Genomic DNA, 133,889 nt, shown 5'->3' on the forward strand with positions numbered 1-133,889 from the left:
CAGACATCTCATCTTTTGCTGTCCCCTTCTTCTTTTGCCTTCTGTCTTTCCCAGCATCAGGATCTTCTCCAGGGAGTGCTCCCTTCTCATTGGGTGGCCAAAGGATTTGAGCTTCAGCTTCTGACCTTCCAGGGAACAGTCAGGGTTAATTTCCCTTAGGACTGACTGATTGGATCTCCTTGCAGTCCAAGGGACTCTCAAGATTCTTCTTCAGCACCACAACTCAAAAGCATCTATTCTTCTATGCTCAGCCTTCCTTATGGTCCAGCTCTCACTGCCATACATTACTACTGGGAATACCATCGCTTTGCAGGGTGATGTCTCTACTTTTTATTATACTGCCCAGGTTCGCCATAGCTAGGGAAGAGTAAAAGATAGAAAAGTCACCCGTAAATAAGCCAAAAGGGAAAGAGCAGACTTCCTTCTGGGAACAGGGGAAAATGGCCCACAAAGGCAGGCAGAGGGGAAATTATAGATCTCTGGGCCCAAGGAAGAAGAAGGGCTGGTGGTGCCCATTGACTCCTCTGGGCTCTTTTCCTGCTTCCCGGGATGGAGCACTCTCGCCACTGAGAGCCACTGCAGGTAGCCCTGATGACCACAGACGGTGAACCAAAGGGGAGAATCCCCCCTACACAAGAAACCAAAGGTAATGGAGTATTTCCTGCTCAAGACGGGCAGCCGTGGGGGGGAGTCTGCCTGCAGCAGCAGGGAAAGCAAGGGTCCACCAGGAGCACCCCAAAGACTAACCAAATTGGAGGCAGGGCGGGGGAGGAGCTTTTGTGATCCATTCCTCTCTTCTTCAGATACAGAAGTCAGCGGTGACTCACAAATAGGACCGGATCTACATGTTTTTGGAGGGGGGGCAAAATTAAAAAAATGATGCCCACTTATGGGCTATTCTGTCTTATGGTCCCATAGAATACAATGGACTCCATGCCCAATTTGGCACCCCCCCTGTTGGCACCTAGGGCAAGCCCCCCCTAGATCCGGCCCTGCTCACGAAAGCTTGTCTCCTCCCACAAACGATGTTAGTCTTTAAGGTGCTCTTCTCTATCTGAATCTTGCCATCTTTTAGGGTATGTGAGACTTAGAATCAGCTACATAGCTTTTGGTTTGGATCCTTGCTCAGTCTCCTGGATATCTTGGGAGGAGCAATGAACACATCAAAAGATATAGAATTCGGTGAGATCTGAGCACACTGGGAAAGGAGGCAGATGTGAACAAGATAAGAACATAAGAGAAGCCATGTTGGATCAGGCCAACGGCCCATCAAGTCCAACACTCTGTGTCACACAGTGGCAAAAAATTTTATATACACACATACACTGTGGCTAATAGCCACTGATGGACCTGTGCTCCATATTTTTATGCCACTTGACAAGGATAAGTGCCAAGTTCTACATCTGGGTAACAAAAACAAGGAACACACATACTGGATAAGAACATAAGAGAAGCCATGTTAGATCAGGCCAATGGCCCATCCAGTCCAACACTCTGTGTCACACAGTGGCAAAATTTTTTATATACACTGTGGCTAATAGCCACTGATGGACCTCTGCTCCATATTTTTATCTAACCCCCTCTTGAAGGTGGCCATGCTTGTGGCCGCCACCACCTCCTGTGGCAGTGAATTCCACATGTTAATCACCCTTTGCGTGAAGAAGTACTTCCTTTTATCCGTTTTAACCTGTCTGCTCAGCAATTTCATCGAATGCCCACGAGTTCTCGTATTGTGAGAAAGGGAGAAAAGTACTTCTTTCTCTACTTTCTTCATCCCATGCATTATCTTGTAAACCTCTATCATGTCACCCCTCAGTCGACGTTTCTCCAAGCTAAAGAGCCCTAAGCGTTTCAACCTTTCTTCATAGGGAAGGTGTTCCAGCCCTTTAATCATTCTAGTTGCCCTTTTCTGAACTTTCTCCAATGCTATAATATCCTTTTTGAGGTGCGGCGACCAGAACTGCACACAGTACTCCAAATGAGACCGCACCATCGATTTATACAGGGGCATTATGATACTGGCTGATTTGTTTTCAATTCCCTTCCTAATAATTCCCAGCATGGCGTTGGCCTTTTTTATTGCAAACGCACACTGCCTTGACATTTTTAGTGAATTATCTACCACGACCCCAAGATCTCTCTCTTGGTCAGTCTCTGCCAGTTCACACCCCATCAACTTGTATTTGTAGCTGGGATTCTTGGCCCCAATGTGCATTACTTTGCACTTGGCCACATTGAACCGCATCTGCCACGTTGACGCCCACTCACCCAGCCTCAACAGATCCCTTTGGAGTTCCTCACAATCCTCTCTGGTTCTCACCACCCTGAACAATTTAGTGTCATCCGCAAATTTGGCCACTTCACTGCTCACTCCCAACTCTAAATCATTTATGAACAAGTTAAAGAGGATGGGACCCAGTACCGAGCCCTGCGGCACCCCACTGCTTACTGTCCTCCACTGCGAAGACTGCCCATTTATACTCACTCTCTGCTTCCTATTACTCAGCCAGTTTTTGATCCACAAGAGGACCTGTCCTTTTACTCCATGACTCTCAAGCTTTCTAAGGAGCCTTTGATGAGGAACTTTATCAAAAGCTTTCTGGAAGTCAAGGTAAACAACATCTATCGGGTCTCCTTTGTCCACAAGTTTGTTTACCCCCTCAAAGAAATGTAACAGGTTAGTGAGGCAAGATCTTCCCTTACAGAACCCATGCTGAGTCTTCCTCAATAACCTGTGTTCATCAATGTGCCTACTCATTCTGTCCTTGATAATGGTTTCTACCAACTTTCCTGGTATTGAAGTCAGACTGACTGGCCTGTAATTTCCTGGATCTCCTCTGGAACCCTTTTTAAAGATGGGGGTGACATTTGCTACCTTCCAGTCCTCAGGAACAGAGGCAGATTTCAATGAAAGATTACAGATTTTTGTTAGAAGATCCACAAGTTCAACTTTGAGTTCTTTCAGAACTCTCGGATGTATGCCATCCGAACCCGGTGACTTATTAGTTTTTAATTTGTCTATCAGTTGTAGGACCTCCTCTTTTGTCACCTCAATCTGACTCAGGTCTTTCAACACCCCTTCCAATATTAGTGGTTCTGGGGCGGGCAAACACTTCTCATCTTCCACGGTGAAGATGGAGGCAAAAAATGCATTCAGCTTCTCAGCCATTTCCCCACTGGATGGGGGATACGTTTCTGGGTAGCAGTGTGTGTGAGCAGGCTATTGGGGTAAGGGTGGGCTGTAAGTCAAATATGAGCAGCCTTTGTGATACAGTGACAAAAAAGGCTAATGTGATCTTGAGGCATATCAACAGAGGCATAACATCCAACCTGCAAGAAGTCCTAGTTCCACTGTACACTGCTTTGGTCAGGCTGCCCGGGAGTCTCTTGTGCGCACTTCTGGAGACCTCGCTTCAAGAAGGATGAGAACAAATGCAGTGGGTGCAGAGGAGAGCGACAAGGAGGATCAGGGGCCTGGAGACCAAGTAGGGTTGCCAAGTCTGACTCAAGAAATATCTGGGGACTTTGGGGGTGGAGCCATGAGACTTTGGGGTGGGGCAGGAGCAAGGTTGTGACAAGCACAATTCAACTCCAAAGGGAGTTCTGGCCATCCCATTTAAAGGGACCACGCACCTTTTAAATACCTTCCTTGCCTTGGAAATAAAGGCAGATGGGGCACTTTCTTTGTGGGCTCATAGAATCGGACCCCCTGGTGCAATCCTTTTGAAATGGGGGGGGGGGGTGAGGAGAGGCACCTGATCGCTTTTGCCACATTCAATTGTGCTAATCATAGAGAAGACAAAAGGGAGAGGGTGTGGTGGGTCCCCCCCCCATTTCTGGCACAAGAGCACCCAGAGAGGTCAGTCCCACGGAAATGGACTTGGAGGGAGGGTTTCCTGGCAGGCAGAGGCCTGAGGTGGCCATGGGACCTCCACTGCCCCACAAGGACAGAAGTGGGGATTGTGAAAACTGTTTCCCCACAAAAAGTCTTCAGGAAATTTGGCAGTCATGGGGCAAGACGTCGTGTTCTGAAGCACCATGAATTAAAGGAAAGAGCAGAGATTTAACAAACCCCCTCACAATGGAGTGCTCCGGATGGTTGTTCTACTTACTTACTTGTGTGTTTTTGCTACATCTCAGTACAGCTTTTCCTCATTGCCTGAAGCTGCTTTGAGCAAGACAAACATGTTCTCTTGACTCTGCCTTGCTGAACGAAGGTTTCAGCCGCTGAGAGGTCTTGAAAGAGCCGGGGGGGGGGGGGGCGGGGAGGCCTTGTTGTAGCTGCCTCTGTTTCAGCAGCCAGCTTGCCAGTATGGGGGAGTGAGCCAGGGGCGTGAAGTTGTTAGTGCATTTGGGAGACTGACCCAGGTTGGAATTGGAATTGCTAGTCTGGCCTTGGGCCAGTCATCATGACTTTTTCAACTTAAAGGGAGGAGGAGAAAAAGATGTCATAAGCCACTCTGGGCCCCATTGAGGAGAAAAACAGAGGAGAAATATTTAAATACATAAATATAAACCTTGTCTTCAGTGACTGTACAGATTAGACAGGTGAGCTTTCTAACCTTCCCTTCAGCAGTGCAGGAAATCCCCCGTCTGGGGAGCTGTTCTCTTCCCAGACAGGGCGAAGGGGCACGCCTTCTAGGCGGTTCCCTCTTTTGCCAGCCTCTCCCCAGAGTTTCAGCCTTTCACCTGCTCAATCCTTCTCTGTGTCATAAATCCGCCTTAATCTGTGCCTATTCTCCAGCCATACCTGCTGGGTTTTCCCAGCCATGACTCAGAGAGTGTGGGTTTGCAGACATTCCGGAACCAAAGAGAAATCTAACTGAAGCACAAGCAACAAGCGCTGCCAGTTGGGGCGGGCTCTTCCTGGTTGGAGAAGCAGGCGGCAGCAGCAGTGGCCAGAGGTACCTTTCAGCAAGTTCAACCAGTGACCAGACCTGTCCAGGTCAAAATGTTCTTGCCCCTGCATTGTTCTGATAACATCAAGATTGGATCACAAGGGGCTGCCCTTGGAGAGTGTCCAGAAGCTCCAGCTGGTACTGAATGCAGAGAGGCCAGAAGGTTTCCTGGGGTCAGCTGCAGGGGGGGGGGGCGCATCACGCTACTCTTGGTCTGCCTCGTGGGCCCAATTCAAGGTGCTGAGACTGGCCTGGGAACAGCCTTGCTTAAGGGTCCCCATTACTCTACCCAGTCACCCTTCTTTGGGTTCCCTCAGCACCTGAGGCTGGACGAGGGGTGGCCCCCAAAAGGGCCTTCCCAGTCATGGGACCCAAACCCTCCCCGGGGAGATTTCTCTCTCTCTCTCTGTCCCTGGCCTCAGCCGGCAGGTGCAGAGGTGCCTGTTTTGTTTGGCATTCCCTCACTGCCCCCTCTCCTGACTTCTACTGAGACGCTTGATTGATTGATTTTAATATTTGTTGTCTGCCTTTCTTTGTGGATCCAGTCAGTGCACCTGTCATGGATTAAAACATTGTTTAAAGCCCCTGATTCCCACCCACCCCTCCACACCAGTTTGGTGTAGTGGTTAAGTGCGCGAACTCTTATCTGGGAGAACCGGGTTTGATTCCCCACTTATCCGCTTGCACCTGCTGGAATGGCCTTGGGTCAGCCATAGCTCTGGCAGAGGTTGTCCTTGAAAGGGGAGCTGCTGGGAGAGCTCTCTCGGCCCCACCCACCCCACAGGGTGTCTGTTGTGGGGGAGGAAGGTAAAGGAGATTGTGAGCCGCTCTGAGACTCTTTGGAGTGGAGGGCAGGATATAAATCCAATATCTTCATCTACCTTACAGGGTGTCTGTTGTAGGGGGAGAAGATAAAGGAGATTGTGAGCCGCTCTGAGACTCTTGAGTGGACGGCGGAATATAAATCCAATATCATCATCACCAGATGCCTGCAGCTGAGACCCCCTTGGAAGGAGAGTGGAAGGAAAGAAAAGGTCAAAGGAGCCCCCTCTGCAAGCACCCAGTCGCCACCAACTCAAGGGATGAAAAACGAAACAGCCAACATCGTAACCGCCCCCCCCCCATAGCGATCTGTGCTGCAGCCTCATTTGGCATACTTTAGTGTACCAGTCTGGTTGCCCCTGGATCTCAAAAATGGCATTGCAGAGCTGGGAAATGTGCAGGAAAAGACCACCAAGAGGATTAAAGGGTTGGAGTCCGGACTGCTTAGTTTAGAAGGAAGACAAGAAAAGCCTCAGGGTAATTATTACCCCAGGTCTCCTTTGCTTGTTGATTGCTTATAGTTTAGAAGGAAGGCAACAAAGGGGAGATGGGACAGAAGTTTCTAAATTATTCAGGGGTGGGGAAAGTGGGCCATTTGTCATCATCGTAGAAGGCAAGAGCACCCAAGGAAGCTGAGAGGTTCCAGACAGACAAAAGGAAATACTTCTTGACCGAGTAAGTAATCCAATTGTGGAATTCACTGCCAGTGGAAATATTGATAGCCATGAGCAGAGATGGCTCTTAGAGGGAATTAGATTCATGTAGGACAGGTTCACCAATGGCTACCAGATACAGCGATTAAAAGGGAACCTCTCTACAAAGAAGCAGCAAACCAGAAAATGCCATTGCTAGGAAGAAGCATCAGGGAAAGGCCTTGACTTCTATGACCTGCTGTTGGCCCCTGTGTGAAACAGATGCTGAACCAGATGGACCCTCCCTGGTCTGACCCAGCAGGGCTCTTCTGATGCTCTTCTCAGGGGAAGGCCTCGGCCTCTCTGCCCTGTTGCTGGCCCTCCAGAGGAACTGGCTGGCCCCTGTGTGAGACAGGAGGCTGGACTAGATGGACCCTCCCTGGTCTAACCCAGCAGGGCTCTTCTGATGTTCTTCTCAGGAAGGCCTCAGCCTCTCTGCCCTGTTGTTGGCCCTCCAGAGGAACTGGTTGGCCACTGTGTGAGACAGGAGGCTGGACTAGATGGACCCTCCCTGGTCTGACCCAGCAGGGCTCTTCTGATGCTCTTCTCAGGGGAAGGCCTCAGCCTCTCTGCCCTGTTGTTGGCCCTCCAGAGGAATTGGGTGGCCACTGTGTGAGACAGGAGGCTGGACTAGATGGATCCTCACTGGTCTGACCCAACAGGGCTCTTCTGACGTTCTTCTCAGGGGGAGGCCTTGACCTCTGTTGTTGGCCCTCCAGAGGAACTGGTTGGCCACTGTGTGAAACAGATGCTTGATCAGATGGACCCTCCCTGGTCTGACGCAGCAGGACTCTTCTTAGGTTCATGACCTCTTTTTTTTTGGGGGGGGGGGGGTTAAATACCATGCAACACCTTCACTTGTTTTATGGTTGGATTTAATGCTGGTCATTTTTTATGCTTGTTTTTGTTATTGTATTATTTCCCTAATAGAGAAACCTGGAGCTCTGGGGGGGGGGACAGGCCTCCTTGACACTCAAGCTTCACTACCAAATATCAAACCTACACAGAAGTTGCCGCCTGCTTTTTAAAAATTTCAGAGGTGAGAGTAAGGAACGGTTACACTCCGTGGTGAAGAAATGCCCCGTTTTTATGACCTCGCACACGTCCCGGTATGAAGCTCCGGCACTGAGAAGAGAGGTGACAGCTGAGCATGGGGGGGGGGGCCCTCCCGTCAGATCCTTTCCATGGCTGAGGCAGAGGCACCTGGGCTGTGGCTCCCTCACAACCACCCTTCCAGCCACTGCCAAGAGGGGCGCGTCTCTGGTCACTTTCAGGATCTTTTCTGTACCTGAGTTGGGGAAGGCAGTGCTGGAAGGAGCCCACAGGCAGATCCTATCCTGGAGGCTGGCTCCTGATGCCCTCCTGCCTGCTGAGATCAGGACTTGTCCTGGGGCCAACACCAAGCAGCACCGAGGGCTCTAAGGCAGGCAGCAGCAGGCACAAAGGGGGAAGGCCCAGCCTCCCTCCCCTCGCCTGCCTTGAGCAGTTCAAATCTGCAGAGACAAAAGGCCTCTGGCCAGAGGGGGACTCCCAAAGGAAGGGTTGGGGAGGGGCAGGGCATCTGCAGGAAGAAGGCTTCATTCTACACTCCTGCATTCCTCTGCCAGTCAACAACACACAGCAGGAAGAAATATGACCCACCCCCAAACACACACACACACAACTACTGGGAAACACCTTAGCTCCACTGGCTTGGGAATGAATGGAGTGTGCATGGAAGAACAAAAAACGATGCCACACCCCCGGCCTCCCCCCCAGATCTGATTCACCTGCCTCCAGTTTTAAGAGGCTTGGGCCACAGCCACTGGGCCTTTCTTTCTTTCTTTGTTCGTGATGCCACTTCCCTGCCATGCTGCAAACAGCCAACTCCCTGCTCGGAGGACTTCCCCGCCCAGGGGATCTCCCTCCCTCCCTCCAGGAATCCAAGAAGTCAGAGAAGAGGCCTGGGGAACTCCAGGCTGGGTGGCTCACCAACGCCCCAAGGGAGCTGTGCTGGTGTGCAAGAGGTGCGGGAAGCACATCTGCCTCATATGTGGGGAAAGGCTTGTGCAATGATGGGCAGTTCCTCCCAGAGGAGAGTTATACAAGATCCCTGCAAGGCCAGCCAGGGTCAGCCACAGTGCAGGGACTCCACTCCACAGGAAGGAGGTAAGTGATCACTTGCTTAAAGGAGCGGGGGTGGGGGCTTGCCCATCCTCCTGAAAACCCGACGCAGACACAGGGCTCCAGTGTCATTTCCCCCTAGCATCAGTTTATCATGAGGGCCAGAGTCCAGTGTGCATCTCTTTGAAGACCACGGGGTGCGGGGGGGGGGGGGGTTATGCTTTCTGTGCCCATTTTCTGTACAGCCTGAGAGAGAGCAGGCCTCCAGCTAATGGCTGAGATCTGCCCTGTTTGCCTGCCAACTGGCCTCCTCTTCCTGCCTTGGCGTGGTGGGCATGAAATGACCAGGCTCCTCCTGACAAGGGTGGCATCCCGGACGGCCCCCCCAGATGGGAACAGGAACTCAGAGCAGCAGGAGGCCTCTCTCTCTTCTCAGCAGGAGTGCAACTGGGGGGTGGGGGGCATACTTTATTTGGCAGGGGATCAGCAAACACACAAAGCCACAGGGATCTATGGGGCAGCCCTCCTCAGAAATATGCCCTGTCCCCCTCTGCACTGCCAGTTTTTTAAATGAAGTACATCTCCCTCCTTTCCTGTTGCAGAGATACAAGGGAAAGTCCACAAGGCATTTTTGCCCAGATTTCAGAGGAAGGAAGGGGGGTGGGGTGGGGGGGAGCTGGAAGAAGGCAGGAGCCAGGTCAGTCCATCCAAATTTTTTCTCAGGTGCTCAGCCCCATAACCTTTTCTTCATGGGCTCTTTGCTTCTTTCTTGTTAGTTTATCTTTAACATCCACTCTGACCTGTGCCAGAAAACTGCAGAGAGATTTATCCTGCCTGGGGGAATTAGCCTCATGAAGGAGGGGGGGCTGTTAGCTGAACCCTGCTTGGCATCTGTTGCTCATCATGAATTGCTCTGTCTTGGCTATCTTGAAAGAATGCCTCTGGGCAGGTGCAGAGTGCCTTCTCCTCACCAAGGAACCACCATCGTGTCAGACTCCCGTGGGGCCAGTCACCTGTCCCAAAGATCTGGGCTGCGTGCAAATTGGGATCATAAAGCTCAGGCACCTTTAAACTCCAGGCCTTCTCACGACTGAAAGAGCAGCACTTGATTTCAGAAGGCCAAAGAACAGAGGGGCCAGAATGTCCTGGCATCTAGAATGTCTTCTTCACCATGTTTCAGTCCAGAAAAACCTGGTTTTTGGAAGGGTCTACACATAAATATGGGTCAAGAAGAACCTCCTCTCTGAGCCCTGAGACTTCAAAGAGCTGTGTACGTGCCGAATGCCTTTTCCGCACTACACAATAACTGCTCACCTCATATTTGGAAATAATTTCTAGGCTGGAGGGAGTGATTTGCAGGCAAGCTAGGAATCTCCCGCAAAACACGGCAGAATTGTTTTCTTCCCTACCCCGGAGCCTTCTCTCAGCACCATCTAACTCACGGCCCCACTGACCGAACACCCTCTGGAGCAGCAGCTCCTATTGAGATAATAACAGGGGAAGACTAATGAAACCAGCCTTTTACAGCCTATAAGCAAATAACTTTCCTTGCAGGCAAATAATTCTCATGGGGTTTGAAGGTGTCCCTGCTTGAGGGAACTGCTACACAAGTGCACAGTGGATGAAAGACAATAGCCCAGCAGTACCGGCTCAACTGCATTTCACATCCAGCTCCCTGGTAAGCTCCTTATTTTAAAAAAAGAAGTCTGTTCCATAGCCCATCTCCTCCAAGTCCCACAGTGGTAACTACACACGTTTACAGACACCAGTGGTGGCACAATGGCTTGTGTGGTGCTATCCAGCGCCTGCCATGTACCTGCTGTGCAGAGGGCTGCTATTAAAATGGCTGTTCCAGGTGACATCCCTAATGGCTTCACCAGACTCTACTAATCATGGGGGTTTGGGAGGCCGGCACTGTCCCCACCCCCTCCCTGTATTCACGCCTCCTCCCTCTGCAGGGGTCTAGCTGCAGGCCAGCCTGCGGGGGGGGGGGGACCACTAGAGACCCCCACAGAGGGGGGCAGCTGGGTCACCTTTGTGCCCAAGGCTAGTTGGTCACACGCAGCAGCCACCACTGCTGACTACACCACCACAAACAGCTGAATCCTGCAGTCCCTGTCCAGCAGGCTGGGGGAAGGAAGCCAGGGAGGGCAGGACTTTCCAGGGGCACCCCCCCCCCACACACACACATGCCTGCCCCAAGGATTCCTGTCGGAAGCCCCCAGCAGGACTGCCTCCCCTTGGCCTTTGGACCCCCACGGAAGGAAACGCCAGTGGGCAAACAAACAAGCATGCCCAGAGCTTAGCTGGGGGGCGGGGGAGGAGAAAGTCCACAGAAGGGAGGCTGGTGATAGCAAAGTGACATCTGACAGCAGCCACAGAAGCGACCGGCTCAAGAGAAGAGGTACTCTTCTTCTTCCTTGAAGCAGGGTGTGCTCTGTGAGTTTGGGAGTGGCAAAACTGGAACAAAAGAGAGGCTCAGAACTTCAAAAGGCAAATTTCTAGGCCTTTTGGCAAAATATGCAGTGGACTGTCCCCCTCCCCCAAAGCTATCAGGGGAAGCAACGGGCTCAAATTTGCTGCAAGACCAAATCAAATTAGGAGTGCTTCATGAGCCCCTTTTCACCCACAGGGAGAGCAACGTGTTTCAAGGGAGCTCCGTCCGCACAATGTCCTGTGCAACAAGTCATGCTCCATGCGGAGAACGCTCCGCTTGTTGCAATCAGGGCAGCTCTGCATCTCCCCCCCCCCACTTTGGCCCTTTAAATGTTTGTTATTTCCCAGCTGGGGCAGGGGGGTTTTGGGTCACTTCTGCAAATACCCAAATACTCATTGGACAGTTGCAGCAGAAGGGATTTCATAGTTAGGTGGCTGGCAACTTTCAGCTTTCCCAGGATACAGGTTGAACCACTATGGAAAGGAAGGAAGGAAGGAAGGTCTTATACATCACAGGTCATTGATGCTTGGGGGCCACAGTGGGAGGGCTTCTAGTGTCCTGGCCCCACTGGTGGACCTCCTAATGGCACCTGGTTTTTTGGCCCCTGTGTGACACAGAGTGTCGGACTGGATGAGCCATTGGCCTGATGCAACATGGCTTCTCTTATGTCTGGGGCAGTGATGCTCTGCATTCTTGGTGCTTGAGGGGAGGGCACAGTGGAAGGGCTTCTAGTGTCCTGGCCCCACTGATGGATCTCCTGATGGCCCTTGGGTTTTGGCCACTGTGTGACACCATCGAGTCTTTGACTGGATGGGCCATTGGCCTGATGCAACGTGGCTTCTCTTCTGTTCTTATACGATGACTCTGTGAGTTCCTGCAAAGCCTTTGCCCCAGGGACAGGATAAAAGTGGCTGCATTGTAAGCCTAAATGCCCTCAAAATGAGGTTGGGGAATTAGTTAGGTGGGCACCTGGCTCACTCGGAATCTTTTACCAATGTATACAAGAATACACGTCCAGAAAAGTAATGCTTAGATATTTGGGACTCTAATTTAGTGAAATCAATTATAATTTATTGGAAAAATATATAGACTTCCATACAAGATAAAAATACACATACAATCATACACACACACAGTCCTAAGAAATATAGATAGATCGATAGGGGAACATAAAGGGTAGACACACAGGGTAATATTACCTATTGTAGTCTTCAAGGAAGGCTCCAATGGTGACAAAAGAGGACGGGGGAAATGGACCCAAAACTGTGGCCAGAATTGGGGATGGATCTAGACAGCGGAATTGGGATACTGCTAGAAGCACACATGAGTGGAGTTGGGTCAGAGGTTATAAGGACTCCCTTAGACCCTCAGGGGCTGGGAGGTCGGAGAAAGGGGAGGCGCTGCAATGACCAGGAGGGCTGGACTATTGCAGAGCCAATAGCAAGTCCCTTGGTGGCACCCAATTGGGTACCTGTCTTGACCAATGAACTTGCCTGGATCCTGGGTACCTGAAAGAATTTCCAGATTGAAACAGGCCGTGGGGCAGGCTCCAAAGTGACAGAATAGAAGTGATTACTGGGTGGGGAACACTTAAGATTAGATGGACTTATCTGAAAAGGTGACAATAGAGAATCAAATATTGACCTAGGTATCACCCGGTTTAGACAAAAGACTTGGCTCATGCAGGAGATGGTCTTCCTCTTTCTTAGTCTTCTTCCTGGCACCGGTCTTTTTCCTGGGTTTCGTTAGACAAAGGCTTGAGTGGTCTGGCAGGATCCATGCCTGGATAAGCTTGATTGCCTTATGCAAAAGCTGAAGCAGCTGTTGGATATGGAGTCAGGAAAGCAAGATGGATTCTGGTGGTGTTAGCCCTTGGTTCATGGAAACAGGCTGGAAACTGTTTGCTTGTACAGTTCATGGTGGCATGGCTTCCTTTACTGCAGCAGCCAAGACTGGGCACACAGGGAGTAGCTGGAGCACAACAGTAGTTCTGGCTAACACCCTTCAGAGATGTAGAATGCAGCTGCAAAGCTGAGGCTTATAGTATCCACATAAGCCTTAGAAACTGTGGGCAAAATCCACTTCTTAGAGCAGATGTGTGAGAGTCAAACTCCAGGCACCCTGGCAACCATACTGGTGATCACGATGTCCATATGTATGAAAAGTAGGGGGCTTTCTTTACAGCATGGCCGGATGCCTAGTGGAAGGCTCCCGGGCACAGCCAGGGATGCTGGGATGAGGCTGCCCCCCCCTTTGTCTCCCAAGGCCCATGGAAGCCCAACCCCCGTGTCGCTGTTTTTTCTCTTGTGCAGCTGCCAGCCGCCTCTCCACTGCGTGACGTGACAACCGCTGCCACCACCACCAACTGCTTTTCACCCCAGGACAAGATGTTCCCGCTGGTGTGGCTGGGATTTGTGCCAGTGCTTCTCTGTGCCGCTTTGGAGGCAGAACCCAATGCAGGTAAAATGCAGGCGACCCTCTCCCAAGCCCGGCAGCAAGATGGTTTGGGTGGATCCTCAGGAGAAGTGACCTTGGAGACAGAGTTACAACAGAGGCCCAGAGGCCGCTGTGAAGTGTGTTTGAGATCCGAGGCCTCATGCTGTGGTCAAGCAGCAGAATCCAGCTTCAGCACTATCTGAAACACTTCTCAGTCATCCACTGCAGGGTTTTGCAGGCAGGTTGGGTACCTTGTGAGGTCTCAGGAGAGCTGTGCTTGCCTGCTTCTCATTCTCTCTCGTGACTGACCTGACGGCCTGGCTCTGAGAAGGAGGGGCCCTGGACAGACAGCCTGTGAGCCGCTGCTGCTGCTGCTCCCCACAGGGAGATGTTCAGAGCTTCAGCCCACCGGAGGGGGTGGGGGGAGGTGTGGCATTCTGCAGAGGTGCTTTAGGACCTGCTTGCTTTTCATTCTTCCCAACTACTTCTCAGCCTGCAGCTGGGGAGGATGAATGCTAACGTTGCTAAAGGTTAACACAGTTGGTGACCTCCTTTCCTGCCATTCACATCAGTGGTGCGGTAGGAGTTTGAATCCAGGTGGCTTAATTTGCTTGTGGATTTCCATTCCTCTGGCTCATAAACAGACTGAGGGGGAGGGGCTTAATGCTTGTGTTTTGTGATTTCAGAATGCCCACTGCTTCAAAAACTGAAAACATAACAATGCTTTTTGAAGAAAGCTTTCCTCGGTTTCCTGACGTTTTTAGGATTTTTGTCAGCTGAAATTTTACAGACCGACTGGCAACCAGCATCCAAAAACTTGGTGCAGCAGCAGCAGCAGCAGCGCTTTCTTCCTGGGAAAAAGGGGTGCTGGAACTCAAAGAGAAACACAGGGATGTCCCTAAGAGCTTTTAAGCATTATCCTGGAACTTTGTTTCCACAAAGAGGTTCTGGAGTTCCATTCCCCCAGGGGAAAAAAGCCCTGCACAGCAATAGTCACTTCCAAGGACTCGCTAGTCCCTTTTTCTTTTTAAAGGAGTGAACAGACACTAGAGCAGAGAGGTGCCGTTCTTGAGGCATTTATGATGTTTCAAATAAATTAAAGTTCCACAAGAGCGCAATATAGAATCTCCGCCTCCCCCTCCGCTCCCCCCCACCATAGCTGTTGTCAGCCTCTGCGTTATCAGACCTCATGAGATTGCAGCGGGGATCATTCCAAAGGAGGCCTCTGCCGAATGCCCCAAAGGTCAGGCTTGTGGGCGGACAGGACAGCAACCTCCTCAACAGCCGGTGCCCTGTGCCCCCTGTGGGTGAATGCAGTCATTTGCCACCTCTGACTCTGCTCTTCCCACCCTTCTTTTCAGACAGATACCCATTGCGGATGGACTCTGTGACTGGGATCCTGGAAGAGCTGGAATCCCATCTGGAGGGGGCCCCAGACCGGCCTGTGCTGGAGCTCTCCCGAGAACTGGGTTGCCTGAGTGAGTTTTGCCAATTCTCTCCTGTGCTGGAGACTTCTGTGAGCTTAAATCTGCCGTACCTGAGCGAGAAGCAAAGATCTTTCCTCAGACGCTTCCAGAACCACAGAACTGATGGCACCTGGGTGGAACACGGGGCAGTGCTAACTCCTGATGGGACCACAGTGGCACTGAGCCCCCTACTTGATGGGGTGGTTGGAGGGCTCCTCGAGAGGGGGCGAGAGGGGGCAGTGCCTGCCTCTCCTGGACCCCAGGATCCCTCCAACAGCACTGGCCAAGAGCCCTGCCCCCCTCTGGACCCCCTCCTGGCCCCACTCGCCAAGAGCCTGGCTGTGGCCACCTCCCTCTTCCACGCTGGGCAGAGTGAAGCGCTGCTGGGCCCCAATGGCTGCTGGGACGACATCCGGGCCCCTCAGACATTCACTTTGTTGGGCTCTCCATCGCCCATGCCGGACGCTTTCATCAATGGGGCAATGGATGGGGTGATCCTGGGCACGTACTTGGCAGAGAATGCCAGCTCGCCATTCCGCATCAGCCGCCTGCTCCGTGAATATTATGCTGGAGGGGGCCTGGCAGGGGAGAGCCACACCCGAAGCAACTTCCGGCGGAAAACCTTTGCTGGCCTGGTGACCCAGGAGAAGCTCAGAGCCCAGGTGGAGAGTGCTCTCTGCCTGCTCCAGCACCTGCATGGCAGCCACCCCCTCCTCGGGAACAAGACAGCACCTCCCCTCGCCATCCAGGCAGTAGAAGAGTTCACAGCCTTCTATGTAGGTAGGTGGCCGGCTAGGATAGAGTGGGTTCAGCGCATGAAGGAGATGCTCTCTTTATTCAGCACAGCATAGTAACGCCTGACCTCTAAGACTGGAGAACGGGGCCAACTGCATGCAGTTCCCGGTTCCCATGCTAGGATGCCACTGGACCATTCCAACCAGCCGGGGGCCCGTGATTGGAGCAGGGCAGCAGGGGTTTGGATCCTCCTGCCCCTTGGTCCCCAGTCCCCAAGCTCAGTCCGTCAGGCTCCAAGGAGCCAGGCAGGAACGCAGGTAATAGTATCATTAGTCCACATACACAACACCAGTCTTATCACAATGGGCCAGCTTGTGGGGGGGGGGGCGGAATTGCTGGGCTGCTGCGTTGCTGGGAATCCATTTGGGATTTTTTTGGGGGGGGGTCATGTATTTTTTGCAAAGGTGGGCTGCCCTCATCAGCAAAGGATTCCCCCCACGGGCAACTGCAGTCCACCATCACTGGAGCGGAGGCTGCCTGTCCCCACTGGGCTCTCTGTAGGGTGGCCAAGGCCAATTCAAGAAATATCTGGGGACTTTGGGGGTGGAGCCAGGAGACTTTGGGGGCAGAGCCAGGAGCAAGGCTGCGACAAGCACAATTGAACTCCAAAGGCCATCACATTTAAAGGGACCGCACACCTTTTAAATGCCTTCCCTTTTTTAAAAAGTGTCCCTTTAATTTGGAATAATGAAGGACAGGGGCACCTCCTTTAGGGGGCTCATAGAATTGGACCCCCGGTCCAATCTTTTTGAAACTTGGAGCATACTTTGGGGAGAGGCACCGGATGCTATGCTGAAGATTTGCGTTACTGCAAAAAACAGCCCCCCCACAGCCCCAGATACCTGCAGACCAATTCTCCATTATATCCTGTGGGAATTGGTCTCCATAGGGAATAGTGGAGTGCCCAGCAAACATTTCTCTCCCCCTCCCCCGCTTTCTGATGACCCTGAAGCGGGGGAGGGCCTCCAAACTGGGGGAATCCCCTGCCCCCACCTGGGGATTGGCAACCCTAGCTCTCTGGCTAGGACAAAATGAACAAAAGAGGGACAATGGAGTATAAAGAGTGAAATGAAAGGGCTAGGAAAAGACGACACAAGGCAAAGATCCCCACGGCTGTTCTGCTCCACTGGAGAGCATCTCAGGGTGGATTCTGACAACACGGAGAGCTGGCCCCTCTGAATCCCGGCAGCCACATCGCTCTCATGCAGAGTAACCCTGTGAGCTGGCCCTGCAAGCAGCCCGGGGGGGGGGGTGCCCCACTGGGCCTGCAGTATTATTCACTGCCACGCTTGTGTGTCTTCCTCCCCCCGCTTGCAGAGTGCCCTGCTATCATCCCACGGTGCATGTGGGGGGCCCAGCCCTACAAAGGAACGCCGACTCCCCTCCAGCTGCCCTTGGGTTTCGTCTACATCCACCACACCCACAGCCCTGGGAAGCCGTGCCAAACCTTCCCGGAGTGCGCTGCTGACATGCGCTCCATGCAGCGCTTCCATCAGGTTGTCCGCGGCTGGGATGACATCGGCTACAGGTGAGTGAGTGGAGCCCCAGTGCAGGAAGCTAGGGAAGTGTGCCCCAAAGCGAGGGGGGAGGGGGCTGGGGCAGAGCTGCAGGCCAAGCAGAGAGCCAGCATGAATGCGCTAGCCGTGGCTCCAGGCTCACTGCAGAGACTGCCACTGAAGAGAAGGTGGTCTGATGCTTGACAGCCGCCAATGAGGCTGTTCTGCCCTGCTGACGCCCCTCCCCCCCAGCCTCCTGTTCCCTCCCTTGCACCAGTTGCTCCTGGGTTAGGCAAGAGCTCTGGACAGACCAATGTCTGGCCCCCAGGCCTTATGTTTGACACTCATGCGATAGTTGGCTGCCTGACAACCACAGTGGCCATCCAGGGACATGTGGAAGGAGCCAGTCCTTCCAGTCTGTGGGTCCCACCCTGGCTGTGAAGGGCTTTAAAAGTCCTAACCAGCCCCTTGAATTGAGCTCCGAAGCATATGGCAACCAACGTAGCTGTTTCAGCCGGTCTCCATATGGACATATGAAGCTGCCTTATACTGAATCAGACCCTTGGTCCATCAAAGTCAGTATTGTCTACTCAGACTGGCAGCGGCTCTCCAGGGTCTCAAGCTGAAGTTTTTCACACCTATTTGCCTGGACCCTTTTTTGGAGATGTCGGGGATTGCACCTGGGACCTTCTGCTTACCAAGCAGATGCTCTACCACTGAGCCACCGTCCCTCCAACTGCAAACCTCTGCGTTCTGCCCACAAGGAATAGACTGAAGCCAATCCAAAGAACCCCCTTTAATCCCTAGTCCCAGGTCCAAACTTCACAACAAGGTGTCACAGCCCAAAGCTATCGAATAATCTAGTACAAGCAATGATATTTCTTCTTCTTCTTCTTCTTTGAGCAATTTGCACTTTTGGGGAGGGGGTCTTGGTTAAATTACAAAGCCATATCTTTGTGCCTACACGGAGAGACTGCCAAACTTATCCCCTCCTATCTGTCCTCCTTGGGGCCACCCGGTGCTGCACCCGCCACTGGGATGTGTGTCTGTGTGTCATTCACCAGTTGTGCCCGGGCTCCCCTGATGCTCGTCTTGTGTTCCCACACAGCTTTGTGGTTGGAGGCGACGGGTACATCTACCAAGGCCGAGGTTGGCAGTGGGTAGGAGCTCACACCCTGGGGCACAACAGCAAAGGCTTCGGCGTCAGTTTCATCGGGGACTACATGAAGGCCCTACCAGACCCCTTTGCCCTGGAGCTGGTGAAGGACAACTTCATGCGGTGTGCCGTGAGGGGCTCCCGCCTGAAGGCCAACTACACGGTCTACGGGCATCGCCAGGTGGTGCTGCCAACCCTCTGCCCCGGAGACAGGCTCTTCCAAGAGATAAAGACCTGGAGAGGCTTCAGGGAGAGGTGCTTCATGAACCAAGGCATTCCTCACTGCATTTAAACTACAGCGTGGAGCGCCTGACATGGCCAGAGTCCTCATGAACCCACTGTCTATAAAACTGCTGCCTTGCCCTAAAACCCGGGGCAGCCCCTCAGACACGACATGAACAAGGGCCTGGATTCAGATTTGGAAAAGTCATGCAACTGTGTTTTTGGATTTGCAAATATGAGAGAAGGAGGAGCACAGGTCCTTGTGGGACAATGTCTGGGGTGGCCACGATTGTAACTCCACAACACAAAGAGTGTTTGGGGTCAGGCAGCATTTTGTCTCCAGGCCAGTTTGGCCAGGAGTCCTGGAGGGGTTTGCCATCTTCTGGGCATGGAGCCTGCAGGGCTCACTGTGGGGAGGAGGCACTTGTGAATTTCATGCTTTGTGTAGGTAGTGGACTAGATGATCCTGGAGGTCCTTTCTAACTCTATGATTCCAGCATTACAAAACAATGACGTGAATGGGGTTTTTGTAATGAAAGCTGGAAAAAAACAGACCAATTTCTCACTCACCTTACGCCACTCTCACATTCATCTTCTCAGAGCAGCTTCCTTCCGACTTCCCACTAGTTGCCCTGGGGCTGCAGCAAGGAGCAGTGTTTTTGTGCAGCAAACAGAAACCGCTAAAAACCAGTTTCCATTTGCTGCGTGAAAATGATGATCCTTGCTGCAGCCCTGGGGCAGATCGTGGGAAATCAGAAGGGAGCGGTGCTGAGAAGACGAACGTAAGATCAGCATAAGGTGAGTGAGGAATCGGTCAGAGTGTTGCACTAAATCACTGATTTTATTTTAAAATCCTCCTGTTTGTGTGTGTGTTGTGGGGAAATGCTGGTCATGAGGACAAAGAAGTGTGTGGGGAGAAGTGCCATGTGGGTGCTCCAGTCCCAGTGCAAAGGCCTCTGCATGACCCTCGCCAGGCCTGATGTGGGACTAGGGGGCCTTCCAAGAAGCCTTAGATGGCTAGCTGGCTTTCCTCTAAAAAGGTAAGGTAGTCCCCTGTGCAAGCAACAGTCGTTTCCAATTCTTCCAGATCATTAAGCTCCCATATCAGATTCATTGTGAGGATAAGTACACCAGTAACTATAAGAGAATCTTCATTGTGTCCTTTAGGAAAACATAACTGTCTTGACATAGACCAACTGAAGAATATAAGAGAAGCCATGTTAAATCAGGCTAAGAAGATCAGGCTATGCTTGCAGCCGCCACCACTTCCTGTGGCAGTGAATTCCACATGTTAATCACCCTTTGGGTGAAGAAGTACTTCCTTTTATCCGTTTTAACCTGTCTGCTCAGCGATTTCATCGAATGCCCACGAGTTCTCCATCCCATGCATTATCTTGTAAACCTCTATCATGTCACCCCGCAGTTGACGTTTCTCCAAGCTAAAGAGCCCCAAGCGTTTCAACCTTTCTTCATAGGGAAAGTGCTCCAGCCCTTTAATCATTCTAGTTGCCCTTTTCTGGACTTTCTCCAATGCTATAATATCCTTTTTGAGGTGCGGCGACCAGAACTGCACACAGTACTCCAAATGAGACCGCACCATCGATTTATACAGGGGCATAATGTCACTGAGTCACACGGGGGTGCCCCATTCGATGCCCCACAGAAGGCCAGCACCCTAGGCAATTGCCTAGTGGCAGAACTGGCCCCAGCCCCTCCCTCCCTGCGAGACCTGCTCTGGTCTCCTCCTCCTCACCCCCCCCCGCAGGTGGCACCAACTCACTCGGCAGTGGATGTGGAGGCAATGGTGTGTGTGTGTGGGGGGGGGCAAGTGGCCCCACAAAGAAGTGTCTGGAAGCCTGGTCCAGGGGAACACGCCCAATGCTGGCCTCAGGTAGAAGTCAGTGGCAGCACAGTATCAAATATGCATCCAAAAACAACTGCGCCAAAAGTACCAAATGCTTGATGCAGAATTTGAAAATTACAGTATTTTATGAAGGTGCACAAGCATCCAAAAATTCATACATGAATAAAAATAAACAGTCCTATACAAAAAGTCCTATACAAAATGTTGATTTCACTGGGTGACTCCGAAGAAATTCACAAATCTTCATTGGGTAATTTATTCCAAACTTGGAAGTAAATTACCTGATGTTCATGTATGAATTCATGTAGGAATTTTTGGATGCTTGTGCACTTTCATAAAATACTGTAATTGTTAAATTTTGCATCAAGTGCTTGGTATGTTTGGCGCAGTTGTTTTTGGATACATGCACCCTTCTGGCCTCAGCCTGCTCCCGCCCCCCCACTGAAATCTGTTTTTTAAAAAATCTACCCTGGTTTTCTCCCCCCCTCCCAAAGTGGTTTTCAGCCTTTCCCTCTCTTGCTTTTTATTCTCACCCCCCCAGCAGCAGCAACCCTGGCAAGAGGAAGGGGGGAGGCCTCTTGGTGAGGAGGGAGAAGGCATGAGTGGCAGTGCCCCCCCCCTGCAGGCAAGTGACCCACTGGTGGGGGGGAGGAGGAGGCACTCCCCCCACCATGGGCTGAGCCTCCCCCCCCCGCCCCGTCTGTGACGGGACTGGCCCTACCAGCAAGGGGAGGCAACCCATGGGGGGAGGGGCTCCTTCCACCCACACAAGCGAGGCTGTTGCTGGGCCTGGGGCACCATCTGGAGCTCACCCACTGATACACTGTCCAGTTTAACACATGCCGTCATGTGCCAGCAGTGCCCGCCTACTGGTGCGGAACTCCCAGGCAATCATATTGGTCTCATGTGAGAATCAACACAAATCTGACCCAGGAGATTTCAACATGCAGAAATCAGGGTGGATGTGTCGATCCATTCAGCCCTCACCAGCAGCCTCTGCCCGGAGCTCCGAGTTCCTCCTGGTCTTTCAGCACTGGCCCTTTTAGGGACTGCCTGCCAGTCCTCCAAGATGATGTGCCTTTATTGATTTGTTTTATTTAAACTAAGCAGTGCCTCGATAGAGATCCACCCAATTTGGCCCAAATGGCCGCTTGGACTTGAGGCCACTGGAGAGGAGGCCAGGTACAAGATGAATGCCCCCCCCCGTCCCAACTAAAGGCCTGGCGGAAGAGTTCCATCTTACGGGCCCCGCGGAACTGCCATAGAGCCCTGATCTCTAACGGAACCTCATTGCGCCAGCTGGGGGCCAAGGCCAAAAGGGCCCTTTGTGTCCAGACTCTCTCCTTTGCAACAACTTCCCCCCACCTTCCGACTGGCAGATCAGGGCTCCGGGATCTCCATTCCTACGTGGGTCTGAGGTTGGGAGTTCTGATCCTCGTGGCCTTAGACCTCCTGAGATGGAGCTCTCCTTGGACTCTGATCCACCTCTGATGAAGATGTCCAGGACTCTCACTTCTAGAGCATGACTCAAGCAGATGGTTGCCCAGCCTATGTGAGGGTGGCTGGAGTCTCCCAGGGTCCCACCTTACGACCTCTGCTTTAGTCACCTTGATTTCTGTCTTCATCCCAACGTCAAGAGCGTAACCAGGTGAGTGACAGAACACTCCCACCTTTGGGCAGCCCTCAGTGTCTCTACTACTTCTGCCCATATTGCTTCTTTGGGGGAGTTAATTCCTTCAGTCTTATCTAACTTGTTTGATTACATGCCCCTTGGTGGTATATAACATAATACCCCCCAAAAAATTTTTTCCCCCAGTCCTGCCTCTAGAGCTTCCACCCAGAGGTGGCCATTTCCCATTAATTCCGCCCCCCTCCCACCAGCTGCTTTGCCACCTTTTTGAGAGGAAGTGCCAGCAATGGGGTTTCCTTCTGGCTCTTTCAGGGAAGTCCAGCTCTTTCCTGCACAAACTGTTTCCTGTACCATTTTCTCTCCCAGGCTTTGTGACCCCTAATTTCTTCCTGTCTAGATGGAACCAGCAGCAATTCTGAGAAGAGGTCCCGGCCATTAACTTGCTGCCCAAGAACCCAAATTTTCCCTGCAGAGGCCACACAACTGCATTTCTCAGTATGGTCAGTGCCAACAGGCACTGTGACCTCCGACTCCTCCTCAGCACTGTCCGCCTATGTCGGCAGGGTGTGACATCTGCACCCTTTGCACCAGGTTGACAAGCCACCTCTCCCTCAAGATGCTCCCATACTCCTAATAATCAAATTACCCACTAACAAGTGTCCACCCCCACCCCAGATTGGTGTTCTTGGTATGAGCTTACAGTGGTCTGTCATCCAACAAAGGGGTCGTGTCCTTTCTCCTCAGCTGACAAGAGCCGTCTGCACAGGAGAGAGGGGCTGTCCCAGGAAGTGCCGGAGGGACCCTCCACACACCTCTGTCTCCCTCTCAGCTGCTCCAGGTCAACAACCCTGACCTCCTCCAGGAAGTGAGCCTGCTCCCTGAGAGCCAGGAGCCCCCCCCATGATTTCTGCCCAGTGGGGCAGAGAATGTGAAGCCCTGGGTAGCCCCCCCACCCCCTGCTGGCTTGCCGCTTTCTAACTAGTTTGGCAATTGAAAGATGCTTTCGGGTTGAAATGGGTTGTTTACCTGATGTGGCAGGAAGGATACTGTGGTGCACCACTCCCCCCTCCCCTCCCTGCCGATGTGAAGCCTGCGTGTCGTTTGCCTTTGCCAGGAAACTCAAGACTGGAGTGGTTGGCTCCCCACTGGCTGAACCCCCAGACTCAACTGCCCCAGGGAAGGAGCACGGCCTTTAAGGAGCTCCCCAGGTCAGGGCACCTCATCACCAGGTGGAGCTGGCTGAGGAGACAAACACTCCTGGAAGCATGGAGCCCTTTCCTTTTCACCCAGCCAGGTTTTGGTCATGAAAACCTGATTGCTCTTGTCTTTCCCAAAGAACCTAGATGGGAGGATAGTTTTATTTGTGGGGATCTGGGGCTGCACAACAGCAGCCCTTGAATTGAAACCTTCATGTCTCCTGAGATGGGGAGCAGGAGGCTGGCCATCTCTGAAGGGCTGGATGCCCCCCCCCCACTGTATCTTCCAGCTGCAGCACTGAAATAGCAGCCTTACTAAACCTCCTACCCCAGTCATAGGCCAATCTCCCCCCCACAATTAAGAAACACCCACGGGACCACCTCAGATGTGGCCAGCCCCAGGGGCAGTGAAAGTCTCCTGCAGGCCAAGATAGAGATGAGATGAGGCTGATGGGCTAATTGGCAGCTCACCGCTGCTCCTGACTGCCTCCTCCCCGCCCCCCAAGCCCATCAGGTGCATGCCCAGGGGGCTTTTCCTGAAAGGCAGGGAAGCTGAGGCAGACATGCTTCCCTTCCAGCACCAATATGGAGTTATTTGCCTTGGATGCCTGGAGAACTTTGTGTGGCAGCTCCAAGGGTTACTACACAAGGTGTTTTGGCTGTGGCCTTGGGGCAGCTGGGCCCTGTTATTTGGACACTGGCGGTCACTCACAGGATGGTGGCTTCTGTCTGTCATGGAGACTCTGAGCAGCCAGTTACAAGGGGGGGAGGGGTGCAAGACGCAGATGGCCGCCTTGAGCCTACAGGTGCCCTTGGAGTGACTGGCGTCAGGGTCCTGGAAGATGGCACAGAATAAGAGGTTAGAGCCTCCCTCCTCTAGATCTGAAGGAAGAAGAAGAAGATGATGATATTGGATTTATATCCCGCCCTATACTCTGAATCTCAGAGTCTCAGAGCAGCTCACCATCTCCGTTCCCTTCCTCCCCCACAACAGACCCCCTGGGAGGTGGGTGGGGCTGAGAGAGCTCTGACAGACAGTCAAGGACAGCTCTGTGAGAGCTCTGGCTGACCGAAGACCATTCCAGCAGCAGCAAGTGGAGGAGTGGGGAATCAAACCGGGTTCTGTGCACTTAGCCACCCCCCCAAGCAGGCAGGCTGTTGGGCGTCTCCTTCCGGATCCAGCAGCAGCGGCTGGTGCTGGGTGCTGCTGGCGGCTTTGCCACCCACTCTGCAGGGAGCAGCTTGACTCAGGGTGAGGCGAGATTACCATCTTGCTGCAGATCACATGTGAAAGTAGCAAAGCACCGGGTGAGCAGGAAAGGAAACCAGTCAGACAGAGAGGTGGTGAAGGCAGACAGGAAGGACCCTCCGGCAGCAGGAAGCCAAGGAGGGTGCTGAGTGGAGCGGCCTGGGCCACAGCCTTGAGCAGCTGCTTGCTTGGGTGCCCCTGCAAGGGAGACGAAGGTATGCGCCGAAGGGTCTTGGCTGCAGGGACTCCAGCAGAGCTGAGAGGGTTGTGGGGAAGGACAGAACTGCAAGGGGGGCTTGTGGGAAGGGGGAGCAGAAGGGAAGAGGGGCCTTTGCCGTGTCCGCTCCCACCCTAGCCTCAGGGGAGCCCCAGAAAGAAGCCACCCGCTGCTCCTCATTCACTGCGTTGTCCATCCTGGGAGGAGAAGTTTCCAATCCCCGCTTTGCCATGGAGGCCCCTGTGTGCCTGCTGGCCAGCCTCACCTCCCTGTGGGATGGGCGGGGAGGGACCATAGGCTTGGTGGGAGACAAAGTGTGCTAAGTTAACCCACCACAAAGACCTCTGGTGGGAGATCCAGAGGGGGAGATTTTCTCTTGCAGAAACTGTCCAGACCCAAACATGTGGGTTTGTGGAATTATCACCGGTAGACTTGCAGTTTCCCAAGAGATCTGCCTGGAGGAAGAAGTTCTCTTTCTGCCCCAGCTGGTTCCTTATTGGCTCACTTGCTTCATTTCTAGCTCCGCCCCCCCTTGCTGGCCGCTTGGGAATGGTTGGGCTTCTGGCTGGGGGGCTTTCGTGGGCAGCTGCAAGGGCAGCCGTCTGTCTTCTTCAGGGGGGGAAATCGATCATTTATTTATTTATTTTTATTGGATGTATATACCGCTCTCCCCGCCGAAGCAGGCTCAGGGCGGCTCACAACAGTAAAAGCATTTACAGATTAAACATTAACTAATTAAAATCTTACAATAAAACAATTAAAACGTTTTAAAAACAGTTTGGTGCTAGTAATAATAACACATTCCAGTAATTTCAGTCTTCTTGAGTACCCTCCTATGTGGCTAGCCATTAAAAGCAAGTGGAAATAAAGGTGTCTTGCGCTATAGAGAAGGCTCTCTCCCGAGTGGTCTTCAATCTTGCCTCCCTCGGCCCGGGGAGTGACGCTAAATTCTGCGTCCCTGATCTAAGTACCCTCTGGCGAACACGTGGGGAGAGACGGTCCCCAAGGTAGACAGGTCCTCGGCTGTATAGGGCTTTCAAGGTAATAACCAGCACCTTGTAGCGAATCCGGTGCACTATTGGAAGCCAGAGCAGTTCCTGCATTACAGTAGTCCAATCTCGAGGTGACCACAGTGTGGATCACAGTTGCCAGGTCACCACGATCAAGGAAAGGGACCAACTGCCTTGCCCGCCTAAGGTGGAAAAAGGCGGATTTGGCAGTGGCTACTATCTGGGTCTCCATTGTCAATGAAGGTTCCAGTAGCACCCCCAAGCTTCTGACCTTGGGCACCACTACAAGTGGGGGGATTCCCAGGCCGCTGAAGCTCAGGCAAAGGACCTCTTTCTTTGTCGGATTTAGCTTCACTCGACTCAGCTTAAGCCACCCTGCCACGGCCTTCAGTGCCAAGTCCAGATTTTCTGGGGTACAGGCAGACCGGCTGTCCATCAGTAGATAGAGCTGGGTGTCATCAGCATACTGATGGCAACCCAACCCATACCTCCTGGCAATCTGGGCATGGGGGCGCATATAGATGTTAAACAGCATCGGGGAGAGCTGTAAGATTGATGCTGTAAGATTGTTAGGAAGGAAGCACTGCTGTTAAACTCAGATGCATGCAGAAGGGAGGGAGGGAAGGAGGAAGGAAGAAAGGGAGGGGGGAGGAAATGAGGGAGAAAGGAAGGAAAGGAAGTAGGGCGGGAGGGAGGAGGAAGGAAGGAAGGAGGAAGGAAGGAGCAAAGAAGGAAGGAGAGAGTAAGAAGGAAGGAAGGAGGGAGGGGGAGGGAGGGAAGAAGGAAAGAAGGGGGGGAGGTATTTGTGAGTTTCTTGCATTGTGCAGAGGGCTGGACTAGATGACCCTGGAGGTCCCTTCCAGCTCTATGATTCTGTGATTCTATGACTGACTGAATAGCTTCGCTTTACTAAGAATCTTGGCTGTTAGATTCAAATGCTGCTACTATTCAGATGTTATTGTATTTTGTAATTGACTTATTGCTTGATGAATAGTTGTCACATACTTATAAATCTGCCCCAATGAGATAGGCAAAATATAAATGAAAATGAATAGCTGTGCTGTTTCATCCTGCTTTCTACCCAGTCTCCATTACAGGCCAGGGCTTGCCCAACACAGAGCCCCCCTCACGAAATCCTAAAACGTTTCACTTAGTCGACTGGAAGCAGCAAGTGTTCTGCGCCTCTTCCCCCCCCCCCTTTCTGCTTGAGGGACCCGCTTGCCTACCTTGAGGGGGTGCAGGGTGGCCACCTGATGGGAAGCACTCACCGCTGTGGCAGGAAATGCAGCGGTGCCCCCCCCCTTGTGGCAGAGGCGGCCTGCTTCCCTTCTCACTGCCTAGTGGCAGAGGACAAGGACTGCGGATCGGACCAGGGCTGGTTGCTCAGGCGGCAAGGCCCACAATCCCCTCTGCTACACATCCAATGCAAGCTTGTCCTTCAGTCACTTGCAATGCCCGATGCCATCAGGGCTGGCAAGAGGGAGGCAAGAGTGCTAGGGGAAGTTTCCCCCACTTCTGCTCTCGTGGGCACAGGAGGAGGAACCTCGCTGGGAGCAAAGGGTGGCCTCCGCAATGCACCTGGCCCCGCGCAGCAGCCACCGTCAGCCCCAGCACTGCCCTCTGCAGCCAGGGTCCTCCTCTCCTCGCACAGAGTGGGGCAGGAGGCAGTGATGGCTTCCCCCCTCCAGCCACTCCCCCCTCCTCCGTCTTGCTGGACAAAGAGCATCTTCTCCCCCGTCCCTTCAGGGGCCTCCTTGGAGTGGGGCTACCTTCAGAGCCAGTTTGGTGTAGTGGTTAAGTGTGTGGACTCTTATCTGGGAGAACTGGGTTTGATTCCCCACTCCTCCACTTTCACCTGCTGGAATGGCCTTGGGTCAGCCATAGCTCTGGCAGAGGTTGTCCTTGAAAGGGCAGCTGCTGCAAGAGCTCTCTCCAGCCCCACCCAACTCACAGGGTGTCTGTTGTGGGGGAGGAAGGGAAAGGAGATTGTGAGCCGCTCTGAGACTCTTCGGAGTGGAGGGTGGGATATAAATCCAATATCATCATCATCATCTTCTTCTTCTTCTTCTTCTTCTTCTTCTTCTTCTTCTTCTTCTTCTTCTTCTTCTTCTTCTTCTTCTTCTTCTTCTTCTTCTTCTTCTTCTTCTTCTTGCTGCTGCCACAGGAGCACCAGGGATCCACCCTTGTAGGCTCAGGAAATGCAGGAAGGGCCAGAGGCAAGGAGCTGAAGGTGGTGGTGGTGATGGTGGTGGTGATGGGGATCATTTTTGTGGTGTTTAAGAGTGTCACACGACTGCTTTCAGCCCTGACCTGGACATCATGACCATTAGAGCTTCCTGACCGTTAGAGCGGTTCCTCAGTGGAACAGGCTTCCTCCTGGGGAGGTGGTGGGCTCTCCTTCCCTGGAGGTTTTTAAAGAGAGGCTCAATGGCCATCTGACAGCAATGAAGATCCCGTGAATTTAGGGGGAGGTGTTTGTGAGTTTAGAGCGGTTCCTCAGTGGAACAGGCTTCCTCCTTGGGAGGTGGTGGGCTCTCCTTCCTTGGAGGTTTTTAAACAGAGGCTAGATGGCTATCTGACACCAATGAGGATCCTGTGAATTTAGGGGGAGGTGTTTGTGAGTTTCCTGCATTGTGCAGGGGGTTGGACTAGATGACCCTGGTCATCCGTTCCAACTCTAGGATTCTAGGATTCCTGACCATTTGAGCGGTTCCTCAGTGGAACAGGCTTCCTTCTCAGGAGATGGTGGCTGGGCTCTCCTTCCCTGGGGGTTTGAAGCAGAGGCTAGATGGCCATCTGACAGCAATAAAGATCCTGTGAATTTTTGGGAGGGGTTTGTGAGTTTCCTGCATTGATTGATTGGGCCAATATGTGTTCTGGTCAAGAGAAAGAGATTGAGTTTCTTGATCCTCTCAATGACTGTGCTATGGAGCAGATGGTCTCAGAACCTACCAGTAATGCCCAAGACTTGGTGAGAGATGTAAAAGTGATTGCGCCGCTTGGGAGCAGTGACCATAATGTTATTGATTTCACCGTTTGTATAAATAAGGAGTTGCCCAAAAAGACCGCCACAACCACATTTAACTTTAAAAGGGGTAAATTCACTGAGATGAGGAGGCATGTGAGGAGGAAACTGAAAGGAAAGGTAAATACGGTCAAAACCCTTGGGGAAACTTGGAGACTATTTAAAACTATAATCCTAGAAGCTCAGATAAAATACATACCACAAGTTAGAAAAGGCACAAGCAGGCATAAGAAAAGGCCTGCATGGTTAACAAACAAATTAATGGAAGCTGTAAAAAGTAAGAAGGACTCCTTTAAGCGGTGGAAAACCAGTCCAAGTGAGATTAATAAAAGGGAACACAGGCTGTGGCAAATCAAATGCAAGATTGTGATCAGGCAGGCAAAAAGGGACTATGAGGAGCATATTGCAAAAAACATAAAGACCAACAATAAAAATTTCTTATATATATTAGAAGTAGGAAATCAGCCAGGGAGGCAGTGGGGCCCTTGGATGACCATGGGGTAAAAGGATTACTGAAGGAGGATAGGGAAATGGCTGAGAAGTTGAATGAATTTTTTGCCTCCGTCTTCACTGCGGAAGATGAGAACTTTTTGCCCACCCCAGAATCACTAATTTTGGAAGGGGTGTTGAAAGACCTGAGTCAGATTGAGGTGACAAAAGAGGAGGTCCTACAACTGATAGACAAATTAAAAACTAATAAGTCACCGGGTCCGGATGGCATACATCCGAGAGTTCTGAAAGAACTCAAAGTTGAACTTGTGGATCTTCTAACAAAAATCTGTAATCTTTCATTGAAATCTGCCTCCGTTCCTGAGGACTGGAAGGTAGCAAATGTCACCCCCATCTTTAAAAAGGGTTCCAGAGGAGATCTGGGAAATTACAGGCCAGTCAGTCTGACTTCAATACCGGGAAAGTTGGTAGAAAGCATTATCAAGGACAGAATGAGTAGGCACATTGATGGACACGGGTTATTGAGGAAGACTCAGCATGGGTTCTGCAAGGGAAGATCTTGCCTTACTAACCTGTTACATTTCTTTGAGGGGCTGAACAAACATGTGGACAAAGGAGACCCGATAGATGTTGTTTACCTTGACTTCCAGAAAGCTTTTGATAAAGTTCCTCATCAAAGGCTCCTTAGAAAGCTTGAGAGTCATGGAGTAAAAGGTCAGGTCCTCTTGTGGATTAAAAACTGGCTGAGTAATAGGAAGCAGAGAGTGAGTATAAATGGGCAGTCTTCGCAGTGGAGGACAGTAAGCAGTGGGGTGCTGCAGGCCTCGGTACTGGGTCCCACGCTCTTTAACTTGTTCATAAATGATTTAGAGTTTGGAGTGAGCAGTGAAGTGGCCAAGTTTGCGGATGACATTAAATTGTTCAGGGTGGTGAGAACCAGAGAGGATTGTGAGGAACTCCAAAGGGATCTGTTGAGGCTGGGTGAGTGGGCGTCAACGTGGCAGATGCGGTTCAATGTGGCCAAGTGCAAAGTAATGCACATTGGGGCCAAGAATCCCAGCTACAAATACAAGTTGATGGGATGTGAACTGGCAGAGACTGACCAAGAGAGAGATCTTGGGGTCGTGGTAGATAACTCACTGAAAATGTCAAGACAGTGTGCGTTTGCAATAAAAAAAGCCAACGCCATGCTGGGTATTATTAGGAAGGGAACTGAAAACAAATCAGCCAGTATCATAATGCCCCTGTATAAATTGATGGTGCGGTCTCATTTGGAGTATTGTGTGCAGTTCTGGTCGCCGCACCTCAAAAAGAATGTTATAGCATTGGAGAAAGTCGAGAAAAGGGCAACTAGAATGATTAAAGGGCTGGAACACTTTCCCTATGAAGAAAGGTGGAAACGCTTGGGACTCTTTAGCTTGGAGAAACGTCGACTGCGGGGTGACATGATAGAGGTTTACAAGATAATGCATGGGATGGAGAAAGTAGAGAAAGAAGTACTTTTCTCCCTTTCTCACAATACAAGAACTCGTGGGCATTCGATGAAATTGCTGAGCAGACAGGTTAAAACGGATAAAAGGAAGTACTTCTTCACCCAAAAGGTGATTAACATGTGGAATTCACTGCCACAAGAGGTGGTGGCGGCCACAAGCATAGCCACCTTCAAGAAGGGTTTAGATAAAAATATGGAGCAGAGGTCCATCAGTGGCTATTAGCCACAGTGTGTATATATATATAGAAATTTTTGCCACTGTGTGACTGGATGTTGGACTGGATGGGCCATTGGCCTGATCTAACATGGCTTCTCTTATTTTCTTATGTTCTAATTGTGCAGGGGTTGGACTAGATGACCCTGGAGGTCACTTCCCACTCTAGGATTCTATGATTCCTGAACATTAGAGCAGTTCCTCAGTGGAACAGGCTTCCTCCTTGGGAGGTGGTGGGCTGTCCTTCCTTGGAGGTTTTTCAACAGAGGCTAGATGGCCATCTGACAGCAATGAAGATCCTGTGAATTTAGGGGGAGGTGTTTGTGAGTTTAGAGCGGCTCCTCAGTGGAACAGGCTTCCTCCTTGGGAGGTGGTGGGCTCTTCTTCCTTGGAGGTTTTTAAACAGAGGCTAGATGGCCATCTGACAGCAATGAGAATCCTGTGAATTTAGGGGAGGTGTTTGTGGATTTGCTGCATTTTGCAGGGGGTTGGACTAGATGAACCTGGAGGTCCCTTCCAACTCTAGGATTCAAGAATTCTTCAGGAAATGCTGGGCTCTCCTTCCCTGGGGGTTTTGAAGCAGAGGCTGGATGGCCATCTGACAGCAATGAAAATCCTGTGAATTTAGGAGGAGGGGTTTGTGAGTTTCCTGCATTGTGCAGGGGTTGGACTAGATGACCCTGGAGGTCCCTTCCTACTCTAGGATTCTGATTCCTGATTGTTAGAGCGGTTCCTCAGTGGAAGAGGCTTTTTCCTCGGGAGGTGGTGGGCTCTCCTTTCTTGGGGATTTTTAAACAGAGGCTAGATGGCCATCTGACAGCAATGAAGATCCTGTGAATTTAGGGGGTGGATTTTGTGAGTTTCCTGCCTTGTGCAGCAGGTTGGACTAGATGACCCTGTAGGTCCCCTCCAACTCTAGGATTCCATGAACTTCCTGACTGTTAGAGCAGTTCCTCAGTGGAACAGGCTTCCTTGGGAGGTGGTGGGCTCTCCTCCTTGGGGGTTTTGAAACAGAGACTAGATGGCCATCTGACAGTGATGAAGATCCTGTGAATTTGGGGTAGATATTTGTGGATTTCCTGCATTGTGCAGGGAGTTGGACTAGATGACCCTGGAGGTACCTTCCAACTCTAGGATTCTATGATTCTAACTTCCTGACCATTAGAGTGGTTTCTCAGTGGAACAGGCTTCCTTGGGAGGTGGTGGGCTCTTCTTCCTTGGAGGTTTTTAAGCAGAGGCTGGCCATCTAACAGCGATGAGGATCCTGTGAATTTAGGGGGAGGTGTTTGTGAGTCTCCTGCATTGTGCAGGGGTTGGACTAGATGACCCTGGAGGTCCCTTCCAGCTATCTGATTCTATGATTCCTGAACATTAGAGCAGTTCCTCAGTGGAAGAGGCCTCCTCCTCAGGACATGGTGGGCTCTCCTTCCTTGGGGGTTTTTAAACAGAAGCTAGATGGCCATCTGACAGCAATGAGGGTCCTATGAATTTAGAGGGAGATGTTTGTGAGTTTCCTGCATTGTGCTGGAGGCTGGACTAGATGAACACGGAGGTCCCCTTCAACACTAGGATTCTATGACTCCTGACTGTTAGAGCAGTTCCTCAGTGGAACAGGCTTCCTCCTTGGGAGGTGGTGGGCTCTTCTTCCTTGGAGGTTTTGAAGCAGAGGCTAGATGGCCATCTGACAGCAATGAGGATCCTATAAATTTAGGGGAGGTGTTTGTGAGTTTAGAGTGGTTCCTCAGTGGAACAGGCTTCCTCCTTGGGAGGTGGTGGGCTCTCCTTCCTTGGAGGTTTTCCAACAGAGGCTGGATGGCCCTCTGACAGCAATGAGGATTCTGTGAATTTAAGGGGAGGTGTTTGTGAGTTTTGAGCAGTTCCTCAGTGGAACAGACTTCCTCCTCAGGAGGTGGTGGGCTCTCCTTCCTTGGAGGTTTTTAAACAGAGACTGGATGGCCCTCTGACAGCAATGAGGATCCTGTGAATTTAGGGGGAGGTGTCTGTGAGTTTCCTGCATTGTGCAGGGGTTGGACTAGATGACCCTGGAGGTCCCCTTCAACACTAGGATTCTATGACTCCTGACTGTTAGAGCAGTTCCTCAGTGGAACAGGCTTCCTCCTTGGGAGGTGGTGGGCTCTCCTTCCTTGGAGGTTTTCCAACAGAGGCTGGATGGCCATCTGTCAGCAATGAGGATTCTGTGAATTTAAGGGGAGGTGTTTGTGAGTTTAGAGCAGTTCCTCAGTGGAACAGGCTTCCTCCTCAGGAGGTGGTGGGCTCTCCTTCCTTGGAGGTTTTTAAACAGAGGCTGGATGGCCCTCTGACAGCAATGAGGATCCTGTGAATTTAGGGGGAGGTGTTTGTGAGTTTCCTGCATTGTGCAGGGGTTGGACTAGATGACCCTGGAGGTCCCTTCCAGCTATCTGATTCTATGATTCCTGACCATTAGAGCAGTTCCTCAGTGGAAGAGGCTTCCTCCTCGGGATGTGGTGGGCTCTCCTTCCTTGGGGGTTTTTAAACAGAAGCTAGATGGCCATCTGACAGCAATGAGGATCCTGTGAATTTAGGGGGAGGTGTTGTGAGGGGTTGGACTAGATGACCCTGGAGGTCCCTTCCCACTCTAGGGTCCTGTGATCCCAGGCTAGCTCAATGATCCCATCCAATCTTGAAAGCTCAGCAGGGTTCAGCCTTGCCTAGCATGTGGAAGGGTGACCTCCAAGGAAGACCAGAGCATGACTCAGAGGGAGGAAGTGGCGAAACCACCTCTCATCCGTTTCTTGCCCTGAAAACAAGTCCAGCTCCCCACCTAATGGTGCATAATGCTAAAAAGGAGCTGGAGCTTTTGGCTGCCAGACAATCTTAGGATCTCCTGGCTGTTTGACACACTATTCGCCATACAATAATTATTAATGATGATGCTAGTCCTTGGGACACCGCGCTCCCAGGCTTGAATCCCTTGCTCTGCCCTGGGGGGATGACAGAGGACCTTGGGCCGGTCTCCCCTTCTCACAGGGTGGTTGTGGTGGGCAGAGAGGCTGCTGCTGCATCACAGCTGCTTTGGGGCCTGGTGGGGGAGGAGGGAGGGAATAAATGGATGCCAGAGCCAGGGGCTTCTCCTGATCTGCCCTCTCTCCGGTGTGCTTTTTCCTAGCAGATGGAGGCCTCTTACAAGTCGAGGCCCGGGAAAGAAGCTCCCTCCTTGTTGAGCTCCTACAGGTGGCAGATGGTCCCCCACAACGGGGAGAAGGTGCCAAAGTTTGCCCCGAGTCCAGCATCCGGGCGCAGAGGCAAACCGCAGAGATGGAGGCGCGCACAAAGCCAGACGGAGAGTGAGTTTTCTGAGCCCAGCAGTGAGCGGAAAGTGCCCGCAGCAACGTCCTCCCCAGATGGCCGAGCTGCTGCCAAGAGGTCGGTCTTCCAGAGGGCTTTCTCTACCCCTGCCAAGATGCCCAAAGCCCAGGAAGGAGGTGGTGGTGGCAGCAAGCTGAACCTACGGAAGTATCTGCGCTCCATGTCCCACTGGAAGCACCAGGAAGCTGTGCCCCAGGAAGCAAGGCCAGGTCAGGCAAGGGCTGGGTCAGTCATGGTCTGGAGTGGGATGCAGCAGAGAAGGCCCAAGGGGGGCTGAGGGGGCATGGAAAGGCTGCCCCTTCCCAGTGCAGTCTCCACTCAATCGCTCAGGCCAGCCTCTATCCCACCACTAAAAGGGCGGTTTCATGTTGACAACTTGGCATTAAAGCAGATTGTAAGGTTTTGCCCAGATGCTGTCAGGAGACCTCCTGAGGCCATGCAGAAGAAAGAAGCCTTTAGTGAAAGATCAGGCAGCAAACACAGTTTGCATGCATCCCCAGGGCTCTGCCTTGCCAGACTGAAGGAAATCGAAAGTTACAATTCACATTTAGTCTACCAATCAGCGGCTCAAAACATTTTCCGCCTGACTCTCTCCTGCATAAAGCCTTTGAATTATATCCCCCCCCCCTCATCGGCCCTCTCGGTCAAGGCCACCTTCCAACTGCCCAGACATCAGTCTTCACCTCCAGGGAGACAAGATGAGGTGAGGCCTTTCCCCAGCAGCTGGTCCCCTTTCCTCCAGAATGAAGATACAATTCAAACCATCATGTCTAAGTTATCTACAAAACTAAAAGGCTATGGATATAAATGGAATGAGTTAGTGATTAATATTCATGGATATACCTGCATATATATGGTAAATGCTCTTGTTACGCAATTGTAAATGATTGACTTATAATAAGCAGAGAGAGCAAAATCAAGACAGCACATGACCCGTCTGCTGAGAAGTATTCCATTGTCAGGGACTGACACCAGACACAGGTGTCTGTGCCTTCCGCACATCAGCAGCCTCACACGGGCAGAAGTTGTCTGCTGCAGAATTCAGCACCCCCCATTCCCCTTTCCCTCATGAAAGTCTGGGGTCTGGTGTGTGGAGAGATACCAGACATGCCCTTCCCCAACTGGAGAGACCTTCCTGGGCAGCAGTTCCCTCAGCTGGTTCCCTTTGGAGGAGAGGAAGCCTGGACATCTTTGCTTCAGTTATGGGCTTTATTCAGCTTCTGTACTGAAGACCTTTTTAACCTGCTTGACCCAAGACAGTTAGCAAAGACAGTTCAAACCAATGCTGATTCACGCCGATTAAATCCACCCCCCCAGAATAAACACAACCCAACTAGATTCAGTGCCCCACTGCTCACGGAGGGCCTGGAGGGAGGGAGGGAGGGAAGGAGAGAGCCTAGAGATCTGGGTGGGTTGAGAGGCGACCTGCAAGCTGCCACAAAGCTGCAAAACCTCTGCCTAGCTGGGGTGCTTAAAGGTACGTAGTCTTCATTGGAATGGGACAACATTCGAGTCCAGTGGCACCGTTAAGTCCAACAAAGTTTTATTCAAGGTATCAGCTTTTGTGTGCACACACACCTCCTCAGATGCACTGAAAAATGGAAGTTACCCGTCTGTTTCAATGTATCTGAAGAAGTGTGCATGCTCCCAAGAACAAATAAAACTTGGTTGGTCTTAAAGGTGCCACTACACTTGGCTTTCGTTCTGTTGCTTCAGATCAATGCGGCTGCCCACCTACATCTATCTCCATTTGACTAGAATTCACTTGTAAAGGCCCTGTGCCCCAATACTCCTGTAGGCTCTGGCTTCCCATGCCCCCTTTAGCCCCACACAAGACAGAGTCTCTGCTTCATTTTCAGCTCTCAGATGCTGCGAGAGTGGAGAACAGAGGCTTCGGGGATGGTTGGGAGAAAGATATTCTGCACATGGTCAGAGGTGCATATTCTTCTCAGGGGAGCATGTTGCAGGAAAAAGTAACTGGCAGAGAGTAATTAAAATAAGAAGCTCCGAGACAGAGACTGGCATTCGTTTTCTTCTCTTGATCTCATGAAATAAAGTCACCATGAAGGGAAGATGCAGCCCACACCCAAATAGTACTGCACTGCCTACATCCTTCCTTGCAAGGAAAAAATGTCCTGGTTCTGGTAAAAATCAAACTCTGTGATGCAGAAGAAACCAATGCCAGCGAAACATAAGAGTTAAGTTTAACCCTCCCCCCCAGCAATCTGCAAATGCTTTATATGCCTAATTTGTTTTTGGATTGGCATAGAAGGTTCCAGTGTGTGTCAGGTTTCCGTTCCCTTTCCACAGCCCTACCTAAATGTTCCAAATAACTCCAGGCAGCAAACAGACGGTTCTTGCAAGTTTTGTTTAGGGCTGTTAAGCCAGCAACAGTTCTCAAGGGATGGGAGTAGGGAGACCTGGGCGACTGAGAGGAGGACGAGTTCCTTGGGGCCAGAATGCTGCCCGGGAGAGATGTCAGAGTCAGGCCCTGCGGCTGCCTGCATCATCATCCCTGCCTGGGTGTTGCTCCCAGCCCCTCCCTCTGGCCGCACCTAGATTGCCCCACAAGCAAGCGCAGGCACGATCCGCCCCCTCCAGGGCAGGAGGGAAGCAGCAGCCACCCCCTCCTTTCCCTCCCGGCTCTCTCCCTGGGCCAACGCGGCTAGCATCCGGGAGGGAGGGAGGGGGGAGGGGGCAGAGTCTTGTGCTGGGTTCTCCAGCAGCCTCCGCCCCACCCCCAGCGGTAGCCGTCATTGCTCTAATTGATGTCTGCATGGTTCATGGCAGATCAAGCTAATTTAGGAGTAAAACCTAATCCAGCATCCAGACTACAGGATGTGAGCCAAAGGGGTCGCAAGGGTGAGGAGAGCCCCTCACGTGCTGAGTTCTCGTCTTCCGGCTAGGCCCATCATGTGGCTGGTCTGAAGGCCGTGGGTTATTTCAATTGATTGTTCACAGTCTTAGATCGACCCATCATGTTACTCCAGAACCAGTCTCCGGGGCCTTGGTCTCTCTAGCGAGGATCTTGTCCATTTTGACTGAACTGGAAAGCGGCCAATGAAACGTGACGCACCCACGCCAGCCCTGCCCCTCGACCAACTAGGGGGTTGCCTAGGGCGCTGGCCTTCTGGGGACACTGAATGGGGCTCCCCCCACGTGAATGGTGACATTATCAGTTGGGGGGGGGGCTGCCAGAAGTTCGCCTTGCCTAGGGTGCCAGACAGTGTAGGGCCCGCTCTGACCACACCTCACTCCCACAGCCTCTGGCTTCACAGCAGGCCCTGATGACCTGACTCTTGGGCACCCCTCCTGTGTGACAGAAACAAGAGGAGGAGGAGTGGGGAGCGAGGGGGGGCAGCATGTGGAAGCAGGAAGTGCAGTGGTAGGCAAGGATTATTTAAGGAGGAGAGGAAAGCATTCTGCATTATCAGGTGCGTCTTGATTGCCTTGCCAGCTGCCTGCCATAACACCGCCTCTCCCTGTGTCTTCCTTTAGGGGGGGATTCTGCTGCCCAGCCGCCTCCGCCAGCTCTGGGGACTCCTCCTGAGGCCGCCCTCTGGGATGTGGCCGACATCTCTCTGCTGGACCGACAGCTGCTGTTCCTGGGCAGAGATGAGGCGGTGGGTGCCCTGCTGGGGTCTCCTGGGGGTGGCGGGGCTTGAATGGACAGCCATACAAGTGGCAGCAGCAACAGCAGCAGCAGCATTGGTAGTAGTAGTCTGCACTGGAAACAGGGAGAATGGCGGTTCCTTTTGGCACACCCAGCCAGACCAAGAGGTAGCGCCTCCCAGGCATGCCTTAGACGGGGCTTCAGTTTGCAGCCTGGGAGATCCCAGTGTTTGGCCATTGGGACCCTCATTCTAGACCATGTTTGCTTGTCAGTGCTGAAGATTTCTTGCCAGGATCTCCGGACTCAATGGAGAGCCTCTTGCCTTCTGGCCCGGCTTGGAGATTCCTTTCAATGCTGTGCTTTGGCCACCCAAAAGAGTTGCTGGCCCATGAGGCAGTGTGCTGAGGAGAGATTCCCTCTGGCATCCAAGCAGAGAACCTGAACTTAACTCTTTTAAGGCTCTTCCTTTGCAAAAGATGTTTAGCAACAGAGTTCTCCTGGATTTATCTTCTGAAAGGGCAATTTACAATCTTTCAAGCTGACAATACAAAAGAATAAATGCAGTTCTCAGACAGACACCTGCAGAAACTTTTATCTTTTATTGAAACCAGAAGTTATTTTCTTTAAAAACTAGGGAGAACAAAAACAAGCATGAAAAAGTTAACCCTATGATTACTGTGAAAGTGAATTCTAAAATTCTCAAAGCACCCGGAGGGAGTGCTGCTTACAGCAAGTGATAGGTTCAGAAGCAAATCAAGGTTCGGGTGTTTGTCTCCCTGCTTTTGGAGGTAATCAAAAAGCCCACCCCCCACCAAGGAATCTCACCTGTTCTTCTTCTGAGACTCCCATCCTGAGAAACGTGCTTTGCTTGTGACAAGAATGCGTGTTTATAGAGAAATATCAGTTCTCAGCTCTAAATCTTGTCCAACTGAAGAAGACGTGCGCGTGCAAATGCACGAGAATTACACCCAGAATTAAGCTAGTCCTAAAGGTGCCTGACAGAACTTTGTCCTGTTGCTTCAGACCAACATGACTCCCCACCTGAATCACATGATATTATCTAAACTATATAAGAGATAAGCAACCCAAGTGCTGAATAAGCACATCTGCAGGTGCAGATGAGGCACATCTGGCAAAGCAAGATAAGAAGGACAAACTCAGCTTTTAGCCTCTATTAAAAAGTTATTCATCTGCTTTTTTCTGTATCTGGTTTTCAACTAACTATGCAAGTAGCTTGAGACAGAGTTCTTGGGTAGTGGAAGAAGTGCCTGGATTCTCAGCCAGAGAAGACCAGGAGGGTCCCACATCCATGTGCTAGTCTGCTGATCCCAGCAGGGGAAATGAGCCAGCGTCCAGCAGCAGCAGCAGGCCTTGTGGCAGGCAGGCAGGCAAGGGAGGCGCTTCCTTTGGGGCTCGTGGCTCACAGATGCTCAGTGGCCCACAACAGCTCCTCCCCTGCCTGCTTCAAATGAATCAGAGAATCATAGAGCTGGAAGGGACCTCCAAGGTCATCTAGTCCAACCCCCTGCACAATGCAGGAAACTCACAAACACCTTCCCCTAAATTCACAGGATCTTCATTGCTGTCAGATGGCCATCTAGCCTCTGCTGAAAAACCTCCAAGGAAGGAGAGCCCACCCCCTCCCGAGGAGGAAGCCTGTTCCACTGAGGAACCGCTCTAACCATAGAATCATAGAGTTGGAAGGGACCTCCAGGGTCATCTAGTCCAACCCCCTGCACAATGCAGGAAACTCACAAACCCCTCCCTCTAAATTCACAGGATCCTCATTGCTGTCAGGTGGCCATCTAGCCTCTATTGAAAAACCTCCAGGGAAGGAGAGCCCACCACCTCCCGAGGAGGAAGCCTGTTCCACTGAGGAACCGCTCTAACGGTCAGGAAGTTCTTCCTAATGTTGAGCCGGAAACTCTTTTATTTAATTTCAACCTATTGGTTCTGGTCCTACGTTCCAGGGCCACAGAAAACAATTCCACGCCATCCTCTATATGACAGCCCTTCAAGTACCCGAAGATGGTGATCCTATCACCTCTCAGCTGCCTCCTCTCCAGGCTAAACATCCCCAGCTCCTTCAGTCTTTCCTCATAGGACTTGGTCGCCAGACCCCTCACCATCTTCGTCACCCTCCTCTGGACCCGCTCCAGCTTGTCTATATCCTTCTTAAAATGTGATGCCCAAAACTGAACACAATACTCCAGGTGATGTCTTACCAGACCAGAGTAAAGCGATACCATCACATCACGTGATCTGGACACTATACTTCTGTTGATACAGCCCAAAACTGCATTTGCCTTTTTAGCCACCGCATCACACTGTTGACTCATGTTCAGCATATGATTCACCAAGACCCCTAGATCCTTTTCGCACATACTACTGCTAAGACAAGTCTCCCCCATCCTATAACCATGCATTGCATTTTTCCTACCTAAATGCTGAACTTTACATTTATCTTTGTTAAAATTCATTTTATTTATTTTAGCCCAGTTTTCCAGCCTGTCAAGGTCATCCTGTATCCTGTTTCTGTCTTCTTCTGTGTTTGCAACCCCTCCCAATTTCATATCATTTGCAAATTTAATGAGCATTCCCTCTATTCCTTTATCCAAATCATTGCTAAAGATGTTGAACAAAACAGGTCCCAGGACAGATCCTTGAGGCACTCCACTTGTCACTCCTCTTCAAGAAGATGAGGAACCATTCACAAGCACTCCTTGGGTGCAATCTGTCAACCAGTTACAGATCCACCTAACGGTAACAGGATCCAAACCACGTTTTACCAACTTGTCAACAAGGATAGTATGGGGAACCTTATCAGAAGTCTTACTGAAATCCAGATAAATGATGTCTACAGCATTCTCCTGATCCAGCAAGGTAGTCACTTTCTCAAAAAAAGAGATCAGGTTAGTCTGACATGACTTGTTCTTGAGAAAACCATGCTGGCTCTTAGTAATCACATCCATTCTTTCTAAATGTTCCAGGACCGACTATTTAATGATTTGTTCTAAAACTTTTCCAGGTATAGACGTCAAGCTGACGGGTCGGTACTAGTTACCCGGATCCTCTTTTTTCCGTTTTTTGAAGATGGGGGCAACATTCGTCCGCCTCCAATCTTCTGGCACATCTCCTGTTCTCCAAGAATTCTCAAAAATAATAGCCAGAGGCTCAGAAATTACATCCACAAGCTCTTTTAGAACCCTTGGATGCAATTCATCTGGCCCTTAGTTTCATTTAAAGAAACTAGGTGTACTACCCCTATGCTGATCCTAGGTAGGAACTTCATACCCTCCTTATATGTTCTGTTTTTGCCATGTTGAGCACCGTTTCCCTCAGAAGAGAAGACTGAGGAAAGGTAGGAATTGAGCAGTTCCGCCCTCTCTTCATTACCCGTTACAATTTCACTTTCTTGCCCTCGCAATGGGCCTACCATGTCTTTGCTCTTTTTCTTGCTCTGAACATAAGAAAAGAACCCTTTTTTGTTTTTTTTAGCATCTTTGGCCAGCCTAAGCTCATACTGAGCTTTAGCTTTCCTAACTTTTTCTCTACAAGCTCTGGTGATTTGCTTATATTCATCCTGGGTTATAAGGCTCTCCTTCCAATTCCTAAAGGAGTCTTTTTTATTTCTCAAGTCTTTTATTATTTCTTTTTTATTTCTCAAGTTTATGGAGCCACTTCAGCTTCTTTAGGCTTTTTCCATTTTTTCTTCTCATAGGAATCGTCTGTGATTGCGCTTTCAGTATTTCGCTTTTAAGAAACTCCCACCCCTCCTGAACCCCCTTCCTCCTAAGTATTTCTGACCATGGGATTTTACCCAGCATAGTTCTAAGTTTATTGAAGTTTGCCTTTCTGAAGTCCAACCTATAAGTCTGACTACGTATAGCTTTCCCCTTCCCTAAGTGCTGTTAGTCTGGGCTCAGGTTCTTCTCAGCAAGAGCAGTTTCTTCCTGCTGCCTGCAGCCTGCTGTGGAGCAGAGGGCAAGTCTGTTTGCTTGTGGATCTGCTTCCCTGACAGCCGGCCCTTCTTCTCAAAGGGGACCCCCTCCACCCCCCTCTCCTTCATGTTCTCTTTGGTGTTTCAGAGTCTGCTCCAGAGCCGGGAACGAACCAGCAGTTCTGTTTCAGAGTCGAGTTCTGTGTACCCAGTTCTGCATGGCCAGATGACCTATGGTGAGTGTTGAGAAGCTGCTGCATGCACAGAACTCACACAGCCCCTGCCAGGCTCCAGAGTCTGGAACGCAGGACCACTGATGCTCACCTGCATGTGGACTGAAATTCAAGACCAGCGGCACCTTAAACATCAGCAAACTTTTCCAGGTCATAAGGCTCAGGAGAATACAAAGCTGGAATCCAGTAACAACATTTCCTCTCTTAGAAAAGTTTATCAGAATGATGTCTGTGATATAATGCAATATAACGGAATAGAAAACTCTCTGACAGAACTACTCTTAGAAAAGGATGTTGTTTAGGGTTGCCAAGTCCAATTCAAGAAATATCTGGGGACTTTGGGGGTGGAGCCAGGAGACATTGGGGCGGAGCCAGGAGCAAGGGTGTGACAAACATAACTGAACTTCAAGGGAGTTCTGGCCATCACATTTAAAGGGACCACACATCTTTTAAATCCCTTCCCTCCATAGGAAATAATGAAGGATAGGGGCATCTTCTTTTGAGGCTCACAAAATTGGACCCTCTTGGGGGGGGGGGTAATTTGGGGAGAGATACTGGATGCTATGCTGCAAATCTGGTGCCTCTACCTCAAAAAACAGCCCCCCCAGAGCCCCAGATACCCGCGGATCAATTCTGCAGAGTCTATACTCCTATACTCCTGTGTATAGTTTGCTGTAAGTTGTATCCTGCTGTGTAATTTTGCATTATTTATTGGGTGCCATTAACATTTATGCTTTCCTTCAATACTGTTTTTCGGACTCCTGGTTGGTTCTACTATCCAAATTCTATTTCATAGTGTATTGAGCATACCATCCTATTGATTGCATTGAGTACTATTAAATGGCAGGCTATAATTAATGTACATTTAGGAGCGTTTGAAGAAGAAGAACAAAGTCTGAGTCCAATGGCACCTTTAAGACCAAAGAAAGGTTTTATTTACTCCCCTCCTGAATCTATCTTCATGGAACGCACCACATGAAGCTATGAGGAATTAAACTTTATCAGCCTTACAAAGAAACTCACAGTCGCACAGCTACAGCCTGATATTTCCTTTCTTACAAAATGCAAAAACCTGGACTTTTCTGAAGAAGTGTGCTTGTACCCAAAACATTATACCTTGAATAAAACTTCATTTGTCTTAAAGGTGCCACTGGAGTCACACTTTGTTTTATAATTATGCAACGAAATAAAACAGACACACTCCGAAAACTGCAGATGGGGGGAGCACTGGCCCAAATATGTAGTACAGGGGTGGCCAAACTGTGGCTCTTTCATACATATTGTATGGCTCTCAAAGCCCCCCACCCCACCCCACCCCACCCCACTGACCAGTCTGAAGAAGGTATTTGTCTCTTTAAATCATTTCTCCAAGCCAAGCCAGCTGGTCGCTTGAAGAATGCATTTAAAGTTAATGCTGCCTTCTTTCTGCCTCTCCCTCCCTCCCTCTCTCCTCCTCCATTTATTTGCCTTCCTCCCAGTCTTGCGGCTTTCAAACATCTGATGTTCATGTTTTGCAGCTCTCAAACATCCGACGTTTATTCTCTGTGGGCTCTTACAATGAGCAAGTTTGGCCACTCCTGGTGCAGGACTTTGAATGATTTCTCTCATGTGATCATCCCTGGGACACCATGGTGGCTATTTATTTGATCAAATGTGTATCCTGCTCCTTCCCCCCCCCTCCCCCTCGGAATGGGACTCGAGGTGACTTCCAACATGTAAGAGACACTCGATAGAACGGTACAGACAGAAGATCCAATAAATTGAAAAGAAAATTAAAATAATGAGCAATCTATCCCAGAGAATATATTTCCACCCTGCAGGAGGGCTGGATTCAGGAATGCGGGTGGCCTGGAGTCTGGACCCCCACCCCTCCACTCTTTTCCAAACCTCGCAAGCAAGCCCTGTGGACACTCCACCCCCACTCGCCAAGGCAAGACAAAGGGAAACTCCGACAGAGAAGAACAACACCTTTTCTTGGGATTTAAACACCCCTTCTTCTCCCCGCACGTGGTGAGAGCCGGATTTCTCCCTTCTGAGACTGCAAGGACTTACTGGGGAGGGGACCTTCCTGGGCTCTGGCTGCAGGGCTCTTCCCGCTTTGGCCTGTCTCAAGCCGCCACCTCACCCTCCAGTTCAGTTTCCCCTATGCCGCCCCCCCGGCCTCTCTAGCAAACAGCTCGGCTCTTTTTACCCTTCCACGGCTACAGAGCCCAGCAAGAAAAGCCCCCGCCTTTTCTATAAAGACTGCCCCGCCCCTGCTGGACTGGGCTTCGTTCAGCCCGGCTGCAGTCAGCAAAAGCCCTCTAGTATGGCTCAGTAGGGCTGCTTGGGAGTCACAGCCATTTCAGAAAAGGGGGGGCTGAAGCTGATTCCTAGTTTCTTCCTCCTCCGCCCAATAATAAGGACTGGGAAACTCAATGGGGGAGAGTGGCACCAAAATTGGCGCTGTTTTCCCCACACACTTCCGGATTTTTGGAGAGCGGGGGAGGAGGCTGCAAATTCGGAGGTCCCCCACCAGGGCGGGGGAGTTGGGAAGCCTAAATTGTTGTTAGTTTAACCCAGAGGTGAAAAACCCGATGGGCTCCTATCAGGCCCATGAGCAGCAACTCACTGTCATCCGCTTCCTTCTCTCTCTTGCTTCCTTCTTCATCGCAGCTTGTTTTGCCAGGCTTGTGCAATATCACAGCAGCTAAAGAGCAAAGCCTCTGTTTTCTCCATTGGCAGACCACCACATGTAACAACTTATGTACTAAAGCTCTCAATGCCCAGCCATTTGTTTTCCCTGGGTCTTTGGCTCAAAGCACTGACCATGAGATTTCTGCAATGAATGTCAGTAAATCAAAAGTAGGTTTGCAACTTCCAGACACACACCTGAACAACACCTGAGCAGCATACTCCAGATTGCTACCGCACAGACATTGTCTCCAGAATTTAATGCAATAATTCAGAACAAGACGTGTCATTTATCAGAAACTGTTAAATAAACAAAATATTTCAAGAGTGCTAATCTTTTAAATATTTTGAGGACTTCCGGGATCGGAAAATGGCAAGCTGAGCTGAGCTGCTTTCCTTAACTTTGTAAATCTGAAAGACAGTGCTAAAAAGAGAAAGGAATTTATTGTTTATATCTGCGGTTGAGGAAGTAGCCCCATCATCATAGATCTGCAGCACTTACAGTCAACACAGGAAGTAAGTCAGACATCCCGAGATTTCTCTACCAGTGAAATGAGACTTGGTGGCAGGAAAAGCAGGAAGTACCAGAGGAAGAAGAAGGAAGTAAGAGAAGTAAACAGCTTACTCTAGGATTATAATATCAGAAAGAAACATCGGTGGCCATTGTTGAGAGGACAAAGTTTTAACAACGTTTTTAAAGTGACTGGGACAATAAAAATTGGTGGAGTTAATTCAGTTGGTAATTTGAAAATAAGGACTATTGGACAGTGGTGAAGAAGATCTGAATTGGATAAAGGGAAAAGAAGGAAAATTTTTAAAAGTGAAGCAAAAGTTGCGACCACCATTTTGGGGAAAATAAAAACTTTAAACATTAATATCTGAGTCTGGGAGGCTCAGAGGACGGCGGAATTGGGTTTATTGGAAAGGGCAAGCTTCACTCTATTAAACCTGATGGTCCAAATTTAATATGGTGAGATAAAAAAATTCGATCTTTTTTACATGTCAGTTCTGAAGCAAATTCATACTAGGTCTGCTTCAATGGAGAAAATGGAAGCCCAATTAGATGCAATGGAAGCCAGTATAATGAAGGGGATGAAAGAAATGATAACTGCCTCTAAAAAAAAAAATAAGAAAGGATATCGAGGACTCAAAAAATAATTAAAAAAGAGATAGAGAATCTCAAAAATGAGACTGTAGTAATAACAAAAAAAGTACAAGAGGTGGAAGAGAGAGTGAAAACACATGATTCTACCTTGTTAAAATTACAAGAAAAGGTGATAATACATGACTGCAAGCTGATGGAGACACAGTTTCGTCTGAGAGGTGTACCAGAAGATGAAGAATCAGATTTGAAAGAATACATAATAAAAATAATTGCAGAATTTTTGGAGGAAGATCATGAAGGGAATAGAAATATGTATGATTATATGTATAGAGTAAATTGACTCTATGCAAAAAAAGAAAAATCTGCCAAGAGATGTGGTCATAAGTTTTATGACAAAAAAAAATGGTGGGAAAAATCATGAACAAAAATTTTGAAAAGACATTGATAGTGGGAGGTAGTAGAATAAGAATTATGAAAGAGTTGCCAAGACAAGTGTTAACTGACAGGAATGCATATAAAAAACTAACAGAAAAATTACGTGACAATGGAATGAGATACAGATGGATAATACCTGAAGGTTTGAGCTTTGAACTTCAAGGAAAAAAGATTACAATTACAAACACACAGGAACTGCGTAGATCTTATGGGGAAAATAAAGAATTTGCACCATGATGGATTACAAATTGATATCTTGGAATGTAAATGGACAAAACTCACCACAAAAAAGAAGGGCAACATTTCATTGGATAAAAAAACAAAATTGTAATATAGTTTGTTTACAAGAAGTGCATATTAGACAAAAGGATTATAATTTTTTATGGAGTAAGCAATTGGGACTAGAATTTTATACATTGGCTGAACAGAAGAAGAGAGGAGTAATTTTTTATATTAAAAAATAATTAGACCCGAGATTGGTTTTTAAAGTTAAAGATGGAAGATACATAGCAGTGGAAATTTTATTGAATGCTAAAAAAACTTTATTGTTGGGACTTTATGCTCCAAATGGTGCAAAGGACATTTTCTTTAAAAATATTATGCAACATCTTGATGAAGTGACTTATGAGCAAATTTTGTTGATGGGAGAGTTTAATGGAACAATACAATAGATAGATCTGGAAAGAAAAAAAAATGATAAAGAAGGGAAATTGCCAAAATCTTTTTTTGAGATGGTTAAACAAGAGAACTTGAAGGATATATGGAGGAAGTTCAATCCTGAAGTACGGGACTATACCTTTTCTTCAGCCAGACATAATTCTTTTTCTAGAATTGACATGTTGTGGGGTACCAAAGATTTGGGACTTAAAACAAAGAAGATAGAGATTTTACCCAAAATAGGAGCTGACCATAACCCAATAATGTGGATTACAAAATTGTCTAAAAAGTCAAGAAGATGGAGAATAAATGAAGATTTACTACAAAATAAAGAAATAGTGACATCTTTAGAAAATGAAACTGACGCTTATTTCCAAGTTAATGATAGAGAAGATATAGAATTTCAGATGGTATGGGATGCCTATAAAGCAGTAATGAGAGGAATATTAATAACACTGAATAATAAAGATAAGAGAGCAAAAGATAAACAGATCTTGGACATTCAAAATGAAATTAAGAAAAAAGAAGGTGAATTAAGAAAAAGGCCAGGGAAAAAGAAAATTATAAGGGAGATTACAATATTGCAAACACAAATGAGACATTTGTTAAATAAGGAAATGGAATGGAATTTGAAAAAATTACAACAGAAATCTTTTGAGGGAGCAAAAGTACTTGGCTTGGCAACTGAAGAAAAAGAGAGAAAGTAAAATTATTAACAAAACTGTGGTTGATGGAAAAGAGATGGTGGACCAAGAAGGAATAAAGAGAGAATTTTTTAAGTATTATGCTAATTTATTTAAGGGTTTAAAGTAAAGAAAAAAAGGATTGAAACGTATTTGCAAAAGATCAAAATAGCACCCTTAACTGAATATATGGAAAAAATTTTGAATGATCCAATTGAAAAAAATAGAAATTGAAGCAGCGATTAATGTAATGAAATTTGGGAAGGCACCTGGACCAGATGGCTATACGGCAAAATTTTTTAAAATGCTTAAAGATGAATTAGTACCAAAACTTCAAAAATTGATGAATGCAATAAGATTAAATGGGAAAATAACCAATACATGGAAAGAAGCTGTAATTTCGTTGATTCCAAAGGAAGATAGAGATGTCACAAATGTAAAGAATTATAGACCAATTTCATTATTAAATAATGATTATAAGATATACACAAGAATCCTGGCAGAACAGCTTAAACAATATTTAATACATTTTATAAAGGAAGATCAAGCGGGTTTTCTTCCTAAAAGGCAAATAAGAGACAATATTAGAACTGTTATAAATATTGTAGAATATTATGAAAGACATCCAGAGAAGGAAGTTGCATTATTTTTTGTGGATGCACAAAAAGCTTTTGATAATCTGAACTGGGACTTTATGTTTGCAGTAATGGAAAAAATAAAGTTGGGGGAAAACTTTATAAGAATGATAAAGGCAATATATACTGAACAACGTGCAGGGTTATGTATAAATGCAGATCTCACAGATGAAATGAAAATTAGCAAAGGTACAAGACAAGGTTGTCAGCTTTCGCCATTGCTGTTTATAATGACTCTTGAAATCTTATTGATACAAATACAAGATGATGAAGAAATAGAAGGAATGAGAATTAAAGGTTTTACCTATAAATACAGAGCATTTGCAGATGATATAATGTTTATAAATGAAAATCCTATACAAGTAACACCTTTGTTGTTGGCTAAAATACAAAATTTTGGAGAATTGGCAGGACTTTATGTTAATAAAGAAAAATCAAAACTTTTATGTAAAAATATGCAAGTAAATAAACAAAAGGAACTGCAGAGGCTAACGTGATGTGAGGTTACCTCTAAAGTAAAATATTGTGTGGAAATAACAATGAAGAACATTGATTTGTTTAAAAATAATTATGAAAAGTTATGGCAAAAATGGATGAAGATATGATAAAGTGGAACAAGCTTAATTTGTCATTGCTAGGGAGAATAGCTGCAATTAAGATACATTTTGCCGAAAATAATGTCTTTATTTCAAACTATCCCAATTGTGAAAGACAGCAAACAATTTAATAAATGGCAAAGAAAGATCTCAGAATTTATATGGGCTGGAAAGAAACCAAGGATTAAAATGAAAGTTTTGAGAAGCTAAAGAAAGAGGAGGATTCCAGTTACCAGATTTAAGACGATATCATGAAGCAGTTTGTTTGGTGTGGATAAAAGATTGGGTGACGTTATTGAATAAAAAACTTTTAACGTTGGAAGGTCATGGAAATAAATTCGGATGGCACGCTTATATGTTTTATGGGAAGAAAAAGATAGATGGTTTTTTCTCTCACCATTACATAAGAAATAACTTGCTAAATATCTGGATGAAGTATAAGAAATATGGTGATGAGAGAAAACCATTATGGATAGTGTCTGCAGAAGTAATAAAAATAACAGCTGAGTTAGGAGAGGGAAAATGGATGTCATACAATCAATTATTAAAAATACAAAGCGGTAAAATAGAGTTGAAAACTGCTGAGGAGCTGAATTATAAGTATGATTGGTTTCAAATGCAACAAATAAAGAGTTTGGTGGAAAGTTATCTTAAAACTGAAGGAATAAGATGAAATGGAAATGGAAAAAGTTCTGCTTGGAGATAATGAAAAATTAATTTTGAAAATTTATAAGTTACTTTTAAAATGGTCTACGGAAGATGAAGTAGTGAAATCTCAAATGATTAAGTGGGCAATTAATGTAAATAAAGAAATACAGGTGGATACATGGGAATATTTGTGGAAGAACTCTATGAAACACTCAACATGTCAGAGTATCAAAGAAAATTGTTTTAAGATGATGTATAGATGGTATATAACTCCTAAAAAGTTGGCAAAGATGAATAATAAGATGCCAGACAGATGTTGGAAATGTAAAAAACATGAAGGTTCTTTCTAGCATGTGAAAGAGCGAAAATGTATTGGCAGATGATTCAACAAGAGATTTCTAAGATCTTGGGATATGAATTTAACAAAGTTGCAGAGACTTTTCTGTTGGGATTACAAATGGAAAAATTTCCAAAAGAAGATAGGACTTTAATCTGGTACTTGCTCTCAGCTGCTAAGACACTGTATGCGCAGTTGTGGAAGCAAGAAAAAATACCAGAGAAATGGGATTGGATTATAAAAGTTATGACATGGAGTGAAATGGACAAGTTAACAAGAACCTTAAGAGACTATGATTTAGAAGTATTTAAGATGGAATGGAAAAAGTTCAGAAGATACGTAGAAAAAGAGTGGAAAATAAAAGGACATTGGACAATTTTTGATAATGACTAAGTATAAGAGGGAGGAGGATATGAATTTTGGTTCTTATTAATTAAGGGTACCTTCAATACTAATATTTTAAATATAGTACACCGGCGAGGGTCAAATAACAGGGGGAGGGGAGGGTAGAAAGTAATATATGGGATAGAGGGGGGAAAGTAGTTATTAATGATGTAAGAAATTGAATATACTACCATTTGTTACTAATAAAAATTGTTTGAAACATCTTTTAAATATTTTATTTTAAGTGTTTTTTTTTTTAAAAAAACCTTTGTGTTTGTATATGCCCTTTATAAAGTTTGTATCTCTGCTCCCTGGCATGGCATTTTATGACACACAGAGCCTGGCCCAGCAAGGTCTCCTTTAGGTCAGATCCAGCCATCAAAACAAATGCGTTCGATGCCTCTGGTTCAACCCATACTTGAGAAGTAGATGGCCACTCTATTGGAGTGTATTTTTGCACTGGAACAGAGTAGACTCCAGCTTCATTCTACAGGAAAGTGTTGTTTTAACCCAAGCTTTAGAGGAGACCAATGGAACATGACAACGGACTCTAATTTATTACTCTTCACAATTAAGAGGCCTGATGACATTGACATCAATCTCTAACTCTGATGTTTATTTGTCTTTGCTGTTTTTTCTGTCCTGTCAACCCAAACCGATGATTACCAGACCCCAACTTGTCATTCTTTTAATCTGCTAAAATATTTTTTCACTATTTTGCATACTAATTCATACTATATATGTAGGACTGCTAATTCCACCCCATCCTGTTGTCTGATGAAGTGTGCTTCTAGCCCATGAAAGCTGACATTCTCAATAAAGTTTTGCTGGTCTTAAAGGTGTGACTCGGCTCCAATGTTGTTCTATTGCTTCAGACCAACACACCTGCCTGCCTGCCTGCCCACCTGGATCTACCAAGTAGAGTGAGCTCTGATTTCCACATGATTCTAGCCTGGGAAACGTTCTTGGTCATTAAGGTGCTACTGGAGTGATGTCATGGGGCAGGGTCTAGTGATGTCACGAGGTAGGACCCTTGGCCGCTGTCAGGATTCAGTGTAGGCCCTGCAGCTTTGTGATGAGCCCCCCCCCCCCATTAGATGAACAAGGACTGTGGCTGAAGCTGCTGCAGTTGTCATGGGGGGGGGCGTCCTGCAGAGCTGGCTGCTGTTCTTCCTCCACCCCCGCTGCCCCCCCCAAGCTGCTGCTGTGGAGCTCCTGCTGCCCCCCCCCCTGTTGAAGGCTCTTTGCTGCAGATCTTGCCTCTTGACCCATGAGGCACAGTGAGAGAGTGGTGGGAGGAATGTGGAGACCAGAAGGGACGCCCATCTCCCTCCCAGGCCCCTGGGGACCCTAGGGATACATAGGGGGGATGAGGGGTTGGCAAGGAGCAGTAGGTAGAGGGGAGAGCATCCATTTGGGGGGTGGGGTGGGGGGACTGGTGGCTCTGAGTGGAAAGAAAGGCCAGGGAAGCAGGGACCGCTGAAGACTGTGTGTGTATGTGTGCGTGCACACACGAGCATTGTAAGAATCATAGAATCCTAGAGTTGGAAGGGACCTCCAGGGTCATCTAGTCCAACCCCCTGCACAGTGCAGGAAACTCACAAACCCCTCCCCCTAAATTCACAGGATCCTCATTGCTGTCAGGTGGCCCTCTAGCCATTGTTGATTTCTCAAAGAGCATGCCATCAGCCCTCTGGGTTTTGGTGTTCCCTTCCCCCATGCACACAGTGCCAAAATTACAAGTCAGCAATAAATTGCAGCTTGTTATAACAACTGAACTGGTTACATTTACAAATGGGAGTTTGCTTTGTCTTTGCAAACCAGGATTCAAAAACATGCATGTTTAACACTCTGTGGTTTATTGAAGACTTCCTGGTGTGCACTGTAGATAGGTCCCGGTGGGCGGCCATGTTGGTCTGAAGCAACAGAACTCAGTAGGAGTCCAGCGGCATCTTCAAGGCCAGCAAAGTTTTATTCCGAACGTCCGCGCTTGAGTGATGAATTGTGCCTGCACCCGAAAGCTTCCATTCTGAATACAACTGGGGTGGTTCTCGTGTGCCTTGTGTGCAGGGTGGGGGTGGGGAATGCTGGTCCCTGGTCCACTCGTTTGTGTCATAGACAAGCCTCAGAGCTCACCTTGGAGGCGGCAGCCTCCTGAGGCTGGCAGGGCAGAGCTGTGAGGAGGCAGGGGGGTGGGCTGCTTGCAGGGGCTTCTCTGCTGGGGGTCTTGCAACACAAAGGCCACACAGGAAGGGGAGGGGAGGGGGGCCTTGCTGCTCCACTACCCTTCATCCACTCTGGCCGCTCTTTCCCTCCCCACCACGAGAGAGGACTTTGCTCACCTTCCTCTAAGAAGTCTACTTTTCTTCCAACAGAGATGCCAGTGGACAGAAGGGGCTTCCCTGGCCGAAGGCTGCCTCCAGAGGCTTCCTCCTCTGGCCCCCAGCTCAGCAGTGTGAAGGTACGCCCACCCTCTCCTCTCCGGGAGGGGTCCCAGGCTTCTGCTTGGGGGGGTCATTAAGGGGGAAGGCGAGAGAGAGGGAGACCCCCAAGTTCCCTGCAAGGCCCAGGGTTTGAGCTGGGTTTTCCCCATGGTGAGTGCAGCCCCATCACCCAGCACAGCTGTTTCCTGCCATGGTGAAGAAGCTGAAGAGAGGACACAGCAGGGAATCTTGCAGAAGAGAGCAGCTGATACACCTTGGAGGGTTTCCCCCCTCGCCGTTTGGCCATTATGCACATGGGGCAGCCTGTGACAAATCCGGACACATCTTTGCGCAGAGACGGCCACCAGAATTGTCGGTTTACTAAGTGCAGTGTTTTCACGTAGCCAAAGTGCCCCGCTAGTTTGGAAGAGTGACAGAGCTGCAGTATTTCCTTCCTCAGACAGCTTGGGATGTAAAGCTTGTCTCCCTTGTACCACAATCCGTCTTTCCCCTTCTGCACCCCCTCGGGCCGCTCCTTCCCCTCCCTTTCGGTTTCTATGGCGATGCGGTCTCGGCTGATCCCGTCCAGCTCTCGTTTCTTTTGGGAGTGGGTGGTGGCCGCCACTTGGCCGCCACCGTGGACGGTGAGATTAATGAGTCCACCACCTCCTCCCTCTGGCTCTCGTGCTGCGGGAGTCTCGAGAGCGCATCAGCCAAGAAATTCCTAGTCCCTGGGATGTGCTTTAGGGTGAAGTCGAATTTGGAGAAGAAGCCGGCCCACCTAATTTGTTTCTCGCTCAATTTGCGCTTCCCGGTCAGCGCTTCCAGATTTTTGTGATCGGTCCACACTTCGAAGGGGAGCTTCACTCCCTCTAGCCAAGATCTCCAGGTTTTCAGAGCGAACATGACGGCGAATGCCTCTTTATCCCAGACTGACCAGTTGCGTTGTTCATCTGAAAACTTGTGGGAGATGAAGGCGCAGGGCCGCAGCTTCCCCTCCCCATCCCTCTGCATGAGTATTGCTCCTACGGCCACGTCGGAAGCGTCGCATTGGACCACGAAGGCCCTCTGCTCGTCCGGGTGGCTTAGGACGGGTTCGCTGGTGAATAAGCGTTTTAGGTGATCGAACGCGTTCTGGCACTCGGGTGTCCATTTCAACCCTGCCCCCGGCCGTTTGGCCTCCGGACCCTTGCCTTTGGTCTTTAGGAGATCGGTCAAGGGTAGGGCGATCTGGGTGAACCCTTCTATGAATTGTCTGTAAAAATTTGCAAACCCGAGAAACGATTGGAGCTGTCTACGTGTTCTCGGGGGAGCCCATTCCAGTACCGCTTGGACCTTTGCGGGGTCCATGGCCAGGCCGCGTTCGGATACCCGAAACCCCAAATAGTCTAGTTCCGTTCGGTGGAACTCGCATTTGGACAGTTTGGCATACAGTTGATGTTCCAGCAGAGTGCTGAGGACCTCCCTCACTAACTTTACGTGCGACTGTTCATCTTGTGAATAAATAATGATGTCATCCAGGTACACCACCACCCCCTTATACAGGTATTTTCTCAGCACATCATTGATAAAGTTCATGAACACCCCCGGGGCTCCCTGCAGCCCAAACGGCATCACCAAGTATTCAAATTGTCCCATCGGTGTGTTGAAAGCCGTTTTCCAGCCAGTTTGGAGAGCTAGTTTGGTGTAGTGGTTAAGTGTGCGGACTCTTATCTGGGAGAACCAGGTTTGATTCCCCACTCCTCCACTTGCACCTGCTAGCATGGCCTTGGGTTAGCCAGAGCTCTGGCAGAGGTTGTCCTTGAAAGGGCAGCTGCTGTGAGAGCCCTCTCCAGCCCCACCCACCTCACAGGGTGTCTGTTGTGGGGGAGAAAGGTAAAGGAGATTGTGAGCTGCTCTGAGACTCTTCGGAGTGGAGAGCGGGATATAAATCCAATATCTTCTTCTTGATGCGCACCCGGAAATACGCGTCTCATAAGTCCAGCTTGGTGAAAATCCCCCCCCCCCCGCCATCGTGCTCAATAAGTCCCGGATGAGGGGGATGGGGTAGGCGTTGGACATGGAGATTGCGTTAATCCCACGAAAATCGGTGCAAAGTCTAAGCGAATTGTCCTTTTTCTTCCTAAATAGGACGGGGGCTGCGTGGGGGACCGTGGCTGGTCGAATGAACCCGCGGGCCAAGTTCTTGTCTAGGAACTTACGGAGTTTCTTTTTTTCCGCCCACCCCATCCGGTACAGTTTGGCTCGGGGCAGAGTTTCCCCCGCAATTAGTTCTATGGTGCAATCCGTGCTCCGGTGGGGGGGCAGTTGGTTGGCTTCTTTCTCACTAAACACCTCCATTAAATCCCGGTAAACTTCGGGGATCGGGTGTATCTCCTCCACAGTCACGCACGCCCTCTCCTTCGCGGCGTGGGCTTTCGGCCCCCACGCCGTGTTCCAGAGATGGGCTTTACACCCTGGATCCAGGAACCTGATAGTCTGTGCCCTCCACCGGATTAGGGGCTTGTGCTTTTTTAGCCAACCCACCCCCAGCACCACTGGGTACGAACATGAAGGGGCAATCACAAAGAACTCTTGGTCCCAATGTTCCTCGATCCCCATAGGGCATGGTTGCGTCTCCCGTGTGCAGGGCTCCCCACACATGACGGACCCATCCATCTGCTCAAACAGCATGGGGTGGGGCAGCTGCGAGCTTTCTAGTCCCAGGGCCTCCACCACTTTAGGGGAGATCAGTTCTCTGTTACACCCCGAGTCTATGAGGGCTCTAATCTGCAGGAACCTCCGTAACTTGGGGTTCAGCAGTTTTACAGTCACAAAGTACAATCTCCCCGTCACTCTCACCGTCAGCGGTGCCTCGTCTTGATCGATCTGCTGGTGGGCACCCTTCAGAGCAGCAGGTCGGGCTCGTTTCCCGCCGGCTCTTCCAGCCAGGCTAGGTCGGCCAACTCCGCGGACAGAAGTACTTCTTCCTCCTGCAGCTCCTCTTACACGGCCACTGCGCTGCTCTTCGCCGCATCCTTAGGGCGGCCAGGGGTTTTCTTCGGGGCAGGAGTGACCGGCTTAGGGGGCCCCGGTGGCGGTGCCCGCGGCTGCGGGTGGTGTGGGCAGTTGGAGGCCAGGTAGTTCGGATCGCCGCACCTGAAGCACCGGCGGGGCCCCACCGGTACTGCGGCAGCGGGCTTCTTCCCTCTGGGGGGCTCGGTCTTTGCGGGGCTCCCCCTTGCCGGTGTCTTCCCGGACTGGTGCTGGCGCAGCATGGCCACCTGCTTGAGGTTGTTCTCCACTTCCCCAGCCAGCTGGATCCACCCCACCGACGTATTCGGCTGGGCTTGGGTGAGGGCCCGATCCAAGATGCTCGCATTCAGCCCATTCGTGAACTTGTCTATCTTCATCACCTCGTTCCACCCCCGCACCCGGGCCACGTTGGCCTGGAAGTTCCACCCCCGCACCCGGGCCACGTTGGCCACGGCATACTCGCGGATGGACCGGGCCCCTTCCTGCATATCTCGCAAGGCCGCCAGCGCTCGCGACTCCTGCAGGGGGTCTTCATACTGGGTCAGCAGGGCTTGTAGGAAGGTGTGTACGTCGTCCAGGATCGGGCTCCTGGTCTCGCACAGGCTCACGTACCACCGTTTCGCGGCTCCCCTCAGCTTCGAACCCAAGTAGTCGACCCGGCTGAATTCGTCGGGGAAGGAGTGGCCCCAATAATGCATGTAGCTGTTCGCCTGGATCCCAAAATAGTTCACTTCTTCCGGATCCCCGTCGAAGGTGGCGTCCAGCTCTCTTCCCACGTGGCACGGCCCTGCTGGCTGGGCCGGCGGCTGGGGGGCAGGTGCCGGCGTGGCGCCTGCCCTGGCAGGGGCTGGCGCCGCTACCGGTTGGCTCGGCTGGCTCCTGGCCCCCGCCTGGGTAGCCGTGGGCCTCCGGGAGGTTGCTCCCCCCAGAGCCCTCCCCAACTGGACTGTTAGGTCGCGGACCTCGTCCCTCAGCCCTCCGAGGGCCCCATCAATCTCCTTGCAGTCCATCGAGCGGAACATCTGGTAGTCCTCCTCGTACTGGTCTTTGGAATGGCCTTGGGTCAGCCAGAGCTCTCGCAGGAGTTGTCCTTCACCACTACACCAGACTGGCTCTCAATATTATTTTTTACTCAAAATACCAATATGCTTAAAAACATTCACATTCTTCCAGTATTTCCTCAGAGACTGTCTCTGATGCCCCCCTCCCATTACCCACAAGCCCCAGGACAGCGTGCAGAGACCGAATGTGCAGCCTCTGCCATCTGGGTAACCACCAGTTGCGTGTAGGATGGAAAAGAGCCCTGGGTTCTGGCCCCTGGGCCACATGTTGAACACCCTGTGTTTTGTGTGCACACACCCTTCTTCAGGTACATTGCAGTGGAAGTTATCAGTTATCATCGTTATCATAGAGGCCGAGGGTGGGTGGTGAATTAGCACATGGCATAATGAAGGTGCTTTACTGATGCAAGGACCAAACTGGAAAAAAAACCTGCTCAGTTGATGCAGTCACCATTTCCCCTGGAAACAAACACAAAAACTAAGCTGGTTATCCAGCGTGGTCCTTGCATCTCTTAAGCATCTTTATTATCCTGTGCGCTAATTTGCTGTCTGTATGGGCTGGTAGCTTCCCTTGCCATGTATCTGAAGAAGGGTGCAGGCACACGGAAGCTGGAACTTGGTTGGCCTCAGAGGTGCTGCTGGACTTCCAGTGGTCCCAAAAGCAGCCACAGTTTGTTAGTGAGCCCTTATTGCAGCCGTTGTGCTTATTATGGCAGGAAAGAGCTTCCTGAGGAGTCCCTGGGACTTCCCTGCCTGGAGGGTCACCTCTCCCTCAGTTAACCCCCCCCCCCCCCCCGCAGGCAAGCGCTTCCGAGGATGGGGAGGCCTCCTGAATCCCTGAGCAGGCAGGACCGCCAGTCTCTGCAATGATCTCCCGGAAGAACCCAGTCCTGGATGAGACGGATGGCTGTCCTCGCTCAGCAGAGCACAGAGACAGGGGTGGGGGATGGGGGGCAGCAGCTGTGTTGGGCTGAAGCAGTAGAACAAAGCAGGAGTCAAGTGCCCCTTTAAGACCACTCAACACAAACTAACACTCACCAGACCCCAACTTGTGATTCTTTTAATCTGCTAAAAACATTCCCATAAGTCACTGCCCGCTTTCTCTATATTCAGTAGAGCACAGTTGCATATGTTCACATAACTATTTTGTGACTGCAGGTATAGGGCCAGCTGACAAAAGAATCAAACTTCCTTCCAAGATCAGCTCAATATGTTGGGAAGGAAGGCTTCTTGGTGGCTCTTGTGGCTGCCTGTGGAAGTGCCTCAGTGCCACTCGCTGCCTGTGGGTCTGCCGGGACCAGGGCTTCTTGCGCAGGACACCCCCCCCCCCCCATCTCTTCCAGTCCTGCTTCCCTGCTCTGCTCTGTCCGAAGAGGTGGCCTGCCTCATGCCGTTCTTCTCCACCCTCACCTCAGGGCCTGCTGTGGCGCCGGAGGCGTCTCCGAGACCGGAAGGAGCGGACTTCAGCCAGGACTGACCCCTCGGCCGGACTTGCTGCCAGTGGCCCCAGGTAGACGGGGTGTGTGTGTGTGTGTGAAATTGTGAGGGCGAGGAGGGAGGGGCATGAGTGGTGGGGGTGTGCAGAAGCCCACCCAGTGATGGGAGAGGGACTGAGGAGGCAGGCCTTCTGGGGAGAAGAGCCCATCTCCGCATGGATGGCCTGGACATGTTGAGGATGCTGCCAGCCAGCCAGACATCAGACGCAGCCAAGCCTTTCAGACCCCCTGAGCCTCCCTCCCGGACCTCCCGATGCCCCCAAGAGCCACACAGAGAGGGAGGGAAGGCAGTGCCCCCTGCTGCAGGAAGGGCTGTGCTGCTCGCGGGAGGGAGTTTCCAGCAGCACCGCTGGTTTCCTGCCTTGACTCCTCTGACCCGATGATGGCCTGGGTGCTTCCCCTGCCCCAGCAGGACCTCTCCCATGGAAAGGCTCTGCTGCTTCTTGGGGGGAAAGAGCTGTTGTGCCCAAGGGGTGGGGGTGGGGGGGCCGGGCAGGTAGCCAGCAGAACAGGGCTGGAAGCCACACAGCTCAGGCTGCAGAGTGTCTGGGCAGGTGAGCTCCTGAGTCAGCCCCGTGCAAGCCCCGGATCCAGCCCAGCCTGCTTTTAGGGCCTTGGTCACCCCCTGGCAGATCACCTGGGCTGGGAGATGGATCGGGGAGAGGGACACAGTGACTTCTGCTGGGCCTGTGGCCAGCTTTCCATGCCGGCTTCTAGGCTGGGAGGCACTGTGGCTTGCAGTGGCTTCAGTCCCACCTCGAATGTGGTGCTGGGGAGCTGCCTGCTCAGCCCTGTGGCCTGCAGGAGCCTTCAGCGTTCTACATCTACGTAAAGCTGCGGGGGGGGGGGGGTGTCATCTGGATATTTGGGCTGAGTTGCCACTAGTCGGTAGATGCCCTTGAGCTGCTCTGTGAGAGGCTGAGAGTGCAGACTCTAGTCTGGAGAGCGGGGGGGGGGGGATTGATCTCCCCCTTCTCCCCAGGCACCCAACTGACCTTGGGCCAGTTCCAGTCTCAGAGCTCTCTCAGCCCCACTGACCCCACAGGGTGCCTGTTGTGGGGAGAGGAAGGGGAAGGTCAGCTGTTCTGAGACTCCTTGAGACAAACCCAGCAGCAGGAGAGCCTGCGTAGGGACCAGGAGGCCGTCAGGGAGGGGAGGAGAAGGAACAACCCGAATGAATCAATCAAGAAGAAGAAGAAGAAGATGATATTGGATTTCTATCCCGCCCTCCACTCCGAAGAGTCTCAGAGCGGCTCACAATCTCCTTTACCTTCCTCCCCCACAACAGACACCCTGTGAGGTGGGTGGGGCTGGAGAGGGCTCTCACAGCAGCTGCCCTTTCAAGGACAACCTCTGCCAGAGCTATGGCTGACCCAAGGCCATGCCAGCAGGTGCAAGTGGAGGAGTGGGGAATCAAACCCGGTTCTCCCAGATAAGAGAGCTCTGGCTGACCCAAGGCCATTCCAGCAGGTGCGAGTGGAGGAGTGGGGAATCAAACCCGGTTCTCCCAGATAAGAGAGCTATGGCTGACCCAAGGCCATTCCAGCAGCTGCAAGTGGAGGAGTGGGGAATCAAACCCGGTTCTCCCAGATAAGAGAGCTCCAGCTGACCCAAGGCCATTCCAGCAGCTGCAAGTGGAGGAGGGGGGAATCAAACCCGGTTCTCCCAGATAAGAGAGCTATGGCTGACCCAAGGCCATTCCAGCAGCTGCAAGTGGAGGAGGGGGGAATCAAACCCGGTTCTCCCAGATAAGAGAGCTCTGGCTGACCCAAGGCCATTCCAGCAGGTGCAAGTGGAGGAGTGGGGAATCAAACCCGGTTCTCCCAGATAAGAGAGCTCTGGCTGACCCAAGGCCATTCCAGCAGCTGCAAGTGGAGGAGTGGGGAATCAAACCCGGCTCTCCCAGATAAGAGAGCTCTGGCTGACCCAAGGCCATTCCAGCAGCTGCAAGTGGAGGAGTGGGGAATCAAACCCGGTTCTCCCAGATAAGAGAGCTCTGGCTGACCCAAGGCCATTCCAGCAGCTGCAAGTGGAGGAGTGGGGAATCAAACCCGGTTCTCCCAGATAAGAGAGCTCTGGCTGACCCAAGGCCATTCCAGCAGGTGCAAGTGGAGGAGTGGGGAATCAAACCCGGCTCTCCAGATAAGAGTCCACACACTTAACCACTACACCAAACTGGCTCTCTGAATCTTAAGATGCTGCTTGCTGGTGGGGGAGGGGAGGGGAGGGGAAGGTGCCTCTTCTGGAGGGGATTTTGCTGATTCCCAGTTGTGGCCATTGTGTGACCACCATGGGAATCCTTTGGGTCAAGGATGCCCCCCCCGGAGTTCTGTGCTGGGGACTCAGTGGGTGCAGGCTTAATTCCTCTGCCCACTGTGGGCTCCTCATTGCTGATCCTGTTCCCCGTTCCTCCCCCCCCCCCCACAGCGAGGAGGCCCTGCCTGCCCCAGAGCACCTCCTGCTGGACCTGAGCCACGAGAAGGACGTCCTCATCCGCCCTCTTCACAGCAGCCTTCTGGGGAAGCAGCACTGCTTTGAGGTAGGGCCTTGGGGGGGGGGTGTGGCTCGCTCAGGGTTCTCAGGCCTGGCCTGTGAGCTGCCCTCTCTGCAGACGGGACCTGCGGCAAGTGAGTTTTGTGCCTGGGCACAGCAGCTCTTTCTTCCTCATCCAAGACAGCTTCCAAGCAAGGGAAAGCTGCTGCTGCTGCGGCTGCTGCACTTTCCATAAAACCAACCGTGAGGAATTTCACTGGTCATCTTGGGCCTGGTGTCCACAAGGGCAGGGCAAGGGAAACGCATGGGACTCTCCTGGCCCAGTGGGTACAGCTGTCTCTACCTGATGAGCAGGACGGGCCAGGACAGGCTGGCTTAGGGCCTCCTGTCCCCTCCCTTTGCCCAGGTGCTGAGCCCTGAACAACGCCGCTGCTTCTCTTGTTCATCTGCCGCTGAGAGGAACCGCTGGATGGAGGACTTGCGCAGAGCTCTCCAGCCCAGTAAGGTAAAAGCAGCCCTCCCTTCCTCCCTCCCTCCTTTCATCCCTCCCTCTCCTCCCCTCTCTCCCTTTCCTCATCCCTTCCTTCCTCCCCTCCTCCCTCCCTCCCTCCCCTCCTCGCTTCCTCCCTCTCCTCCCTTCCTCCTTTCCTCCCTCCCTCCCTTTTCCCTCCCCTCCTCCCTTCCTCTCCTCCCTCCCTTTTTCCCTCCCCTCCTCCCTCCCTCCCTTTCCCCCTCTCCTCCTCCCTCCCTTCCTCCCCTCCTCCTTTCCTCCCCTCCTCCTTTCCTCCCCTCCTCCCCTCTCCTCCTCCCTCCTTTCCTCCCTCGCCTCCTCCCTCCCTTCCTTTCTCCCTCTCATCCTCCCTCCCTCCTTTCCTCCCCTTCTCCCTCCTCTCCTCTCCTCCCTCCCTTCCTCCCTCCCCTCTTTCCCTCCCTTTCCTCCCTCCCCTCCTCCCTCCCTTCCTCCCTTCTTTCCATCCATCCATGGCTCTTGCAATAAGCCAGCACTCCCTCTGCAACCAAGTTACCAATTTCTGTCCATTCCTTTTTCCTAGTCCAAGTCTTGCCTCTCATTCCTTAACTGTTTCACCATCTAATATGCCTCAAGTCAGACATCTTAAACTAGACCACCAAACTTTCCAGATTTTCATCTTTCTTCCTGTGTTTTTTTTCTTGCCTTTCTTCAGTTCCCCATTCTCCAAATAAAGCCAAATCATCTTTCCTTCGTCCCATGCAGTGTCTCTGCCTGGACTACATGTTGTGAACAATGAGCACCCCCTCCCCAACGGAACTGCTATGTTTGTGCCCCTGAGGCTCCCTGTGATTTAGCTGCCCAGGGCCAGGATAAATAATCCCATTTCCTATCCAGGTGGTAGGAGCCCCTGATCCTTGAAGGAGCTGGAATCCCCCCAGACATTCTCCCCTGGGAAGGGGCCCACCTGCTGCGGGGCTCCAAGGAGCAGGGTGCATTCAAGGCATGGTCTGAAGCCTCCAAAAGCTCCCCCCCCAAAAAAAAAAGATGGAGGGATTCAGCTAAGTGCAGCACTGCTGGGATTGTGTCCCTATAATTTACCGTAATTGTTGCTTCATGTTTTTGCTCTCCTTTGCAGTTCATCTTTCTAGTCTTGTATCTTGTGAGGGGAATAAAAATTATTTCTTTCTAAGCTTCTCTCTCTGTATCTCATCTGTCCTTCCTGCTTGGAGTTCCATGGCAAATTGCTTCCTGGGGATCCAGCAGACTGTGCCATGAAATGACTGCCCTGGAGGACTCTTTTGCATGTTATAGGCCTGATACACAAACCCAGTTGGCGCAAGAGACCCATCTGGAGCAGCAGTTCTGATAGAATTCTGGCCATGAGCTCATAAGGTCATAATGCGACTGAAACGTTAAAACAGAGGAAGGTTTTTAAAATGCAGTGATTGCACCACCAGCTTGCTGAACTCCAGCAGGGGGAGCTCCTGAGAATGCCTTCCCTGGCCCCACCCGCACAGGACAATATTTCCAACGGGGGTGGGGGTGTGGATCTAAAACTGTCCCATCAGGGACAGCAGAGGTGACTGGGAAAGGATTCTGGGTCCAGGCTGCCAAAAGAGAAACATTTGGCATGGATCTGATCTGCAGCACGTGGAGATCATGACAAGGTGCCACGTGGTGAGTCTGAAAACCATGCTCAGGGGAGAAGAGGTGAATTTCGCTGTGTGGCAGGGAAGGTGGGCCTTAGGATGAATTCATACATTTTGCGTGAAAGACGTGACTGCAGCTTGAACCACACTCTGGTTTTGGTGGACAGCCCTCATTTCCTCTTTGGCTTCCCAGCATCCCACCTGTCTTATAACAGGGAAGGAGGGGGTGCAAAGGAAGGAAGCAGGGCAGGCAGCTATGAAGGCCTGAGTCAGCTCCGTGGCCAGCCCTTTCCCTTCTGGAGGTGGGGGACGAAATGAAAGAGGGATGAAAGAGCCCTGAAAGCACAACGAACAAACGTGGGTCATGCAAAGCAGAAAGGAGATCCAGGGATTCTGACACTTTATTTAAAGATGAGCTGCTGAACTGCTTAGGCTCACTGTGATGGGGAGAAAGAGGCAATCCCCTCCCCCCCACCTTTAGAAAGGCATCTGAAACAGGCTCTCCCCTCCCCTCCCCTCCCCTCCTCTCCTCTCCTCTCCTCTCCTCTCCTCTCCTCTCCTCTCCTCTCCTCTCCTCTCCTCTCCTCTCCTCTCCTCTCCCCTCCCCTCCCCTCCCCTCCTCTCCTCTCCTCTCCCCTCCCCTCCCCTCCCCTCCTCTCCTCTCCTCTTCACAGGGCACTGTTGGTCACTATGGGCTGAGGTGACATATTTCCGACAGGCAATTTAGCCTCTTTCTTGTCGATGAGTCCTGAGTGAGGCTTTGGCCGCATTCGTCGGCACCTGTGGGTGGCTGAGGCCTGAGTTTCTTTGGGGCCAGCAGTTCCTGGAGCTGACTTGGGAGAGGAGGCCAAACTATCTGTCCCCTGTCCCAATGGCTGACCAGGGGGTAGGGTTGCCAAGTCCAATTAAAGAAATATCTGGGGACTTTGGGGGTGGAACCAGGAGACATTGGGGGTGGAGCCAGGAACAAGGATGTGACAAGCATAATTGAACTCCAAAGGAAGTTCTGGCCATCACATATAAAGGGACAGCACACCTTTTTAAATGCCTTTCTTCCATAGGAAATAATTAAGGATAGGGGCACCATCTTTTGGGGCTCATAGAATTGGACCCTCGGGTCCAATCGTTTTGAACCTTGGGGGGTATTTTGGGGAGAGGCACTAGATGCTATACTAAAAATCTGGTGCCTCTACCTCAAAAAACAGCCCCCCCAGAGCCCCCAATACCCATGGATCAATTCCCTATTATCCCCTATGGGAATCGTTCTCCATAGGGAATCGTTCTCCGCTTGGGAGCAGTGACCATAATGTTATTGATTTCACCGTTTGTATAAATAGGGAGTTGTCCAAAAAGACCACCACAACCACGTTTAACTTTAAAAGGGGTAAATACACTGAGATGAGGAGGCATGTGAGGAAGAAACTGAAAGGAAAGGTACATACGGTCAAAACCCTTGAGAAAGCTTGGACGCTATTTAAAACTATAATCCTAGAAGCTCAGATAAAATACATACCACAAGTTAGGAAAGGCACAAACAGGCATAAGAAAAGGCCTGCGTGGTTAACAAATAAAGTAATGGAAGCTGTAAAAAGTAAGAAGGACTCCTTTAAGCGGTGGAAAACCAGTCCAAGTGAGATTAGTAAAAGGGAACACAGGCTGTGGCAAATCAAATGCAAGACTGTGATCAGGCAGGCAAAAAGGGACTATGAGGAGCATATTGCAAAAAACATAAAGACCAACAATAAAACTTTCTTCAAATATATTAGAAGTAGGAAACCAGCCAGGGAGGCAGTGGGGCCCTTGGATGACCATGGGGTAAAAGGATTACTGAAGGAGGATAGGGAAATGGCTGAAAAGCTAAATGAATTTTTTGCCTCCGTCTTCACTGTAGAAGACGAGAACTTTTTGCCCGCCCCAGAACCACTAATTTTGGAAGGGGTGTTGAAAGACCTGAGTCAGATTGAGGTGACAAATGAGGAGGTCCTACAACTGATAGACAAATTAAAAACTAATAAGTCACCGGGTCCGGATGGCATACATCCGAGAGTTCTGAAGGAACTCAAAGTTGAACTTGTGGATCTTCTAACAAAAATCTGTAATCTTTCATTGAAATCTGCCTCCATTCCTGAGGACTGGAAGGTAGCAAATGTCACCCCCATCTTTAAAAAAGGTTCCAGAGGAGATCCGGGAAACTACAGGCCAGTCAGTCTGACTTCAATACCGGGAAAGTTGGTAGAAACCATTATCAAGGACAGAATGAGTAGGCACATTGATGAACACGGGTTATTGAGGAAGACTCAGCATGGGTTCTGCAAGGGAAGATCTTGCCTCACTAACCTGTTGCATTTCTTTGAGGGGGTGAACAAACATGTGGACAAAGGAGACCCGATAGATGTTGTTTACTTTGACTTCCAGAAAGCTTTTGATAAAGTTCCTCATCAAAGGCTCCTTAGAAAGCTTGAGAATCATGGAGTAAAAGGACAGGTCCTCTTGTGGATCAAAAACTGGCTGAGTAATAGGAAGCAGAGAGTGAGTATAAATGGGCAGTCTTCGCAGTGGAGGACGGTAAGCAGTGGGGTGCCGCAGGGCTCGGTACTGGGTCCCATGCTTTTTAACTTGTTCATAAATGATTTAGAGTTCGGAGTGAGCAGTGAAGTGGCCAAGTTTGCGGATGACACTAAATTGTTCAGGGTGGTGAGAACCAGAGAGGATTGTGAGGAACTCCAAAGGGATCTGTTGAGGCTGGGTGAGTGGGCGTCAACGTGGCAGATGCGGTTCAATGTGGCCAAGTGCAAAGTAATGCACATTGGGGCTAAGAATCCCAGCTACAAATACAAGTTGATGGGGTGTGAACTGGCAGAGACTGATCAAGAGAGAGATCTTGGGGTCATGATAGATAACTCACTGAAAGTGTCAAGACAGTGTGCGTTTGCAATAAAAAAGGCCAATGCCATGCTGGGAATTATTAGGAAGGGAATTGAAAACAAATCAGCCAGTATCATAATGCCCCTGTATAAATCGATGGTGCGGTCTCATTTGGAGTACTGTGTGCAGTTCTGGTCGCCGCACCTCAAAAAGGATATTATAGCTTTAGAGAAGGTGCAGAGAAGGGCAACTAGAATGATTAAAGGGCTGGAGCACTTTCCCTATGAAGAAAGGTTGAAACGCTTGGGACTCTTTAGCTTGGAGAAACGTCGACTGCGGGGTGACATGATAGAGGTTTACAAGATAATGCATGGAATGGAGAAAGTAGAGAAAGAAGTACTTTTCTCCCTTTCTCACAATACAAGAACTCGTGGGCATTCGATGAAATTGCTGAGCAGACAGGTTAAGACGGATAAAAGGAAGTACTTCTTCACCCAAAGGGTGATTAACATGTGGAATTCACTGCCACAGGAGGTGGTGGCGGCCACAAGTATAGCCACCTTCAAGAGGGGTTTAGATAAAAATATGGAGCACAGGTCCATCAGTGGCTATTAGCCACAGTGTATGTGTGTATATAACATTTTTTGCCACTGTGTGACACAGAGTGTTGGACTTGATGGGCCGTTGGCCTGATCCAACATGGCTTCTCTTATGTTCTTATGTTCTTATGTTCTTAATAGAGTGCCTAGTAGACATTTCCCTCCCCCCACGCTTTCTAAAGGGGGGGAGGGCCTCCATACCAGGGAATCTCCCCTCCCTGCCCCCTCCCTCTCTCTCTCACACACACAAACACTTACCGTACTTGGTCTTCTTCCAGCAGAATGTGCTTGCTGGGAAAACGAAAGCAAGGCAGCACAGGAAAAGAAAGGGAGGGGCTGTTCTCCATGGAACTGTTACTTTCCTATGAAGCCCTTCCTGTTTCCTGTGCAGCCTTAAAGGGACACATTTTAAAACGGATCAGAAGCTTTACAACAGGGGTCCTCAAACTTTTTAAATAGGGGGCCAGTTCACTGTCCCTCAGACTGTTGGAGGGCCGGACTGCCGTTACTGTACAAGGCCGTGGGCCGTCAGTTCTCCGTCTTCTGCATCTTTCTCCCTTCCCCACACCACACACCCCGGCCTGGGAACTCACCTCACCTCGGTATCACCTCACACTCTGTCTCCGCCACCTCAGCCCAGTGCCGGAAGTGTGCGCTGCTAACGCAAGTTTCGGTTGAACGTCACTTCCAGTCTGATTTTGCCATAACCTGGCGGGCCACATAAACGTCCTCAGCGGGCCGCATCTGGCCCATGGGCCGTAGTTTGAGGATCCCTGCTTTACAACATGATGCCTAAAGGTATGTTCTCTCCCCCCCCGCCCCCAGATTTTTTGAGAACGGGGGAGGAGGATGCAATTTCGGGGGTCCCCCGCCAGGGCGGGGGGGTTGGGAAGCCTACCAGGGGGCCAACATAGACCCATGCTGTCTGGCCCTTGGAACAGCTCGATGGCTCCACAAACACCTGGACGGTCTGCCTCCCTGCACTTAGGCCTTGGCTGTCACTTCTGGACACGCCTCCTTGTGGAGCCATCCCTTGAATCCCTTTGCTTTCCTCACCTCTGTCTCCACGGAGTTTTCTGGCCTTCTTCCTCCTGGTCCCTTGGGCCTGGCTCTGCTTGCTCTGCTCTCCCTGCTCCTTGTCTCTCCAAGGGGGCTGAAAGAGACCCCTCGTCTTCCCTCCTCTTTGAGGGGTTCCTTGTCCTCATGGCCCCCTGCAGCTTGCCCCATTCCTTAGTCCTCTCCTTGCGCTGTTTTCGCAGGACAACTGTGAGTGGATGGAGCACATGTTGAGCCTTTGGGTGTACGAGGCCCGGGCCCTGGCTCCCGGGACGCCCTGCTTCTGCGAGCTGCGCCTGGATGGGGCCCTGTATGCTCGCACCACCACCAAGCCAGCCAGCCCTGCTGGAGGGGTCTTCTGGGGCGAGCACTTTGACCTGAGGTCTCTGCCACAAGCTCTGCAGCTGCAAGTCTGCCTGGTGCAGGAGGAGGAAGGGCTGAGGCCCAAGGGCAGCACCATCGCCAGTGTGGTCGTCCCCCTCAGCGACTTCGCTGCCACGCGCCAGCCCCTGGAGAAATGGTACCCCCTGGGCAGGGGCAATCCCGGCACGCCTGCACTCCGCCTTCGAGGGCGCTACTGCAGCACCCGCGTTCTGCCCATCGTGCAGTACAAAGAGTTTGCTGAGTACCTGACTTTCCACTACCGAGAGCTGTGTGCTGCCTTGGAGCCCTCCCTCAGTGCGAGGGACAAGGAGGAGCTGGCGGGGGCCCTAGTGCGCATCTTGCAGAGCACTGGCAAGGCCAAGGTACGTACAAAAGCGGATGCCGAGCAAGAATGGCCTGGGATGCAGCTGCTGTCTGCTTTGGGGGCAGGTTTGTCCAAAGGCAGAATTAAAGCAGCAGAGACTGTAGGAAGGACTTCCTCTAACAAAGCCCTATGATGGGGGGGGGGGGGAGGGGGAGGAAGCAAAAAGACAGGCCGCGGTTGGCCCTCTAATCTTCTCCTCTCTGGCACTGTCTGCAGGCCTTTCTCATTGACCTGGGCATTGCAGAATTGGATCGTTTCGATGAGCGGGAAGCCTTGATCTTCCGTGAGAACACGCTGGCCACCAAGGCCATCGATGAATACATGAAGCTGGTGGGGGGCCCATACCTGCTGGCCACACTGAGTAAGTGGTGCGGTGTGGGGGGGAGGTCTTGGCAGGATAGAATTCTGTCTTTGCACAGAGGCTGCCCAAAAGCTTCCAGCCACTCAGGGGCTCTGTCAAGCAATGTGGTCTGGGGCACTGTCTGCCACTGGGGCTAGGAGGGGCCCCAGAAAGGATTTTCCCTCTCGGTCCAGGCTGAGATCTCTTCCGGCCGGATTGTGGAGACACATCTCACTTCAGCAAGTACCAAGGCCATGCTATGGCTTCTTTCCACTTAAACAAAACAGAATAGAGCCCTGCCACCCTTCACCCATCACCACCTCCCCAACTGAACTCAGATGCTTTCCTTGAAGAAGCAATCCTGTTTCCAAGGACGCCCTTCATGTGGTTGTCATATCCCTGTTTCTGTGGGAGGGGGTCTGCATATGCAACAAGGGGCTGCAGGCCAAAGCGTGGGGATCGCGTCAACATTCATGGAGTTCTGCAGCTGATGGCCTCATCTGAACTTATAGACGTCAAGTGCTCTTAAGGTGCTCTTAAAAGGTCTGAAACACCAATAAGATGAGAGGCTGACTAAACAGAGGCTGGATGGCCATCTGACAGCAATGAGGATCTTGTGAATTGCGGTGTTTGTGAGTTTCCTGCATTGGGCAGGGGGATGGACTTGATGACCCTGGAGATCCCTTCCAGCTCTGTGATGCTAAGGAGGAGGAGCATAGGGTGGAAGTGACTTCTCCTGTCTTGGGTGGGAAACATCCTGTGTCCATTCATTCCTCAATGGCTCCCATTTTAAAAGACAAAGGAACTACATAAACCGATAATCTGCCGCAGAGATCCTTCTATTACGAAACAGAGAAATCGGTGGGAGCCCATTCTGGTAGGTCCTCTGTTGAGCTGGGAATGTCACTGGCCTAATCCAGGATGGTTATTCTTTTCAGAAGGAAATGTTGTGATCCAGATGTGTCTCCGCCATCACTGTAGCCCAGTGGGATCTGACAGATGTGGGTTTCTTGCAGGTGACTTTGTAGCCCACCTGTACTCTTTGAAGAGCAGCTGCGAAGTGGACCCCAGCAAATGTCCACTCAGTGAGCTGGCTGACAACCGCTCCACCCTGCAGCGGCTCTGTGAAGAGGTCTTCCGGAGGATTGAGGGGTCCACCCAGTGAGTGCTTGAGAGGGGAAGGCATGAGGCCGTGCCTGGGGAACTTGGGGCGTTCCTTTCTGGTTTGCTTTGTTTGTCAACTGCAGACTCATAGGCCAGAAAGGCACCATCCAGGAGCCAAGAGCCACTCTGGGGGCACCAAGCAAAGACTCCCTCTGGCCCCCTCATGCCAGCAAGGCTCCACCCAAAAGGAACATGAAAACAAATCTCACCGGCTAACAGTTGGCTCTCTCTGTATGTACTGTACTCCTTTTCCTCTGGTTATCACCTTTTTGTCAATGTTCCTCCTGTGTTCCTCCCATTTTATCTTTGCAAGGGCCTTCTAAAGCTGAGAGTGACTGCTTCAAGGTCACATTTCCCCTTCCCTTCTCCTCTGGGAAGGGCCCACTCACTGTTCTCTGAACTAGCAAGTCAGCATCACACCGCTTGACTTGATGCTTCCTCAGGGCTCCTGGAGTGCCGTTCTCCTTCTTGGCAGCCCTTTTGGCTTCTCAAGCAAGCAGCCTGCAGGCCCCGGTAAACTGGCTGCAGCGATGCTCCATTTGACAGCAGCTGTGCCAGTCTGTCTGCAGCAGAAGAAAACAGCAAGGTTCCAGTAGATCTTTAAAGCAGGGGTGTCAAACATGCAGTCCGGGTGCCAAATTGGCCCCCAGAGGGCTTCTATCAAGCCCTCGAGCAACTGACTGTCATCTGCTTCTTTCTCTCCCTCTTGCTTCCTTCTGCATCACAGCTTGCTTTGCCAGGCTTGCTCAATCGCACAGGAGCTACAGAACAAAACCTCCCTTGGAAGGGGGGGAGGAGAGCTTGCTTTGCCAGGCTCTCTCAATTGCACAGCCCAGCTACTGAGCCAAGCCACTTTTCTTTCTATTGGCTGAGGCTCCTCCCCCTCCTGGTTTCCTGGGGAAGAAGGAAAGAGCCAGAGCATCCTTTGCCCAGTCCCTTGGATCCCAGGGGAGAAATACAAAGCAGCACCTTTAAGATCAAGTGCTAATGTTTTAAGGTTTCAAAGAAACCTTTATGAAGTTTATCTCTCTGCTACCTAATCTTAAATAGGGACACACATGACTTGGCCCAGCCTCCTTGATGTCAGATCCGGCCCTCATCACAAATGAGCCTTAAAGGCTGCCAGGATTCGGGAGTCTCTGCAGTGCAGTCGCTTCTTCAGATGCCCTTTGACTGGCGTTTCTCTGCAGGGCTTGGCCTCTGTGGTCTCAGTCTCAGAGGAGGTGCAGCCTGCCTTCTGAGACTCTGCAAAGTGCTGCTCCTTCAGCTCCGCTTCATGTGATATTAAAGGGGGGGGGGGTCCCGAGAGCCTGAGCAGCCTGGAGACAATTCGCTGCCCCCCCCAACAGCTGGCTCTTCAGGGCATGGCGTGTCTGGTCACAAGGGCCCTTTCTTGGCTCCAAAGCCTTCCCGCCTCAGGACACTCAGCCCCCCCCCTCATCGCCTGCTCTTTCCCTGCAGCTGTTTCCCAGCGGAGCTCAGCGAGGTCTTTGCCGCCTGGCAGGAGGAGTGCCAGGCTCGGGGCAAGGCTGGCCTTGGCCGGCGGCTCATCTCCGCCTCCCTCTTCTTGCGCTTCCTGTGCCCAGCCATCATGTCGCCCAGCCTCTTCAGCCTCACTCAGGAATACCCAGGGGATGCCACTTCTCGCACCCTCATCTTGGTGGCCAAGGTCACCCAGAACCTGGCCAATGTCACCACGTAAGTACCCGCGGAGGGCACCTGGCCGGGTCCACTCTGGCCTCCCTACAAAGCAGATGTTTCTTCAGAGGACTGGTCAATGTGCACAATCTGGGTGGGATTCTGTGTGCAAGCATTTCTGTATACATTCAAAAGCATTTGGGGCCAGAAGCCAGTGTTTAACATCTGTCAGAAGGAGCAAAAAGAAATACATGTGACTGTTCCGGATACTACGTTGAGCATTCTAGAACTGTCACATTCCCTTCATATGAGGCCTGCAAAAGGAAGAAGCCTGAGGGGTGCTTTGCAGCTTTCTCCTGTTCATTCTCAAAAGAGCCTTGTGGAGACAGGCTGCTTTAAGGAGGCAGAATGAAACCTGAGAGGGCAGAGTTCACAGTGTGGCAAACTAAATGGATCCTCTGGGCACTCCTGGGGCTTGAGTCTCCCCACCTAGTGCAGAGGCGACACAATCCATTAAACGTCTTGTCTTTGTATTTTGTGTGTGTGTGTGTGCCTGCCTGCACCTGGAAGTCATGCCAACCTCTGGCGACTGACCCCTCCTGGGGGCCTGGAGGATATTCAGGGAGGTGGCTGAATAAAGCCTGCCCCTGCCTCCTGACTGCTGGTATTCCACCCAAGTCCTTGCCAGAGTCGACCCTGCTGAGTTCTGATGAGATCGGGTTGGCCTGGGCTACCCAGCTCAGGGCAAGTAGGCCGCCTTGTGAGGGGGCATCCCCTGAACCAAACCACATGGAAACCATGTCTCTCGGGCTGAATTAAAGCTGTTACCTTTCTACCGGGTAATGGATCAGAGTTGTCCACTGAGATGGTGACAAACAGTAAGGACTGTCTGCCAAAGTCTCAAGGCAGCAGGAGGAAGGTTGCAGGCATAACTTGCCTGGGAAATTATAGATGTTTGTATACAAATGCTAGAAGTCTTCAAAGTAAAATTGGTGAGTTGGAATGTTTACTGTTGGAGGAAAACATAGACATTGTGGGAATTTCAGAAACTTGGTGGAATAAGGAGAATCAGTGGGACACGGTGATTCCTGGATATAAGTTATATCGGAAGGATAGGGAGGGAAGTGTTGGAGGTGGGGTGGCTCTGTATGTCAGAGAGGGCATACGGTCCAGTAAGATTGAGGTCAGAGAATTAGATTCCCTTCTAGAAATGCTTTGGGTTGAAATAGAGGGCCCAAAAGGAAATTTAACTATGGGAGATTCTTATCACCCACCAAATCAAAAGATAGAGGACAACTATAATATGATGGAAGGCTTAAAGATAGTGGCTAGACTATGTCATCATAGGTGATTTTAACTACCTGCAGATTGATTGGGTCAATATGTGTTCTGGTCGAGAGAAAGAGAGTGAGTTTCTAGATGCTCTCAATGACTGTGCTATGGAGCAGATGGTCTCTGAACCTACCAGGAGTGGGGCGATCCTGGATTTGGTCCTAAGGAATGCCCAAGACTTGGTGAGAGATGTAAAAGTGATTGCACCGCTTGGGAGCAGTGACCATAATGTTATTGATTTCACCATTTGTATAAATAGAGAGTTGCTCCAAAAGTCCAGCACAACCACGTTTAACTTTAAAAGGGGTAAATTCTCTGAGATGAGGAGGCATGTGAAGAGGAAACTGAAAGGAAAGGTAAATACAGTCAAAACCCTTGGGGAAGCTTGGAGGCTATTTAAAACTACAATCCTAGAAGCTCAGTTAAAATATATACCACAAGTTGGGAAAGGTACAAACAGGTATAAGAGAAGGCCTGCATGGCTAACAAACAAAATGTCAAGACAGTGTGCGATTGCAATAAAAAAGGCCAACGCCATGCTGGGTATTATTAGGAAGGGAACTGAAAACAAATCAGCCAGTATCATAATGTCCCTGTAAAAATCGATGCTGCGGTCTCATTTGGAACACTGTGTGCAATTCTGGTCACCGCACCTCAAAAAGAATATCATAAAGTTGGAAAAGGTGCAGAAAAGGGCAACTAGAATGATTAAAGGTTTAGAAGACTTTCCCTATGAAGAAAGGTTAAAACGCTTGGGGCTCTTTAGCTTGGAGAAACGTCGACTGCGGGGTGACATGATAGAGGTTTACAAGATTATGCATGGGATGGAGAAGGTAGAGAAAGAAGTACTTTTCTCTCTTTCTCACAATACAAGAACTCGTGGGCTTCAATGAAATTGCTGAGCAGTTGGGTTAGAATGGATAAAAGGAGGTACTTCTTCACCCAAAGGGTGATTAACATGTGGAATTCACTGCCACAGGAGGTGGTGGCGGCTACAAGCATAGACAGCTTCAAGAGGGGTTTAGATAAAAATATGGAGCAGAGGTCCATCAGTGGCTATTAGCCACAGTGTGTGTGTGTGTGTATATAATTTTTTTGGCCACTTTGTGACACAGAGTGTTGGACTAGATGGGCCATTGGCCTGATCCAATATGGCTTCTCTTATGTTCTTAATGCGCTGGCCCCAAGATAGCACAGACCTCTCTGATAAGGAACAGTTCATGGCAGACCGTCTCTTCTCACAGGACAGGAAGGGGAAATCAGTTTGTTTCTCGTCCCCATGTAAGTGTGGAGACCTTGCATTTCCCAGCCGATACTCCTTTATTTTAAAATAACTTCGTAACTCCAAATATGCTCAACTAAGAAAGCGGAATCAAACTTTGGTGGTCTTAAAGGTGCAAGTGGACTCCAATTTTCTCAGAGCCAGTTTGGTGTAGAGGTTGGGAGCACGGACTCTAGTCTGGGAGGACTGGGTTGGTTTTTCCCTCCACATGCACCTGCTGGGGTGACCTTGAGTTAGTCGAAAGTTCTTTCAGCAGGGTCGGATCTATACATTTTTTGAATGGGGGCAAAACCAAAAAATGGTGCCCACATGCAAAAAATGGGAGGTAGGCAATCTGCCTCCCCTCCATTCAAACTTCCCAGCGGGGTGTTTAAATGGGGAGGGAAGCAGCAGGCCTGCCTTTGCCTCCTCCCTACGATCCCCCTCCCCCTCCCCATTGAAACACCCCAGCAGGGGCTGCCTTTGCCTCCTCCACCCCTTGCAGAAAGGTGGCAAAAGCAGCTGATCTTTCTCCCCCCTCCTGCCCACCTAGGGGGGCACCCAATTTGGTGGTGCCCTGTGCCACCTGGGGCTAATGCCCCCTCTGCCCCCCTAGACCCAGCCCTGTCTTCCAAGGGGGTCTGTTGTGGGGAGGGGGAGGGGAAGGAGATTGGAAGCCGCTCAGACTCCTTCAGGTAGTGAAGGGGGTGGGGGTGGTATAAATCCAGTCTCCTCTTCTCTCTAAAAAAGTCTTCGTGTGACACCGAAGTCCCAGGCATAAATAAAGGCAGTAGGGAAGAGCCAGAGTTCTTCCAGGAGGGCCTGTTTGTGGCTGCAGGGGGAGGAGTCCCCTTCCCAGACCCCAAAGCAGGGCTGCAGTGACTCCCGAAAGCACCCCCCCTGCCACAGCCTTTGCTGCTCCTGGAAGAACTCTGGCTCTGTTCTATTGCTGCAGGCAGACTACCACGGCTGCCCATCTTGTCCTACAGATGGAGGGAACTGGCATTCCCTGGGCATGCACGCCATTCTTGCTCTACCTCAAACAAACAGAACACCCAGAAGGTGACGCACAAAGTAACGGAAGGTGTAACCCTTTGGAGCAGTTCCCAGAGGTGTTTCCCATGCAATGGACAAAAAGGAGCATACTATCTCTGCTGACAAGTTGGTAAAAACAGAAGACAGAGAAGTAGAAGACAGAATCAGGATGATCTTGACAGGCTGGGAAATTGGGCTAAAACAAATACAATGAATTTTAATGGGGATAAATGTAAAGTTCTTTATTTAAGTAGGAAAAATCCAATGCGTTATTATAGGATGGGGAAGACTTTTATTGGCAGTAGTCTGTGCAAAAAGGATCTCGGGTCTTAGTGGGCCATACGCCGAACATGAGTCAGCCGTGTGATGCAGTGGCTAAAAAGACAAATTCAGCTTTGGGCTGTGTCAACAGAAGTTGAGTGTCCAGATCACACAAAGCATTGCTTTCTCTGCTCTGGCTAGATCTCACCTAGAGTATTCTGGGTCTGGAGACCAAGTCCTTGGAGGAAAGGTTGAAGGATATGTTTAACCTGGAGAAGAGATGACTGAAAAGTGATCTGAGCCCCATCTTCAAGTACTTGAAGGGTTGCCATATAGAGAGAGGATGGTGCAGAGTTGTTTTCTGTTGCCCCAGAAGGTTGGATCAGAACCAACAGGTGGAAATTAAATCAGAAGAATTTTCAGCTAAACATTAGGAAGAATTCCTGACCGTTAGAGGGGTTCCTCAGTGGAAGAGGCTTCCTCCTTGGGAGGTGGTGGGCTCTCCTTCCTTGGAGGTTTTTCAGCAGAGGCTGGATGGCCACCTGACAGCAATGAGGATCCTGTGAATTTAGGGGGAGATATTTGTGAGTTTGGAGCGGTTCCTCAGTGGAACAGGCTTCCTCCTTGGGAGGTGGTGAGCTCTCCTTCCTTGGAGGTTTTTCAGCAGAGGCTAGATGGCCATCTGACAGCAATGAGGATCCTGTGAATTTAGGGGGAGGTGTTTGTGAGTTTGGAGCGGTTCCTCAGTGGAAGAGGCTTCCTCCTTGGGAGGTGGTGGGCTCTCCTTCCTTGGAGGTTTTTCAGCAGAGGCTAGATGGCCATCTGACAGCAAGGCTGGTTCTGTGAAAGATGATAAGGAGGGCAGGAAGGGCTGCATCAGTGCTTAGTTCTCATGTCCTTTCCTACATGCCCAGGGAAATGATGTTTGGCACTTTGGGGTAAAGCAGCAATTTTTCTCCTGGCCATTTTTGCCAAAGATCCAGGAGGTTTTTTTGCCATCATCTGGGCATGAAGCAGGTGTCACCGAGGATGAGTTTCCTGCCATGTGCAGGGGGTTGGACTAGAGGACCCTGGAGATCCCTTCCAACTCTATGATCCAGAAGGACCATCAAGACCTGCAAAACCCCCTTGCAGGGGTCATTTTCTCTTTGTTCACTTCCCCACACTCTTTCCCCCTTTCTCTCCTCCAGGCAGCCCTCCCACACTCTCCTGCTTCCTTCTTTCCTTCCCACTCAGCAACCAAACTTTCTTTTATTGCCCCCCTCACCCCAATCTTCAGCTGTTTTATTATTTATTTATTTATTTCAATTATACCGCCCCCCCCCCACTCTCTCCTTGGGGTATCCAAAACAGCTTCTATCACAACAATTCTATGAGGCAGTTTAGGCGGAGAGAGAAGAACGCCAAAGTTATGTCCTAAATCTTCACTGATGATTCATCAAGCAGCGAAACGTGTGTGGCTAAAGAGAGATGTTTCCTCTCCTCTTCCACACCATGCCCAAGTCTGGCTGGCTTCTCTCCGAGAGAGAGAGAGAGAGATATGCTTCAAAAGCCCTGCTTTATTCTACCGTGACCTTTAGATTCAGGCTCCTAACTTGCTAAAGGCCGCTTCAGTGACTTCTTTGCCCTGGTTTGTGGTCTGTTAAGTTTTGAAGACTTCTTCACTGTTTCAGATTTTTGACCTGATCTGCTTTGAGAAGATAAGTGTGGCGAAGTGGCACGGAAAGCTCACATCAACAAATCCCTTAACCCCTTCTTTGAGCAGCAGCTGTGCCCACCCCACCAGGCAGCAACGGGGGGGGGCATTCTGTTTCCGGCAGGTTTGGGGAGAAGGAGGCCTACATGAGCTTCATGAATGACTTCCTGCAGTGCCACTCAGACGCCATGGCAGCATTCCTCAGCCGGGTCGCCTCGAGTCCTTCCAACGCCATCCCCTTCGCAGACTACGGGGAGTCCACTGACCTGGCCCTGGAGTTCTCCATCCTTCACGCCCTGCTCTGGGACATCTTCTCCAGCCTGGAAGAGGTGCTGCTCCCATGGGGGGAGGGGGTGACGCAGACCTGCTGATTGGCCAGTGACAGCATGACATCACCGACAGCAGTGAGGTCACAGAATTCCCAGAAACGTTGAAGCGGGGGTGGGGGGGTGGGAGAGATAATCCCCCCCCGAGAAAAATCAGAATATATGCAATTCTTTCTTACCAAGCTGAAATTCATATTGTTCTAAAATTATTTCTATTAGCATAATGTGATATTTGGCATAGTTGTGGAATTTGAAAGCAAACGTGCCTTTACAAGCAAAACTACAAATATGCTCAATACTTGAGAGAGGACTGCAGGCTGCTGCAGCCTTTACCTGCTAAACACTTTAGCACAAGTATCTTAATTTTTGCTACTTGAGAAGCAGGAAAGATTAAAGTTTCTCATTCCCTAATGCGCAAAGATTGTCATGCTACATATTCTGAGTCAGTCAACCCTCTTGTCTTTTTGGACTTCTGTCTTCCGCTGTATCTCCAGTTAGGCTTTAAAGGGATTACAGCAAGATGGCTGGGAATGCAGGAAGGGAGGCATGAGGGATCCATGCAGACTCTTAAAAACCCACAGAGATACAAATGGGCAGAGCTGCTGAGAAGTGGTGGTGCGCATGGCCTCCTGTTCTCCAAGCCCACCCCCCCACCCCCCGCCCATCTGGCCAGGCTGGCCTCTCCCCTTCCTCCCCCCCCCCACAGATGTGAAAGATGCCTCCCTCCCTCCCTCCCGCAGCAGCACTTCTTCACAGGGACCAACGTCTGCTCTGTTGCCACTCAGGGGACCCGGGAGAGCCTGCAGCCTCTGCCCACCATCCTGGGTGCCATCCAGAAGGGAACGCCAGTGCCCGTTTCTGTGCAGCTGGGCCCCAGCGCAGGGCAAAGGTAACAAAGGGGCAGCAGCCTTCTGGGTGACACTGCAAAAGAACAGTGGCAGCACAATATATGAAATACAAAAATACAAAAATACAAAATATTGTGCACAAATACTCTTAACTGGTGTAAATAAAGTTCTATTATAATGAAATGAACAGCCTACAACAGTGGGCATACATTCATACAGTATAAATAGAAATAGAAAACAACAGTCTCAAAACAATATTCCAAGGAGGACCCCACACAGTCACAGAGTTTTCAAAATGAGTACAATGACTCAAAAATAAAGTTCCACAGGAGTCCCTCCGTTGTTTGTTGACTTCTGAAGGACAAATTCTAGCCTTCACGCAAACCCCGGATTTGATTGCGTTCCGCTGCTCCTGCAGCTTCCTCGTAAGTCAACTGAAAAATCCAGCCAAGTTCTTTCTCAAACGCCCATTTTGATATCTTAATTTGCAGCTTGCACTTCTGCAGCCCATTTCCACACTTTAGGCCTCTGTCCAATGGACAGGACTATGCCCCCCCCAACAGTAGGCAACCCAACTTCCATGCAGCGTCTGTGAACATCTTTGCATGTTCTGCTGAGGGGCAGCTCTTATCCTCTGGAGCCCCAGAGAAGGGCAGCCGGGGGAGCTGGGGCTGTCTCTTGCCACCATAGGCCTGAAGGGAGGCTGCCTGCCGGGGACTGGAATGCCAAAGATGCCCTTGATTTTGTGAACAACTCTGTGAAATGGGTGGGACTTCTTCATCCTGCAGCACTCTGGTGACCTCTTCCACCTTCCAGGCAGAGCCATGTGGGTTACTAACATAAGAACCTAAGAGAAGCCATTTTGGATCAGGCCAATGGCCCATCCAGTCCAACACTCTGTGTCACACAGTGACCAAAAAACCCAGGTGCCATCAGGAGGTCCATCAGTGGGGCCAGGACACTAGAAGCCCTCCCACTGTTTCTCCCCCCAAGCACCAAGAATACAGAGCATCACTGCCCCAGGCAGAGAGTTCCAACAATATGCTGTGGCTAACAGCCACTGATGGACCTCTGCTCCATATAAGAACATAAGAGAAGCCATGTTGGATCAGGCCAATGGCCCATCCAGTCCAACACTCTGCGTCACATAAGAACATAAGAGAAGCCCTGTTGGATCAGGCTAATGGCCCATCCAGTCCAACACTCTGTGTCACATAAGAACATAAGAGAAGCCATGTTGGATCAGGCCAATGGCCCATCCAGTCCAACACTCTGTGTCACATAAGAACATAAGAGAAGCCATGTTGGATCAGGCCAATGGCCCATCCAGTCCAACACTCTGCGTCACATAAGAACATAAGAGAAGCCATGTTGGATCAGGCCAATGGCCCATCCAGTCCAACACTCTGTGTCACATAAGAACATAAGAGAAGCCATGTTGGATCAGGCCAATGGCCCATCCAGTCCAACACTCTGCGTCACACAATGGCCAAGAAACCCAGGTGCCATCAGGAGGTCCATTAGTGGGGCCAGGACACTAAAGCCCTCTCACTGTTTCTCCCCCCAAGCACCAAGAATTCAGAGCATCCCTGCCCCAGACTGAGAGTTCCATCAATACCCTGTGGCTAATAGCCACTGATGGACCTCTGCTCCAGATGTTTATCCAATCCACTCTTGAAGTTGGCTATGCTTGCAGCCGCCACCACAAGCGAAACACAGCTCTGTGCGTGTGTGTGTGTTCTACACTCAGGTTTCCCTCCAGTCAGATTTGGATGTGGGGGACTTTTGCGGGTGGGGGGAACAGATGGGCAAGTTGGAGGGGCTGTTCTCTTTGCCCCCAACCTCCCTGACTCTCTCTGTGCAAGCTAGCCTCCCTGCCCCAGCTCTTTCAGTCAAGTTTTGCTTCCAAATTCCCAGCTAAAGGGAAATGGTTGTGAAGACTCAGCAGGTGCATCTGGGCCTATGGGGGGGGGGGGGCATTAAAAGGACCTGATGAAGTAGGGAAGCAGTTGTGGAGTGCAGCAAATGCCCACACTGCCAGAACCCTCAATAGCCTCACCATGAACAGTCTCCCTGGGGCAAAAAGAAGTCCTGGAGCCCATGGTCCCTGTAGGGTGGTAGGAGCCCTGTGCAGCCCAAGGGCTTCCTTGGCCCGACACCCCTCTGGCTGGAGGCAGAAGGGAGAAGAGGGGCAGGGGGCGGGGTGTTTTGCTTCAATAGGGTTAGGTTTGAGTCCCTGCTGGCCCCCAGGCCCTCCTCCTCCAGCCAAGTCAGCAATCCCTGAAGCTCCCACTCTGAGACCATGAGGAAAGAGGGGATTGACCTGAAATGGCCACCTGCAGGGGCAAGCATGCCGATACCCATGCCAGTAAAGACCTGAAGGCTGGAGCCCCACGGCTGCCTCAGCAGAGGGGGAAATTGAGACAGGCACATCCTGGTTTGTAGTTCAGGCTTTTGGAAGCTCTGCTACTTCACTCTCAAGAGAGAGAGGCCTTTAATGCAAATATGTCCCCCCACACACATATTTCCCAGCAGCAAAATTGGGGCTTTCTTTTCAGCATGGACCAGAGCAGGAGAGCCCCCCCTTGCCAAATGACACTCACCCCCTTCTCTGGCCGGCTCCAAGTCATCCGCAGAACGAGAGAGCGCTCGGAGCCCCTCCTCACCTCTTCTGCCTGGGGTTCCTGCAGCAGCCTCTCTGGCCCTGGCAATGTTTTGTGGAGGACCTGCTGCTGCTGGCCTAACAGAGGCCCTTTTGCATCCCCAACAGTGCAGGAGATGGATGGGAGAGATGCGGAGTGAGCTGACCTCAGCCAAGGAGAAGCAGCGGCTTTGTGAGGAGCAGGTGGAGAGGCTGGCTGCCCAGAATCGAGGCCTCATGGAGGTGCAGGCCCAGCTTCAGGAGCAAGGAGAGGTGCTCTGCAAGAGGCTGGAAGACACAGAGAGCTGCTTGGCACAGCTCAAGAGCAGGTCAGAGACTCCAGGAGGACACACCCCCCCCCCCGAACCCTTCTCAGGGAGCCTAGAGCCACTGGCTCCTTGGTGTTTCTTGAATCCCGCACTGCCTCTGGCCCAAGCCTTAGTTATGGATGTCTCCTTAGAAGCAGAGCGGAGCAGGCCCTGAGGAAGGAACCTTCAGGTTGCAGCGACCCACTTGGGCCCTGGAAGGGAGGAGGGGAAGAAGAAGAAGAGGCATCTCTCTCTGGACAGGGTCTCCCTCCTCCAGCCTCTTCTTGCCCTCCACTTGGAAGAGAGTGACCCAAGTCCTTCTGTGGGGGGAGGGGGGGATAGGGGGGAAACAGGGCCCTGAGCCTCTCGGTTTCTCTGCCAAGTTCCTTCCCACTGCATTGCCCCAGTGCATGAACTGGCAGGGATAGTTTCTGATTAGGCTGAGCTGTTGTGAAGGGCTCCATCTCCTCTGAGCCCAGGGCAGAGAACATCCAGAGCTCCATGGAATCATCTCCCCGCCCCCCGCCCCCACCACCCCAGTGAGCCTCCAGTCCAGCCCATCTGCCATTTGGGACAGGCAAATGTGGTATGTGGCTGGGGGGGGGGGGGGGGGTGTTGCCAGTTCACAACCAGGAAGGACAGAGCCCTGGTTGTAGTGTGACTGTCAAAGGGGACAGGTGAGTGGGTGTGTGTGGGGGGCTTCTTTACCATAAACTCCATGCATGTCAGCATCTCCTTTCTGGTTGGCAAAAGATGCAGCCAGTGGGCCCCTGGCTGGGGGTGGGAAAGTGGAGTTGACCCCCCCCTTCTGTTCTGTTGCAGACTGTCAGCTGTGGAGAGCAGCTGGAAGAAGGACCGAGGGACACTCCAAAGCACTGAAGAAAGGGCCCAAGAGCTGGTAAGAGCAAGTCCCCCTGCAGGTCCACGTGGGGGTGGGGAACGGATGGAGAACTCCTCTGGAGCATCAGGCACAGCCACCGAAATCTCTAGAACTGAAACATATGCAATACTTGTGTCCAAATTGGTTTCAAATTTACTTCTTTAAGCATATAAAAGGTAGAGCTGCGGCTGCCTCCACACGGGGGTGGGGGGGGGGGAGATGAGAAGGGGCATAGGGGGCAACAGGGACCCCCCTCTGCCCATAGTCCAGAACCCTCACCCCTTTCTCCTCCCTTTCCCCCTCCCTCTTGAACTGCCCTGTGATGGCAGGAAACGGGAGGGGGGGTGCCCGTTAAAAGGCTGTGTTATGGGAACGCACCTTAAGCTCCTGGTTTTGTTCAAGTTCAAGTTTATTTATATCCCGCCCTTCCCACCGAAGTGGCTCAGGGCAGCTCACAACACTTAAAAATCTAACATAATTTGAATTTAAAACAACTTACACAGTTAAAACAGTAGAATAATAAAACATATAACGGCGGTCTATCAGAACTACACTCAGCTTCCAATGCCAGTTATTATAGGCCAGCCGGAAGAGGGCTGTCTTACAGGCCCTGCGGAACTGACCAAGGTCCCGCAGGGCCCTCACCTCTTCCGGCAGTTGGTTCCACCAGAAAGGAGCCGTTATGGAGAAGGCCCTGTCCCTGGTGGATTGCAGGCGGGCCTCCTTTGGCCCGGGGATAACAAGCAGATTTTGAGATCCCGATCTCAGTACTCTCTGGGGAACATGTGGGGAGAGACGGTTTTGGTTGGGTGGGTGGTGGTTATGGTGTATGGTGATTGTCTATATAATTGCTGTTAAACGATTATATTGTATGTGATGTTTGGACAATAAACTTTTTTATATTGGGGGGAAAAGGCTCCCCTCGTGCATCCCTTCCCCTCCCACCAGATGGGTGCGTGCCTCCTGCTCCCCACAGTTCCCTGTCTCCCTCAGAGAAAAAGCACCACAGAGAAGGAGTCAGTCGTGCACAGACTGGTTTAAGCAGCCGGTGGGTGGGCCCTGCAGCAGGGGCAAATCTCCACGTGGAAGCAGCTTTTGCTGTACTGCTTAAGACATTTATTATGACCTTTAAAAGTTGTATGAAGATGGTAATTTTACATTCCAAGGGTTAGAGATGAAATTACAGTCTGCTGCATTTCCTTTTCCTAAGTATATTTTAGTTTGTATTGGCGGGAAAAATAGGGGGGATCAGAATTGGGGGGCACTCAAATACTTATTACTACTTTTGATTGGTCCCATTCCCCTCCTCTGTGCTTGGCTTCCCCCCCCCCAAGTCGACCCAGCTGCTTGCCATTTCTGAGGCCTGCCCGTCTCTCTTGCAGGAGCATCGCTTGGCCCGAATGGAAAGTGACCACGACCAGCTTCTCCAGGCAGTCCGACAGATGCTGGGGTGCCAAGGGAAGCGACCCCATTCACTGCAGCAGCGCCCGCTCTCAGGGCCGGTGTGGGTGAACAGGGGTACTGATGGGAATGAGGCCTAGGCTAGCACACCTTACTTAATGGCAAGCGCACCCCTCTCTTCCCAGCCAGGAAGGCTCTGGCTGCAGACTGACCCTCCCTTCTGCAGCTCTCCATGGGGGTGGAATGGGGGGGCTGTTATGCAGACTGCTTGCAGTCCCACCGACCCCTCCTCGGCTGCATCCTTCTGTGCCCGACGCTCCTTGCCTCATTCCCAGCAGAGGTGCTACTGGCCTCACCCCCTCCCACTTCTGCCTAAAACTGCACACACATCCTCTGCATTGAGATCATAACTGCCTCCCATATTCTTATTTCTCAGATCCCCCACCTCCTGCCTTTGAATCTGAGAGTCAGGTTCTGTGCACGCACACGCACCAATAAAGACTTGCCTCCTGCTACTGTCCTTGTTGTCCTTCCTGGCACCATCGGAGGCTAAGAGAAGCCCGGGGTGCCCTTCACCCTTTCCACTCATTTTGGTCACATCTCTTCAGTGGGGAGCCGCATTTTGGAGGCAAGGACAGGATGCCTTTGGGAGAAGAAGGAAGGACCAGGAAGTACGTAGAGCCAACAGTCCCTTATGTAGTCATAGAGTGATGATGACAGATTTGGCCACTGGCCTAGGGGTGGATCCTGAAGTCAGTTCAGCAGACCTCACACCTTTGCTTGCCTGCCAGATCCAGTGATCTCCTGGATCCGTTCTGTGTAATGGAAGAAGTTCCACACAAGACTCCTTGTGGTGGGATCTTCTCCCCTTCCAATCCAAGATCATAGTGAAATGAAATGTGAAGGTCAAACTCTCTGTGAGGATGTCAGGTGGTGCCCCCAGGGACAGAATGCTTAACACTGGCTTCCATCCCTGACTGGAGTCCGCGGCTGAGGGAGTTTGGAGTCCAGGAGTCTGCAGCAGCCATGTCCAGGGCAGGAAATATCCACTGGCCAGACTCTTCTCCGGCCATGCCTTGACCATGGGGTGGATCCAACCATCCTTTCAGTAGCCTTCCAACAGCCCAAGGAGACCTGCTCCCGCTTAAGAAGTGCTTCCATCAGTAAACTTTGCTCAACTGAGTGGTCAGTTTGCTCAACTGTTTACTTGGGAGAGGTCAGACAATAAGACTTGTCCCAAGTAAACAGGCAGTCTCTCTCCCTCTCCACCAAGAGGCGCCGAACTCCTAACAGATTCCAGAGCCCAGGAGCCTCCAAGCTGACTGGCTCAGCAGGTGAACCAGGTGCAGGACTCCCCAGGTGGAGACGCCTTGCCCCCAGGCCTGTTGGCTGCTCGTTTCTTCTGCAGAGGCCAGGCCCCAGGGACAGAAGGGGTTGATGCTGTGCCATGTCCCTATCTAGAGGGCCTGCAGGCCTTCCCTCAGCTCCAAGGCTGGAGAGGAAACCACCCTGAGGGGCCTGGCACTTCAATGGCCACACAGCCTAGCAGGGACTCTTTTTGAAATTCTTTTGGGGGGAGATTTCAGGGGTCCCTAGCACGCTACTGCAGGGCCCAGTCTGGCTGCACTTTCCCCTCTGGATGTGGAGCGCCTTCTTTGGCCAGGTTGCTGAGGTCCGGAAGCCAAGACTGCACCTTCCTCTGAAGGGCCCCACATCTAGAATTTGCATTGCTCCTTGGAACAGCCATCGGTCATGTGGAAGGAACAGCCTTGACCCATCCGTGGCACCCACTCAACATGTCCTCCTGTTTTCCACTCAAGCCGGCCTTCACCAGCAGCTGAAGGCTAACGCCTGACGCAGGCAGTGACAGCTGTATCCAGCTCCGTGCAAAGGGTGGGGGTCTGTTTCCAGGCATCCCATTGTTGGGTCCCCCCCCCCGCACCCTGGAGCCTACAGCTTGTGCTGCCAGTATGACTCTCACTTCAGCCCATCAGAGAAGGGTTCCTTCATCTTCAAGCCCTTTTCCTAACCGTGGCTCCCTGAAGCTGCAGGGCATTAGAGCAGGAGTTCTTGTCCCCCTGGAAAGGAGTCTGTGACTTCCATCCAGTTAGGTCATGTGCAGAACCAATCCCACCTGTAATCCTAACGCCAGCTCTCCAAAAGCCCTGAGAAGATGCCTGAGCAGGAAGGCCAGATTATCGGTCGCCTCATTTCTTTGTCCTAACATGGGGACAGAAAGGGGTCCCACACACTGACCCCCGGGTGGCTCATCATCACGTGTTGTCCAAACATCAGCCAGAGAGCCAGTTTGGTGTAGTGGTTAAATGTTCAGGCTCTTATATGGGTTTGATTCCCCACTCCTCCACAGGCACCTGCTGGGGTGACCTTGGATCAGCCACAAGTTCTCGCAGAGCTGTTCTGCTCAAGAACAGTTCTCTCAGAGCTCTCTCACAGCCCCACCTACCTCACAGGGTGTCTGTTGTAGGAAGGGGAAGGAGATTGGAAGCCACTTTGGTTGGTGAGGGACAGGGTGCAAATCCAATCCCCTCCTCCTCTTCATCATCATCCCAGGACATCACCACCCATGCTATTCACCTGCCCGTCATGTCAGGGCATCAGTAGAGGCATTTTCTAACCAGTCACCTGGGCCTTTGGGTAATGCATTACAAACTCTATACCTGTGGCCAGGGCAGCCTTTGCTTAGACAATCAGGCCTCTGGATCCCCTCCTCTCCACCTGGCACCTCTTTTGAGGAGGGGAAGTCTTTCTTGCTCTGCTGCCCCCTCAAGACCTGTGGTTTCCCAAAGGAATGCTGCAAAGGTGTTTGCTTGCAGCCTCACCTTGGGTGCCCCCCAAGACTTACTGGGTTCTGTGGAAGACTTCTAGGGTTTTCAGAAAACTGCACCTGGTGAGCTGGGGCTTGAATTGCCCTCCCACGCTGTGCAACAGAGGGCTTCTGTGGGGTCTACACATTCCTCCTGGCAACCAGTTGGCGGAGGAGGCCACTGGAGCACCTGCTCCCCCCACCACACCCTGGGAAAGTGTGAATAGGGAGTGGGGGAAAGAGGGTGGATTTTCCAGGACTGCAACAGCCTGGAGGACAAATGCAACTGGGCTGATCTTTTGGAGACTTTTAAATGCTCAACAGCTGAAGGAATCACTTTCAGGAAACGTGCTGCCTGGTCTCCTTTTGTGGAAAAAGTTGTGGGTGGAAATTCAGTACAGCCTATTCCTGAACCAAAAAGTGGCACAATGCAATGTCTGTTCAGGACACTAGAGGGGGCTGTGCTTCTGCAAATGGTAATGGTGGACGGAGCTGCTGGCAGAAACCGGCTGAATTTCTGCATGTCGATTGCTGTTGCCTGCCTCTGGGTGGTGGTGGCGAGTGACCCTGGTGGACACTCCCTTGCTGCTGGTCTCTCCTCCACGCACTAACCATGGCCATCCCTGCTCACCTTCTGAGATCTGAGGTTAGGCTAGCCTGTGCCATCTGGAGCAGGGCATGCTTGTAAAAAGGCACCTTTGCTTTTGGAGGGGTAGCCCCACTTGTCTGTTGCAGGCAGGGGTGAGGGGAGCAAGGGGTTTTGTGGTCTTCTTCGGCCCTTGGGGCAGGACCCTCCCGAGGGCTGTGGAACCCCAATAAGGGCCGTGCTGCTTCTGCACACTGCACACGCCCGGCCTCCTGTCTCTCTTTGGAAGGAGCAGCAGGCGAGGTCTCTCAGCCCTCTTTGGCTTCTTCTGAGGCTCCCTCGTGCTTTTTCTCCCCACTCTGGCTCCAGGTTGGCTCAGCCTTCCAAGGTCTGTAAAATGAGTACCCCCCACCCGGTAAAAAGTCTGCCATGAAAACGTCATGATGTGACATCACTCCATGGGTCAGTAATAACTCGGTGCTTGCGCAGGGGACTACCTTGACCTTTACCCGGTTTACATGTAAAGCTATTTTGAGCTTACCCCGAGAATGTACAGAGTGTAAACCCTGCATTTACAAAGAAAGAGAAAATTCTTACCTAGATCGTGGGGGTGACATCTCATTTCACCACAGGGTGCTGTAGTCTCCAAAAGCAAACTGCTTCAGAAATACAGCAGTGCTTGTCATCTTTAAGTCCAGATGGGTAGCCAGCCATGTTACTCTATCTGTTGCAAGAGAAAAGAGCAAAAGCCCAGTAGCACCTTCAAGAGGAACAACATTTGTGGCTGCAGGGGAGGAGCTCTTGTGAGTATCTGAAGAAGTGACTTACACAAGCTCATATCCTGCCACAAAGCAAGGCAGGGGGCACATTCTGTCCAAGGGGACTTCTGAGTTTGCTTATGTCAGTCAATCTTGTGTGACTCCACATTTAACAGCCATGGGGCATGGCATTTCATGTACAGATCCAAGGCATAGCGTAAGTATGTAATCCATGCAGAAGCATCTGAGAGCCCTGGTGGGAGCTAAACTGGGCACCCCTCGTGTGACTTGCAGAGGCCTTCCCCACTTTTCTGCCACCTTTCTTGCTCTCAAGCCGCCTTTCTCACTCACCTGCTACCTTTTTTGCTCTCGCACTGCCTTCCCTGCTCGTGCGCTGACTTCCCCACTCTTGTGCCAGCTTTCTTACTCTCCTGCTGCCTTCCCCACTCGGGCACCAGCTTTCTCACTCTCGCACACGCTTCCCCGCTCTCCTCCCTCACTATGCGGGCGGTGGGGCACTGCACTGCGGAGGGGAGCAGTGCCACAGAGGAGGGTGGTGGGCCTGCCTTGGGCACCATGCGCCCTGGGCCCAGCCCTGTCTGAAAGTCAGCTTCTTCTTGACATACTTCTTCTTCCCCGTGGTTTCTGGTGATCTTGAAACAGGTCAGCACTTGTTGCATGAAGTGTTTTCTCTTCCAACCGCTTTGTGTATGTCTGCAGGCTTCCTCCATTGCTGCACCAAGAACCTGATGAGCTCAGACTTGTTACATGAGCTGCACGGGAATCTTTCTAACAACTGGATTTTGGGATCTGCTGCAATATTTTTTTTCAATTTTATAATTTTTTATTGATTTAAACTACAAAAGAAAAAAGCAATGCAGAGAATACATAAAAAGGGGGAAAGGGGCATTGATAGAATGGGGAAAACAGAAACAAAAAGAAGTACAAATATATCAATTATAATTCTACCTCCCAATAGAATACTCAAATCATTCTACTTGCAAGTACAAAGATCTCCATATATTTTACCTTCTTTTCTTTCATTACCAATTTTTTTAATAAACTAGTAGTAGCAATATGAATCTAAACAATTCTTCTTAAACATAAGTAAGTATATAAAGTTAAAAAAATTTCAAAACTATCTCAACACCAATTTTGTCTAATTTAACTTAACCCTATTATAGGCACAAATTAGATTGTTGGTTTAACAAAATCCTTATTAAAACAAGCACATAAAATTCATATCTTTATCCTTAACAAATTACATGATACAACTTAATCGTGTATCTTTCTCAGTCTAAACAGTTTCTCCAAAGAGGCTTGTTAGAAACAAATCTACCATGTTACAAAACAATTGTGCTATCTGCCTTTTCAACCGTTAATCCAGCTCTTACATCAGTATGAACATTTTCACTAAATAAGCATACTATAAATACAACTACTATATAAAGAAATGTTATCTCCACTCTTTAGCATTAATTCAAATTGACTATATAATTACAATTTTACCAACTCTCTTACTTCTTTAAGATCTCCCTTATTCTTTTAAAATTGGTTATCTATTCATTATTAATAGTTGTATGTTTGTTTACCCACAAAAAAAAATAAATCAAAATTCAGGAATCCTTCTTCCCCAAAATTAAAAGCTTTCGAGTTCCTTTAATTTCTGCATCCATGTTACAGCCTATTTAATCACAGTTTGCCTTTTGAAATCACATGCCACTTCTTAATCAGGGTTCCATATCCAACCATCCACAAAAATGAAAAAAAAAAAATTCAAGATCCTTCTTCCGGAAAGCTTTCCACATCTTAATTTGTTGATCAGAGTGTACCTTTTCTCTTCTCAATGTGGCCTGCCCCCTCAACAGTGGGAGGAAGAATTCAACACCATTTTTCCCTCTCAGCATGACTTCAGTGGATCTTAATTTCCGGTCTTGTTTTAATGCGACATAGGAGACCATTTTGGTTTTCCTTTGTTTGTTTCAGAACATATCACTTTCCAATTCCGATTCCACAGATGTCAGCAGACTCTCGTTGGCACTCAACTCCTGTAGGTTTGCAATTTCGCTAGCTTTCAGCATAAAACAACTCATTTGCTCTTTAATAAGCTGCATAAATGAGCCACGATCCTGTTTCAGAGATAAGATATTTGAAAAGTTATCTTTTTATAAGACATTTCACTAGGCAGTGCCATTTTTCTCTGACAGCAAACTCAGTCTCTTAATTAAAATTGTAAAGTAGCTTCAAGCTCCTGCTAATTCACATTCCACGACAGCTCCGGCTGAGATTTCAAATGTTATCCTTTCAAATACAGTCAGGCGATAGAGACAGATCTCTCTAGAATATATCTCCTTTATCTTCAGATCATATTGCAGCCTAATAATAATCTCTTTAGTGTATGTCCAATTATAATCCAGGTCAATTTTAGTAGTATTCAATCCAATTTAAATAGTTACTAATACTTAAAACTGCTCGTAACTTTCTGAGGCCTCATTTCTCTTCTTTTGAGCTAGTCTCTCATTGTTATGTAAAGTGACCCATTAGGCAGCAGAACTGGAAAGTCACCTACTTGTCAAGTAGAATCGTCACATTAGGAATAGAAAGATGCTACATCAAAGGCGTACTGGAGAAAACGAAAGCAAGAAAGTGGTTGGGCATTCTTTTTCTGCTGGTGCACCAGCTATTCATGGCTGCAGAGCCTCAGGACACACAGGAAGAACAGGGGTAGCTGCCGCTGAACCCCTCTCTCCCCGTAAAAGTCCCATACTGAAGAAAAAGCTCCTCCAGGGCTTTCCTATGGGGGCATCACTTCTGTGACACCCCTCCAATAGCCAGACTCAGAGGTACTGCAGGAGGACGATCTGCGGACACCTCTGAAGCCAAGATGATGGAGCCCGGAAGTCCTGCTGCAATATTTTTAACCTGCAGGCAAACTCTTGCTCCTCGTTTGCATCTTTCAGCATTTTTTTATAGATGCTTCCAGGTAGAGATTGAAAACAGCACCTGTCCTTTCACTCTGGCTATCTGTGTGGCGAAGGGAGTGCCTGACCTCAGTCCTTGCAACTGTGCTGCCCGTCTGTGGCTTGCAAGTCCCATTCCGCCCCTACCCCACCCCCTGAGGGGTGTAACCTTTCCTTAATTCTCTGCCACCACTCACTGCTGTCCCCCCCCCCTGGCCGAATCTCTTTGTTTGGAGGTGAAATCCCAAATATTTGGGGTGATGCTGGAGAGCTAGTGTCCCCCCAAAAAGAAAAAAGGGACCTCTCCTTTCCCTTTCCAGATTCCCCCTTTCCTGATAACATGCAGAGCAAGGAAGACTAAGTGGTCAGAGCACAACTCCAATAATATCAGGATTTATTCAACTTTTTGACCCTATTAATAGGAAACAGTTAAATTTCTAGGATAAGAAACCCCACGCTGTGGACCAGCAGGGCATAAATCAAACGCAGTCCTCTACCCCTACACACTTCCCTAACTGGGAGGCTGCTGCACAGGATAGGGCGGGGTGTCTAACTCATTTGGTATGAGGACCAGATCTGACATGAACTGGCAGAGACTGACCAAGAGAGAGATCTTGGGGTCGTGGTAGAGAACACACTGAAAATGTCAAGGCAGTGTGCGACTGCAATAAAAAAGGCCAACGCCATGCTGGGAATTATTAGGAAGAGAATTGAAAACAAATCAGCCAGTATCATAATGCCCCTGTATAAATCGATGGTGCGGTCTCATTTGGAATACTGTGTACAATTCTGGTCACCACATATCAAAAAAGATGTTATAGCATTGGAAAAAGTCCAGAAAAGGGCAACTAGAACAATTAAAGGATTGGAACACTTTCCCTATGAAGAAAGGTTAAAATGTATGGGGCTCTTTAGATTGGAGAAACGTCAACTGAGGGATGATGTGATAGAGGTTTACATGATTATGCATGGGATAGAGAAGGTAGAGAAAGAGTCCTTTTCTCCTTTTCTCACAATACAAGAACTCTTGGGCACCCCATGAATTGCTGAGCAGTCGGATTAGAACGGATAATAATAATAATAGATTTTATTTATATCCCGCCCTCCCCGCCAAGGCGGCTCAGGGTGGCTAACAACATTTCACACAGTTAACATAAATAGATAAAACTTTAAATTTAACAATTAAAAAGAAATTAAACATAAAAACCAGTTGATTAAGTTAAAATACATAATTCAAATTACATTAAATATATCTGGCAGCAATAAAATTGTTTGGCGCTGGTTCTGCCAGTTTAAATAGTTCCGTGATCGTATTATAGATGGCGGTTCTTTATTCTTAGCAACTCAGCTAACTTAGGATAAAAGGAAGTCCTTCACCCAAAGGGTGATTAACACATGGAATTCACTGCCACAGGAGGTGGTGGCTACAAGCATAGATGGCTTCAAGAGAAGGTTGGATAAACATCTGGAGCAGAGATCCATCAATGGCTATTAGCCACAGCGTACTGATGGAACTGTGTTTCCTTCCTAATAATTCCCAGGGATACTCTGTATTCTCAGTGCTTGGGGGGAGAAACAGTGGGACCGCTTCTAGTGTCATGGCCCCACTTATGGGCCTCCTGGTGGCACCTGGTTGGGTTTTTTTGGGGGGGAGGTTGGCCACTGTGTGACACACAGTATTGGACTGGATGGGCCACTGACCTGATCCAACATGGCTTCTCTTATGTTCTTATAAAAACAATATTTTTGGGCTGGGCCATTTGTATCATAAAATGTAATGCCAGGTAGAGGAGATATACTTTATAAAGGACACAGACAAATACACAGACTTAGCCTAATCCACCTCACTGGCTTGTTGAGCCTCAGCCAACAGAAGGAAGAGAGGCTTGGCTCAATAGCTCTGCTGTGCAACTGAGAGAGCTTGGCAAAGCTAGCTCTCCTTCCCTCACTTCCTCCCCAAGGGAGGAGCTGATCCCTGTACCTCCTGTGGGATTGAGCAAGCCTGGCAAAGCAAGTTGTGATGCAAAGGGAAGCAAAGGAGGGAGAAGGAAGCAGATGATAGTCAGTTGCTCACAGGCCTCATTCAGCCCCTAGGCACATGTTTGACAGCCCTGGGATAGGTTTTCTTCTCCAACAGGCCTCCAGCTCTCCTTTGCCTCTCTCTAGAGATGGCAGGGAAACCTCCAGTCTACCCCAGACTGGTTGCAGCTGAAAGCCTTGATTTTGTCTACTGACTCGCAGGGCTCCCCACATCTGTGGCCTGGCCACCCTGCACAACCCTTCCACAGGAGGAGCCTCTCCTACTCTTCAGTAGATTGAAGACTGTCTGGTTGGACAGGAGCATATATAGAGGACACCCCAACCCTTGGGGAAGTTCTCCTTTTCCCACACTTTTTAGGCCCAAGGGCTGCTGGGCCTTGTATGGTCAGAGAAAGAGGACATTTTGAACTCTAGGACTACAAACAGCAGCCATTTTAAAACTAGCCAACTGCCAGCAATTTAACCATTTGGTCACAATCTGCATGAAGTATAACACAGACTATAGATTCTGCTATCTGTTCAAAAGTCTTCTCAATGCCCTTTGTCTTCTGCCCCTCCCTGGCCCCCTATCCTGATGAAAAGTCCACACACACACACACACACAAACACACACAAATCCCTAGGAACGAAGATGGAGCATAGAATGCCCAGAGCATTGGACAAGACCTGAGTAAACCCATTCCTTGTGTAACATCGTTAGATTCTAAGAAGTAGGGTTCTGGGCCAGGAACCATACCTTCTTAGATGTGCAAAGCCGCTCTGCATCTGTACAGAAAACATCTGCAGGGTTTGGCATATAATGAAAGGAATGAAAGGAGCCCCAAACTGGGAAATATTCCCATTTGCTTTTCCCAGGTTTTGGTTTTTCTTCTGCCCCCATGGAAGAACTCCAAGTTATTCTTTGTGGCTTTGCAGTATTCTTGGCAAACCAGTCCAAGAAAGTGGCCACTTCACATGTCACAAAGCTATGGGGTTTGTGGGAGGAAGACAGAAGGACTTTGCGTCAGACATTTGGTTAGAATTTTGTGCCGCCCAGTCACAGTCACAGGTCAGTGGATACAGGTCACAAAATCAGAGAGTTGGAAGGGGCCATAGAGGCCATCCAGTCCCACTCCCTGCTCTATGCAGGATCAGCCTACAGCATCCCTGACAAGTTTGTCCAGCCACTGCTTCAAGACTGCCAGTGAGGGGGAGCTCACCACCTTCCTAGGCAGCTGATTCCACTGCTGAAAAACTCTTACCACAAAAACATGAGAAGCCGTGTTAGATCAGGACAATGGCCCATTCAGTCCAACACTCTGTGTTACACAGTGGCCAACAAACCAGGCACCATCAGGAGGCCCATCAGTGGGGCCAGGACACTAGAAGCCCTTCCACTGTGGCCCCCGCCCCAAATAAGTATTCCCCAATATCCAGCCAGTAGAAGAAGTGTGGCTGCAATGTTGTTTCCCTTGTGCTATCAGAGATGCCTCAGACAGCCTCAGGGAGCCACTGCGGGCTCCGCTGCAAACCCGTTACTTCACAAACAGAGTCCATCATGGCTCTCAGGGCAGTCTGATGAAGCAAAACCAGTGCAAGGGGGAAAGGAAATGATGCACAAGGACATTCTTCCCACATAACCACTATTGCATCATTTCAGCTTCGGCTCTACAGGACAGCTCAATCTTTAACAACACTTCTAATATCGCTCCAGTTTCCATTTCCCTGAAGGCCTGCACTCGATCACAGAGCTTCCACACGTGCTAAAACCCAGTATCTTCCTTAGAACAGCTCTACCATTTGCCAGGCGAACTCTGGTAAGTTTTGGATGGTTTCCAAGGAGACAGATGCCATTGTTGAACCATCTTCAAGGGACAGCCCTGAGCCGCCTCGGTGGGGAGGGCGGGATATAAATCGAATAAAATGAAATGAAAAATGAAATTTGCAAGCTCACAGAGAAGAAAGATCTCATGAAGTACACAATGCCAGGCAACTGGATCTAATTCATTTCTGTCATTTTTGCTCATGACATCCCCCCCTTCTTTTCCAGATCTAATAGCAAGGGCTACGGAGCCACCTAATATTACTAGTACTTATTTTTCAAAATCTATTAGCTCCCTTGGGTCTCTAAGTTTTCTTGGGTAAGAAACCAGAAAACCCTTTGTGTGTAGAGAATGAGAAACATATTTTGATTCCCGTTTTCTACTTTTATTGCTTCAACCTAATTGTTTATCATTGTTTATGCATAACAAGCATGTGATAGAATGGACTCATCACCAACATAATCCTTCAGGTTGCTTTCCAGAAGGGCAGAAAACCCAATGGCTGTCCTTATTCAATTCCAGCCCTCTCTCCCCCTGCCTGGCAGTGCAAAAAAAGGGCTGGGGCACTTCCTTGCTGCTGAACGGAACTGCATGTCTGCTGGCATTCTATACCTTATACCTCTGCCTAACTGCCCTGCCTCCCACTTCACTCCGGCAAGCTAGGGCGGCAGGGAAGACCTAATCAGATTTTGCCATTTCAAGCTGTCACACTCCAGGGACAGCAAGTTTACTCACTGCTCCTCTCCTATAGCACACTTCAAATAGCAATAGCCAAAGAGGTGGGATCTGTTTCCACTTACAGCATTCAAAGGTATAAGTAACATTTAATAAATGCATAAAAAGAGCAAACCTAGTCTGTTCAACCATTCCAGTTGATTGAGGGATGGACGAGCTGGTGAAAACACAGTCCTCTTTCTCCACACTCAACACCCATGCAAAACAATGTTTAAATTGCACCAGCTAGCCTTCCTTGAAGCTGCATTGGTTTATTGTTCTTCACTGTCTTTGTCCTGATGGCTGGGAGTGGGACTTCTCTCCATTGCCCCTTGCCACGAGGACAACAGGGAATCCTTCAGCAAAACCTTTGTGGCTTGTGCTTCCAAGTCAAGAGCAAGATGCCAGACAGGAAGTGTCTTCTTTGTGTCTTGAAAATGTGGCCATTTCCTTCTCTCTCCCTTTGAGTATCATCAGCCAGTAAGGTGGGAGCTGGTGGGTCAGAGCCATTAGCCTTTTAGCCAAGGGAATGCTCTGTGCTTGCATCTGGAGGGCTCCTTCCCCCAGTTGCCTCCTTTGGGCCAGCTAAAGATTTGCAGCTGGATTCAAGCGCATGGTGGTTGCTGTTGTTCAGTCACACAGTTGAGTCCGACTCTTTGCGACCCCTTGGACAAAGTCATGCCAGGCGCTCCTGTCTTCTGCCATCCTCCAAAGTTTGCTCAAATTTGTGTTTATTACATCAGTAACGTTGTCGAGCCATGTCATCTTTTGCTGTCCCCTTCTTCTTTCCCAGCGTCAGGATCTTCTCCAGTGAGTGCTCCCTTTGGCGGGGGAGGGCGGGATATAAAAATAAAATTATTATTATTATTTGGTGGCCAAAGTATTTGAGCTTCAGCTTCTGAATTCCAGGGAACAGTCAGGGTTAATTTCCCTTAAGACTGACTGATATGATCTCCTTGCAGTCCAAGGGACTCTCAAGAGTCTTCTCCAGCACCACAGCTTAAAAGCATCTATTCTTCTGCGCTCGGCCTTCGTTATGGTCCAGCTCTCACAGCCATGGACATGAGTCAAGCACATGGACAGAGTGCTAAAATGCTGGGGTTAATTCTCAGGTGGGGGCATTTCTCCAGAGTTAAGCCCATTTTCTCCCAAACTTTATTACTGCTCATTGTCTGGTTTGATTTGGCAACTGCCTCTTCCTACACAGAACTTCACACCCTGCATGAGACAGCGGCCAGGATTTGTGTGCAGTCAAATGTCAAATCCATTTTTAAGCCCCGCTGGTATCTTATGCTACATGTCACAATGTCAATCAAGAGCTGGATTGATCACAAGCTCAAGGAATTACTGAACCTATCCAGTTCTCACCTTAAGGAACTGAGAACCTTCCAGGTCTCTGAGCTCTATACCTGGGGACACAAAACTGAAGCAGGCTTACATCCCTTAGAGAAGAAAGTATGTGCCATTACTGGGGCCCTATCATAAAAATCAGCTGAAGTCCTTTCTGGGCTGTTAAGGGCAGGCCTCAGATTCAGTGGGAGCTCATAGGAGCGCAGCTCCTGAACCTTTCTGAGAGTTCCACTTCCTCCTTCTGAGAGTTCCACCTCCTTGTCCTTGAATAGTATTGCAGCTGCATAACAATCCCTGGATGAGCTCCACCACCTATTTTTCTACAAAATGACCAGCTGGCCGACTGCAACTTCAGATATTTTGGACCAGGCGTTGAAGGCTGTGGCTGCTTGGTTGTAGCAGAGCCGGCTGAAGTTGAATCCATCAATGACTGAGGTTCTGTACCTGACAATGGGGGTCCAGATGGGGGAATCCGGCTCCTGGCTCTGGGTGTCACTGATGCCAGCATCTGGGGTCCAAAGTCTAGGGGTGATAGTGGATGCCTCAGTGTTAGTGGAGGTCCAGGTCACTGCAGTTGCCAAATCAGCCTGTTTTTAAATCTTTGGCAGGTTCAACAACTATTTTTCCTCCCATGACTTAGCTACGGTGATCCATGCAATGGTCACTTCCAGATTAGACTATTGTACCTCACTCTACATGGGCCTGATCTGGAAGCTGCAGCTGGCACAGAACGCAGCAGCGCCTCTGCTGTCTGTGATGCCTCTGAGGGCGAACATTCAGTACTATGCAAGTTCCAGATCCAGTTCAAGGTGCTGGTTCTAATCTTTAAGGGCCTCAGTGGCCAGGGACTAGGCTTCCCAACCCTCCCGCCCTGGTGGGGGACCCCAGGATTTCCACCCTCTTCCCCCGCTCCCCAAAAAAACAGAAGCAGGGGGAGGGGGAAACGGCGCCGGGGTGCCCCCCTTTCCTGTCTCCTAAGACTTCACAGGGACAGTTGACCCTTACAGGGGCAGCAGCAGCCCGTCCCTGATTGGATGGGGATATGGCAAAAGGGGGGCGGGGAGAAACCGCGCAGGAAAAGGCGCTCGCCTCACCAAGCCTCGCCTCTGCGGCGCGAGGCGCTCCCCGGCCCCACCTACTAAATCGCCGCTCTCTTTTCTGCCTCCCTCCGCCGGCGCTGACTCCTCTCAGCGACTGGAGCGCGAGGAAGGGAAGGGGGGGGAGAGAGGAGAGCGTTCCGTTGCCAAGGAGACGCGGATTGTTTGCTCTCCCTGCTGCCGCTGCCGCGAGGCTCTTCTCCCTTCGAACTTTTGCAGCCAGCAGGAAGCCGGTAAAGGGGCGCGCAAGGTTCTTTCACCTCCGTCTCCCCGCGGCAACGAAGCTGGATGGCTGGCGGGAGCGGCGAGGGTGAGGGGAGCCCCCTTTCTCGTGGTGGTGGCGGGGGGGAGTGTCCCTTTAAATGTGATGGCCAGAACTCCCTTGGAGTTCAATTCTGCTTATCACACTTTTGCTCCTGGCTCCGCCCCCAATGTCTCCTGGCTCCACCCCCAAAGTCTCCTGGCTCCACCCCCAAAGTCCCCAGATATTTCTTGAATTGGACTTGGCAACCCTACCAGGGACCAAGATACCTGTGACACTGCCTCTCCCTTTATGTACTCTGAAGGGACTTACATTTGGCCAATCAACATCAACTTGTAATCCCCCGCCCAAAAGACATCCAACTTGCCTCAACTAGGTCTAGGACATTATCGGCCCTGGCTCTGACCTGGTGGAATGAGCTCCCAAGAGAGATCAGGCCATGTGGGATTTGTTCCAAGCAGGGCTTTTTTTGAACAGGAACGCACAGGAATGCAGTTCCGGCTGTCTTGGAGTCTGGGATGTGGCTTATTGTGCAAATGTGTTCCTGCTAGACTTTTCCTACAAAAAAGCCCAGGGCTTGCAAAACAGAGCTCTTCGGCCAGGCTTTCAGTTGAGGATGGAACATTCAGTTAATATCAGCCCCTCCTGCACAAACTACCTGCCCAAACTACCAGAAAACTGTTCAGCTGAGACTGGTGCTGGCAGGAAGCAATGTAATTTGGGATACCCATGAATCAAACCATATTCACTCACAATTGATACAGAACTGCAAGAGCAGGACATTTTTCGTATCCCATCTGACTTTGTTTTGTGGTTTTAACTGATATTTTGGAGTTTTAATGCAGTTATTGTTATTAATTCTTGTTATAACCTGCCCTGAGCCCACTTGCAGGGGGTGGGAGAAAATAAATAAATAAATAAATAAATAAATAAATAAATAAATAAATAAATAAATAAATAAATAAATTATCCTGGTCAACTTTTACCAAATCTGGCGATAATTTTATTTTCTTTCTTTTTCTTCAATTGCCAGGCTAAGTACTTCTCAGGTTTATTCACGCCTTCAAACGATCTCTGTTGCAAACTTTTTAAATTCCATTCTAGTTCTTTATTCAACAAATGTCTTACTTGGGATTGTAGTATTGTAATTTCCTTTATTAATTTCTTTTTTCCTGGTCTTTTTTAAAATTCCCCTTCTTTTTTCTTTATTTCATTTTGTAAGCCTAGCAACCGCTCTTCTTTGGCCCTCTTATCTTTATTATTCAATGTAATTAGTAGTCCTCTCATAACTGCTTTATAGGTGTCCCAAACTGTCTGGAATTCTATATCATCAGTCTCATCTATTTGAAAGAATGCTGCAGTTTCCTTTTCTAGAAATGTCACAATATCTTTATCTTGTAGCAGGTCCTCATTAATTCTCCATCTTCTTGTTTTCTTTTGCAATTTTGTAGTCCAACATATTGGGTTATGATCTGCACAAACCTTTGGTAGAATCTCCACTTTTTTAGTTATGAGGCCCAAACTTTTGGAGCCCCATAACATATCTATTCTGGAAAAAGAATTATGTCTTGCTGAAAAGAAGGTATAGTCTCTTACTTCAGGATTAAATTTTCTCCAAATATCTTCCAAATTTTCTTGTTTAACCAACTCAAAGAAATAATTTGGCAATTTTCCTTCTTTATCCTTCTTCTTTTGGCTTGATCTATCTATATTATTTTGTATTGTCCCATTGAAATCACCCATCATCAAAATCTGGTCATATGGCATTTCGTCCAACTGTCGATTAATGTCTTTAAAAAACTTGTATTTCGCTCCATTGGGCGCATATAATCCTAGCAACAACGTTTTTTTTGCCTCCATCATCACTTCCACTGCAATATATCTTCCTTCTTTATCTTTAAATATCAATTTTGGTTCTAATTGTTCTTTAATATAAAAGACCACCCCTCTTTTCTTTTGTTCCACCAATGAAAAAAATTCCAATCCCAAATGTTTATTCCACAAAAATTTGTAATCCTTTTGTTGTATATGAACTTCCTGTAGACAAATTATATTACATTTTTGTTTTTAATCCAATGAAATGTTGCTTTTCGTTTTTGTGGTGAATTTAGTCTGTTTATATTCCAAGATAGTAACTTGTACTCCATTATGGTGCAGAGTCTTTATTCTCTTCAAAAAAGCTATACATCTCTTGTTCATTCCTTATTGTAACCCTTCTTCCACGTTGTTCAAAGCCCAGACCCTCGGGTAATATACATCTGTATCTTGTGCCCTCTGCATGCAGCTTCTCTGTTAGTCTCTTATATTTCTTCCTGTCATTAATCACTTGTCTTGGTAACTCTTTCATTATTTTGACTCTACTCCCTTCTATTGTCCAGGCTTTTTGAAAACTTTCATTTAGAATTTTTCCTGCCATGTCCTTGGACCTTAGTCTTATAACAATGTCTCTTGGTAGGCCTTTGTCTTTTGCATATGCTGAGTTACCTCTGTAGACATTATCCAACATATTTCTAAATTTTTCAGGATCTTCCTCTAAATAGTCAGCAATGATTTTCACCATATAATCCATTAAATCCGTCTCCTCCCCTTCAGGTAGTCCTCTCAGACGCACTTGAGTTTCCATTAATTTGCAGTCATGGATTGTCACCTTCTCTTTGAGTTTTAGCAAGGTGGAAGCATGTATATCCACTTTCTCTTCAACTCCCTTAACTCTGTTTTTAACCATACCTAGTTCATCTTTAAAATCTTCAACTTCTTTTTTAAGATTGCCAATATCTTTTTTAAGTTCTTTTTTAAGAGCTGTTAACATTTTCTCCACTTTCTTCATAATCCCCTTGCCCATCGCTGCAGGACTTGGTGTATTGTGGGTTGTGGATGTGGATATGCCCTTCAGGCCTGCGCAGAGGAATTTTTAGGTGAAGCACAGTGTGCGCGGTACTGGCTCCACCCTTTCACCTTGGGGTCATCTGCCATGGCCCAGTAAGCTGTTTAATTTGGACTCTGTTAATTTAAAAGCTTCAATAGAATTCGGAAAAGAAGGAAATTGTTATGAATACCTGTGGTCAGTGACGTAGGCTCCTGTGTTTTCGCTCTGCACTTACAATCAACATAGCAAGCATTCAAAGACTGCGATATTTGGTGAATGAGAGCTGAGCATTGTGACCCAGGAAGTGAAAGCTTGTTAGCCAATGTAACAAGGATTACAAAGGTTGTCTTTTTGAAGCTTTGTAGAGCCGGCAAGGAGGGGGAGCATCGTTCAACATCTACAAAGGATTAAGAGCCATCTAATTGGCTTAAGCCTGTCTGGATCTTATTCTCTTTTAAGACTGATATACATTTAAAAGAACAGGAAGACCGAAGGGGAAGGAACATAGCCGCTAAGGTACTTTGATCTTTATCTCCACTCCAGGACATTTCTAAGCTAATCTAAATAACAGTAAGAACTGAAAAAAGCCTGAGCAGGGGCTAAACGGCAGGTGGAAGATGCCACTGGATGCCGCAGTCCCGATCTTGCATGTAGGCGGTTCAGGGTATTGGTCACCTGATGCTGACCCGGAGACAAAAGCATTTTTCGGCAGCACCCTGAACGACCAAGCAGCCTTATCTAGGGACAGCACTGCTTGCTCCACACGGAGAGGGGCCTAGAAAAGGTGGCCTAAACAAAACTCGTCTCCCCCACCCCAGTTGGCTAGCCGCGGTCAACGGGCATCCTTACTTGCGGTCAAAAAATAACAACAAAGAAAAGGCATGCACCTGCCTCACAAAGTGTGCAAAGACAAAAGCTTGAGTGTTGGAACATCAGAACCATGCTTGACACAGTAGACAGTGGTCGCCCTGAACGACGCTCTGCTCTAGTTGCCCACGAACTTCTCAGGTTGAATATTGACATAGCAGCTCTCAGTGAGGTCCGTTTCCCTGAGGAAGGTAGTCTTCAAGAACATGGTGCTGGCTATACCCTCTACTGGTCGGGTAAGTCAAAGGCTGAGAGCCGCCTTTCTGGCGTTGGCTTCATGGTCAGAAACTCCATTGCCTCTAAACTCGAAAACCTGCCAACAGGTCACTCAGATCGCATCATGTCCATGCGCCTCCCACTTCAAAACAAGCAGCATGCAACACTCTTCAGTGTGTATGCCCCAACCCTTCAAGCAGATCCTGCAGAAAAGAACAAGTTCTATGTTGATCTACGCAACCTCGTACAGAAGACCCCTACAGAGGACAAGGTGATCATCCTTGGCGACTTCAATGCCAGAGTAGGTAAAGACTCGGAAGCCTGGAAAGGAGTACTTGGCAAACACGGCATTGGCAACTGCAATGATAACGGGCGCCTCCTGCTAGAATTCTGCACGGAGCACCAGCTCACCATCACCACTATCTTTCAGCAGAAGAACAGCCTGAAGACAACCTGGATGCACCCACGGTCCAAGCACTGGCACCTTATCAACTACATTCTGGTGCGCCAGAGAGACCTTCGAGATGTCTTACAAACCCGAGTAATGCCCAGTGCGGAATGTCATACGGATCATCGTCTTGTATGCTGCAATCTCCGTCTTCACTTTAAACCCACACCCAGGAGAGGAGGTATCCCTCGGAGGAAGCTTCAGGTTGGCAGCCTTCAGTCAGCTGAAGTTAAAGCTGCCTTCCAGGCAAAACTCCAATCAAGAATTGAGGACCCCAGTTGCCCCACAGACCCTTCTCAAGAAGCACTCTGGGAACACCTAAAAACTACCATCCTGTTGATCTCTGAAGAAGTCCTCGGGTTCTCCACAAGGAAGAACAAGGACTGGTTTGACGAGAACAATCAAGAGATCCAAGAATTACTAGCGAAAAAGAGATCTGCCTACCAAGCACATCTTGCTCAGCCCTCCTGTCCCAGGAAAAAAGCAAGCTTTCGCGCTGCATGTAGCAAGCTTCGAGACATTCAGAACGAGTGGCGGACCAAGCTTGCAGAGAGAACCCAGCTGTGTGCAGACACTGGTGATTTAAGAGGGTTCTATGAAGCCCTGAAGGCAGTATATGGCCCATCATATCAGGCTCAGAGTCCCTTGCGTAGTGCAGACGGCCAAGTGCTCCTCACAGACAAGGCATCCATATTGAACCGGTGGTCGGAGTATTTTCAGGTTCTCTTCAGTGCCAACCGCGTAGTTCAAGATTCAGCAATCCACCTCACCCCACTTCAACCAGTGAAAACAGAGTTGGATGAGATCCCCACCCTAGAAGAGACTGTTAAAGCCATCAAGCAACTGAAAAGTGGCAAGGCAGCGGGAGTTGATGGAATCCCACCAGAGATCTGGAAGCATGGCGGCACAGTACTACATAGCACACTTCACAAAGTATTTGTCACCCACTGGGAACAAGGCAAACTACCACAGGACTTTCGCGATGCAATAATCATCACTCTACACAAGAACAAAGGGGAAAAGTCAGACTGCTCCAACTACCGGGGGATAACCCTGCTCTCCATTGCAGGCAAAATTCTTGCCAGAATACTCCTGAACAGACCGGTGCCCACCATTGCAGAAGAACTCCTCCCAGAGAGCCAGTGCGGCTTCAGAGCTAACAGAAGCACCACCGACATGGTATTTGTTCTCAGGCAGCTCCAAGAGAAATGCAAGGAACAGAACAAGGGTCTATATGAGTCAGAGCCAGTTTGGTGTAGTGGTTAAGTGTGCGGACTCTTATCTGGGAGAACCGGTTTTGATTCCCCACTCCTCCACTTGCACCTGCTAGCATGGCCTTGGGTCAGCCATAGCTCTGGCAGAGGTTGTCCTTGAAAGGGCAGCTGCTGTGAGAGCCCTCTCCAGCTCCACCCACCTCACAGGGTGTCTGTTGTGGGGGAGGAAGGTAAAGGAGATTGTGAGCCGCTCTGAGACTCTTCGGAGTGGAGGGCGGGATATAAATCCAATATCTTCTTCTTCTTCTTCTTCTTCTTCTTCTTCTTTTGTTGACCTTACCAAAGCTTTCGATACCGTTAGCAGGAAAGGCCTGTGGCAAATCTTGGAACGTTTAGGATGTCCCCCAAGGTTCCTCAGCATGATCATCCAGCTACATGAAGACCAGCGAGGCCAAGTCAGACACTGCAACGACCTCTCGGAGCCCTTCCCAATAGGCACAGGTGTAAAGCAAGGCTGCGTTCTTGCACCAACTCTCTTTACGATCTTCTTTAGCATGATGCTTCAAAGAGCCGCAGTAGATCTAGATGATGACGATGGTGTCTACATCCGCTATCGCACCGATGGCAGCCTGTTCAACCTGAGGCGACTAAAGGCTCACTCCAAGACAATGGAAAAACTTATCCGACAGCTACTGTTTGCTGATGATGCTGCACTCGTCTCCCACTCGGTATCAGCTCTGCAGCATATGACGTCCTGCTTTGCAGAGGCTGCCAAGCTATTCGGCCTAGAAGTTAGTCTGAAGAAGACAGAAGTTCTCCACCAGCCTGCATCCCAGGAAGATTATCACCCTCCCTGCATCACTGTGGGTGAATCAGTTCTGAAGACAGTCCAGCAGTTCAGCTACCTGGGGTGCATCATCTCCTCAGATGCCAAGATCGACAAGGAGATTGACAACAGGCTGGCAAAGGCAAACCGTGCATTTGGCCGACTGCACAAAAGAGTGTGGAGCAACAAGCATCTGAAAAAAGGCACAAAGATCAATGTTTACAAAGCGGTTGTGATGACAACCCTCATCTACGGCTCCGAATCGTGGGTTTTATACCGTCATCACCTGCGATTCCTTGAGCGCTTTCATCAGCGCTGCCTTCGCACCATCCTCAACATCCACTGGAGTGACTTTGTGACCAACACTGAAGTCCTCAAGAGGGCGGAGGTTACAAGCATCGAGGCACTGCTGTTGAAGACGCAGCTGCGCTGGGCAGGGCATATTTCTAGGATGGAAAACCACCGCCTTCCCAAGATTGCTCTGTATGGCGAACTTTCCACCAGCCATCGAAATAGAGGGGCACCAAAGAAGAGGTACAAGGACTCCTTGAAGAAATCCCTTGGCACCTGTCGCATCAACCATCACCAGTGGTCTGACCTAGCCTCAGATCGCAAAGCATGGAGGCACACCATCCACCAGTCTGTCTCTTCCTTTGAGAACGCACGCATAGCTGGTCTTGAGGACAAAAGGAGATTGAGGAAGAATCGCACTGCTACAGCCCCAACCCCAAATCAGACTTTTCCCTGCCTGTCCAGCATTGGTCTTGTCAGCCACCAGCGAGCCTGCAGCAGACGTGGACTACTGCACCCTTCTTAAATCTTCGTTCGCGAAGTCAAGCCGAGAGAGAGAGAGATATTAGAAATAGCTTACTAAACACTGGGATAAAATATAAGAAATATGGTGATGAGAGAAAGCCGCTTTGGATAGTGCCAGCAGAAGTAATAAAAATAACAGCTGAATCTGATGAAGAAAAAGCGATGTCATATAATCAACTGCTAAAGATTCAAGGTGATAAAGTTGAATTAAAATCTGCAGAAGAGTTAAATAATAAGTATGACTGGTTTCAAATGCAACAAATAAAAAGCTTGATGGAAAATGATATTAAATCTGTTGGAATTAGACGTGAGCAAACGGAATTGGAAAGGGTTCTGCTTGGGGATAACGAAAAATTAATATCGAAAGTATATAAATTATTATTGAAATGGTCTACAGAAGACGACGTAGTAAAATCTCAAATGATTAAATGGGCAATTAATGTGAACAGAGAAATACAAATGGATACATGGGAGTATCTTTGGAAGAACTCGATGTCAGAGTATTAAAGATAACTGTTTTAAGATTATGTACAGGTGGTATATGACTCCGAAAAAACTGGCAAAGATGAGTAAAAAGATGTCGGATAGATGTTGGAAATGTAAAAATCATGAAGGTTCTTTTTTTCATATGTGGTGGACTTGTGAAAAAGTGAAAAAGTTTTGGCAGATGATACAACAAGAAATTTCCAAAATTTTGGGATATGACTTTAAGAAAGTTGCAGAGACTTTTCTGTTGGGATTACAAATGGAAAAATTTCCAAAAGAAGATAGAACTCTAATTTGGTACATGCTCTCAGCTGCTAGGACATTGTATGCGCAGTTGTGGAAGCAAGAAAAAATACCAGAGAAATGGGATTGGATTTTGAAAGTTTTATCGTGGAGTGAGATGGACAAATTAACAAGAACTTTAAAAGATTATGATTTGGATGTGTTTAAAAAGGAGTGGAAGAAATTTAGAGGATATATAGAGAAAGAGTGGAATGTAAAAAGACATTGGACAATATGAGAAAAGAAAGATATTGAACTTTGACCGGTTAGGGTACCTTTATAACTGAACTTAAGGATATAACCTCGGCGGGAGTCTAGTAACGGAGGGAGGGGGGATTGGAAAATATCATATGGGTTAGAGATAGTAATGATATAATTAGATATTGTTACCATATGCTATCAATAAAATTGTTTAAAAACAACTTTTACCAAATCTGGCAACTGTACTAACACCACTATATAAACTTTTGAAGAAAGAAGTTCCATTGGGGTTAAGAACAGACAGATTTTTTGAAACAGCAAATAAGCTTTTGAAGTCATCCAACTTCCTGATATTAAGACAACCATGCATGCCCAATTTGTTTTGTGATGCCTCCCAATACAGAGTGGGGAGCAGCTCATGAAATGCCAGAGGGATCACAGCACCCAGTCAGTTATTCAATAAGATCTCTGGCCCCAGCAGAAGGGAAGGGAGAGCATTTCAGTCCTTACCTCTTGTGGCAAACAGTTGGCCAACTGTTCAGTCCAGAACCCCCTTCTGGGTCTGCTGGGACAGAACAAGCTGAGGCATCTCTGCTGGAATCCAAAGATGGACCAGGACGCTGTCTGCTTATGACAACACATCTGCATGTAAGTCCAGATGACATTTATCTGTTTATCCTCAGACTGCCTCTCCCACAGAGCTCCCAGTCAACGTCGTCCTTCTGACTGAACAGACATGTCTTGCTCTCTCACACATGGCACAGAGACTTAACAGGGGACAGATCTTGCTCCTGTCTTGTTCACAGTGTGAAAAATGAGGGTACAAATAGAAGGGAAGGTGAAGATCCACAGTGCCTGTTTATCAGCTTAAGGAGCCTTTAAGTATCCACTGTGGATGCCTGTGATGATTTCAGCATCTGAAACTTCCTCCCAAGGAGTCCCACTAGTGCAAAAGCTGCTCTTTGAAGCCTGTCCTGGCATTGCAGGGGTGAAGGAGCTAGCCCCCTATAGTTACATGTGTTGTTGGCATGAGACAGATCCACTGTTATCCTCCCCCCCCCCCCCCAAGCAAGGTTTCAGGAGGGACAGCCAAGCGGAGCAGGTGAATGCCAGTTTGGGGCTGGACAGAGAAGAGGGGCACGCTTGCTTCCAACTGCCCATCACTTGGCTTGGCATGAGCCCTTTCCACAGGTGTGGAGGCAAGCATGCCAGGCAGGCAGTTGGGCTCTTCCTAGCCACCACTCTGCTCTTCCCATGGCATGGCATGGGGAGACCCAGAAAGCCACCAGAGGTGCGGTAGGCATTGTACCCTTCAGCAGCCAGGGCTGAAACATCGTTCACAAGCTCTCCTCTCTTCTCTTTCCAAAGCACATCTATGTCCAATTTCTTTTACTCAGTTTATACCCCGGAGGAGTTTGTGTGCCGGACTGATGAGAGGCATCTTGTGCCTTTGCAGAACATGAAGCATCCTGCTTTTGGGCACACCTTCCCTGGGAACCCTGGAGGGCACACACACACACACACAGCTGTGGTAGGAGGGACTGCCAAACTCCCAAACCAAGACTGCTCCTGAATAGAAGCTGAATTATGAAAAGAAAAGAGAAGCAACCATCAGTGCAAAACAGACACTGACTGAGGATGTTAGGGGGACAAAGAAACAAATGGAGGGAGGAGAGGAGTGACGCCTCAAGACAACCTTGCACAACACTGTGAAATGGCACATACGTAAGATGAAGCTGTTATCAGTGGAGAAAGTGCTGAGGGAAACCTCGCAACACAGCCCTTCAGAATGGAAAGGGCAGCTGGCCATCTCCAAGAAGAAGACGATCAAAGATTTATACCCCGTCCTTCTCTCTGGATCACAGTCTCAGAATGGCTTACAATTTCCTTTATCATCTTCCGCCACAACAGACACCCTGTGAGGTGGGTGGGGCTGAGAGGGCTCTCACAGCGGCTGCCCTTTCAAGGACAACCTCTGCCAGAGCTGTGGCTGACCCAAGGCCATTCCAGCAGCTGCCAGTGAAGGAGGGGGGAATCAAACCCGGTTCTCCCAGATAAGAGTCTGCGCACTTCACCACTACACCAAACTGGCTCTCATGGGGTTCCAATGCAGCCACCACATTCAGGTCTTGGAACTGGGACCATCTTCTGAAAGGCATTTCATTTTAAGCATTATTCTCCAGCAGCACAATTCTCTGGTCCTGCAATTTCAGCATCTGGAATCTTAAAAAAAAATTACCTGCAATTAAATGGGAGTTTTTTGAAGTGCATCCTCTGCAAGATGGCCCCCAGGGTCGTTCAGCGTTTTAGGCTTCCTGCAAAGGGTAGGAGGCAGCTGCAGGACCAGTGTTCAGCCCAACCCTTCCTGCCAGAGTCCCCCTTTACTGGGGGAGGAGAAAACACACAGACAGGGCTGGCTCACCCACTAGGAAGCCTAGGGTGCCAGGAGGGGGGTGCCGAAATGGGCTCCCCCCCTCCCGGTGCCCAAGACAACCACCTAAATTTGCCTCTCTTCTGGTTCCAGAAAGGAGTGGGGAGAAGCCTCCTCTAGCTCTCTTTTCAAAAAACGTTCACATGTCGGCTGCCTCAAAGCTGGTAGGACTCAGCCTCATCACGGTGCACTCCTCTAATTGATGGGGAGGAGCAACGAAGCACGGCACTGCGAAGAGAGGGCAGGAGGCAGCGGCAGGGGAGCCTGTCTGGGGTGCCATGTGCACATAGAGGCACCACTGTGGCCAAGTCCAATTCAAGAAATACCTGGGGACTTTGGGGGTGGAGCCAGGAGACATTAGGGGTGGAGCCAAGATCAAGGCTGTGACAAGCATCATTGAACTTCAAAGGTTGTTCTGGCCATCACATTTAAAGGGACGGCACACCTTTTCAATTCCTTCCTTCCTTCCATAGGAAATAATGAAGGATAGGGGCACCTTCTTTTGGGGCTTATAGAATTGGACCCCCTGGTCCAATCTTTTCGAAACATGGGGGGTATTTTGGGGAGAGGCACTAGATGCTATACTGAAAATTTGGTGCCTCTACCAAAAAAAACCAGCCCCCCCACCAGAGCCCCAGATACCTGCGGATCAATTCTCCATGATTTTCTATGGGCATAAATCTCCATAGGGAATAACAAAGTTCCCAGCAGACATTTCCCTCCCCTCCCCCTCTTTCTGATGACCCTGAAGCGGGGGGAGGGCCTACAAACTGGGGGATCCCCTGCCCCCACCTGGGGATTGGCAACCCTAGGGGCACTCAGCACCAGCCCTGGGAGGCAGGGAGAAGTAACTGTGGTGATGGTGTTCCTAGCACTTCTGTGCTCCGATCCCTTGGGTATTTCATCCCTGGAGCCCCACACCCCAAACAGGGCTGTTGCCTCCTGTGGCCTCAGCCTGGGGTCTTTGCCACTGCTCCCCCATGATCCCCTAGCGGGCACCCAGCCAAGGTTTTATCCAGCTTTCAGAGTCTTTCATCAGATACGTGAAGTGAATTCTCAGTCTGCAAATACTGCTGTACACAAGGAAAAATGTTTGTTAGTAAGTTGGAAATACTGATCGGAGATATAAGACAAGATGAAAAAATCAGAGGTGCCAAGATTAAGAAAGAAAATTACAAACTGAGAGCTTTTACAGATGATTTAGTGTTGGCGTTGGAAGGTCCTTTAAAAGGAGCTGACTCTTTAATGCACAAATTAAAAGAATTGGGTTCACTTGCTGATTTTAATATCAATAAACAGAAGATGAAGATGTTAACTAAAAACACGAATTCACAAGACAAAGTGGCATTGACAACGAAATGGGGTTTTAGTGTGGGAAAGAGTAAAATATTTGGGAATTACACTTGTCAAATATGAATTGTATGTTATTCCATAATAACGATCTTAAAACTTGGAAAGAAGTTAAAAAATATTTACCACGATGGGAAAGATGATAATGGTCTTTGTTGTAGAGAATATCTGTAATTAAGATGAATGTTTTGCCTAGAATGTTATTTTATTCCAACCAATACCAGTTCTGACATCTGATGTTCCATTCAAACTGTTAAATACTGAGTTCAGACGGCTCTCATTCAACACAACTCTTTATTATCAAGAACAGTCCCAAGAAACACAGGCAACACGGCAAACCATATACAGTTTGGCAAAGTTTAACCACACCCTACTGGCAGGCCTCAGCCAATCCTATTTTGCATTCCTGGAGAAATGCCTTGCATCCCAAATGGCCATTCTCTCAGAATGTAGGCACCAGGATCTTGGAGAGTAGTGCCCGCCTGCCTCAGGCTCAGACAAAACAGCTAATGCAAATTCAATACACAACATCAACAAAAGGATATATCAAGATTTCTGTGGCAAGGGGAAAAAACCACGTTAAAAATATTAGAAAACTCAAAGGAAAGAGGTAGACCGGGTTTTCCCAATTTGAGAGTATACTTTGCAGCATGCTGTCTGGCTTGAGAAATAAAAGATTACTGGAGCTAGAAAGTCATGATTGAGACTTGGGTGGTACACTTATTTATGGTATGAGAAAGTTAATGTTGATTTTAAAAATTACTGTTAGACATGCCATTCTGAGAATATAGAATAAATATAAGCCCAGGTTATGTCTGAAAATTCCGCTATGGATCTCAACTCAAGAGCCGTTTTTTAGACAGGAAATGGCTACTATACAAAAGTGTTTAACATATTGGGATATTTTAGATTTTTCCCAATGTAAAATGAAAATGAGTCCTTGTTAACACAAGGTTATAGTTGCCAATTTTTTTTTATTCTCAATTATCAGAAAGATTTCAATTCAATAAAAGATGAGCGGTTTTGACAAGTCAACACAACAGAATTGTGTATAAATGACCAACATGCTATTGCCAAAATGTATAAACTCTTGTTGAAATTTGAAACAGAGGAAGAACAGGTAAAGGAATTTATGATAAAGTGGTTGAAAATTTGGCTATTTTATTCAAATGGAACAATGGGAACATTTATGGTTGAAAGACTAAAAAGTTACCTTAAATTCCAATCTGAAAGAAAACTTTGGAGAGCCAGTTTGGTGTAGTGGTTAAGTGTGCGCACTCTTATCTGGGAGAACCGGGTTTGATTCCCCACTCCTCCACGGGCACCTGCTTGGGTTAGCCATAGCTCTGGCAGAGGTTGTCCTTGAAAGGGCAGCTGCTGTGAGAGCCCTCTCCAGCCCCACCCACCTCACAGGGTGTCTGTTGTGGGAGAGGAAGGTAAGGAAATTGTGAGCCGCTCTGAGACTCGGAGTGGAGGGCAGAATATAAATCCAATATCTTCTTCTTTCACAAAATACTCTACCAGTGGTATATGACTCTAGCTAAAATTTATAAAGATATTAAGAATAAATGCTGAAAACGTCAATATCATGAAGGGACATTTTATTATATATGGTGGTCGTCTCCCACTCGGTATCAGCTCTGCAGCATATGACGTCCTGCTTTGCAGAGGCTGCCAAGCTATTCGGCCTAGAAGTTAGTCTGAAGAAGACAGAAGTTCTCCACCAGCCTGCACCCCAGGAAGATTATCACCCCCCCTGCATCACTGTGGGTGAATCAGTTCTGAAGACAGTCCAGCAGTTCAGCTACCTGGGGTGCATCATCTCCTCAGATGCCAAGATCGACAAGGAGATTGACAACAGGCTGGCAAAGGCAAACCGTGCATTTGGCCGACTGCACAAAAGAGTGTGGAGCAACAAGCATCTGAAAAAAGGCACAAAGATCAATGTTTACAAAGCGGTTGTGATGACAACCCTCATCTACGGCTCCGAATCGTGGGTTTTATACCGTCGTCACCTGCGACTCCTTGAGCGCTTTCATCAGCGCTGCCTTCGCACCATCCTCAACATCCACTGGAGTGACTTTGTGACCAACACTGAAGTCCTCAAGCGGGCGGAGGTTACCAGCATTGAGGCACTGCTGTTGAAGACGCAGCTGCGCTGGGCAGGGCATATTTCTAGGATGGAAAACCACCGCCTTCCCAAGATTGCCCTGTATGGCGAACTCAGATCGCAAAGCATGGAGGCACACCATCCACCAGGCTGTCTCTTCCTTTGAGAACGCACGCATAGCTGGTCTTGAGGACAAAAGGAGATTGAGGAAGAATCGCACTGCTACAGGACCAACCCTAAATCAGACTTTTCCCTGCAGCCGCTGTGGCCGGACCTGCCTGTCCCACATTGGTCTTGTCAGCCACCAGCGAGCCTGCAGCAAACATGGACTATTGCATCCTTCTTAAATCTTCGTTCGCGAAGCCAAGCCGAGAGAGGGTGGTCTTGTAAGATTGGTAAAAAAAGAGTACTGATACCAACACATTCAACCATGCAGCAGATTTTGAAGACTGACACAGAAATGAAACCAGAGGCTTTTTTGCCGGGAGAAGACAACAGCAGCAGGATTGTTATATGCTCAGAAATGCTCAGAAATGGAAAACTGCATGAATTCCTACAATAGAGGAATTGCTGGTTAAGCCGGTTAAGCCGATGGAATTCGCAGATGCTCAAACTTACATCTCTGATAAACGATAAGACTTAATTTTATGCATGCATGGAAACCGTTTATGGACTTCTTGTGAAAAAGAAAAAAATGGATTGGTGATTTGTGGATCTGAAGATTAAAAGGCAAAGATTATAAGATTATATAGAAAAGTGATAAATTTCCTTGGTCTGATTCTGGACTACGGTTGTAGTAAGCAAATGTATGGATTCTGGTACTGGAGCAAGTCAGTTATTAATTCCTTCTTTTACAACTATCACTGTTTCTTTTTGTGAGTAGGTTTTTTTGTGTCAGAACTGTATTGTAACAAGAATATGCCAACAAATATGGGAAACAAGACTGGAAGCACTCAGTCTACATTCCAGTTCTAAAAAAGGAGGGGGGATATCAAAGACTGCAGCAACTACTAGACAATCACATTAATTTCTTACATGAGTAAGGTGATGCTGAAAATCTTACAACAAAGAATGTTCCCATGTATGGAATGTGAAATATTCAAGCTGGATTAAGAAGAGGCACTGGAGATTGTGTTGCAAAGTGATGTTAGTGACTGGAGCATACCAAAGAATTTCAGAGGAATATCAGGTTGTGTTTCATAGTTTTAACTGTGTGGATGAGGACAAGCTATGGCTAGTTTAAAAAGAAGCAGGTGTGCTACTGGGTGTAGTCCAGACTGGAGGCTGCTGTTAGGACAGAACATGCAGAAAGGGAATGGTTTCCAACTGGCCGAAGTGTGAGACAAGAAGGTTGTGTTGCCGTTAGGGAACCTGCCGTTAGGGAAGCAAGCTTGGATTGAGAGACAGGTGGAGTGGGAGATGGTGGAAGGAAGAGGAGCCATTTGAGGCATGCAGATGGGTGGTGGGACAGTGCTGGGGGACAAGAGGACCTGCTGGCGAAAGTGAAAGCAGGGAGGAGGCTGGCAGGCAGGCAGGCAGCTGGACATCCAGACCAGGGTTCTGAGGACAGCTGCTGGGGATGGCCCAGCTTTCAGGCTGACCACCAGTGCAGACACTGAGGCTGCTCCAGACTTGCTGTACTTTGGCTCCTCAGACCCATAGCAGGTGGGGGGACGACATCGCAGTTCCCATTGCAGTGACTGAGTTTCCTTCCATTCCAGTGGCTGCTCCCAGGGACCCCTCCTGTACAATTTAAATGAAGGGGAGGGGGGGAATTGCAGCATCTCCGCTTTCACCCCAGGGTGGTGGTGGTGGGGGTCGAGTTGGCAGGGAGATGGAGCTGCCTGAGAGAGAGGCAGTCAGGCCCTAGCTAGAGGCCCTGCTCCTTCCTTCCAGAGGGCGCTGAGCAGAGAGGCCAGGCAGGAGGCCCCGCTTTCCCTTCTCCTCCTGAGGGAAGCGGGGGTGGGGGAGGGGAGTCTGGTGGGCCTGAGGGGAAAGGCGCCCATATCAGGGGAGGCGGGGTTGAGGGGCGGGGCCAGGCAGGAGGCCCCCCTTTCCCTTCTACTCCTGAGGAAAGCAGGGGTGGGGGAGGGGTGCCTGGCGGGCCTGAGGGGAAAGGCGTCCATGCTGGGGGAGGCGGGGTCGAAATGCATGGGGTGGGGCCAGGCAGGAGGGCCCCATTTCCCTTCTCCTCCTGAGGGAAGCGGGGGTGGGGGAGGGGAGTCTGGTGGGCCTGAGGGGAAAGGCGCCCATATCAGGGGAGGCGGGGTCGAGGGGCGGGGCCAGGCAGGAGGCCCCCCTTTCCCTTCTACTCCTGAGGAAAGCAGGAGTGGGGGAGGGGGGTCTGGCAAGCCTGAGGGAAAAGGCACCCATGTCGGGGGAGGCGGGGTCGAAAGGCATGGGGTGGGGCCAGGCAGGAGGGCCCCATTTCCCTTCTCCTCCTGAGGGAAGCGGGGGTGGGGGAGGGGAGTCTGGTGGGCCTGAGGGGAAAGGCACCCATATCAGGGGAGGCGGGGTCGAGGGGCGGGGCCAGGCAGGAGGCCCCCCTTTCCCTTCTACTCCTGAGGAAAGCAGGAGTGGGGGAGGGGGGTCTGGCAAGCCTGAGGGGAAAGGCACCCATGTCGGGGGAGGCGGGGTCGAAAGGCATGGGGTGGGGCCAGGCAGGAGGGCCCCATTTCCCTTCTCCTCCTGAGGGAAGCGGGGGTGGGGGAGGGGAGTCTGGTGGGCCTGAGGGGAAAGGCGCCCATATCAGGGGAGGCGGGGTCGAGGGGCGGGGCCAGGCAGGAGGCCCCCCTTTCCCTTCTACTCCTGAGGAAAGCAGGAGTGGGGGAGGGGGGTCTGGCAAGCCTGAGGGGAAAGGCACCCATGTCGGGGGAGGCGGGGTCGAAAGGCATGGGGTGGGGCCAGGCAGGAGGGCCCCATTTCCCTTCTCCTCCTGAGGGAAGCGGGGGTGGGGGAGGGGAGTCTGGTGGGCCTGAGGGGAAAGGCGCCCATATCAGGGGAGGCGGGGTTGAGGGGCGGGGCCAGGCAGGAGGCCCCCCTTTCCCTTCTACTCCTGAGGAAAGCAGGGGTGGGGGAGGGGTGCCTGGCGGGCCTGAGGGGAAAGGCGTCCATGCTGGGGGAGGCGGGGTCGAAATGCATGGGGTGGGGCCAGGCAGGAGGGCCCCATTTCCCTTCTCCTCCTGAGGGAAGCGGGGGTGGGGGAGGGGAGTCTGGTGGGCCTGAGGGGAAAGGCGCCCATATCAGGGGAGGCGGGGGTCGAGGGGCGGGGCCAGGCAGGAGGCCCCCCTTTCCCTTCTACTCCTGAGGAAAGCAGGAGTGGGGGAGGGGGGTCTGGCAAGCCTGAGGGAAAAGGCACCCATGTCGGGGGAGGCGGGGTCGAAAGGCATGGGGTGGGGCCAGGCAGGAGGGCCCCATTTCCCTTCTCCTCCTGAGGGAAGCGGGGGTGGGGGAGGGGAGTCTGGTGGGCCTGAGGGGAAAGGCGCCCATATCAGGGGAGGCGGGGGTCGAGGGGCGGGGCCAGGCAGGAGGCCCCCCTTTCCCTTCTACTCCTGAGGAAAGCAGGAGTGGGGGAGGGGGGTCTGGCAAGCCTGAGGGGAAAGGCACCCATGTCGGGGGAGGCGGGGGTCGAAAGGCATGGGGTGGGGCCAGGCAGGAGGGCCCCATTTCCCTTCTCCTCCTGAGGGAAGCGGGGGTGGGGGAGGGGAGTCTGGTGGGCCTGAGGGGAAAGGCGCCCATATCAGGGGAGGCGGGGTCGAGGGGCGGGGCCAGGCAGGAGGCCCCCCTTTCCCTTCTACTCCTGAGGAAAGCAGGAGTGGGGGAGGGGGGTCTGGCAAGCCTGAGGGGAAAGGCACCCATGTCGGGGGAGGCGGGGTCGAAAGGCATGGGGTGGGGCCAGGCAGGAGGGCCCCATTTCCCTTCTCCTCCTGAGGGAAGCGGGGGTGGGGGAGGGGAGTCTGGTGGGCCTGAGGGGAAAGGCGCCCATATCAGGGGAGGCGGGGTTGAGGGGCGGGGCCAGGCAGGAGGCCCCCCTTTCCCTTCTACTCCTGAGGAAAGCAGGGGTGGGGGAGGGGTGCCTGGCGGGCCTGAGGGGAAAGGCGTCCATGCTGGGGGAGGCGGGGTCGAAATGCATGGGGTGGGGCCAGGCAGGAGGGCCCCATTTCCCTTCTCCTCCTGAGGGAAGCGGGGGTGGGGGAGGGGAGTCTGGTGGGCCTGAGGGGAAAGGCGCCCATATCAGGGGAGGCGGGGTCGAGGGGCGGGGCCAGGCAGGAGGCCCCCCTTTCCCTTCTACTCCTGAGGAAAGCAGGAGTGGGGGAGGGGGGTCTGGCAAGCCTGAGGGAAAAGGCACCCATGTCGGGGGAGGCGGGGTCGAAAGGCATGGGGTGGGGCCAGGCAGGAGGGCCCCATTTCCCTTCTCCTCCTGAGGGAAGCGGGGGTGGGGGAGGGGAGTCTGGTGGGCCTGAGGGGAAAGGCACCCATATCAGGGGAGGCGGGGTCGAGGGGCGGGGCCAGGCAGGAGGCCCCCCTTTCCCTTCTACTCCTGAGGAAAGCAGGAGTGGGGGAGGGGGGTCTGGCAAGCCTGAGGGGAAAGGCACCCATGTCGGGGGAGGCGGGGTCGAAAGGCATGGGGTGGGGCCAGGCAGGAGGGCCCCATTTCCCTTCTCCTCCTGAGGGAAGCGGGGGTGGGGGAGGGGAGTCTGGTGGGCCTGAGGGGAAAGGCGCCCATATCAGGGGAGGCGGGGTCGAGGGGCGGGGCCAGGCAGGAGGCCCCCCTTTCCCTTCTACTCCTGAGGAAAGCAGGAGTGGGGGAGGGGGGTCTGGCAAGCCTGAGGGGAAAGGCACCCATGTCGGGGGAGGCGGGGTCGAAAGGCATGGGGTGGGGCCAGGCAGGAGGGCCCCATTTCCCTTCTCCTCCTGAGGGAAGCGGGGGTGGGGGAGGGGAGTCTGGTGGGCCTGAGGGGAAAGGCGCCCATATCAGGGGAGGCGGGGTTGAGGGGCGGGGCCAGGCAGGAGGCCCCCCTTTCCCTTCTACTCCTGAGGAAAGCAGGGGTGGGGGAGGGGTGCCTGGCGGGCCTGAGGGGAAAGGCGTCCATGCTGGGGGAGGCGGGGTCGAAATGCATGGGGTGGGGCCAGGCAGGAGGGCCCCATTTCCCTTCTCCTCCTGAGGGAAGCGGGGGTGGGGGAGGGGAGTCTGGTGGGCCTGAGGGGAAAGGCGCCCATATCAGGGGAGGCGGGGTCGAGGGGCGGGGCCAGGCAGGAGGCCCCCCTTTCCCTTCTACTCCTGAGGAAAGCAGGAGTGGGGGAGGGGGGTCTGGCAAGCCTGAGGGAAAAGGCACCCATGTCGGGGGAGGCGGGGTCGAAAGGCATGGGGTGGGGCCAGGCAGGAGGGCCCCATTTCCCTTCTCCTCCTGAGGGAAGCGGGGGTGGGGGAGGGGAGTCTGGTGGGCCTGAGGGGAAAGGCACCCATATCAGGGGAGGCGGGGTCGAGGGGCGGGGCCAGGCAGGAGGCCCCCCTTTCCCTTCTACTCCTGAGGAAAGCAGGAGTGGGGGAGGGGGGTCTGGCAAGCCTGAGGGGAAAGGCACCCATGTCGGGGGAGGCGGGGTCGAAAGGCATGGGGTGGGGCCAGGCAGGAGGGCCCCATTTCCCTTCTCCTCCTGAGGGAAGCGGGGGTGGGGGAGGGGAGTCTGGTGGGCCTGAGGGGGAAGGCGCCCATATCAGGGGAGGCGGGGTCGAGGGGCGGGGCCAGGCAGGAGGCCCCCCTTTCCCTTCTACTCCTGAGGAAAGCAGGAGTGGGGGAGGGGGGGTCTGGCAAGCCTGAGGGGAAAGGCACCCATGTCGGGGGAGGCGGGGTCGAAAGGCATGGGGTGGGGCCAGGCAGGAGGGCCCCATTTCCCTTCTCCTCCTGAGGGAAGCGGGGGTGGGGGAGGGGAGTCTGGTGGGCCTGAGGGGAAAGGCGCCCATATCAGGGGAGGCGGGGTCGAGGGGCGGGGCCAGGCAGGAGGCCCCCCTTTCCCTTCTACTCCTGAGGAAAGCAGGAGTGAGGGAGGGGGGTCTGGCAAGCCTGAGGGGAAAGGCACCCATGTCGGGGGAGGCGGGGTCGAAAGGCATGGGGTGGGGCCAGGCAGGAGGGCCCCATTTCCCTTCTCCTCCTGAGGGAAGCGGGGGTGGGGGAGGGGAGTCTGGTGGGCCTGAGGGGAAAGGCGCCCATATCAGGGGAGGCGGGGTTGAGGGGCGGGGCCAGGCAGGAGGCCCCCCTTTCCCTTCTACTCCTGAGGAAAGCAGGGGTGGGGGAGGGGTGCCTGGCGGGCCTGAGGGGAAAGGCGTCCATGCTGGGGGAGGCGGGGTCGAAATGCATGGGGTGGGGCCAGGCAGGAGGGCCCCATTTCCCTTCTCCTCCTGAGGGAAGCGGGGGTGGGGGAGGGGAGTCTGGTGGGCCTGAGGGGAAAGGCGCCCATATCAGGGGAGGCGGGGGTCGAGGGGCGGGGGCCAGGCAGGAGGCCCCCCTTTCCCTTCTACTCCTGAGGAAAGCAGGGGTGGGGGAGGGGTGCCTGGCGGGCCTGAGGGGAAAGGCGTCCATGCTGGGGGAGGCGGGGTCGAAAGGCATGGGGTGGGGCCAGGCAGGAGGGCCCCATTTCCCTTCTCCTCCTGAGGGAAGCGGGGGTGGGGGAGGGGAGTCTGGTGGGCCTGAGGGGAAAGGCGCCCATATCAGGGGAGGCGGGGTCGAGGGGCGGGGCCAGGCAGGAGGCCCCCCTTTCCCTTCTACTCCTGAGGAAAGCAGGAGTGAGGGAGGGGGGTCTGGCAAGCCTGAGGGGAAAGGCACCCATGTCGGGGGAGGCGGGGTCGAAAGGCATGGGGTGGGGCCAGGCAGGAGGGCCCCATTTCCCTTCTCCTCCTGAGGGAAGCGGGGGTGGGGGAGGGGAGTCTGGTGGGCCTGAGGGGAAAGGCGCCCATATCAGGGGAGGCGGGGTTGAGGGGCGGGGCCAGGCAGGAGGCCCCCCTTTCCCTTCTACTCCTGAGGAAAGCAGGGGTGGGGGAGGGGTGCCTGGCGGGCCTGAGGGGAAAGGCGTCCATGCTGGGGGAGGCGGGGTCGAAATGCATGGGGTGGGGCCAGGCAGGAGGGCCCCATTTCCCTTCTCCTCCTGAGGGAAGCGGGGGTGGGGGAGGGGAGTCTGGTGGGCCTGAGGGGAAAGGCGCCCATATCAGGGGAGGCGGGGTCGAGGGGCGGGGCCAGGCAGGAGGCCCCCCTTTCCCTTCTACTCCTGAGGAAAGCAGGGGTGGGGGAGGGGTGCCTGGCGGGCATGAGGGGAAAGGCGTCCATGCTGGGGGAGGCGGGGTCGAAATGCATGGGGTGGGGCCAGGCAGGAGGGCCCCATTTCCCTTCTCCTCCTGAGGGAAGCGGGGGTGGGGGAGGGGAGTCTGGTGGGCCTGAGGGGAAAGGCGCCCATATCAGGGGAGGCGGGGTCGAGGGGCGGGGCCAGGCAGGAGGCCCCCCTTTCCCTTCTACTCCTGAGGAAAGCAGGAGTGGGGGAGGGGGGTCTGGCAAGCCTGAGGGGAAAGGCACCCATGTCGGGGGAGGCGGGGTCGAAAGGCATGGGGTGGGGCCAGGCAGGAGGGCCCCATTTCCCTTCTCCTCCTGAGGGAAGCGGGGGTGGGGGAGGGGAGTCTGGTGGGCCTGAGGGGAAAGGCGCCCATATCAGGGGAGGCGGGGTCGAGGGGCGGGGCCAGGCAGGAGGCCCCCCTTTCCCTTCTACTCCTGAGGAAAGCAGGAGTGGGGGAGGGGGGTCTGGCAAGCCTGAGGGGAAAGGCACCCATGTCGGGGGAGGCGGGGTCGAAAGGCATGGGGTGGGGCCAGGCAGGAGGGCCCCATTTCCCTTCTCCTCCTGAGGGAAGCGGGGGTGGGGGAGGGGAGTCTGGTGGGCCTGAGGGGAAAGGCGCCCATATCAGGGGAGGCGGGGTCGAGGGGCGGGGCCAGGCAGGAGGCCCCCCTTTCCCTTCTACTCCTGAGGAAAGCAGGAGTGGGGGAGGGGGGTCTGGCAAGCCTGAGGGGAAAGGCACCCATGTCGGGGGAGGCGGGGTCGAAAGGCATGGGGTGGGGCCAGGCAGGAGGGCCCCGCTTTCCCTTCTCCTCCTGAGGGAAGCGGGGGTGGGGGAGGGGAGTCTGGTGGGCCTGAGGGGAAAGGCGCCCATATCAGGGGAGGCGGGGTCGAGGGGCGGGGCCAGGCAGGAGGCCCCCCTTTCCCTTCTACTCCTGAGGAAAGCAGGGGTGGGGGAGGGGTGCCTGGCGGGCCTGAGGGGAAAGGCGTCCATGCTGGGGGAGGCGGGGTCGAAATGCATGGGGTGGGGCCAGGCAGGAGGGCCCCATTTCCCTTCTCCTCCTGAGGGAAGCGGGGGTGGGGGAGGGGAGTCTGGTGGGCCTGAGGGGAAAGGCGCCCATATCAGGGGAGGCGGGGGTCGAGGGGCGGGGCCAGGCAGGAGGCCCCCCTTTCCCTTCTACTCCTGAGGAAAGCAGGAGTGGGGGAGGGGGGGTCTGGCAAGCCTGAGGGAAAAGGCACCCATGTCGGGGGAGGCGGGGTCGAAAGGCATGGGGTGGGGCCAGGCAGGAGGGCCCCATTTCCCTTCTCCTCCTGAGGGAAGCGGGGGTGGGGGAGGGGAGTCTGGTGGGCCTGAGGGGAAAGGCACCCATATCAGGGGAGGCGGGGTCGAGGGGCGGGGCCAGGCAGGAGGCCCCCCTTTCCCTTCTACTCCTGAGGAAAGCAGGAGTGGGGGAGGGGGGTCTGGCAAGCCTGAGGGGAAAGGCACCCATGTCGGGGGAGGCGGGGTCGAAAGGCATGGGGTGGGGCCAGGCAGGAGGGCCCCATTTCCCTTCTCCTCCTGAGGGAAGCGGGGGTGGGGGAGGGGAGTCTGGTGGGCCTGAGGGGAAAGGCGCCCATATCAGGGGAGGCGGGGTTGAGGGGCGGGGCCAGGCAGGAGGCCCCCCTTTCCCTTCTACTCCTGAGGAAAGCAGGGGTGGGGGAGGGGTGCCTGGCGGGCCTGAGGGGAAAGGCGTCCATGCTGGGGGAGGCGGGGTCGAAATGCATGGGGTGGGGCCAGGCAGGAGGGCCCCATTTCCCTTCTCCTCCTGAGGGAAGCGGGGGTGGGGGAGGGGAGTCTGGTGGGCCTGAGGGGAAAGGCACCCATATCAGGGGAGGCGGGGTCGAGGGGCGGGGCCAGGCAGGAGGCCCCCCTTTCCCTTCTACTCCTGAGGAAAGCAGGGGTGGGGGAGGGGTGCCTGGTGGGCCTGAGGGGAAAGGCGTCCATGCTGGGGGAGGCGGGGTCGAAATGCATGGGGTGGGGCCAGGCAGGAGGGCCCCATTTCCCTTCTCCTCCTGAGGGAAGCGGGGGTGGGGGAGGGGAGTCTGGTGGGCCTGAGGGGAAAGGCGCCCATATCAGGGGAGGCGGGGTTGAGGGGCGGGGCCAGGCAGGAGGCCCCCCTTTCCCTTCTACTCCTGAGGAAAGCAGGGGTGGGGGAGGGGTGCCTGGCGGGCCTGAGGGGAAAGGCGTCCATGCTGGGGGAGGCGGGGTCGAAATGCATGGGGTGGGGCCAGGCAGGAGGGCCCCATTTCCCTTCTGCTCCTGAGGGAAGCGGGGGTGGGGGAGGGGAGTCTGGTGGGCCTGAGGGGAAAGGCGCCCATATCAGGGGAGGCGGGGTCGAGGGGCGGGGCCAGGCAGGAGGCCCCCCTTTCCCTTCTACTCCTGAGGAAAGCAGGAGTGGGGGAGGGGGGTCTGGCAAGCCTGAGGGGAAAGGCACCCATGTCGGGGGAGGCGGGGTCGAAAGGCATGGGGTGGGGCCAGGCAGGAGGGCCCCATTTCCCTTCTCCTCCTGAGGGAAGCGGGGGTGGGGGAGGGGAGTCTGGTGGGCCTGAGGGGAAAGGCACCCATATCAGGGGAGGCGGTCGAGGGGCGGGGCCAGGCAGGAGGCCCCCCTTTCCCTTCTACTCCTGAGGAAAGCAGGAGTGGGGGAGGGGGGTCTGGCAAGCCTGAGGGGAAAGGCACCCATGTCGGGGGAGGCGGGGTCGAAAGGCATGGGGTGGGGACAGGCAGGAGGGCCCCATTTCCCTTCTCCTCCTGAGGGAAGCGGGGGTGGGGGAGGGGAGTCTGGTGGGCCTGAGGGGAAAGGCGCCCATATCAGGGGAGGCGGGGTCGAGGGGCGGGGCCAGGCAGGAGGCCCCCCTTTCCCTTCTACTCCTGAGGAAAGCAGGGGTGGGGGAGGGGTGCCTGGCGGGCCTGAGGGGAAAGGCGTCCATGCTGGGGGAGGCGGGGTCGAAAGGCATGGGGTGGGGCCAGGCAGGAGGGCCCCATTTCCCTTCTCCTCCTGAGGGAAGCGGGGGTGGGGGAGGGGAGTCTGGTGGGCCTGAGGGGAAAGGCGCCCATATCAGGGGAGGCGGGGTCGAGGGGCGGGGCCAGGCAGGAGGCCCCCCTTTCCCTTCTACTCCTGAGGAAAGCAGGAGTGGGGGAGGGGGGTCTGGCAAGCCTGAGGGGAAAGGCGTCCATGCTGGGGGAGGCGGGGTCGAAAGGCATGGGGTGGGGCCAGGCAGGAGGGCCCCATTTCCCTTCTCCTCCTGAGGGAAGCGGGGGTGGGGGAGGGGAGTCTGGTGGGCCTGAGGGGAAAGGCGCCCATATCAGGGGAGGCGGGGTCGAGGGGCGGGGCCAGGCAGGAGGCCCCCCTTTCCCTTCTACTCCTGAGGAAAGCAGGAGTGGGGGAGGGGGGTCTGGCAAGCCTGAGGGAAAAGGCACCCATGTCGGGGGAGGCGGGGTCGAAAGGCATGGGGTGGGGCCAGGCAGGAGGGCCCCATTTCCCTTCTCCTCCTGAGGGAAGCGGGGGTGGGGGAGGGGAGTCTGGTGGGCCTGAGGGGAAAGGCACCCATATCAGGGGAGGCGGGGTCGAGGGGCGGGGCCAGGCAGGAGGCCCCCCTTTCCCTTCTACTCCTGAGGAAAGCAGGAGTGGGGGAGGGGGGTCTGGCAAGCCTGAGGGGAAAGGCACCCATGTCGGGGGAGGCGGGGTCGAAAGGCATGGGGTGGGGCCAGGCAGGAGGGCCCCATTTCCCTTCTCCTCCTGAGGGAAGCGGGGGTGGGGGAGGGGAGTCTGGTGGGCCTGAGGGGAAAGGCGCCCATATCAGGGGAGGCGGGGTCGAGGGGCGGGGCCAGGCAGGAGGCCCCCCTTTCCCTTCTACTCCTGAGGAAAGCAGGGGTGGGGGAGGGGTGCCTGGCGGGCCTGAGGGGAAAGGCGTCCATGCTGGGGGAGGCGGGGTCGAAAGGCATGGGGTGGGGCCAGGCAGGAGGGCCCCATTTCCCTTCTCCTCCTGAGGGAAGCGGGGGTGGGGGAGGGGAGTCTGGTGGGCCTGAGGGGAAAGGCGCCCAAATCAGGGGATGCGGGGTCGAGGGGCGGGGCCAGGCAGGAGGCCCCCCTTTCCCTTCTACTCCTGAGGAAAGCAGGGGTGGGGGAGGGGTGCCTGGCGGGCCTGAGGGGAAAGGCGTCCATGCTGGGGGAGGCGGGGTCGAAAGGCATGGGGTGGGGCCAGGCAGGAGGGCCCCATTTCCCTTCTCCTCCTGAGGGAAGCGGGGGTGGGGGAGGGGAGTCTGGTGGGCCTGAGGGGAAAGGCGCCCATATCAGGGGAGGCGGGGTCGAGGGGCGGGGCCAGGCAGGAGGCCCCCCTTTCCCTTCTACTCCTGAGGAAAGCAGGGGTGGGGGAGGGGTGCCTGGCGGGCCTGAGGGGAAAGGCGTCCATGCTGGGGGAGGCGGGGTCGAAAGGCATGGGGTGGGGCCAGGCAGGAGGGCCCCATTTCCCTTCTCCTCCTGAGGGAAGCGGGGGTGGGGGAGGGGAGTCTGGTGGGCCTGAGGGGAAAGGCGCCCATATCAGGGGAGGCGGGGTCGAGGGGCGGGGCCAGGCAGGAGGCCCCCCTTTCCCTTCTACTCCTGAGGAAAGCAGGAGTGGGGGAGGGGGGTCTGGCAAGCCTGAGGGAAAAGGCACCCATGTCGGGGGAGGCGGGGTCGAAAGGCATGGGGTGGGGCCAGGCAGGAGGGCCCCATTTCCCTTCTCCTCCTGAGGGAAGCGGGGGTGGCGGAGGGGAGTCTGGTGGGCCTGAGGGGAAAGGCGCCCATATCAGGGGAGGCGGGGTCGAGGGGCGGGGCCAGGCAGGAGGCCCCCCTTTCCCTTCTACTCCTGAGGAAAGCAGGGGTGGGGGAGGGGTGCCTGGCGGGCCTGAGGGGAAAGGCGTCCATGCTGGGGGAGGCGGGGTCGAAATGCATGGGGTGGGGCCAGGCAGGAGGGCCCCATTTCCCTTCTCCTCCTGAGGGAAGCGGGGGTGGGGGAGGGGAGTCTGGTGGGCCTGAGGGGAACGGCGCCCATATCAGGGGAGGCGGGGTTGAGGGGCGGGGCCAGGCAGGAGGCCCCCCTTTCCCTTCTACTCCTGAGGAAAGCAGGGGTGGGGGAGGGGTGCCTGGCGGGCCTGAGGGGAAAGGCGTCCATGCTGGGGGAGGCGGGGTCGAAATGCATGGGGTGGGGCCAGGCAGGAGGGCCCCATTTCCCTTCTCCTCCTGAGGGAAGCGGGGGTGGGGGAGGGGAGTCTGGTGGGCCTGAGGGGAAAGGCGCCCATATCAGGGGAGGCGGGGTCGAGGGGCGGGGCCAGGCAGGAGGCCCCCCTTTCCCTTCTACTCCTGAGGAAAGCAGGGGTGGGGGAGGGGGTGCCTGGCGGGCCTGAGGGGAAAGGCGTCCATGCTGGGGGAGGCGGGGTCGAAATGCATGGGGTGGGGCCAGGCAGGAGGGCCCCATTTCCCTTCTCCTCCTGAGGGAAGCGGGGGTGGGGGAGGGGAGTCTGGTGGGCCTGAAGGGAAAGGCGCCCATATCAGGGGAGGCGGGGTTGAGGGGCGGGGCCAGGCAGGAGGCCCCCCTTTCCCTTCTACTCCTGAGGAAAGCAGGGGTGGGGGAGGGGTGCCTGGCGGGCCTGAGGGGAAAGGCGTCCATGCTGGGGGAGGCGGAGTCGAAATGCATGGGGTGGGGCCAGGCAGGAGGGCCCCATTTCCCTTCTCCTCCTGAGGGAAGCGGGGGTGGGGGAGGGGAGTCTGGTGGGCCTGAGGGGAAAGGCGCCCATATCAGGGGAGGCGGGGTCGAGGGGCGGGGCCAGGCAGGAGGCCCCCCTTTCCCTTCTACTCCTGAGGAAAGCAGGAGTGGGGGAGGGGGGTCTGGCAAGCCTGAGGGAAAAGGCACCCATGTCGGGGGAGGCGGGGTCGAAAGGCATGGGGTGGGGCCAGGCAGGAGGGCCCCATTTCCCTTCTCCTCCTGAGGGAAGCGGGGGTGGGGGAGGGGAGTCTGGTGGGCCTGAGGGGAAAGGCGCCCATATCAGGGGAGGCGGGGTCGAGGGGCGGGGCCAGGCAGGAGGCCCCCCTTTCCCTTCTACTCCTGAGGAAAGCAGGAGTGGGGGAGGGGGGTCTGGCAAGCCTGAGGGGAAAGGCACCCATGTCGGGGGAGGCGGGGTCGAAAGGCATGGGGTGGGGCCAGGCAGGAGGGCCCCATTTCCCTTCTCCTCCTGAGGGAAGCGGGGGTGGGGGAGGGGAGTCTGGTGGGCCTGAGGGGAAAGGCGCCCATATCAGGGGAGGCGGGGTCGAGGGGCGGGGCCAGGCAGGAGGCCCCCCTTTCCCTTCTACTCCTGAGGAAAGCAGGGGTGGGGGAGGGGTGCCTGGCGGGCCTGAGGGGAAAGGCGTCCATGCTGGGGGAGGCGGGGTCGAAATGCATGGGGTGGGGCCAGGCAGGAGGGCCCCATTTCCCTTCTCCTCCTGAGGGAAGCGGGGGTGGGGGAGGGGAGTCTGGTGGGCCTGAGGGGAAAGGCGCCCATATCAGGGGAGGCGGGGTCGAGGGGCGGGGCCAGGCAGGAGGCCCCCCTTTCCCTTCTACTCCTGAGGAAAGCAGGGGTGGGGGAGGGGTGCCTGGCGGGCCTGAGGGGAAAGGCGTCCATGCTGGGGGAGGCGGGGTCGAAATGCATGGGGTGGGGCCAGGCAGGAGGGCCCCATTTCCCTTCTCCTCCTGAGGGAAGCGGGGGTGGGGGAGGGGAGTCTGGTGGGCCTGAGGGGAAAGGCGCCCATATCAGGGGAGGCGGGGTTGAGGGGCGGGGCCTGGCAGGAGGCCCCCCTTTCCCTTCTACTCCTGAGGAAAGCAGGGGTGGGGGAGGGGTGCCTGGCGGGCCTGAGGGGAAAGGCGTCCATGCTGGGGGAGGCGGGGTCGAAATGCATGGGGTGGGGCCAGGCAGGAGGGCCCCATTTCCCTTCTCCTCCTGAGGGAAGCGGGGGTGGGGGAGGGGAGTCTGGTGGGCCTGAGGGGAAAGGCGCCCATATCAGGGGAGGCGGGGGTCGAGGGGCGGGGCCAGGCAGGAGGCCCCCCTTTCCCTTCTACTCCTGAGGAAAGCAGGAGTGGGGGAGGGGGGTCTGGCAAGCCTGAGGGGAAAGGCACCCATGTCGGGGGAGGCGGGGTCGAAAGGCATGGGGTGGGGCCAGGCAGGAGGGCCCCATTTCCCTTCTCCTCCTGAGGGAAGCGGGGGTGGGGGAGGGGAGTCTGGTGGGCCTGAGGGGAAAGGCACCCATATCAGGGGAGGCGGGGTCGAGGGGCGGGGCCAGGCAGGAGGCCCCCCTTTCCCTTCTACTCCTGAGGAAAGCAGGAGTGGGGGAGGGGGGTCTGGCAAGCCTGAGGGGAAAGGCACCCATGTCGGGGGAGGCGGGGTCGAAAGGCATGGGGTGGGGCCAGGCAGGAGGGCCCCGTTTCCCTTCTCCTCCTGAGGGAAGCGGGGGTGGGGGAGGGGAGTCTGGTGGGCCTGAGGGGAAAGGCGCCCATATCAGGGGAGGCGGGGTCGAGGGGCGGGGCCAGGCAGGAGGCCCCCCTTTCCCTTCTACTCCTGAGGAAAGCAGGAGTGGGGGAGGGGGGTCTGGCAAGCCTGAGGGGAAAGGCACCCATGTCGGGGGAGGCGGGGGTCGAAAGGCATGGGGTGGGGCCAGGCAGGAGGGCCCCGTTTCCCTTCTCCTCCTGAGGGAAGCGGGGGTGGGGGAGGGGAGTCTGGTGGGCCTGAGGGGAAAGGCGCCCATATCAGGGGAGGCGGGGTCGAGGGGCGGGGCCAGGCAGGAGGCCCCCCTTTCCCTTCTACTCCTGAGGAAAGCAGGAGTGGGGGAGGGGGGTCTGGCAAGCCTGAGGGGAAAGGCACCCATGTCGGGGGAGGCGGGGTCGAAAGGCATGGGGTGGGGCCAGGCAGGAGGGCCCCATTTCCCTTCTCCTCCTGAGGGAAGCGGGGGTGGGGGAGGGGAGTCTGGTGGGCCTGAGGGGAAAGGCGCCCATATCAGGGGAGGCGGGGTCGAGGGGCGGGGCCAGGCAGGAGGCCCCCCTTTCCCTTCTACTCCTGAGGAAAGCAGGGGTGGGGGAGGGGTGCCTGGCGGGCCTGAGGGGAAAGGCGTCCATGCTGGGGGAGGCGGGGTCGAAAGGCATGGGGTGGGGCCAGGCAGGAGGGCCCCATTTCCCTTCTCCTCCTGAGGGAAGCGGGGGTGGGGGAGGGGAGTCTGGTGGGCCTGAGGGGAAAGGCGCCCATATCAGGGGAGGCGGGGTCGAGGGGCGGGGCCAGGCAGGAGGCCCCCCTTTCCCTTCTACTCCTGAGGAAAGCAGGGGTGGGGGAGGGGTGCCTGGCGGGCCTGAGGGGAAAGGCGTCCATGCTGGGGGAGGCGGGGTCGAAAGGCATGGGGTGGGGCCAGGCAGGAGGGCCCCATTTCCCTTCTCCTCCTGAGGGAAGCGGGGGTGGGGGAGGGGAGTCTGGTGGGCCTGAGGGGAAAGGCGCCCATATCAGGGGAGGCGGGGGTCGAGGGGCGGGGCCAGGCAGGAGGCCCCCCCTTTCCCTTCTACTCCTGAGGAAAGCAGGAGTGGGGGAGGGGGGTCTGGCAAGCCTGAGGGGAAAGGCACCCATGTCGGGGGAGGCGGGGTCGAAAGGCATGGGGTGGGGCCAGGCAGGAGGGCCCCATTTCCCTTCTCCTCCTGAGGGAAGCGGGGGTGGGGGAGGGGAGTCTGGTGGGCCTGAGGGGAAAGGCGCCCATATCAGGGGAGGCGGGGTCGAGGGGCGGGGCCAGGCAGGAGGCCCCCCTTTCCCTTCTACTCCTGAGGAAAGTAGGAGTGGGGGAGGGGGGTCTGGCAAGCCTGAAGGGAAAGGCACCCATGTCGGGGGAGGCGGGGTCGAAAGGCATGGGGTGGGGCCAGGCAGGAGGGCCCCATTTCCCTTCTCCTCCTGAGGGAAGCGGGGGTGGGGGAGGGGAGTCTGGTGGGCCTGAGGGGAAAGGCGCCCATATCAGGGGAGGCGGGGTCGAGGGGCGGGGCCAGGCAGGAGGCCCCCCTTTCCCTTCTACTCCTGAGGAAAGCAGGAGTGGGGGAGGGGGGTCTGGCAAGCCTGAGGGGAAAGGCGTCCATGCTGGGGGAGGCGGGGTCGAAAGGCATGGGGTGGGGCCAGGCAGGAGGGCCCCATTTCCCTTCTCCTCCTGAGGGAAGCGGGGGTGGGGGAGGGGAGTCTGGTGGGCCTGAGGGGAAAGGCGCCCATATCAGGGGAGGCGGGGTCGAGGGGCGGGGCCAGGCAGGAGGCCCCCCTTTCCCTTCTACTCCTGAGGAAAGCAGGGGTGGGGGAGGGGTGCCTGGCAGGCCTGAGGGGAAAGGCGTCCATGCTGGGGGAGGCGGGGTCGAAAGGCATGGGGTGGGGCCAGGCAGGAGGGCCCCATTTCCCTTCTCCTCCTGAGGGAAGCGGGGGTGGGGGAGGGGAGTCTGGTGGGCCTGAGGGGAAAGGCGCCCATATCAGGGGAGGCGGGGTCGAGGGGCGGGGCCAGGCAGGAGGCCCCCCTTTCCCTTCTACTCCTGAGGAAAGCAGGGGTGGGGGAGGGGTGCCTGGCGGGCCTGAGGGGAAAGGCGTCCATGCTGGGGGAGGCGGGGTCGAAAGGCATGGGGTGGGGCCAGGCAGGAGGGCCCCATTTCCCTTCTCCTCCTGAGGGAAGCGGGGGTGGGGGAGGGGAGTCTGGTGGGCCTGAGGGGAAAGGCGCCCATATCAGGGGAGGCGGGGTCGAGGGGCGGGGCCAGGCAGGAGGCCCCCCTTTCCCTTCTACTCCTGAGGAAAGCAGGAGTGGGGGAGGGGGGTCTGGCAAGCCTGAGGGAAAAGGCACCCATGTCGGGGGAGGCGGGGTCGAAAGGCATGGGGTGGGGCCAGGCAGGAGGGCCCCATTTCCCTTCTCCTCCTGAGGGAAGCGGGGGTGGGGGAGGGGAGTCTGGTGGGCCTGAGGGGAAAGGCGCCCATATCAGGGGAGGCGGGGTCGAGGGGCGGGGCCAGGCAGGAGGCCCCCCTTTCCCTTCTACTCCTGAGGAAAGCAGGAGTGGGGGAGGGGGGTCTGGCAAGCCTGAGGGAAAAGGCACCCATGTCGGGGGAGGCGGGGTCGAAAGGCATGGGGTGGGGCCAGGCAGGAGGGCCCCATTTCCCTTCTCCTCCTGAGGGAAGCGGGGGTGGGGGAGGGGAGTCTGGTGGGCCTGAGGGGAAAGGCGCCCATATCAGGGGAGGCGGGGTCGAGGGGCGGGGCCAGGCAGGAGGCCCCCCTTTCCCTTCTACTCCTGAGGAAAGCAGGGGTGGGGGAGGGGTGCCTGGCGGGCCTGAGGGGAAAGGCGTCCATGCTGGGGGAGGCGGGGGTCGAAGGCATGGGGTGGGGCCAGGCAGGAGGGCCCCATTTCCCTTCTCCTCCTGAGGGAAGCGGGGGTGGGGGAGGGGAGTCTGGTGGGCCTGAGGGGAAAGGCGCCCATATCAGGGGAGGCGGGGTCGAGGGGCGGGGGCCAGGCAGGAGGCCCCCCTTTCCCTTCTACTCCTGAGGAAAGCAGGGGTGGGGGAGGGGTGCCTGGCGGGCCTGAGGGGAAAGGCGTCCATGCTGGGGGAGGCGGGGTCGAAAGGCATGGGGTGGGGCCAGGCAGGAGGGCCCCATTTCCCTTCTCCTCCTGAGGGAAGCGGGGGTGGGGGAGGGGAGTCTGGTGGGCCTGAGGGGAAAGGCACCCATATCAGGGGAGGCGGGGGTCGAGGGGCGGGGCCAGGCAGGAGGCCCCCCCTTTCCCTTCTACTCCTGAGGAAAGCAGGGGTGGGGGAGGGGTGCCTGGCGGGCCTGAGGGGAAAGGCGTCCATGCTGGGGGAGGCGGGGTCGAAAGGCATGGGGTGGGGCCAGGCAGGAGGGCCCCATTTCCCTTCTCCTCCTGAGGGAAGCGGGGGTGGGGGAGGGGAGTCTGGTGGGCCTGAGGGGAAAGGCGCCCATATCAGGGGAGGCGGGGTCGAGGGGCGGGGCCAGGCAGGAGGCCCCCCCTTTCCCTTCTACTCCTGAGGAAAGCAGGAGTGGGGGAGGGGGGTCTGGCAAGCCTGAGGGGAAAGGCACCCATGTCGGGGGAGGCGGGGTCGAAAGGCATGGGGTGGGGCCAGGCAGGAGGGCCCCATTTCCCTTCTCCTCCTGAGGGAAGCGGGGGTGGGGGAGGGGAGTCTGGTGGGCCTGAGGGGAAAGGCGCCCATATCAGGGGAGGCGGGGTCGAGGGGCGGGGCCAGGCAGGAGGCCCCCCTTTCCCTTCTACTCCTGAGGAAAGCAGGGGTGGGGGAGGGGTGCCTGGCGGGCCTGAGGGGAAAGGCGTCCATGCTGGGGGAGGCGGGGTCGAAAGGCATGGGGTGGGGCCAGGCAGGAGGGCCCCATTTCCCTTCTCCTCCTGAGGGAAGCGGGGGTGGGGGAGGGGAGTCTGGTGGGCCTGAGGGGAAAGGCGCCCATATCAGGGGAGGCGGGGGTCGAGGGGCGGGGCCAGGCAGGAGGCCCCCCTTTCCCTTCTACTCCTGAGGAAAGCAGGGGTGGGGGAGGGGTGCCTGGCGGGCCTGAGGGGAAAGGCGTCCATGCTGGGGGAGGCGGGGTCGAAATGCATGGGGTGGGGCCAGGCAGGAGGGCCCCATTTCCCTTCTCCTCCTGAGGGAAGCGGGGGTGGGCGAGGGGAGTCTGGTGGGCCTGAGGGGAAAGGCGCCCATATCAGGGGAGGCGGGGTCGAGGGGCGGGGCCAGGCAGGAGGCCCCCCTTTCCCTTCTACTCCTGAGGAAAGCAGGAGTGGGGGAGGGGGGTCTGGCAAGCCTGAGGGAAAAGGCACCCATGTCGGGGGAGGCGGGGTCGAAAGGCATGGGGTGGGGCCAGGCAGGAGGGCCCCATTTCCCTTCTCCTCCTGAGGGAAGCGGGGGTGGGGGAGGGGAGTCTGGTGGGCCTGAGGGGAAAGGCACCCATATCAGGGGAGGCGGGGTCGAGGGGCGGGGCCAGGCAGGAGGCCCCCCTTTCCCTTCTACTCCTGAGGAAAGCAGGAGTGGGGGGAGGGGGGTCTGGCAAGCCTGAGGGGAAAGGCACCCATGTCGGGGGAGGCGGGGTCGAAAGGCATGGGGTGGGGCCAGGCAGGAGGGCCCCATTTCCCTTCTCCTCCTGAGGGAAGCGGGGGTGGGGGAGGGGAGTCTGGTGGGCCTGAGGGGAAAGGCGCCCATATCAGGGGAGGCGGGGTCGAGGGGCGGGGCCAGGCAGGAGGCCCCCCTTTCCCTTCTACTCCTGAGGAAAGCAGGGGTGGGGGAGGGGTGCCTGGCGGGCCTGAGGGGAAAGGCGTCCATGCTGGGGAGGCGGGGTCGAAATGCATGGGGTGGGGCCAGGCAGGAGGGCCCCATTTCCCTTCTCCTCCTGAGGGAAGCGGGGGTGGGGGAGGGGAGTCTGGTGGGCCTGAGGGGAAAGGCGCCCATATCAGGGGAGGCGGGGGTCGAGGGGCGGGGCCAGGCAGGAGGCCCCGCTTTCCCTTCTACTCCTGAGGAAAGCAGGAGTGGGGGAGGGGGGTCTGGCAAGCCTGAAGGGAAAGGCACCCATGTCGGGGGAGGCGGGGTCGAAAGGCATGGGGTGGGGCCAGGCAGGAGGGCCCCATTTCCCTTCTCCTCCTGAGGGAAGCGGGGGTGGGGGAGGGGAGTCTGGTGGGCCTGAGGGGAAAGGCACCCATATCAGGGGAGGCGGGGGTCGAGGGGGCGGGGCCAGGCAGGAGGCCCCCCTTTCCCTTCTACTCCTGAGGAAAGCAGGAGTGGGGGAGGGGGGTCTGGCAAGCCTGAGGGAAAAGGCACCCATGTCGGGGGAGGCGGGGTCGAAAGGCATGGGGTGGGGCCAGGCAGGAGGGCCCCATTTCCCTTCTCCTCCTGAGGGAAGCGGGGGTGGGGGAGGGGAGTCTGGTGGGCCTGAGGGGAAAGGCACCCATATCAGGGGAGGCGGGGGTCGAGGGGCGGGGCCAGGCAGGAGGCCCCCCTTTCCCTTCTACTCCTGAGGAAAGCAGGGGTGGGGGAGGGGTGCCTGGCGGGCCTGAGGGGAAAGGCGTCCATGCTGGGGGAGGCGGGGTCGAAAGGCATGGGGTGGGGCCAGGCAGGAGGGCCCCATTTCCCTTCTCCTCCTGAGGGAAGCGGGGGTGGGGGAGGGGAGTCTGGTGGGCCTGAGGGGAAAGGCACCCATATCAGGGGAGGCGGGGTCGAGGGGCGGGGCCAGGCAGGAGGCCCCCCTTTCCCTTCTACTCCTGAGGAAAGCAGGGGTGGGGGAGGGGTGCCTGGCGGGCCTGAGGGGAAAGGCGTCCATGCTGGGGGAGGCGGGGTCGAAAGGCATGGGGTGGGGCCAGGCAGGAGGGCCCCCATTTCCCTTCTCCTCCTGAGGGAAGCGGGGGTGGGGGAGGGGAGTCTGGTGGGCCTGAGGGGAAAGGCGCCCATATCAGGGGAGGCGGGGTCGAGGGGCGGGGCCAGGCAGGAGGCCCCCCTTTCCCTTCTACTCCTGAGGAAAGCAGGAGTGGGGGAGGGGGGTCTGGCAAGCCTGAGGGAAAAGGCACCCATGTCGGGGGAGGCGGGGTCGAAAGGCATGGGGTGGGGCCAGGCAGGAGGGCCCCATTTCCCTTCTCCTCCTGAGGGAAGCGGGGGTGGGGGAGGGGAGTCTGGTGGGCCTGAGGGGAAAGGCACCCATATCAGGGGAGGCGGGGTCGAGGGGCGGGGCCAGGCAGGAGGCCCCCCTTTCCCTTCTACTCCTGAGGAAAGCAGGAGTGGGGGAGGGGGGTCTGGCAAGCCTGAGGGAAAAGGCACCCATGTCGGGGGAGGCGGGGTCGAAAGGCATGGGGTGGGGCCAGGCAGGAGGGCCCCATTTCCCTTCTCCTCCTGAGGGAAGCGGGGGTGGGGGAGGGGAGTCTGGTGGGCCTGAGGGGAAAGGCACCCATATCAGGGGAGGCGGGGTCGAGGGGCGGGGCCAGGCAGGAGGCCCCCCTTTCCCTTCTACTCCTGAGGAAAGCAGGAGTGGGGGAGGGGGGTCTGGCAAGCCTGAGGGGAAAGGCACCCATGTCGGGGGAGGCGGGGTCGAAAGGCATGGGGTGGGGCCAGGCAGGAGGGCCCCATTTCCCTTCTCCTCCTGAGGGAAGCGGGGGTGGGGGAGGGGAGTCTGGTGGGCCTGAGGGGAAAGGCGCCCATATCAGGGGAGGCGGGGTCGAGGGGCGGGGCCAGGCAGGAGGCCCCCCTTTCCCTTCTACTCCTGAGGAAAGCAGGGGTGGGGGAGGGGTGCCTGGCGGGCCTGAGGGGAAAGGCGTCCATGCTGGGGGAGGCGGGGTCGAAATGCATGGGGTGGGGCCAGGCAGGAGGGCCCCATTTCCCTTCTCCTCCTGAGGGAAGCGGGGGTGGGGGAGGGGAGTCTGGTGGGCCTGAGGGGAAAGGCGCCCATATCAGGGGAGGCGGGGTCGAGGGGCGGGGCCAGGCAGGAGGCCCCGCTTTCCCTTCTACTCCTGAGGAAAGCAGGAGTGGGGGAGGGGGGGTCTGGCAAGCCTGAAGGGAAAGGCACCCATGTCGGGGGAGGCGGGGTCGAAAGGCATGGGGTGGGGCCAGGCAGGAGGGCCCCATTTCCCTTCTCCTTCTGAGGAAAGCTGAGGTGGGGGTGGCGGGGTCGTGGGGCTGGGGGCGGGGCCAGGCAGGAGGGCCCCCTTTTTCTTCTCTTGATGGCAGCAGAGGTGGGGGAGGCGGGGTCGAGGGGCTGGGGGCGGGGCCAGGCAGGAGGGCCCCCTTTTCCTTCTGAGGGCAGCAGAGGTGGGGGAGGTGGGGTCCAGGGGCTGGGGGCGGGGCCAGGCAGGAGGGCCCCCTTTTCCTTCTTAGGGCAG

General features: G+C 52.6%; 2 protein-coding genes across 2 annotated transcripts; both read left to right on the top strand.

Annotated features, from left to right (window-relative positions):
* The first annotated feature begins 10,847 nt into the window (after window positions 1-10,847).
* On the top strand, window positions 10,848-19,375 carry PGLYRP2 (peptidoglycan recognition protein 2). Its single transcript, XM_060252592.1, has 5 exons — window positions 10,848-10,919; window positions 13,265-13,412; window positions 14,750-15,634; window positions 16,967-17,177; window positions 18,254-19,375. Exons 2-5 carry the CDS (start codon window positions 13,340-13,342, stop codon window positions 18,591-18,593), a joined length of 1,509 nt encoding a protein of 502 aa, XP_060108575.1. The 5' UTR covers window positions 10,848-10,919; window positions 13,265-13,339; the 3' UTR covers window positions 18,594-19,375.
* Window positions 19,376-34,021: 14,646 nt separating this feature from the next.
* On the top strand, window positions 34,022-83,305 carry RASAL3 (RAS protein activator like 3). The gene is given in 17 exon segments (XM_060253221.1): window positions 34,022-34,427; window positions 37,717-37,841; window positions 41,920-42,007; window positions 44,691-44,711; window positions 52,542-52,618; window positions 58,072-58,179; window positions 60,587-60,691; window positions 61,052-61,150; window positions 67,490-68,032; window positions 68,251-68,395; window positions 69,391-69,535; window positions 71,000-71,236; window positions 76,886-77,090; window positions 77,873-77,976; window positions 80,711-80,905; window positions 81,707-81,782; window positions 83,147-83,305. Coding segments are annotated over 17 exon segments (2,838 nt in total).
* Window positions 83,306-133,889: the final 50,584 nt, after the last annotated feature.

This window comes from Heteronotia binoei, chromosome 13 (assembly GCF_032191835.1).
Source record: "Heteronotia binoei isolate CCM8104 ecotype False Entrance Well chromosome 13, APGP_CSIRO_Hbin_v1, whole genome shotgun sequence".
Taxonomy (NCBI): Eukaryota; Metazoa; Chordata; class Lepidosauria; order Squamata; family Gekkonidae; genus Heteronotia; species Heteronotia binoei.

Bases quoted from the DNA above. Each gene is read 5' to 3' on its own strand.
- PGLYRP2 (XM_060252592.1), top strand. From the start codon at position 13,340: ATGTTCCCGCTGGTGTGGCTGGGATTTGTGCCAGTGCTTCTCTGTGCC. The intron at 13,413-14,749 runs GTAAAATGCAGG...CCTTCTTTTCAG, and splicing joins GGAGGCAGAACCCAATGCAG to ACAGATACCCATTGCGGATG. The intron at 17,178-18,253 runs GTGAGTGAGTGG...GTTCCCACACAG, and splicing joins TGGGATGACATCGGCTACAG to CTTTGTGGTTGGAGGCGACG.